The sequence below is a fragment of the Labrus mixtus genome, chromosome 7 (assembly GCF_963584025.1).
Source record: "Labrus mixtus chromosome 7, fLabMix1.1, whole genome shotgun sequence".
NCBI lineage: Eukaryota > Metazoa > Chordata > Actinopteri > Labriformes > Labridae > Labrus > Labrus mixtus.
Window position 1 is genome coordinate 15136865 of NC_083618.1, and position 135384 is coordinate 15272248.

A 135384-nucleotide genomic window follows, 5' to 3' on the forward strand; every position below is an offset into this window, starting at 1 on the left:
GACAGTATGTTGTTTCATCACACCCAGCAGCGGCAGCTCGCGACAGACGCTCCCGCTGGTCGGGCGTGTTTTGATATCTCGCGCGGAGCTGTGCCACAGAGCGCGCGGTATGAAATGAATGAGCTGTATGACACCTCTGGATACAAGTGTGGTTACAAAGTGGTCTCTGTGCAAATAACACAAAAAAAAAACGTTAAAGAAAGACATTCTCCCGTCCACGATCACTCTGGTCCTGCAGGAAAGTGACGTTTCGAGGGTTAAGGTTATTATTCTCCCTCCTCGTGGATACACCTACGGCATGGAGGGGGTGTGTGTGTCAGTGTAAACGACAAACTTTAGACAAACACCTGCATTAATAGTCGGGTGAATAATCCCATTACAATTATCAAAGTAACAGTATTTAAGCGTTAAATTGATACATAATGACGTTTTCCCCCCATCTACTTCGGAAAAACAATTGGTGAGGAAATCGATTCCGCTTTAGTGTTCCGGAAACAAACAATTCTTCGACATTAGAGATCCATGCATATATGTATATTTTTAGATTTTAGTTAGAGCCAACACTGTTTAATAAAACATGTTCTGATTCTGCTGGTGTTATCCCCAGCTAGAAATTGGTTGCCAAGCATTGCATCATTCCTTTCATGTGACTCCCATACGCCCCAAATTCGTCCTGGCCGTCTTATGACTGCATCACAATTGCTGCTCGTACAAACTATACAGGCTTGAGAGAGAACAAGTAGCGAGACGGCGCCACGCCCCACCCTCTTGCTGATTTCGCGTCACTCTATTGGATGTCGCCAAGGAAAAGATCTTAACTACGCTCTTCTGATTGGACCAATTGGCACGTCAGTCATCCGCGTGCAAGCTTGGTTGTGCTGAAACTACCTTCCCATGCATAGTTCGGTTGAACTCGCCCTCGATATAAACACCGCCGGGAGTTTCCGAAAATCACAATTCAGCCGTCAAGTCTGAACAATGGTTAACATGAGCTATCACCAATTTTTACTAAAATATCCACATTCGAGTTCAAGACAGTCGAGAAGGCGAGCGAATCGAAGAAAAAGGGTAAGTGACACTTGTTAATAGTTGTGGTGAAAAGTTGGATGTTGTTTTGGGTGTTTTGGGGAGTGTCTGCTACTTCTGAAGTGGTCTTGGTCTGAAGAAATTCCGGCATGTCTGGGCAAATATTCCCTTCTCGTTTTTGGATTAACAGTTTTCTTTATCGATCATAATTGTCCATAACATCATCAGTGTTTGTCGTCTGCTTCGTTTGAAAGCTGTCAGGCTTGAATACGGAGTGTAACTGGGAACTTTTAACATTTTAATAGAGGTGTCAAACATTTAAAAAAAAAATATATATATTATATATTTTTTTTAAACCTACATGACTACCTATGTTTAGATTTTTTTTTAAATGGCATTTTATAAAACAAGCGAGAGAAATAATTTAATGTGACGTTTGAGGGGTTACTTTCAGGATCTGTGAGATTACAGAACTGAACAGCTTTTTATTTTTGTTTTAAAAACACTTCAGACCAACCTATCTAGAGTATTTTGTTAGCACTGAATGGACAGATGTTCATATCGGGGTTGTCCTTTTTTCCCCCCTCAGTCTACTGTTTTCCTCACTGTACAGTTTCCTTTTGTTTCGCCCATTCCCCCTGCTGGACTCGCATTTCCATGACGTAACTGTGGTGGCGTACAGTGGACATGTATCCCAAATAAAGAAGGAAATACTTCTCAATACCTCATTTATTTTTTATAAGAAATTATCTACCAGTACGTTTTAATTTATACACCGAGACTTCATGTAAGCACGTTTTCATTTAATGACATTAAATGAAATGACATTTAAAGTCATTTATTAAGATTTTATTATCACTTTCATGCTAATTCACTATCTAGCTACATCAATATGGTTTATTAAATCGATTTTACCCATCAAATGAGAAAAGCAGATATGCTTATTCATATGATACGTTTTAGCTAGATTTTTTAGGATTTTTTTTAAAATATCATCGAAAATGTTATTGCTTTTTGGAAATATTGTATTTGTTTAGTTTTTTACAGCATTAAGCAGTACAAATAAAACGTTGACCTGAATGTCATACCTGGATCAATATCAGGATTTTCCCATCGTTTTTTTTTTTTACCACTTGTTTTTATCGATCCCAGCTTGCTTTGAGGGCCGTAGAAAGCAGGGGGCGCAGGAGAGAACACTTTCGTCTTTGTTTACAAGATTGAAGTGACAGGATTTATTTTTTCACCCCATAATTTTTTTGGCAATTTAAAACATATTTGGCAATTGATTTGTTTTAACCTTATTATAGCACCATTTTATGTTTCATTTGAGGCACCTTTTACCACCAGATGAAGCTTACCATGTATTTGTGCAAATCATCATTTTGATTCTGAAATCTCAGCAAATTTCAGAATGACACATTTTCCACTTTTTTAAGACTTAAATAACCAATGTTTTTCTTTATTTTCAGAATTATAGGGACGAGCTCTCTCCAACCAATCTGCAGACTTGATTAACAGAGACTTTCTCAAGGTAAATTGCTTTTCTAATATTTGATGTTCTGCATGTTGCATATTTAGGAAATGAAGGTTTTTAATTGATCAATTAGTTTAATTTTATCTTCTCTTGGAATGTTTTGTAAATTTTAAAAACATTTTGAATTCTCAAATTCCTCTTATTAGCGGAATTATTATGTTCAGTGTAGTACAGTCTTTTCCTCACTTAGTGTCACTGTTAGTCCCTTACACAATTAAGTGGATTATACATTTTACTGTACTTTGCTCCTTTTTTTATACTGTTGTCACAATTTTACAAAATAAAGGTGTTTTGGAGAGATTGTGAAAATAGACAAATACCCGCAACACATTAACTTCACAAGTTGCAGGAGAGTAAAAATGTAGAAAGAAAAAGGCAGAGTTCTTGAGCGGTTTTAAGGCTATGTGTGAGTCATCTCACATGTTGCTGCTCTGCACTCCTCCCTTACTCTTTCTGATTGTCTCATATGTCTGGTGACTGCTGCCCTCTCAGGTCCAGTGTGAACCGTGTGGCCGAGTATCTGTGCGTTGCGACTGACTGGGGAGATGACTGCCGAGTGGCTACACCTGCCCCCGCCGTACCCCCCTGGTGTGGGGCCGTTGTGTGGTGCAGAGTTGGAGGCGTGGTATGAGGACCTGCAGGATATTCTGGGCTCTGACACGGGAGGGGCAAAACTGGCGCGTGCCCCCACATGCACCGAGGTCAGTAGCTTAAAGAATGAGATGGTTATCACACCCATGATGAGTGTCGGTGTTCTATTGGTGTTCTTAAATATTTCAGTTCTTTCAGTTCGTTTTAGTGTTTAAAAAAAAAAAAAAAAAAAAGAAATTCAATGACCGTAAATAAATGTGAAATTAAATCATACCTTCAAATAATACAGGTTTTGCGCGATGTTAATTTTTTTTTTTTATTGTGCTTTTAGAAGGAGCCAGAGTTTCTGGATGTTCTGGAGAGTTGCTCTTTGACGTGGCTGACAGACGGAAACCAGACATGGGGCGAAGGGGTTCAGAGGGCAACAGAGGAAGTCCACAACCCACAGCCTCTGCATCATACCTCATCATCCTCTTCCTCCTCCTCCTGCATGAGTCCAGCTGTTGCAGAGGAGCGGCGGGCAGATGCTGAGAGTGGGAGAAGTGGAGAAAGCTCGGCAGGAGGCGGCGGTGATCTGCTGCCTCCGGAGTTCTTCGAATTGCTGAGTGAAGGAGGAGTAGGAATGGTTGATCCGAGTGGAGCTGTGATCAGCAGTGGCTATTATTACCACCACCATCAACACCACCCGGCTAATAATAATGTCCATCCTGCATCTCCTTCAGCCAGCGAGGAGGAACTGCCCTGTGTCCCCGATTCTCCATCCTGCTCCTCCTCAGCCTCCCAGTCGCCATCTCAAAATTGTTCTTCCCCCTCGTCACCCGTCTCCTCTCCTTCTGCCTACCCCTCTTCACGCCTTGGAAAACGCAAGAGGACCACCAGCGAAAGGGCCAACAGTGCCTTGTCCTCCTACGCCTCCTCCATGCAACGATCATCCTCATCCTACACATCTGCCAAAAAGAGTCGCAAAGAAAGAGAGCACGAGAACGAGAGGAAGGTGCAGGAGCTGACGGAGCAAAATGAGCGTTTAAAAGCAGAGATTGAAAGGCTGGGAGAGGAGGTGCAGAGGACACGTCGAGCCCTGATAGAGAGACTTGTCAACAACAGGAAATGAAAGAGAGGGTGGAAGAGAGAAATGAAAGATGACAGGTCAAACAGAATTGGAATAAGCAATGGTGGGGAAAGGTGTACCATGGTGGTCATGAAATGCCTCTAAGACAGGAAAGGATTGAAACCAAAGATATTTTATAAAGGAAGAGGATTTCTGGAAAAGACAGAGAGCTTAAGATGGCAAGAATTAGGGAAGTGATGAAAGTCAAGACAAGAGAAAGCACAGAGAGAAGGGGCTGCAACAGCACTGCGGCAACAAAAAGACACAGCACGTACAAAGGAAAGGCAGAACAGACTACTTGAAGTGCAAAAGATACAGAGGTTTTAATGAATGTTTGTCGTTTTAAAGAATGCCTAAAGTCTTGAGATCCATCAAATAAGATGGCAGAGAAAACGCTTATGAGCATTTAATGATTTGTATGTTAGACAGAAAGGAACAAAGAGTGCATTTCACTGTCATCCTCTCCCACCATTTTGCAATAATTGTAATTCCTACAATAAGGGCTGCAATCTGGCTAGCAGAGATTATTTGCCCCAATTTGTGGAGAGTTAAGGAGCTCAGGAAAAGTTCGACAAGTGCCCAGTGCAGTGTGAGTATGAGAGAATGATGTTTCTTTGGAAAGAATTTCTATTCTTTCTTACTTTTTTATAATCTGTGGCTTGTATGTACCAGTATTTGTATTTACATAAAGCAAGTAGAACCCGGCTATACTTTCTAAGCTGACCTTTTCTATCGATAATGGAGATTTGTAGTAGAATTGCCACAAATTATTCTACCCTGATATACTATTTTTATACAACGCTGTAATAAGTATATATAAATGTACACTATTGTACTGTAATGGCGTGTACTGTAAATGCCAACATATCCACAGTTATTTTCTCCATTGTAGTCACATAACTTGGTAATTGTAGAAAAATATGCATGGCTTTTATCTTTGATGGAATCAATTTTATGTAATGTACCATACCTTATTTGAGCTTTCTTTGTAATCCTGAATTTGCAATAAAAGAGAAAAAAATTACAGTTTTGTGTCATGTCATTTATTGTATATGTTTATTGGTTTTCTTTTTTTTTTTTTACTTCCTGTGTATGAATGATTTCTGTTTGTAAAATGTTCTAAAATCGAGGTGATTTAGAAAGTGGGGAGGGTATAAGTACAGACATTTTTAACCAAACTTAATTGATTCATATGCAGGATCTAAAAAGGGTATTTTGTAGCAAATGGAAAATAACAATTTTCCAGAGGATATAAAAAAACATCTTTAAATGCGCAACACACCTTCCAACGCTAATATCGTATGCTGACTTGATCACGGAGAGAGTATAAAATCAGTTTCTTTTGGTGTAGGGATTTGGACAAATCCCTCCATTCTGTAGCTGTATTCATTTGACTCTGTCTTTGTGTGTCTTCATTTCCCCGTCGGCCTATCCAGCATTTCATTAGTCCTTAGTGCCAATACCACATTGTCTTAGATCCTGTCACGGCTTTGCCTTAAGCTAATACCCTCATCTCTCTCTGTGTGTACATCTTGTTCCCATTCTCCGCTATCATATCTCAAACCATTTTTCTCTTCCCTTCCTCTGACTAACCTCCATCTTATTGTTATCACTTTGTTTCCTGGCTCACTTCTTCTTGCCCTTCTGAGGAGCCGGCTCAGGGCTCTTTCCCTCGGCCAGAGCCAGCTGTTTCTTCAGGTCCAACAGTTTGGCCACCTCTGCTGTGATGGCGGCCTTCTCCGCCTTCTGGGCTTTGAGCGCTCGCACTTTCTCGCCCTGCGACAAAGAAAATGAGAGGATTAGATACAATTGTCACACCTTTATTTTCCCTCTACTATTCACTTCAGCTTATATGGACCAATATAACTTGGCATCTGACCTCTCAAATTGTACATAATGGACTTAGGCGGCAATTCATGCATCCGTCTGCAATTAACCGAGAACTTAACCGAAATTTCCCAAAAATGTAACCTGCATTTTGCAGTGCAACTTGTAGTGTAAAATACAATTTTACAAGCAAAGTAAGCGTAAGTGTAACCATATAGTCTAACAACTGGAGATACCATTTAACAGTCGCTATGATTAGCCGTCCCTTTATTTCAGTGGATGGGTCGTGTTTGGTTTGTAACAAGGGATGACATTGAGCTTCTTCTGTTGTAAGAAGACTATCTTAAAGACCAAACAAAGCAATTGAATTAATCTTATATTTGTCAAAATTATGCAGCGTTGTCTAAATAAAAGATTCTTAATGTCTATTAATATAAGAAAATGGTTTTCCAGTTCATGGCTCGACAGTGCGTTACCTTTAGCGCGTGATCTCACCTGCTCAGCCACAGCCTGTGTGAGCTGTTTGGCTTTTTCTGGGTCCACTCCGTTCACCGCCGCCACCTCAGCAGCAGCAGGAGCCGGCACAGCGGCAGGCTGAGTGCCGGCAGCTTTCTGAGCTGCCGTCTGAGGGCGGACACAGATGGATAAAAATGTTTAAATTGGAGGCATTTTGATGGTTATTATGCATGGACATGAGTACCTTCACTGCAGACAATAACACGTATCACTCAAAATGTCGGCGGGATTTTATGAGTCATGAAGTGTGAATGGACATTGAATCGCACTGGACACACGGCGATGAGTAAAAAACAAAAATGTGAGGGCGTAAGATGAGCTGCTTTTGTTAGTGAAGGCATGCAGTAATCAACACTGACACAACAGCACCAGTGTGGACTCTTAACACACACACACTGCTCGATACCTTCTTTTTAGGGGGTTCGTCTTCAGGCTACAGGCAGGCAGTTGGGGAGAGGGTTTGAGACATGTTATTTTTATCCATTTGATGGATGCTAAACACAAAATCCAAACATTTATAGTGTTTTCGATCTGCATCATGTTTCAAAAGACAGACACGCTGATTAAATACGAATTCTTTCTAATGAAGAGAGTCTGGTAGAGGAGCGTGAGCGGCTACGCATTGTCAATCCTTTCTTAATTCATAATTCATGAACAGACAACCTTTAATGCAAGAGAGCTTTACTGAACTAATACACAGACCATTAGATATCATAAACATCAAATACCTGCTGTCCACCAAATCTCTTCTTCAAAGCCTCAATCTGATCCAACTCCAGTTTCTGGAACAACGGACTGACCTGCGAATTAAGGCGGGGGACACAAATTAGTAAAAGGACATGCTTTTATATTAAAAAGTTGTGAATGTGGACCCTGCCCAAATCTGTTGTATCGGGAAAGATTTAACCTGGAGATCACGCGCTTGTCTTTGAACAAAGACGATGATGTATTTTAGTGAGTGGATAACTGTGTCTGAGAAATTTGGAGAATTAAAAAAAAAAATGATTTCCAATTTTTCAAAGCACTATTACAGCTATGATCAAAGATATTTAGAGAAGATTTGTGCACGAGGGTGTGTACGGTGCTTTAGAATTGTGTCGTCTGCCGCTCGTCGTTGGAGACCTCAGTCACAAATCAAGCTTGAAGACAGAATGCAGTGTTGAGATGTCGCTGCAGATACTGGTCAACACTTTTAAGCCTGAAGGGACAAGTGGCCTGAGAGAAACATGCTGTTCCAAGGCTGAGCCCTGGAAACACTTTCAAGGCTGCAGTCTTACGTGTGGGTGTGTCCTCCAGAGTACGGAAATATTGGCAGACTATTGCATCCTCATTGTATCACCCAGCGACAACATACAGGAGGTTCCACAGGTTTGTGTGTGTGTGTGCACGTGAATGAACTTTGAGTGTCATGTGGTACTCACAGTGCCAATGCGGTGTCCTGGACACAGGGCACACACAAAGGTGCCGGTGCCTTTTAACATGGTATTGATGCAAGACTGAGGGGCGTTGAGCTGATCCCTGATGGTTTGACTGACCGTTGGCATGTACGGATACAACATCACTGACAGTAAACAGGCGATATTCACAGACACACCGGTCACTGTGCCCGCCCGCTGCCTAGAAAAGGACAGACAGAGATCAGTCAGTCAGACAGATCACGCATTCAAATGTTAATCAAATCTGCTCAGAGATACATGACTCTGAAAGGAGGAGTCGCTTTTCGCAAAAAGGTGAGTGGTCCATCCCTATTGGCTGTGACACATATGCGTTTAAACTCGTTTTTGAAATCAGAACAGAAGTGCCGCGCAGATCTGAGGTACAGATTGTTTTATCATGGTCATCTCACCTTTCTGTGTCTCCTCCCTTGATCTTCTTCCAGGGTTCGTTGACCTGAATGTACTGGTTGCCATGGCGAGAGATGTTGAGGATGTGTTTCAGAGAATCACGGATTCTGGCGGCGCATTAAAGAAACTTTGATGATTGAGTGACATTGACAGCTACCCCATTGTTATCAGAAATTAAAGGACAGTTTGTGACCCTTCTCCACATGAAGATATATTATACATATATACACACGACTGATCTAATCTGGAATAATCCACTAGTATGTATTACCTTGAGTGTCGAGACATATCTCAAGGTGATACAAAGACAATCCCAAAGAATACGACTTTGACAATTTTAATAAGACTGAATAACTACATAAAAGACCGGCAGAATTTAACTGCAATTAAACTCATAAATGACATCCCCAAATCAACCCTTTTGACAGGTATGTGCCTTTAGATGTCTTACTTGACTTTGTCCATGAGCTGGATGTACTGCTGCAACTCCCAGCCCACCAGAGCCAGCAGCTTCTTATCTTCCTGCTGTAGCTCCATCGCCGGCACACAGCCCTCAAAGAACTTAGCGACAAACATGCCAGCTCTGTAGGAGGGGGGGGGGGGGGGGGGGGGGGGGAGGGGGGTTTCAACAAGACAGATTTTTTTTTTTTTTTTTAAAGAATGCAGGTCAGGGGAAAATAAGGGAAAAGGAGAGAGAAAGAGAGGGAGAGGAAAACAAGACAAGGGCATGTTACTTGACTCGCTAATTGTTCATAAATTATAGATTTCCAAGCCAGATGTAATAGTGCTCTGCCAGTGTAAACAAGCATATCAGTGCACAGCATCGATCCTCTTCACAGCTCCTTCCTCGCCTATATACTCTAGTTGGAGCCGGCCTTTTTTTCCTATAGAGTGTGTGTGTGTGTATATATCATGAGGATTGTGGAACTGAGACGGTTTTTGTCATGTCTGATGCAACATGCTGTTCTATATTTTACACACCCCTCAGCCTGCGAGCAGACCAAAATGCTTTGACATTTCTGTCAAATTTACACTCAACTGCTGTTTTGATGTGTGAGCATAAACTTTGTGTGACCTGCATTTTTAATTTGTTTCAGTCTTTGATTAGTGAAGGCCGGAGGCTTTTTTTTCCATCACGGGATTATAAAGAAAATATTCTTACTGTTACAGTTACTGACTCATCTTAATCAAAAAAGTAACATTTGCAGGTAAACAGAAGGTAAAGATTTACATGATTGTCAAGACAGATATTCGTGAAAGTCTCTTCAGGCAATGTTAAAACTGAGCATCAATTAACTGGAAATACTCACAGATTGATTTATGAATTTGAATAAACAGCTGGCATAAGATGGACACCCTGAAACTAATGATGTGGTGGTTTAGTGAATGGATCCAGGCAAAGACAGGACTTCTTTTCTAAGGCAGAATTCTTTCTACCTCCATCACCTTAGGCTCAATGCAATTTACAAGATATTTTTGAACCAATTAGGCATCAACGTTGCTGCCCCGGACCCATTTTGAAGATCAAGGTACTTTGGGGGAGAAAAAACTGCTGAGAAAAATCTTTGATGTGGGATTTAACCCTGATCATTTGAGGCAATGTAATTGAGGCTAAATTACACCATCCCAAACAAATTTAGAAAACTGGGGTGAGCGTCTTGTAATAGTTACTGCTCCAACAGACTTTTTTTTTTCAGTGAGTACAACAATCTGAGAACTTCATATATAAACCTAAACTTTATAATTGGACTGGATGACAATTTTGTAGCGAATTTACATTTTGAGTGAAACTTACTTAGTGCATAATGTGAAAAACTTGAAGTGGGTTGCCCCTTTTTTAATTTCACTTGCAACTTTTCTAAACTTATCACAAATATTTAAATAATATGGAAAGAAACTCGGAGAAAGGAGAAGTTGAACTCTGGCATACTGCTTTTTACTATATTACCACCAGAAACAAAATATTCACTTTAAAACAAACAGCTATTACCAACCTGTTGATGAAGTTTCCCAGGTTGTTGAGCAGCTCAGAATTGTTCTTTGTAGCCATGTCAGCCCAGGAGAAGACTGAATCCTGCCCCTCTGGACGCACATACAGAAGGTAAAACCGCCACACATCAGAAGGGATGCCCGTGTCCTTGGCCATGTCTCCAAAGACGCCAACACCTCGGCTCTTGGAGAACTTAGAGTCCTCGTAGTTCAGATACTCTGTGGGAGAGGGAAAGAAAAGTGAACAAACCATCTTTTTCAGTGAAAATTTAATCATTCAAGATAACCACACGTCAAGTTGAATACACCATTATGGTGTAATGAATACACCATACTTATAGAGTTTCAAAACAGTTTAAAGAGCTTTAATGAATCCCAATTAGTCTCAAGTTAATTGAACATACAATTAATCAATCAGAAGGTGAAATGAGTGCTTTACCAGTAGCAACCAGGTGATTGACCAGAGTGTAGTTGTCCTGCGCTCCCAGCAGGGAGCAGGGAAACACCACACTGTGGAATGGCACATTGTCTTTGGCCATGAAGTTGTACAGCTCCACCTGGTGGCAGAGACACAACACAGCACTGTGAGGATGACATCACATTAGATCATCGTGAGATCATGCGGTTCAAAGAGGACTTATCAGCTCACCCCAACACCCAACCCCCATCTCTCGCTCTCCCTCTCTTTTTCTGCACATACAGGCCATCACACACAAATAACAGGAACACACTCCCTGGTTTTTTCATGGAGATAAGATGAGTCAGTGAGAACAAGGAGGCTGTTCTCCTAATTGAGGGTAAGATGTTGCTGTTAAAAAATAAATCCGTTACTGTCACAGATACCTCACTTGAATTTGACTCTAAATTGTCATTAATAGGAAACTCACAATAGCTCCCCCTCTCATAGTAAAGCTGATGTAAGCATCATGAACAACATAAATAAAGAAAACTGTGTAGACTTATTATGCCGAGACTTCTGAGTCAAATGTTTAAAGGAAAGATGGCTCTCTGAACTCTGTTGCTGCCATCTACTCTGAGTACATTTTATTGGTGGGTACAAAATTTAAGCTGTGCCTTCAATTCATAATCAAAGAGGTTATGTCTTCCTCTGTTTCACATGAGCGTTATATGGGGCAAGGAATTACACTGTGTTTAAATTGAGAGAGCAAAAGAACAGATGGAGCGATGAAAAAAGCAATCAGACCCAATGTGTGGTGCAAAGAGGACAAAAATCTGTGCCAAGCTCGTGCGTCAGTGCTTTGCTCGGCTCATAGATTCAGACAACATATGTCTTTGGCAGCTGGAGGCGAGAATGGGCTGGGTTACCTGATTGGGATTCTTCCACCACTTTTCCCATTGGTCGGTGTAGTTGGCAGTAATAGACAAATAACCAATTGGGGCATCAAACCATACGTAGAACACCTGAAGAGGCAGAAAGAGTCATGAGTGACAAACGATTATTTCCCCCCCTTTTTTTAACAGGAATTCTGTCTTGACCACTAGAATCATACTGAACAATAACAATATTATTAGAATAATAAAGAGTAGAAGAAACAAACAAAATCCTCAAGATGCACAAAGAACTGGATTTAATCGTTGATCTTTCTTCATTCAAGTCACCTTAAGCATCAAGATAATTTTGGAGGTGTGTTTTAAAGAAGCTGTCAGACATGTTTAGACATGTCAGACCTAGAGAGTCTCCCAATGACTCACAAGGGTGCTGTATTTGAGACAAGTGCTGTATCATAAATCTCTGCAGCACTTTCATTTCAAAGTTTTATTATATATTAGAATACTAAGATATTAAGTTCCTGCATCCATATTGGTCCCAGCAGGTTATTTAGTGAGTGCAGGGGTATTTCTCCTGCGTCAATGAAGGAGGATATAACGAATAATGTGTGCATCTTTACTAATGCATAATAAACCAATAACAAGAAAGTTCTCTCCTATGGTAAGTGAAAACAAATACTTTAACTGTAGGAGACAAAGGCAGACCTTCTCTTTAAAGTCAGGGTGAGGTACTGGCGTTCCCCACTTCAGGTCTCTGGTAATGCAGCGAGGTTTGAGTCCATCTCTCAGCCAGGAGCGAGTGATCTGTTTGGCATTTGCTGTCCAGTCTCCTGTGCTGGTTGACTTGTCGAGCCACTGCTCCAGCTGACTCTCTAGCTGCAGGAGAGGAAGAGAGAGAAGGAAAAAATGCTGAAAAAAACCCCCCACCAAACTCTAAACAACAGCTCTCGAATGAGTAAAACAGTTTATGTAATAAAAATTACCACAGGGATAACTGCCTTTCACAAACTCTCTGACTTTGAATTCTACTTTACACTGGATGATTGTGCTCAATCAAGACGCTGACTCCCTCTCAACCCCTGTGACCAGAAAATGTTCCCTCTAAATTCTACGATTGACCACCCAAGTCATTTCAATGCCGTTTGAAAACGTACCTTTGGCAGGTCCAGGAAAAGATGTTTGGAGGAGCGGATGACTGGAGTCTGCCTGCAGACCTTACACTGGGGTTCCTGAATGGGACAGGCATTACAAATGATCAGCACCAGCAAGGCTCAATTTAACCTATCTGAAAATGCAGTTTGGAAGAATGTTTTTCATCCACAAATGCATTAACAATTTCACAAGTTCTAGTCCAAAAACTATGCTTTATTTACAGTCAAAAGTCTAAAACTTTCCTCAGTGTAGAAAATACAGTTCACATCATAACAGAGGCATATATTTCAGTTCAATAAAGAACTATTTGGAACTGTTGGTACCTTTACTCTCTATCAATAGTCAACATACGGCTATAATCAGCATAGAGTCATCATGATCATCATCCTCTTGCCTTTCATCATCAACATGCTCCTTCCAACTCACACTGAGCTCCACAGCATTAATGAGACGGCCACACTTGTCACACTGGTCACCACGAGCTTCTGGGTAGCTGCAGTGGGGACAGATGCCTTCTACGAAGCGGTCAGCCAGGAAGCGCTGGCAGCTTTCACAGCGCAGCTGCTCCACCGTGTCTTCCACCAGGAAACCCTGCTTGTGGAGTCGCCAGAAAATATCCTGGGCAATCCTGAAAGAGAGAAAAGACTGTTGAAAAAAAGGCTTCAGGGGTTGAGCCTCAGACTCAAGGAGAAAATGTTTGTTGAAGTTTAGGTTGTTAAAAAAAACAACTGGTAATGGTGTTTTGAGGGCACAAATGAATCAATAAATCCAGATGCCATTTCTGTTTTCAAACTCAATTTGAAACCGCTCTTTACCTGTAGGTTGAAAGTTATCTACACTTGTGAATACTGAATTATTCTATAAAAAATAAAATGAAGGTCAGAGACTTTAAAATATAAATGTGGTACAATTAAAACAAAATGAAGTAAAGTTGTGCAAACAAACAACAACAAAATACCTAATGGTGTTCCTTGTTGGTGGATTGGTAAAACTAAATATAAGACCCAACATCAGATGCTCTTTTCATGAATCAAATCCAAAGTCTTTCATCTGTGGGCTGTTTTCAATTTTCAAAGAGCTGCTTGGTTCTGCTGCTCAGTGCCTTTTATGTTGTACGTTATCAAAGCAACAAGTTTTTATTTTTTTAAATCATTGTTATCCTGTTCCATGTACAAGCTTAAGGATCCCACTCTCATGTTTACTGAGGGAAAAGCCTATCTTTTGTATCCTATTTCCACGTGTAAGAAGGATAAGCCATCATAAATCCATCATTCCATGTCTTATTTAAACACCTACAACCACAACAACCTGACACCATATCCATACACACACACAGACGAGTAATCACACTCGCTCCATTACTGTCTTTGTATCAATACTTCCTTACAGAAACAATCCATATCTTTGAAGGTATTAATTTTACCTTCAGACTGCAGTTACCTCATCAATAATATGAAATGGATTGCTTTACTATTTAACGTCCTGTTCATCTGTATAGATCCTCACTGCCAATAAGTTTTCTTTTGGTTGACTTTTCAAAAAGTGAAGTTATGAAAAGTGGAACTTTTTCTAACCTTACTGTATTACGCTGAAGTGGAGCCTGACTGTTAATCTACTTTTACACACAACCCTCATTTAAATTAACCCCTGTCTACCTTTCACATAAACACGGGAAGAGTGTAGTTTCCAACATGTTTATGCTAATGTTAATAATCAAAACAAATGTTTTAATAGGATTTATTTGAAGTATTTGATAAAGGAAAACCTACATTTTAAACACCATGCCCAATAATTCTCTCAGATTAAGCAGAGTAGAGTTTATGCCTGAGAGGGCTAGACATACACACCAGGAACTAGTACAAGATTACAGTAATCCAACATTATGTAATAGAATAGTAATCATATAGAAACGTGTTTGCCCTTTGACACTAAAGCTAAGAAGGGACAGAACTACATCCTACCCCATGAGGGGAGCAGGATCATGAGGCTGGCTTTGATGCGGGGCGGCTGTGGCTCAGTCGGTTGTCTCTCAACCAGAAGGTCTGAGGTTTGATCCCCAGCTCCTGCAGTCCTTGGGCAAGACACTTAACCATGATTTGCTCCTGTTGCTTTGTCGGCGGCGTATGTATGTGTATGAATGGGAATCGTTACTTGTGATGGTCACTTTACAAAGCAACTACTGCCATCAGTGTGTGAATGTGTAGGTGTGACATGCGGTGCAAAAGCACTTTGAGTAGTCAGAAGACTAGAAAAGCGCTTTACAAGCTCAAGTCCATTTACCATTTAATTATTACTGGAGACATGTTTACATTTAGCTTAAGCTTTCTTGTTTATGGAGGAAGAAAAAAAAAACCCTTTCTTTAAGCTCTAACATAATGCAGATTTCACTTCAACCTCACAGCCTTCCTCTCTGATTCCACTTACTCTGTCTGCTTCTCGGTTGTGGTTCTGCCAAAAAAGTCAAAGTCGATCTGGAACCACTTGTAGATGCTAGCGTGAATGGTGTGGTACTTGTCGCAGATCTGCTGCGGAGTCAGACCCTCCTCTCTGGCCTTGTTCTCTGTAGCTGTGCCGTACTCGTCTGTGCCACACACGAACAGCACGTTCCAGTCTCGCAGACGGCCGTACCTTAGAGGAGAAAACACACAGACTTACCACAGTGATTGGGATTGTATAAATCCACCAGAAAGAGAAGTTAGAGTTTATATCTGTGTTGGACCAGACTCATGGCCATTGATCAAATTGTAATTAATTCCCTATGGCCGGAGTGAGAATGTTTGTCCAATTTGAAGTATTTGCCTCCAAGCATTATATGCCATATCATAGCTTTGTCAGGGCAGAGACTTGAAAATATAGTTCAAATAATTGTTACAGTAAGTGAAGAAGAGACTATGAAGTGCTGGTGAGAAGAAAAATGCATGAATGGACGACCTGTTGATGAGAAAGAAAATGAAAGACAGCTGTCATTATAAAGATAAGAAGGCCTTTTAATGCATTCCTGGTTTGCATTGGCCTGATCATTTTTCAAGCATAGGATTGTATAGGGTCCTAAGTATTTAAAAAAGTGTTGGTACAGAGGTCAAGTTTTTTTTCTTCAAATTGAAGGTCTATCCTTTGTTCAGGATTATCTGTGTTTGGATAGCACCTGCTGCATGGAGACAGAAAATAAAGGAAGTCTAAGACCACATTCGTACCTGCTGAAGACGTCAGTGCTGAGAACACAGCCGATGATGTTACCCAAGTGGGGGACGTTGTTGACATAGGGCAAGGCACTGGTCAGAAGGAGGTTTCTCTTGCCCTCCTTTGGCAAACTAATGAGGGGGGGAAAAAAAATCTGATCTGGTTTTGATCTACACACATCATCACTACTCAAAAGTTAATTTCTGACAGACTTATTTCTACTTCAACTAACATCTTAAACTACAAAATAAACACAGTCACTTTAAGCCACTCTCAGAGATACTGCATAATGTCTAAAATGAATATCTTTATTACTTACATGGGGTGCTGTCTGTCTGTATCTGACTGACAGGAGTTCAGACCTTTACTCCAGGTGAGAGCAGCTGCCTCCATCTCCTCTTCGGAAACCAAACGCTCACTTTCCTCACCCTGAACAAACATTTACATAAAGACACTCATTAAAGGGTGAGTGACACATAACTGATTTGCAAGGTGTAATCTTCACTGGTAAATATTTGTATTCAATTATACTGGTTTATATTGTTAAATATAACATTGAGACCAAAATTCAATACAATTCTTTGACAGAATATTTCCATGATACGCAGATAATTCTTATAAAGGCCCACCCTTTCTCCAAGCTACAATATCAAATAGACGGAGAAGTATGCTCCTTACTGTTCAGTGTTTCATGTTTAGAGCTGTATGTTCCATAGAAAAAATTGCTACACATGATATCACGAGCTGCAACCTGGCCTTTTGTCCTTTAACCCTAACCCCAGGCTAAAGCATTTAGCGATCTGAGACCGACACACTCTGAAACTTCCTCTGACAGGGAACCATACAGTAAGTACTGCTGCTGCCGAGTTTGATTGACACTCGTTTAAATCCTCCCATGCTTACACCAGAAAGAGAATAGAGGATAAAGAAAAAGTGATGTAACCTCCACATGCTGCATGTTCTATATCCTAACACGGGCGTAGCTTTCATAGAGCCAGGTTACCTCCCACACTGAGACTGTGTCTGCTTTACATGACAGGCCTGCCTGCTTAGTTTAAGTGAGGTGAATTCAAGCCCTGCAACCCTTTGCATGCTTTAACTGTACAACTGGGTGTAAGAGCTGAAGTGGAGTAAAGACAGGAATTTGGGAAAGGATTAGTGTGACAATAAATGTCTTGCAAGTTCTTGTTTGTGTTAGCGCAGCTCTAGCTTTAACTCCTATTCTTGGAAACCTCACAGGGCATACATGTTCCCTGAGGCACCAGCACAAGTGTAGTTAGGCACTGAAGCTCCTCTGACTGTGTTTTTTTTGTTCAGTGAGCATGCTTTAAGTCTAATAGTCATCCTGATGATCTGGCTGGTACCTCAGCAGGGCTGCTGTTGCATGGCTGTGTGTCTCTGCATTGGTTGCTTTGAGGGGCAGGCTGCTTCTGCATGTAGCTCCTCGTGCCCTGCAGGCCTTTTCCCTGCAGCACTTTCTGAGCAGCAGACTGTAAACTGTGCATAACAGCCCCACGGTCAAACCAAGTCTTCACAAACTTGCGTTCACCTGTTAAAGGAAAGAAAGGCGATGAAAGGAGAGGGCAGAGGAGAGGGGGGAAAGTGAAGGGTCATGGTAAGGGCAATGGTAAGATTGATCATAGAGAACAAAGTATTGGAAAAAGAATTGTTAACTGGAATGAAAACAGAGACCACGTTGATGAATTTAAAGAAAATAATTAATTAGTCGATGGATAATTTATGCAAGGCTTTAATTAATTAATTCTGTTGATTCTTCCTTACCCAATGCTTGTGAAGAGTCAGATAAAACGGGGTAGAGTGCGGCCCACAGAACAACATCAGCGGCTGAAACAGCATCCTGAAACACAGCACAATTTGATGAATATTTTAGGATATTAAAACACTTTTCATGTGTCTTTTTCTGTCAGCTCTACAAAAAATAAAAAAAACCCACATAAAGCAGGAGAGGGACCCACCCCACTCACTATGACTGTCTTCATACAGAACAGCCCTGAGGAACACTATTTTCAGCATGAGTGTTTTTTGAGCTCAGTAAATATGGACTATATGTTCTGCTGCAGCTGCCTCATTGTGTGTGTGAGGTTCCTCCGAGCCATGCCAATCACCAAGAGACTCAAAAAAAAAAAAAAAAAAAAAAAATCTGTACATGTGAAATATATGACAGACACAGATGACTTATTGCCACAGGGGCTGCAAGTACCAGAGAGAACCCATCCCCCTTCCTCACCCACCCACCCTGCCACCCACACTGAGGCACAGCTGCAACATTTGGGACCTCCTCCCCAGATAAATCGTTTTAACTTTAAAAATGCATCACTAGCTCAGCAGCTGAAAAAAAAAGAAAGAGAAGAAGAAACAGAAATGTTGCCTGAGGAGCCAAATTTGGCACAGAGGAGACGCTCAGTTAAGCTCAGCTGAGCTTCTGAAGAGGCATCATGAACTTTTGACTTGATCATATAGTCTGTTTGTCTTTATGGTATGATTACGCTCACAGGATACAGGAATATTTAATGAGAAAGGAAAAATGGAGATGTTCAAGCTGTACCCCAGTTAAATATGGCAAGTTCCCCTTGCTTAAGCTTTGCTCCAAGTAGTTTAGTGGCCCCTGGAGGACCTTGGACACATCGGATCCTTTACCCTGCAGCACCGCCATGTGAAGAGCCTGCAGCAGTGCTGGCTGTACATAGGAGACAAAAACAGAGATTAATTAGAATTGATTGTATGACGTTAGATCAGACAGTAAACCAAAGGAGCATGAATGAGGTTAGGTCATTTTGTTAAACCCCACGGAGCAGCCTGATTGTCTTTTTCTGTACATTGTTCATTTGAGAGCTGGACCTTTAATGACTTAGCTGCATGGATTTATGGTCCTTAAAAAACAGAAAAGGAACATGAATCTGCACTAAAGACAAAAGCATTCATACATTTAAAGCTGCATCTTAAAGAGGTATTATTGTAAATTCTGTTTTTCTGCAAAGCTCACCTGAAGATCTGTGGCCTCCCATTCAAGCCACTGACCACAAAGTTCAGTGCAGTCTTTTCCACTCACTTCAAACAGATATCTAAGATGTTAAAAAAAAAGACAGAAAGTCAAACACTTGCAGTATACTTGCTTTCAAAAGGAATTGCATGTGATATGTGCCAAACAAACACACATAAAATATAGATACTGCATCCACAGATGGGCTCCATATTCATGAGTCAGTAACAACGTGGCTCAGATTTATATGGTAATGCTCAAAAATAAAAGAATCCTCCTTAAAATCATAATCAAGTGGGGGCGCTGGTGGCGCGCGCCCCATGTATGGAGGCTGTAGTCCTCCAAGCGGGCGGCCCAGGTTCAAACCGACCTGTGGCTCCTTTCCCGCATGTCATTCCCCACTCTCTCTCCCTGATTTCCACTGTCCTATCTCTCATATAAAGGCCCAAAATGCCCAAAAAGAAATCTTCAAAAAAAAAAAAAAAAAAATCATAATCAAGTGGTATAAAGCCAGGCAGTTGGATATAGAAATCTTTTTTTTGTTCAGTAATCTGTTATACATATTCCTGCTGATACAGCAATACAATGCAGGTTACGCAAATGTAATTTTGTTGATGTAGATGCAGTGATGTACAGCCTCCACATTTACATCATTTTAGCTAAGTTATTCAAAAATGACCGAATGAATAAAAGGGAGGAGGATGTTAGCATACTGACCGGCAGATGGCATTGGAGCTGAAAAGGTGCAGCCCACTGGGCAGGAGCAGAGCTGGCAAGGCTGGACGGCTAAGGTAGGGCACCACTCTCTCTGTGGAAATAAAAAACAATCCATGTTGAGACAACAATAAGATTAACACAACATCAGAGGGTTATAATGTAGAAGAGCGTGTTTTAAACTAGATAGACTGGGTCCATCGGATCAAACAATAAATCATCTCTCTAACAGCTGTGTCTTTAAAGGAGGAGAACTGAAGCCTGAATCCACTGGAGACAGTTTGTTGCAGCACTTGCTGATTGTGTTTGAATGCAATGCTCATCTTCAATGAGAACGTATAAGAGAGGACTTCTCAAGGATAATCCTCTGATCATGTTTTCATCCTCAATCCTTCTTAGTTTAGATCCTACTACGTTTAATCAAGCACACAAAAGGTCAAGCAGGGTGGAATATTTGATCTTCTTAATCAGGAATTTATCAGAACTCAGCACGATGATGATACATTTTTGCCGATGTCAATTCCATCATACTATTTGATACAAGATTGTAGCTCTAAATTTTTATTACTGTATATTTTCCTCCCACTTAATCCAGTCAAGGGATGTGATAACACTTTAATCTTGAGCTGACATCATTCAGCAACCAATTAGCTTTCAACTTTTTAATGTATTGCCAACAAATTGACAATTGATTATCTGAGCAATTTAAAAAAAGTTTAAAAAAAAAAGTAATTGTTTTACTTTTTGAAAAGTAACGACAATTAACGGAATATTTTTGGGTTATGGACAAAAGAAGACATTTGAGGATGTAGCCACATTTTATTTACATTGCTTTTTAAATGTGGCCTGTATCAGACTCCTGGGGGAATCCACATATGAAAGAGGCCCAAAACTGATCAGATTCATTGCGACTTGTGCTGCTCATGCTGGAGTAGAAAAAAAAGAAAAAAAAGATCTGAGTGTCACAGGAACAAAAAAATCTGATTCAGGTCACTTTTGGCTGCAGTGTTACATGCAGCATTAGATCTCTGTGACCCAGCTCCCATGAATGTGTCGCTCTCATCTGGGACTTCAGTTTTTACCTCTCTCACATGACTGATATAACCACTTAATCAGGAATAAATTCCTTTACATTTCCGCAGATATGATATTAAAAAATAAAATGCATCTACAAAAAAAAAAAAAAAGTTGGAGTATCGTTAAGCATATTCTGTGTTAAAGGGTACCCAAAGCAAAAATATACAACATTTCTTATGGTTGATTGAAGCCATTGGACTACTTTGCATTGAGAAAACCGCTCTTTTTAAAACATTTTTCTGCACATATTTAGACATTAATGCCTCCAACCCTGAGGAGCAATGGGTACTTTGTTTAATATCAATGTGTCCATCAAATTCAATAAACAGACTTTTAACACAGTTAACGTAATGCCATGAATTTGATGGCAGGGGACAACCATAAGTTTGGGCAATCTTTTCTGCTTCTCAAATTCATTTGGGTCCAGTTACCTGTCAAGGCTTTATATTGGGGTAAGCCTGAACTGACAGTATTAAGCTAAATCACATTTTAAACCTATATACAGACGGTAGATTGAACTTCAGTCTCATTACGTGGAAGGTTATTTTTATTTTCTAAAACACAGACAGTCTCATTATTTATAACGATATAGCGTAATGTTGCTATCAAATATATGTAATTTTATATTCCATAAGGTGCTCAAGCTCGCACAAACAAATCCCTATAAGATAAAAGTTTAACCAAACCAAAGTACTTAGGGATTGTTCTAGACAGGACAGGTACATACATAGGTATACTGTACAGGTAGAAGCTGAACACCTGGATGTATAAATTCAAATTCAAAAAACTTTATTTGACCCCGGGGGGCAACTCAAAGGCACACAAAGCAGTAAATTAACAACAGTGCAGGTAGACGAAACATTTTAACCTAAATATAAAGTGTCAATTTAAATACAACTTAAAGCTTAAACTTAACTTAAAATACTAAATATAAAAAGAGTAGATATAAGTGGACAGTGATCGGACTGACAGATGTAAACAGATGTAAACATAACTATGTGCAGTAAACGAGAAATAAATATATATATATATATACAGAGCAATGTGCAAGTAGGCAAATACTAAATGATAAGTTATAAGGTGCATAATGAATAATGGAAAAACAGAACTAATATAAACAATATAACTGTAAAGGTAAAAATGAGATAAATAAAGTGACCGTAGTGTAATGATGGATAAGAAACATCAGGAATAAAGTAACCAGAGCTGTATGAATACTGAAATAGAAAGGATAGAATAAAGTACACCCTGCTAAACAAAGCCTATATGATGATGTGCAAACAAACTGAACTGAAACAAGAAAACAAACAAAGTGACTACAGTCAGAGACTCTTCTAGCCGCTTCTCAGGTACAGGTGTTCATGCACTCAGTCCATTCATCACTGACTGACACAAGCAGGCAGATATGAAGAAATCAGCTAATGGTAGCTCGTCACAGTTTCTACAGATAGGCGACAGCTGCAACACGAACTCAACTCACACTTGACAGGATTAAAATTAATTACAGTGAGCCAGAGCCTTATTGGCAAATAGAAGATGCCATAAGTCCTATTTAAGGTAAAACCCACACATTAATGTTAAGCTAACCATGCTTTCTTACCTTCGTGGTTGACATAGTGGACGTCACACTGAACTCCTGTCACTTCTAAAGCAGCTAACACCTTCAGGCAGTGCGGGTTTCCTTCACTTACATACAGCTTCATTTGGCCCTCGGTAGCTGCTCCTCTATGCTCGGTTTGACGACTGGCTTATAATATAATTACTTTAAAACAAGACAAGAAGCTGCTAGTAAAAGTTTACCCTGTCCACACGCTGATGCAAGCACTGTCGGCTTTTTACTAATGGCGGATATGTAGTTCTTGAACGATGTCCGTGTCCGTCCTCTAAATAGCGGCTGTCCGTCAGATGGACTCCATGTCCCACAAACCCCTGCAAATACCGTCATCTGCGACATGCTACGAGGTATGCTTGTTTTTGTTTATATCGTAGCACCGGTGGGCGGGAAGGGTCTCCCGTGAAGAAAATTACTTACCGGACGACGCCATACTAACTTCAGCCTGTTCAGTCATCTCATTGGTTCTTTGTGAAATCATATTGTGGGCTTTTAGCCAATCTTAACCCTCCAAACCCGACCAGCAAAAGCTATGTTTTTTTTTATCCACTTAAAGCGCCAGGAGGATGTATCACTGTGGGCTCCAGCGGGCAACTTAGTGCCCGAGTGTGACTGGTAATCTGCAAAGTGCTCGGCGGGGGTTACTGTTTCCGCGTCCGTTTCCTAAATTATGTGAAGTTGTACATATTTTTTTTTGTTATTAAAACCGGGGGAAAGGCGTAGCTCCAACTCTCTCTTTGCACTTCACTCTAAAAAACGCAACTGAGCTGTCATCACGTCGCTGCAAGGTGAGTGATGTTTGTTCTCTCAATTTCAAAAGAGACTTCTCAGATAAGAGACTTCTGTTGAGTTCTTTAGTCAGACAACTTATATCCTGTCTGAAATATAACAGGATTGCAGGAAAGTATGTGCAGGTATGCAAGATTTAGCGTTTCTGTGACCCCCCCCCCCCCCCCCTTTATTTATTGTGCTGTAATATAAGTGCAGCTGAACTATGAACCGTAATACTATCTTTTTTCAGTTAATTTAATATATGCACTAAATTATTTGGTGTCTATTTATTTAAATGAGTTATTTTCAAGTTGTTAGATCACAGTTTCTGACCACCTGCCACATATGAGTACAGGTTTAAAAAATCTCTTAATCCCCATCAGACTAATGACTCATTCAGTGATGACTGAGGCCACTTGCATACATTAGAATAAATACGTTTTCATGACCTTAATGATCTTTTAATCTAGTTATCTATATTTTGAAAAAATATAGAAGTTGTGTATGAGTTATTGTGAAAAAAAATCATTCTGTGTTAGTACATTTTGATACTGAAATAAGATCATTGGATACCATTGAAATAACTTTAACACAGTGCTTCCATCTAGTGTAAAGTTTGTGGGGAAATAAAAGTTGTGGACTAACGCTGCAGGTCTAATATTTAGCAGTGCAGGTCCTGTCTCTGCAAATAGCTCAAACACTTTCCATTTACCAAAATAGCAAGTGTGCTTTTTTTTGAAAAACAAGGTATTTTTCCACATCATAGTGTCAAACTGCAGGAAGCCTTTACTGTCACAGTCTCTCAGACTCAGCTGTGATAGAGCACGGGAGCCACGGAGGGGCCAACTAACTGCAAACACAACATAAACTAAAAATGACTTTAACCTCCAAGTATTTTTTGTTAAAGAATTATTTCAGCTGTTTACATATTCCTGTCCATCCCCTTGCAGAATATAATAACTATGCACAGATCTTTTGACATGGAAAGCACTTGATTATATATATTTTTCTATTTTATGTATAGTTATGATGCTTTTATTTGTTTTACATATTTAATTTATTCAAAGGTGCTGCTGTCTTTATGACCCAATGTTGGTTTTCTCTGTGTTCCAGTCCGTAAATGTCCCTGATAACAATTTCTTATTCTCAATACTTTATGACATACTTCTCTTCATGTGGAAATATTTGCATGCTACTGTGAGCGAGTTTGAAGCCCTCACATGCAGCTACATAGAAGCTGCATAGATGGGTTAACCACAGGGTGTGATGGAAACAGTTTGACTGACGCATTGCATTTTTGCTGTTTTATAATCTTTCTTAAGTCCATGCAAAGAAGGAGATTTGCTCCCCTTTTCGCCAGCGTGTGACGACACAAGCTTGGAAGATTATTTTCCACTTGCAACATTGCTGATTAAAAGTGCCAACCATGTGCAGCATTAGCACGGGGGTTACCAGTTTGCTGTAATTAGTGTTGAATGCTGTAATACAGCATTCAACACTATTGTTATCCAAATCTTTATTATTAGTGGGAATGCTGTAAGGGTAGTAAAAATGAACAAAGCATGAGGGTTAAGCAGTCTTTATGCAGTATCTTCTACCTGTTCTATCACTTCTACTACTGTTTCTTCTTCTTCTACTTTTACTTCTTCTACTTCTTATTCTTCTCATTTTCCTACTTTTTCTTCTTCTACTACTACTACTCTTCTTTTACTATTTCCTCTACTTCTTCATCTTCTACTTTTTCTTCATCTACTAATCCTTCAGCTGTTTCTGCTGATTCTTCTTCATTCAGCAGTGTTTTGCAAAACATTTCAGCAGTCAGCATAAATGCAAATTGTCTAGTTTTCCAGTGTGCTTCACAGACTGCTGTCATAGACTGATTGAGAGACTGAAGCCTGGTTTGATACTTGTCAGATTATTCTTCTACTTTGGGCTGTGTGTCTGTGGTCTGTCTCAGTGTGAGATCTGTTTGCATGCTATGAGCTGTGGAGCAATATTATACAGTAGCAGATGCTCAGCAAACCTCATGTTGCTGTCAGTATTTGTGCTGTCAGCACAAAGTTAACAGCCACACCACAACTGAGCATTTGGTCCTCCAGAAACCTGCACGTGTGAAGGATAGACATCTGTTTTTTTGGAATGCATAACTTTGATTGTCTCGCCGTATCTTTGTGTTCTGGTGAAGATAGCTGCAGTAGTTTTGTCATCACTTCAAACTTCCTGTCAATGAAACCAGTTCTCATAGCATTTCCAAAACTTTCTTCCCCAGTTCTTGGTAACAACTCATGCTGCATAGTTCGAAGGGCATATGGGAGCCTCAAAAAGGAAAACTTTTTTTAGATTATATGATTAAAAAAAACAGTTTTCACTCTTAGTTGCCTGTTTTTTTTTATTATCTAAATCAACACATCTGTAGATCAGTCCTCCCTTCAGTGAGTCAATAACACTCAGTTATAATGACACGGTTTTTAAGGGAGGTGTTGGTTTAACTTAATGATCATTTGGGGGCTAATGTGAATGGTCCTTATTGAATGGGTATTGGTCTGATTTAAATCTTAAAGTAAATATTAATCAAAGTTTGTCATTTAAGTTTGGATCAAGTTGTTGTTGCTAATTGGTGGAGTAGAAATAACAAATGTTCCAACATGTGTCACATCCTCAATTTTCTTCACTTTATAGTCACTGCTTCCTTTCCACTAATAAAAATACAAGCTTTTAGATAAACTTCCCTCTTACAACAGACTGTAATATAAAAAAGCTGCATCATTTCAATAAATCCACTTTATAAACAATTAAATAGAAATAGTTCTGTGAATAACAGGTTTTGCTGTAATGCACAGAAAGCGTGTTTGTAATCGTTCTTTGACAGTGCAGTGGTTAGCACTGTCACCTCACAGGAAGAAGGTGGTTCCTGTTTTGTTTGCATGTTCTCCATAGGCATGAGTAAGTTCCATGGACTGTAAATATTAATGGACGAAGCCCGAGTGACGTCAGCCATCTGTTGCTTCAGGGGGCTTTGGAAGCCTGCCGTTGGCGGTTGCCATGCGAGAAATGCTGTCTCAATCTAACTTTCATTTAACCAAACACTAGGATAAGAGCTGGAGCCAAAGCAGGTCTTAAGCCTCCTGACAAACAGCTACAGCACGCCTGCCAATCAGGTCACAAACACGCCTTGTTATGAATAACTCTTATCCTTCGTAAAATAAAAACAAATGAGTTATCAAAAAATTCACCCCAGTGTGTGTCGATGAGCTAATCAGACCAATTTAGTGTTTTTGAACCAGGCTGTAAACATGTTAATTTCTGCTGTAACAGAATGTTTTTTTGAATATGTGTATGTGACTTCTGGTGCTTCAGCAGCCAGCCTCCAGCAGACTCAAACTGTGATTTTGCACTTTAACATTGGCTTCATTGTTCAACCAGAGATTTCCGCTTGGTAAGTTCCCTCTGGGCACTCCGGCTTCCTCCCACAGTCCAAAGACATGCTGGGGAGGCTAATTGGTGACTTTAAATTGCCTGTAGAATGTGCCTGATTGTTTGTCTCTATGTCTGAACTGTGATTGACTGGCGACCAGTCCAAGGTGTACCATGCCTCTCTCACCCAATGACAGGGACCGGCTGCAGCCCTGAACGGGACAAGTGGCATATGGATGGAAGTATTTAATTTTTAGAGTGGGCATACTTCAATACAGCGCAGGCACATCATCCTTTCGCCTTCATGTAGCATTTTTTAAACAATTTAGTTAGTGCAAACAGAATACTGTGTAATTTAAATGTAAAACTTTTTTGTTTATTTGTTGTAAAATGACCTCTTGTAAGCCCACCTGCAGTGCCGTCAAGGCCCATCTGGGTTTCAATTGTCGATATGAAAGAAGATTACTATAAAACAGCTATACAGTTTACAGTAGCTCCACCTACCTTCACATCTGTGCTGTTGTAATCCAGACCAGTTTAATCCTGCATTTAATATCAGTATGCAGTGGATTGTGCTTTGACTGGATTGCAGTATGCAGAATTACAGCACTACGGACATCCCTCCAGAGACAGAGAAAATAACACAGAAAAATGTTTCTCACACAAGTCTCAAACACCATTTACATTTGATAGTCAGACTCTGTTCTATTGAGTGTCATGTTAATTTTAATGAAACTACGTTTTTATTATATCTGAAATGGGTGGCCATCAAATCTATCATAACACATGTATGTCATATAATTGATGAATAGTATTCATGCAGAAGCAGTTAAAATGCCGAGCTTCTCTGAAGATGTAGTTTTCTCTTTCATTATGTTAATGTAAACCTGAAATATTTTGTTGACATCGCCTTCGTCAAACAAAACAAGACATAAGGAGATGCCAAAGTTGGCCTTTTTTTATGGACAACAATGACTAGCAAATGCAAATACTGAAAATAGTCTGAATCAAAACAGTGGTTATATATTGCAGTCCCGAAGGCTGCATTCATGCTATTAACTTAGGAGGAAATGGAAGAAAAGTCATCGTTTGGAAGGAAAAAAAAGCAGCAAATAATTGAATAAAAAAAACTTAAAGGCACCATTGGTAAGCATTGACACATCCTAACCTCTATTTATAATTTGTGTCATGGTCCTTTATTGAACAAATATCCCTTAAACCCTGTGAAAGCATCAAAGCGGTGTGCCTCTCCTCCACACTGTTTGCCCTGGGAGGTTTAGCTGCTCTTCCTTGTGCCCTGGCAGTATCGTGCTCACTTCAGCTGCACACGGCTGAAAGTGGGTCTTTGACTTGCCTGATAGCTTTTGACAGCTCACTCTCATCCCTGGTGGATCAATGGAGCTCAGCGCGCTTCATTAGAAACATCAATGTACCGCACATTCCCACAGGCTCAGCACCAACCCGTGAGCTCGCTCTGAGAGGGCTGGTTTATTTTGTTATTCTCCAAAGATCACTCTTTACTTCTGTGTGAGACTTTTTATTTTCTTCAAATGGACAAAAACTGCAGGAATATGTGGGGTTACCATGTTTGTTTCTTATGGATGCATACCGACTACCAGTACGGACTATATAGGCACAGTAGGAGCAAAAATACACCTCCATGGGATTTCAGTTTATATCACAAGGAGAAAGAAATACTTCAAAGTGCAAACATTTATTACTGAGGTTGTCTGCAGGAGACAAACCAATGAAATCGCTCTCTGGCAGGTTTAGGCGTTCAACTTTTAAAATAACATGGATATAAATCAGGTGGTTGAATAAATCAACATCTCTCCAGCCAGAAAATGTAGCTGATTGGCACAAAATCATTTCCAACATTTTTTATTTTAAGTGAAACGTTTGGAAGCCTTATTAAGAAAATGCTAAACATTGACAGGAAAGCTCTGGTAGAGGAGATAGACCGGTGAATCAGAGGTTTGATCCCCAGCTCCTCTTGTCCATTTGACAAGGTGTCCTTCAAACTGAAACCCAAATGGCTCCTGAAGGCTATGCTCTTAGTGCGTGTGTGCGTGTGTGTTTGTGTGTGTGCTAATGGAGATGATTTCAACAAAGTTAAAACGTCATCCAGTGCATAGAATGTTTGGATTCATACCTGAACCTATAATAGTATTTGGGAAGTAAAATCAAAGGCTGACCCATATATTTAATGTTGTATTTCTCATACATGAGCAAAGCTGCTTATTCAGAAAACAAGCTCTTATAATACGCTTATTTCTCTGGCTGAGCTTATTGTTATAACTCCAAGTATACTTGCAGTTTTTTTTTTCTCTACTTTTTTTCTATAAAGTGAAAAAGTTAATTAAAATGTGATGCTTGAATTAATTCTTTAAAGAAGTTAAAATGCCCCCTGAGCAATCCTGCAATACTTCCCCTAACTGGTGCGTCTAGTTGTTGTTTTTATTCAAATGAGAGAAACGAGAAGTTGAATATTATACAAGTGAACTCTCTGAAGAAGTTTGTTATGTACATGTTGATGCAGGCTGCAGGGCTCATTGTACACACAGACGTTGCGTCAGCAGCACTCGCTTGAAATCATCACATATATGAAATGTTGTTATGTGCAACAAGAACACAAGAGGCACACGTAGCAGAGACACTGGAGAGCGGAGCTGCTGTCACCATGATAGTAGAGAGCCTGAGCCAATGGCTGCCTCGCTGTCATCATCTGCTTTTTGATTGGCTCTCTGATCATTTTCACAGCTAATCAGTGAATGAATCCTGCCCACCATAGGCACTCACACAAACGCACACACACATAGACGTGCAGTCATACATGCATTGAGCCCGCCGTCACACTGGGAAACCCAGTGTGTGTTTCAGTGTCTCTCTGGTTTGATCATCAATAATTTATGTCTCTGGAAGGATGAAAGGCTGTTATGGCTCCAGGCATGCGTCTCATACAGAGAGAGAGACATCAGCGCTCACAGTTATAACTGTACATTTATAGACTAAGTGAAGCTCCTCCACATGGACGGCCTTAGTAGAACTGGTCATCAACAGAGAGTCGACGGATTTTCTCTCCTTAGTCTGCGGATTTGGAGTTCTTTGATGTCTTTTTTTTCCCACAAAATGTTGATGGATTTGTAAAAGGGTACACTGTGTAACTCTTCAAAGGTGTATCTATACTGAACAGATAAAGATAAGGAAATTTGAATAATGATCAAATAATAAGTCCATAGAAAACAGATGAAACTCTCAGCCTACTGCCCTCATCCCTAACCCATCTGACAATACACACTGAGGATATCATACGTATTGTCCTGCATACAGGCTAGACTTGTTCCAATATTGATACTTGTACTGGAAACTGCTGCTTATACTGGATTACGATACCAGTAAGAGTATCATCACCCAGTGTATGTAATGGTAGGGCCTTCAATACCACCTTAATTATGGTACTAGGTATGCCATCATCAATGAGCCCCCAAAAATCAACTTCTTAAATGTAAATAATTGTGTGACAATAAGTCACAATACAGAGTACAGTGTAAGTCAAAGATAGAAAATGTCAACCACTGTGTTTTTCCCCCACAACATTATGTTTATTTTTTAAATTAAAATCATATCTACGGTGGCCCTGAAGGTCAACATCAAAAATAGATATATTTTTTTAATATTATTATTATTATATTATATATTTTTTTTATGAACGTCAAAAACATTTAACAAAACACAAGAACATTTAACATCATGCAAATGAAGAGTTTACAAAAGACAAACATATTCCATGAGGCAAAACACATTTCAAGAAACACAAACACACATTGTGACTAATGTGTGTATTACAACTGTATGTTGTAAATATTGTAAAGCCTTGTGAGAATAGGATTCAAAGAGCCGACTTGACATTTGATACCGCTGCATTCACGCCAAACTTGCTGTCTGTTTATTTCTCAAAGTCGAAGCTCTTGAGTCATCAAACATTCACACTTCACTTTGTGATCATTAAATCTGTTTCAGGTGTGAATGAGTAAGTCTTGTCTGGAAACCGTTGCTTTGGTTTAGCATTGATTTTTAGGAACATTTCAAGGCGCTCTGCTGATTCTTCTAAGATGTTCTGCTGTGCTAAAGCTCCCTTTACCTATAATGCATGATGTGGATCAATGATGCAATACTCCACCTCACACAGTCTTACCTGGATGAAAGTTTGGACCTTAAAAAATCTTGCTGAGCTGAAAAAAACCACTGGAAGCGTGCGTGCAACAGAGCATGCACAAGAATGTACAGGAAGTGTTTGGTTGACACATGAAATGAAATCAGCCTTTTTAACTTATTTTGTGCTCAGACAGTATGCATCGTGTGGAGCCACTTTATCTGGCTTATTTCCCTGCAAAGCTTTTAGTTATACACATTCACATGTAAATACACTACAGTGTGTATGTGTGTGTGTTTGTGATTCCGGATTGGAGAGCATGCAAAAGGCCTTTGAAGTTCCTCATTCACTCCATACTCCTCTTCCCCATGTCTCATCGCTCTTTGAAGACCATGTAGCCATGATTATTAAAGACACCCCTCATTCCACTTCAAACGTATGGAATGAATATGGATATGATAACGACACCAAAGTTTCCACCAACAGCACCCCTCACTCCACGATCATGATGCTTTGACAGGCTCGGTGATCTTTAACAATCTCTGTGGGAGCCGAGTTTCACGATTCTTTGGAGCTTCATGAACATTGCGATTTCTTCTATCTCTTTTTTTTTTTTTTTTTTTTTTTCCATTAGGCTTGCCCTCACTTCTGGCATCATCTCTGTATCCTTATCAAGCCTTGTAGAGGCTTTCTGAACACCCTCTGCCTGTTTCTTCCACCTACCATATAATTTATTACATGGTAATTTGCATTCATCATCATATCTCTCTCTCACCCCGCCCTCCAGCGACAAGAGCGTTTTCAAGGGTGTCATGGTAGCATTAGCAGCAGGTGGTTTGCATGCATGACTTAGTCCATGAACTACATATTGTTTATACTTCATACGACCGCCTTTTTTCCAAAGCACACCATGTTTCTATACCTCATGCGGATCACATTGTGCCCTTGAACATGTCATGTGATTTTACGCTGCTTTGACAGAAAGAGAAGTCCTCCCCGCTTATAAAGAATAGTTTTAGGCTCATGGCTTGTCTTCTCTTGGATGTTTGACCTTCACTGTGCAGAATGTGATGATCTGTGTGCCCAGACAAGAGTTTGAGCTGTCACAGCTGTCTTAAATTTTCCAGAATTTCCTTGAAATCCAAAAGGATGTTTATTTTTTTAACCAATCTATCTTGCACGGACTGTCACCCTGTATCTGGCTGCTCTTTGAAAATAAAGTCATTTTGTAGGTATTTCTTTCTGCTGTGCTCAAGTAAATAATTTCCTGGTAAGCATTAAGAAATCTTCACGACACATCCTTTACTCAGAAGGATGCATCCCTTCACTGTGATGGATTATCAATCTCAGCTCTAAAAGAATTCCTGTACCAAAATGTTGAAGAGAGATGATCTCTGCCTCCTGGTAGTTGGGAGGTTAAATGTAAAAAAAAAAATTATATGCAATTTGGATAATGTTTGCCTCAAACATGCTAAACCATCAGGAGAGCCTTTAATCTTTTAAAGTCTTTAATCCTATGGCCTCTCAGGGTCGTTGATAGCACTAAAAAAATATAAAAATTCTAGTAGTGTTGCATCACATCATACGTTATATGAAGCGTTTTATATACAAATTTAGCCGGTTATTGCCACTTATAGACTTCTTTGAAATCCTGAGATGATTTCTCACCACCATCCATTCGGTACATGCGCTAACTCTGTGGTGGATCTCTGACCGGTGCACCCCCATGGATTTGGGTCTCATGAAAAATAAAAGTTTTGACAAAAAAATATTCAAAATAATGTTCCACTATTTTTTAGCCTCCTGTCAGTCATGGGTCCTTAGAAACATGCTTTTCTCCCCCATATGACGCCACTAATCTCTGATGAGACCAGTCAACTGTATGTGTGGATCAATAGCAGGATCGATAAACTGGGCTGCTGGTTGCTTTGTATGGTCAGCAGCACACATGTCCTGTCTCTCTCTGTCCCTCCCTTTTGTCATGTTCCTCTTTCTCAAGTTCAAACACGGCTTGTTTACATGGATGGGTCATCTCTTTGATACTGTCACTCCCTCTGCTTTTCACTCTGAAGCAAAATACTGCGCTGTATGAGGGGAGGTCAGCGGGGGTTCAGTGAGTGGAGGCCGGATAATTTCTCTGCATAGGATTAACTGTGTGTGTGTGTGTGTGTGTGTGTATGAAAGAGAGATTGCGAGCGAGTTTCTGCTGGAGCGAGCTGCTAGCTCGCGTTAAATTTAGTGGTTTTCTGCCCCACCTTTTTCCGTAACCAATCTATGTTTTCTCTCTAATCTTAGACAGTCAAATATCTTCTACTGGAGGGCCATTATTTTAAATACATTTTAATATTTTCATTATATTGTATTTTTGTTTTGTTTTGAAGGCACAGATCGCCGTTACTGCAGAGTAAGCTGGGGACCAAACTGGGATGTAGAAACAGCTTCACTTCAGGACCATGGTGAGTTGCCCTCTTTCTCTCTCTCGCTCTCTCACTCTCTCTCTCTCTCTCTATTGCATGCATGCACAAATGTTTACTCATTTGTCTTGGTCTCACTCTGCCTTGCATGCTCACACACTTAGAGCTGCAGAGAGCGCACTAAAGCAAACAGAAGCACTCCGTTTCTCTCTCTTCTTTGACAGTTTTTCATGCCCTCTCCATTTGTGTTGTTGATACAACAACATAAGCCCTGCACCCTCAGCCCCCTGGCACACACTATCCTTGTCGTGGCAGGGTGCCGTTGTCTGTCTCTGACACCATATGGGCCTCTCTGTATGTTTGGGTTTGTGACGCCAGTGCCCTCTGCACTGCCATCTGACCTGCAAACACAAACACAGCCTGGCCTCATTTTCACTTTTTTAGATCTCAATTTGATGTGGTCGCTATCTATTTTCATAGTAAAAAAACACACATTTGTTTTTATCTGGAATATATATATATATATTCTTCCTATGTCTTGTGATATAGCCTTTTTATTTTCAATCGTAAATCAATAAAATCCCTTTGACTAAAATCTTGAGTCTTACTTGTGACCCTGTTCGTGACTGATCCTGTCTCCCCTTTAGCAAGGAGTCAGATTTTTACCCAAAGTGTGCATCATCAAGAGCCTCCACTCTGAATAATGCAACTAGGGACTTTCACCCTGCTATAGCAGCCTAATTTGCACATGCCAGATAAAGCCTCTTGTGCCCATGACATGATGATCCACACAATTGAACTATATCCTTTACTCAACACATTTTCTGGTTAGATAAAGCCTCCCTTATGAATGTATTCTGTGTTCAGTGTGTTCTGTTGAGCGAGCAGGAGAAACAAAAAAAGGAACACAGGTGTGCAGCGGCAGCATCATATACTATAGCTCATCCTCTCTGTGCAGAGAGAGTAATTTATGGACAGGTTGCATGAGCAGACTCTGCCGCTGTGTTTGTTTGGCCTTATTTGAAACCCACCGAATGATGCAATTCTTTTCTGCCCATCTGCAGCACTAAATGACACATTACTGAAGTCATGCAGCAGGCTTGTTTTAAGTCAAACACAACTGCTACTAACTGCTTCAAGGCTTTGTGGTAATTAAAGCTCCTCACAAAGCTGCACATGCAGTCAGACAGGGAAACTGAGAAGCACGTAGCTGCTGTGTTGAAGTGAGCACAGCACGAAAAGTTCCTTTGGCTGTCGACATTTAAACTGCCGAAGATGATTTACAGTGCATCAGAAAACGTAATAGTGAGACAGAGAGGATATGACCCAAACTGTGGTTTGTATGTGCATGAAGCTTCCTGTGTATGAAGCTTCCGTCTACCTCTAGCCTCTGCCTCTGTCCCTCATGAGGTTAGCTGCTGTTCTCAGAAGAGTGTTTTTTTAAGCAGATTATGAAACTAGTTCAGCTCACCACGAGTAAAAAGAAGTTTATCCCATAATTATTTCAATGTATGCCTTTATTTTAACTGAGAAAAGATTATATCAGATTACACATTACTGTCAGCTTCTCCTGAGATCTGTATTCCATCACAAGGATTCCCCAGAGGAAAGAAAGAATAAAAATATAGCACCATAATACAAACACAGTCAAACATTTATTCATTAAAAGATATACTTCTAGCACTTGCCAGCTGGTCTTTGATATATTAGGAAATGTAATGAGTCAGTCATATTCGTTTTTGCATTTCTGATATCAAGGAGAAGAAGTTTTCATACCATAGAAGTCTGAAGTTGCCTGGTCGAGCACCGGTCAACAAACCTCAAAGCTTTTTTGTTTAGAGTCCCCTTATTGGATACATACCCTACTCTTTTTGCAATACTTGCTATGTATATTTTTTTTTTGTTTGATATATAATGAGTTTTGGATGAAAAGTTTGTAGCGTGTTTATTTGTGCTCCAGTAACCTCACAACTTAAGAACATATGCCATTTCATTCGTGCAATATGGATGAAGCAACCCTCAGCAATTGTCTGTCTAATAGCCTGTATTTATGTTGTTGTTGTTGTTGTTGTTGTTGTTGTTGTTGTTGTTGTTGTTGTTGTTGTTGTTGTGATTTTTGAACTATTTTTATTCTGCTCCATAATAAAGTACCCTGCATTTAGCTTCCCAGCTATAGCCAGGCAGGCAGGCCTCAGCTCAATCATATGCTGGTACAGAGGGATTTTACTGGAGAGCTCTGTGTCCGTGGAGGTCACAGATTCCTGCCTGTTCTTTAATAACAGTGGGATTATTAAGGTTCAGTCAGCTAACCCTGCCCTCCCTTACATCGCCTTCACATGGCTCACAACTCCATCCAGTATCATCCTTTCCTCCAAGTCTATAGGCTTCTCTCCTTTTTATTACCCACCCCGACTTTCTGCTCATTTTGCTCTCTTTTCTGGTTCATTTATACTTTTTCTTCTTCTTTAATCCCATTAATCTACAGTTTCTTATTCCTCTGCATCTCTCACACCCACGGTGATAACATGCATTTTTTTTATTTTCAGGGTTGTCTCTCTTGTTTACCGCCTCTCTTCTTGTCACCCAGACTGATACGGGTTGGGTCTGACTGTGACTAAACACTGTTGCTAGGTGCCGAGGGATGTTCCCCTTTCTGTGTGTGTGTGTGTGTGTGTGTGTGTGTGTGTGTGTGTGTGTGTGTGTGTGCGTGTGTGTGCGTGTGCGTGTGTGTGCGTGTGTGTGCGTGCGTGTGTGTGTGTGCGTGCGTGTGTGTGTGTGTGTGTTTTTGTGGTGGTGGGTGGGTGCATTTTTTGTGCGAGCTGTATCGCTATGTGTCTGGCAAAAAGTTGGATGTTCTCTTATGTAAGCGGGTCTTGGCGGGGTAGAGCAGGGGTTTAGCTCGGGGATGCTGGCTCAGGTGGAGAGATGGAGACAGATGCTATTTTGGGTAAACTGCACTCCTCCTTGCATCCTCCAAACGCATGAGTTAGTCACTCACACGTGTCTCTGAGCTCCACCAGGATGAAAGGACAATGAAAAAGTTGTTTACTGGGGAACTATTTGGGAAACTTCTTCCTCATTCATGTCTGTCAACTCTTGCATAATAAAATTAGCGTTTTATTAATTTGAGGATATTTGCTAAAGCAGTCAGTTACTTCTGTGTAGTGCGAAAACATAAAAAACTCAAGAGATTATTAGATATACAAAATCAACAACATGACCAATTCTATTATTTCAGTATCTTATATTGAGGATGTGGTCCATTGTGCTCTCTCGCTCTCTCGCTCTCTCTCGCTCTCTCGCTCTCTCTCTCATTATATACAGAGTGTATATTAGAGGTGGAAAAAATAAACAGCGGGAGTGGAAAACCACAAAAGAAGTGGAAAGAGCAATATATCGTTGTCCTGTCTCTCGTCAAACAATTACTGAATTGCTGATGCCAAGTATCGATATATATATATCGTTTTTAAATGGCACTCTCAAAACATTCCAATGGCCGAGTTGACTCACTGTGTCACTACCTCATGACTCCTCACATGGCGCTTATGAATAGAATGAGGGTAATGCGAACAGAATTTAATTCAAAGAAGAAACAAGATGGCTGGATAATGTTGGACATGTTGGACACCAGTGAAAATAATTTAAGGGATGCATGTTGATTTATGTGCGTCAAAGGGACTGCAGTGGTGACGTTGTTTAGCAGAGGCTTTATCCGTTTGATCTAATGTCCAACCAACAGTGAGAAACACAAAGATATTTGTTAGCAAAGATATGATAATGAGAAAGCAGAAAATCCTATCTTCTGAATAGCAATGATGTTTTACGGGGAAATAACATGAAGAGGGGGAAAAAAGAGAATATGTTTGTAATGACGTCATATTTGTCGATGATTGACCCAGACTTTCATTTTTGTCACTAAAAGGATTCATGTTCTCTCTCTTTAAAACCTGCACTAAGCATTATATCATTGTCCTCCGTCACAGCCTCTGTAATCTCTCTCTTTCTGTCCATTTCTCTCCTCTGTCTGTATCAGAGCATGGCACTGTCCTGGCTCCAGCATCTCCTGCCCTGTCCTAACCCGACCAGTATCACCAGTATCCACTGTCAGCACACTTCCAGCAGAGCTCTCTGAACGGGACCGTGTGAAGGGTCATGCTGTCTGGGACTTGGCGGCGTTCTGTAGGGCCCCAGCATTCTCCTGCAGCACCAGTGATGACGTCCGCGGGGGTGACGGTGTGCGGGGTCCCCACTGGAACGGTGGTCCTCGAGGCCCAGTATGACTACAACTACCGCGGGGCTGATGGACGGCAGGTCTGCATCAGGGAGGGCGAACGGTTCGTGCTCCTGAAAAAGACCAACAATGACTGGTGGCAGGTGAGGAAACAGCTGATCTTTACTCGGTCTCGTGGGGGTGTAACGTGATTTTAAAAAAAAAATGGACTGTAATCTTTAGATTCCTTTGGAAATATTTATTTTTAACGAAGGAAGACGCTTGCAAAATGTGTGTTTGAAACAGAATCCGAAATGCTATATGTATGATCAAATATGATATAAGATGTTATAAGAATTGATTTTGAAGCTGACATTTCAACCTCCGCTCGGTCAATGAGATGTTCTTTGATGCTGATTTCTTTAAGCCTCGCACTGTAACATGATATGTGAGAGTGACCTCTGACATCCAGCATGTAATAATGTATACCATCAAATCCCCAATTTGAAGATGGACCATTAATCTTGTGGGGAAAAAAATATAAATTCTGTTTTTAGACAGAGAAGATGTGGGTTTTTATCACTGAATCTGTTTAAATCAGAAAGCTGCAGCATCAAATATTTCTGCCTCAGACCTCAGCTGTGTTTTGCGTTGATCTCTGGTTGAACTTAGTGGATTCATGTAGGAGGAAAAATCAAATGCATATGATGAATCTGTTTTTTCTTTGACAGGTGCGGAGGATCGGGGCAGCTAGTAAAACAAAGCCACTATATGTTCCTGCTACGTATGTGACAGAGGTGCCAATCGCCCCGATGCCCTCGCCGCAGCGCCTGGTCATGTCTTCCTCGCTGAACTCCAACCTCAGGATCCTGCCGAGGGTGTCCCTCAGTCCCAGCCCAACAGGAACTAACTACAGTGAGCATCATCAAGGTAAAGACAGAGAGAGAGAGTGTGTACATTCAAAACACTACACATACATATTCATATTTTAGAGTAAAATGGACTTGAAAATATTGCAGATTTGCTTTTAGCTAGAACCTAAGATAAGATATACTTTATTGACCCCAGGGGGGAATTAGCCTTGACTTTAGTGTAAATATACAGCTCAGTGCAATGTATGTACGGGTACTATGAAGACAAACAACACTAAATACAGACCATCGTGAAAACAAATCAAGCATATTGAGCATAAACTTCTAGGGATATAGGGATAGGATTGATTTTACATTTTGGATTGATTTTATTTCAGTTGTGGTGATTGTAGAGAAAGCTTACCTTCCAAATTTAGATGTTCACTGTTTCAGCTAAGCCCCATCAGTCATTTCAAAGCTACTTTTAGAAAACACAAATGTTTAAAGCTCTTGAAAATAAGAAGATTTGATCTTTTTAGTATTTGGCAGTAATGCTACTAGAGAGTCCTTATAGTCAATATGACAAATGAGAGAGGAAATCTCAAAGTGCATCAGTAACTGGGCTGCCTGAGTCGAAATCAGTTTAAAAATCTCAACATGTATTCAATTTGAGCTGTGTAATCCTGAGAACTTCTTTTCATTATTTTGGATCTTGATATTAAATATACCAGGGTAGCTCTGTTTTGAAGAGACTAATAGAAACTGTTTTTCCATATTAAATACAATACGGTTATGTTTTAACTTTAGCTGTCTTGCTAGGTGACTTATAATGGACCTGTTTCAAAAGAATGTTTTACATTCCTCCCTCAGTGAACAAACCCTTGTACCGCTCAATGGAAAACCTCAACTCCAACAGTGCCTTCCAGGGTGCCAACAACACCACCGGTACAGGCGGAGGCCGCTTTCCTACGCTTCCCCTCTCTGGATTTAGCTTTACCCCCAATTCTCCGAGCTCCACGTCAGGACACCTCATGGTGCCAGGGTCCCCTGCAGCCTCAGCGCCAGATACAGCACCAAGGAGCCCCAGGGGGGTGCCCATGATCACTCGCAGCCAGAGCTCCAGCAACCTGCCAGAAAACCTGACGGAGAACACTTACGACGAGGTGGGCGGGGGACTCGGCAGTCGCGTCAACCACAGGGTTCCCAAAAAGTCCTGCAGCCAGTGGGACATGGTGGGAGGGTCAAGCAAGAAAACCCATCTTCAGGTAGGAGAAGACCGTCATTAAAAATCTCAAACAGATGTTAAAAAGAAAAGGTTGAGTCAGTAGCAATGTTTGTTGCAGATTGTAAACACAACATTCAAACTTGGCCCCTCCTCCTGGGCTCCTCGCCTCCAGAAGAGCACACTCACTGCAGGGTTAGCATGTACATTTACTTCTTGTTCCTACACTGCAAGCTACTTAAGACAATGACATTTGATGTAATGTTAAAGCTGGAAATTTTGCATGCTAGCCCAAGCTAAACACTGATGTTTGGGACCTGCCTGTCCAACATAAAGCAGGCCATCTCTGGGTTGCTGTGGCTCAGCGAGTCGATTCGGTCGTCACTCAACCGGAAGGTTGATCCCCAGCTTCTGCAGCAACATGTCTGATGTGTCATTGGGCAAGACTCTTAACCCGAAGTTGCTCCCCCTGCTTCGTTGGCGGCGTGTGAAAGTGTATGAATGGGATCAATTCCTTCTGATGGTCACTTTACATAGCAACCTCTTCATAGCAACTTCTATCATCAATGGGTCTGAATGGGTAGGTGTGACTAGAAAAGCGTTATACAAGCTCAAGTCCTTTTACCATTAAACTCTGCGTTCACAGGTGAAAGCCAACCCTAGTTTCTCCCTTGTTTTGGAATTAGCTTCATCCGCTTAGTTTTACGCCTCACTATGATTATATTTCCTCTTCTTTGCCACTACGTCCACAATATGTGCCGTTTTTGACTGGTGTCCAATAGCTGAATTCTGTACACAAAACTGACCTGCGCACTCTGCAGACACAGTCACCACCACACATGTATGTAGTCCTGTGATGATTGATCATCATTACTTTTTTATAAGTCTAAATTTGATTTTTTTTTTTTTAGGAAAAAAATACAGACTTTAATCAGAGGAGTTTGTCCAGTGTACGTGGAAACGAATAATTCAATATATGTTAATACTGATGAAATGAGGAAAAAAAAGCAGACGTTATGCTTGATCTACGTCTGTACTTGACCTTAATAATCCTCCCAAAGCAGCAATCAAGATAGCATAGTAGTGACGTCAGAGCCTCCCTGTTTTACATCAAAGAGGATTAAACAAGACGCTCTTGTTAAGGGAAAAACTGAAGGTTATCTGTCTGTCTGCCTCTGGGAAATCTCCCACAGCTGAGTTTTCAAATCTCTCCAGAAGGAGTTTCTGCTGAACTGTGCATGCAAAGGTTACTTCTGACTACAGAGAACCAGGATCCAAGAGGAAATGACAGGGCTCTTTTTTTCTATCTCTCATTCTCTGGTCCTCCTTGTATCTGTATCCCTGATTAACTTTCTCTCTGGGACCCTCTTTATGTGAGACTTAAATACCAGTGTGCAGGATTATTACAGCCACATTCAGGTCAAAACTCTCAGATTGTCATTACACTACCCCACTCTCATGTCATATTTCTGCAGCCTGAGTTTTAAAGTGCAGCCATAACGATGATGAATTTGAATTTAAAGTGTTCCTCCAGGGGGCAATAACTACATTTTAGCTTTAAAAGATAAGAAGGACTGATTTACAAGTACTAAAAGGAGGCATTTATGCAACGTCTGCCTTAATCTGCTCATTAGCTACAGGTCCACAAGTATGTGAACATGAGTGAAGCTGAGCATCTCATGCCAAAACAAAAGGCATCGAATGGAATGTATAAAAAAAAAAAGATTTCTTCAAGATACTAAAACCCGGGGCGCTGGTTTCACAGTGGTTAGTGCGCACGCCCCATGTACTGTGTGTAGGCTGTAGTCCCAAGCGAGCAGCCCAGGTTCGAATCCGACCTCTGGCTCCTATCCTGCATGTCATTCTCCATTCTCTCTCTCCCTGATTTCCGACTCTTTCCACTGTCCTGTCTCTCAAATAAAGGCACAAAAAGCCCAAAAAATACAATGATACAGCAGATATCCGATTATCTGAAAAATACAAAGTGCTGCTGAAGAGTAAAGTGCAGGATGAATTTATTCACTGCAATTTGTGTCAGTTTCACCTCTTATCATGCTTCATCTCCTAACGTTTTCATGGCTGTCCAACAATCTCCCGCTGACCTCATCTTCTTATTTTATCCTGCTGTCACCTTCTTCTTTGGCTTTCTGTTCATGTTACCGTCATTTATGTCATAAGCACCACGAGGAGGACTCATGAAGTACTGACGTTGTGGGTCAAATTGACATGGAAATCCGTAATATCGATATTTGGCACCAGCAATTTGATAATTCAATCACAGTAGAGAGGATGACGATATGTTGTCGTATCAGTATTTCGTCCTACCTCTTATCATTCAGGTAGAAACAAAGAGATGTAGTCCAAGTACAGGGTATCCATTTTATGGCAAAATAGTGTATGAGACAGTAAATGCAGAGAGAAAAAGTAATACACAGCAAAAAAAAAAACTATATTACTATACCAGACACAATACAGCAATGATCAGTTCTCATGACCCTGGTCATAATCCTCTCTCCCTCATGTCAGTGTGTGAAACAGTCAGAATGAGTTCAACCACCTGTGAAGATGGAAGGAAGTGTCTGAAATAAAGGTCAACAACTGAGTCAGCGACATGTGAACCCAGACAGGAAATGATGGTGAACGATGCTCTGAAAACACAGTTTTTCATATTTTAACATGCAATGAATTCATGTGAAAATGACATTTTTTGAATAATATTTTTATCAGAAAGAATATTGTATTGTTTTAATTTAATGGCATATTCATACATAGTTCTCAACATAATTTCATGTATATGTGTTTATTCAGATATCTGGATAGTGATATTTTACCTTTAGCACCCTGTAAGACAGTTTTTATTGGACCCCTCACACAGGAGACATTCTGACATGTCACTGCAGGAGAGACGTATCTAATAACATTACTGACGGCTCCATTAAATGTCAGTTTGAAAGTAATCCCTGCAAATGAGCCAGTACACACACAGCAGCAAAGCGCTGACAGTGGTACATAAATAATGTGCAGCAGCATTGCTTGATGTTATTAGTTACACCTGCTGCAGGACGTATCTGTTTCTGCATGCACAGGTGGTTGAATCTCCAGCCAAAATAGAGAAACAAGTATCGGTAAAAATTAGCTTTTAAAGGCAGTAAATTAAACAGAGACTCACTGATACATGCGTTTCTATTGTTTGAGTAGTTTTCTTTTAGTGCGGAAGTTTGAAGGAAAAATGTAATTAATTCATTCATTTCATGTTTCTCTGTATTACTTTCACATCACTTTGTTTGGTGCCAAAAGAGAAATAAAACAGTAAATACTTTTGGTGTTAGTGAATTATGTCTCAGATATATTTTGTGGAAGGATGATCTCACATGCGTATCTCTTCAATTTATTTAATTGGATTTGTAAACGTCCCATCTTGTATCTGTACCTTTAGTCTGTACCTTTAGTCCTCTCTCAGGGAGAGCACGTTTCCATAAACTCTGTCTTAATCCACAGTCTGAGGGGTTATTCTGTAGCGAGAGGCGGGGGATTTGATTTGTGTCTCTACTTTAAACAGTGAGATGTTTAAGTTCAAGGCACTGCTTGGTACTTGTGGTGTTTGTTATGTGCCACTGTTCTAAGCATACACTCAATCTGGTTCACATGTCAAGCATGTTAGGACTGTATGTACTGTATATACCAGAACATACTTACAGCATACAGAACAGACTGTTCATGTACTTTTGGTTGAGATAAGGAAAAGTCAGTAGAGTTGCACACAAACACAATTATTCAGAGCCAAATGAGTAGACATGTCAACATGAGCACAAACAGAGTAGAAAACACCAAGTGAAGGATAAACCAGCGAAGCCCACCAAAGACCAAAACCTTCAGTCTATTAGATCAAAACATTTAAGCGACTGAGGTGGAATAGTATTTTTGCCAGATAACACGATGTAACATGGCTTTTATATTCACACTATCCTGCTTTTAAAAAAACTCTGAATTAACCTACGGCTGAAAGTAGCCTCAAACAATGGTTTTAACTAATATTTTAATTACTTTCAATAAAATAGTGCAGTGCCCAGCTGTTTCAAGCAATAACTTTGATATTGATCAAATATTAAACTTCATAGTTTTTTCCATGTATATATACATAACGTCTTTAGAAAGGGATAAGCTTGGAGCTAAGGACCACAGATACAGTTATCTAGTTGTCATAAGATGAAAAGTAATGAGAGATACACTGGGGCGACAGTAACTTTTGGGGTGGCAGTAACTCAGTCTGAAGGGACTTGTGTTGGGAACCGGAGGCTCACCGATTCAAGACCCTGTGCCAGACCAAAATATGTAAGTTGGTCCGAGCTGGAGAGGTGCCAGGTCACTTCCTGAACACTGCTGAGGTGCCCTTGAGCAAGGCACAAAAACCCCAACAGCTCTGACACGCTCCCTGTGTAGCAGTGTGCAGCATGTCCACAGGTCGTTTATGTGCATGTGTGTATTTTTTACTGGTTTCTTTATTTGTGTCAACAATGGAGTTCTATGGCTGTAGAACAAATGTGGGATTTATTTTGTAACAATACAATGAAGAAGAATAGGGTTAGGGTTAGGTTAACTTACCTTTAAGTTATCTTTATTGAATCTATGTCATACTGGTTTGATACAAATTTGTCTAATTTATTTTTCCTTCTGGTCCACTTTTTGTACATCTGTACCCCTCTCCATCTCTCTTCCTCTTTTCTCTCTTTATCTTTCTGCCTACCAGGTCCCCACAGAGTCATATCTGTCCCAGCTTTCGTGGCAAGACTCCCCTCTTTACAATGAAATGCAGCCAGAGAAACGTCTATCGCAGCAGGAGCCGCCTTGCCCCGCCCCCGGTCAGCAGCCTCTTCAGGCCCTGGACTTGTGGGAGCAGTACTGCGACACATCCACCGGGAGAAGCTACTACATCAACACCATCACCAAGGAGAGGTCGTGGAAACCCCCTCGAAGGGCCCGTGTGCAAACCAACGACAAGGTTAAGCCTGAAACAACGCTGGTGTTCATTCATTACTGCTTCCTTTTCTCTTCAATATTTTACTAAAATGACTTTCAATTTTACAACGTGGGCATATTCATAGCGTGATAAAAGTGGGTTTTTCCAAACGAGAGGATAGAAAAAGGGTCAGGATGCAGAGTAAAAGAGTTTTCTCATTTATATGCTCACAAAGTTTGACTGTATCAGCAATAAAAGAGACCTTTATAGCCAAAAACTTCACAAAAGAGAGGACCAGGCTGGAATATTTTCTCTTTACTCAGACATGCAGTGATGCAGTGAAGAGTGCAAACACAGTGATCACAGGACAGGTGAAGTGGAGTTAACGTGGGGAGACTCGTATATGAGTCAGAGTGATAGTTACTCTAGATATTCTCACTTTGCCATGGGGTCACATTGAACTGAACACTTGCTAAATATGAAACAGTAGGTGTGCAGACAGCTTAAAAGGAGTATTTTAACTAGCTTATATATTTGTTGCTTGGAGTTAGATAGAGAAGATGAATACCACTTTCACATGTGTCATATGTTAAACCTACGTAATAGAGATGACAACGAGATGATAAGCTATGTTTAACACAGAGATAAAATAAACTAAATCCACCTACCAGTAGTAAAAAGCTAGCTTAGTCGCACTCTATACGTCATTTGACAACTCTGTACTAAACAAATGTGCACAATTACTTATCCTTTACGGGGAGTTATGTGCCTGAAATGTGCCAGGCAAAAGAACACGAGGAAATGAATGCTAGCTTCCAGGAAGTAGTCAGCAAATACAAGTAGCAAAATACAAAATGATGCTAGGCTATTTGTTGTTTTTTAGTGAAGCTAACTTGCTGCTAGCGATTCCTGGAATAATAGCAGACTGATATAAGACTAACTTTTTTGACTCTCAAGAAAGAGTATAAGTATGCAATATTTTCAAGTATTCTTTAGCTCTTAATGAAACACTTGGATAGTATAACATTTTATATAGCATTAAAACTAAAGTTATTATTATAGACAGAAAGCTTTAAATCTGGAGATATGAGATATTTAACCTTAGCTGATGAAAATGACTAAATACCACAAATTTACAACGCAGTGCATTCATAAAGTAGTTAATTATTGTGAAGCTTATCTCCAGTCTATTTAAAAAAAAAAGGGGTGGCTTCAAAAACAGTGTTTATAAGAGGCAGTTATTATTTTCTATTCAGACGTTTCCTTTTTCACAATGTGTTGGTTTTTTTTTTTCTTCTCTTTCTCTCACAGGTCAGTACAGTACAACCTCAGACGTTTCCACGGGAAACCAGTCATCTGTCTCTACCACTTGCTGAAGCTGGCAATGGAACTATGCACAGGGTAAGACGACTGTACGTCTATAATCCAGTCAAATTCAGCCTCTGGGATGACATTTTACATGATTTCGACGACTACAGTACAAATTACTTTGCTGACTAGTTTCCAGTTCAGACTTTTATTGGTCCAATGCATGTCCTATGCACAGGGAAATACTTTTGGTACCTATCCAGCCAAGAAAATAAACACATTTATTTACAAAAAATACATTTTAAAAACAAGAACTACAAAGTGAGAGAGTGACAGTTTCAGTGAGACAAAAACACAATCCTGCTCATTTCCACTAATATTAATCCATCTTCAGTGTATTACCCAGAGTGCACACAGAGTCCGGACCAGCAGTGTGTTCCAGATTAAAGCAGAGAGAAATGCTGAGCGATGCCAAATTAAAAAGGGGGGATTATATCTTTTAAGTTTACCGACTGACTCGCTGCCTTGTTTATTTATTTATTTATATATCTATCTGCTGCCTCCTGACGCACACTTCCTCTCCAATGTTGTTTTTGTCGTGCTAATCCCTGAAGGAAATAACAAAGTTACTCCTCCTGATCCGATGCAGATGAGCGGAAGCCATTAGAGCCACACAGAGGGAGACATAGGACTGTTTTTAAATCCAGATCATTACAAACATTTCTACATTTAGACCACTCATCAAGACCCAAATCATCAGCTGACCTCACAGATGTCGTCACGGCAAAAACTTCCACTGTTTCATTTATTTAATCTTTCCTGATTTCGGTGTTAATACGCTACAAGAGAGGAAGTACATCTGTTATTTCCAGATTTGGGATTTCATGAAATAGAATTGACCTGTTCACTGAATCAATGACGACACCTACGTTATAAAGTGATGCATGAGCCAGATTGTTTGAGATAAGCATTTTGCATCTCAAGGTTGTGTTGCCTCAGCGTTGCGTCAGTGTTTCAAATTTAATGTTGCTCATCAAAAAAATACGCACATGATCAAAGCAGTGATTCCCCCATCAAGTCGGCTGCAGATGCATTCTGCTGACCTATATGTGTCACTTTTTATTCTGTGCAACATGTTTTACCCAACAGGAACTTCAGCTGTGATATATAATGCAAACTGCACACCACATTTAATGACCCAGGTGTTAAAACCTGAATGACCCATTTTACCTGTGAGCGCACAGCGTCCTGTTCTTTGTGAGCTCATGTATGAACAACTTTCCATAGTCAATACATACGTTTGTAATTCGATGTGCTTAAATAGTATTTTCAGGTACTAGCAAATGACCATTGCTTGTATTTTCTTTTAAATACATTCAAGAGGGAGATTGTGTTTTTCTCATCAACATGTTGTATATTATTGACAGATCCTAAATTATTAATTTCTTAGTCAATTAACAGAAAAATTATTTTGATTGTCTATTAAACTCTCAAGTTGATATTTGAGCAAAGAACTTCAACTTTTCCCACGGTTTAGCTTCTTTAAATATGAGGATTTGGTACTTTTTTTCTCTTTGATATTGGTATACACATTTGCATAATTAGAGGCGTGGCTGAGTAGGAGGCTTAAGGCAGGCACACACACACACACACACACACACACACACACACACACACACACACACACACACACACACATTTCAACATTTCATAAGAGAGAAGAAGAATAATATACAGTTATTATTAGCATGCAAACTTACCACTGCAATTACTTTACTTTTGTAGTTTAAACAGATATTTTTGTATTTTCTCTTCAAATCAACAAAAACGTCATATATGTAAAGTATAAAACGTGAAAATGCTTCTTGCACACTAAGGCAAGTGTATGCAAGGACCCCTATATTGAATAAGCGTCTGGTGAGGACCCTCCTTTTGTAACATTTCTTTAAATCCTTGAACAGTACAGGGATCCTTATTTTTCTTAACAGTCGTGAATCTTCATTATTGCTTCATTTCATTCAATGATTTATTGTGTAAAAAGTCTGCTATAATGTCTGTCTTAACAGTAATCAACAGTAATAGTAACAGTAAACATGTTTGTTTGTTTTTTTAGACTTTTTCTCTCTTGTCATTCATTCATGACATTGAATCTGAATTGAATTTGGTTTGGTCATTTTCTTAATTGAAAGATTGGCATGAAAAAAAAACACATTGAATTTGATTTTCAGTGATAATTTACATCTAAAAACTCATACATTTCTCCCCGTCATCCCTCCAAGTTTCTCCAACCCTCCTAGTGCTACTTGACGACCCCCACTTTTAATTTAAAAAACCACTCCATACACATCTGTTGTTATATTAACAGAACAGTAACAGCCCATACAATTTCATCTTATAGCTCTAGAAAGTGCTATTCATTTTAAGTCGTTTCATTTTTGACTAATTTACCGCACAATACTCAACTGACTTTTTCTGTAAAATAAAAAGTGTTAAGTCTTAACCTAAGAGCTCTTTTTGTTGAACTCATGCAACCATAGTGTTTGACTGCTGACTGCTGACAAAAGCTGTTGGTTGACTGTGGTTTATGTGTCGCTGTTTGCAACGTTTTGGTGTGAGTATTTTCAGCTGCTTTGTATGAGAATGATTGTGCCGGCTGATAAATGCAGTTAGCTTCCCTTTAAAATGGGGAAGTAAATGCAGCCTGTGAGAGCAGGGAGAGGTGAAGGTTTCTTTTTTTTTTTTTTACACTTTGACATTCAGTTGAAAGGTGTCATGACATGAAACTATTGACTGCTGGGGACTAAAACTTGACTGAAGAAACAAGAGTTGGTCTCTATTGTAAAACTGGGTCACTACTGAACATGTACACCTCCGCTGTAAGTTTATTTTAACTTCTTACAATATAATTTTTAACTGCTAAATTCTATTTTCACATCATTGTTGGTGTGAAACTACAAACATGTAAAATACTGTAGTTTGCTCACTTGGCTTTTCATTCTAAACATTTAGTGTTTGTTTCAGTGTTACTGAACAACGGCAGCGACCGACTGTCTCTCATTGACTCCAGTTGGATAAAGCCCATGCATGTCTCAGTGGGTACCTCCGTGCCGTTGTAATCAATCAAAAGACATTTTTAGGTAGCAGAATGTTAGCGGGGCAGGCGGGTTGTTTCAGCATTGCTGTTGGCGTAAATCTATCTTAACTGAAAACTTTTGTCAGCATCCTGTTTTAACACGTGGGTGAGAAATTGACCCACATTGTTGCCATTTTGGGTCAAATGAGTTTTAGTCGCTCAAATAGAAACAACTGGCACAGACTGACCGAGGGCCTGAGAGTGACAAATATTTTGATATTTTTGGCGGTTATTATACAGGATAAAAAGGAAGGATTTGTGTAAATGTGTAAGTAGTAACTGTAGATCTTTTTTTCCACTCTTTCTCCTCCTGTCTTCTTTCTTTCTTTCTTTTTTTCTTTTTTTCTTTCTTTCTTTCTTTCTCTCTAGCTATCGCCCGATTTCCTCTTTGGGAACCACCAGAGGAATAATGATTCAGATTGTCAGATGAAACAGGTGAAACTCTACCTGCTGCACTCTTTCTTCACCAGTGGGAGATCAATGCATTTCAGCTCAACTTTCACCCCTTAATAAAACACATGTCAAAGAGTAAAACAGTGAATAAGCTCCCTTTATCAGCTTTATATATTCTGCTGACACAACAGGATACATTTTTGTAACAATACGGTGCATCATGTTCTTCTGGTTGGGAAGTCTAACCACTATCACCAGATCCATTTAAAGAAGTCTTAAGATAATAATGAATTATACTGCATGATCTTCTTGTACGGGTAAAAGCTTTTAGCTGACACCTCTTTTTATTCCTGTTTGCTTGCCTGACTTGGAAGGCAACCCTAAGTCTTTTATCAGCGCTTTAAGGCCTTTTGATGGAGGGTATTTTCCTCATGAAAATCAATGAACCCGAGTCATTAGATTTGCAAAAACTGCATCTCCACTGTATTACTGTAGAATACATTAAAGTAATGCCAGCTATGCTCTTTATATTCTCAGAGATCAGCATTTATGCATATGAAGGTGGTGAAATAGCAACTCATGGTGTTAAAAGAAAAGGCTGTTACCCAAGCAGTTCTCACTGCAACATGTTGCATCACAGTAGGGTGTGGGTGCGCTCGCTTTAAAGCCCTTTAAAAGGCCTCCTCTTAGCAAAGCAGCAGATTGGGCTCTTAGTGCTAATCCTCCGTGCAAGAAAAGATGGCAAACATTAGGAGGGATATTTAGCCTGATTGTTGAAACTGGGTTACAGGGATTTGGAAAAGGAACTTAATTATGGCTGCTCCTGCATGAAAAGTTGTGGGAAGTCTTGCATTTGTGAGCGATCCTGCACACTTGTGTATGAATTGTAAGCATAAATATTTAGCATGTTAAGAAAAGTGCACATGCCTGCAGCATTGTATTTCTGACACTGCAACTCAGCTCTTGATGATTGATTGATTGAAAACAAGACTTTTTGAATTCCTGAGGGAAACTGCACCCTTAATAAGACAGCATGTGCTCTGCAGAGTCAGTCATGCAGAGTGCCACAATGCTCATATGTTCAGTTCATATGTGAGGAAGAGTTATTATGCAGCACTGATGTTTCTTAACAGAACAATTAATTAAACAGACTTTCAGCTGAATTCTTCTTGATCTGGGTTAACAGAAAGGCTCTTTGTCACTGAATCATGAGATCTGCAAACACACTTTAAAGCTATAATATTATGCTGATGATTATACCATAGTTTTCTAGCACTCATGGCCCTTGCTTGTCAACAAATGGCCCAAATATGAGAAAAGTCTATCCCTCTGTTCTTTGCCTGCTCCACTTTTCAGAAAATGTGTGCTAAAACAGGACGATTGGAGATTTTCCCTTCATGACTTCAAAACGCAATTGAACATTACCTTTCTGTGTGGAGTTTGCATGTTCGACCCTGTGCATGCATGGGTGACCTACTGGGTACTCCGGCTTCCTCCCACAGCCCAAAGACATGCTTAGGTGTGAATGTGAGTGGGGCAGGTAGTCTGTCTCTATATATGTCAACCCTGTGATTGACTGGCAATCAGTCCAGGGTGTACTCCGCCTCTCACCCAATAACTGCTCCAGCTCCCCTCAACCCTGAACGGGAAAAGCAGTATAGATAATGGATGGATGGACATCACAAAGAGAGGTAACCCCCTACCCCAAAGGGGGTGACACTCCCACAGCTAGGTGTTTATTTTGCCCTCAGAGTCGTTCTGGAGTGGCTTGCAAGACAGACATTTAAAGCTATAGACACAGAAACAGTCTGTTCTGAGTAATGCTGAAATACAGGACTTTATAGGCATGTTAAAATATAAGATCAGAGTGGATTTTTTAGCAAGAAACTTCACCGACATGTTTTGGGGACCTCTGAGACTTAGTTACACTTGTTGAAAATGAGCATAAATGTGTGATCTTTAATAAGGAAACCTGTAGAGAGAGTGGTTGCGGGCTGTCAACCAAGCGAGTGAAGTGGCCTACATGGGAATGTTTTGCAAACCAGCTGTCCGTTTCTGTTCCTCAGTGAGGCAAAGAAAGCTTTTGTCACAGCATCAGTCAATAACAATTACACACAAACGTAAAGCATAACAAACCAATGACATTTAACCTTCAGTCAAACTTTGCTGTTTTCTTTCCCATCCGCCATTTCACTAAAAAGGAGTTACTACTTGTCAATGTTAGCATGGTGCAGATGGAGAAGTACATGTCCACATTAAAGTTTGCATGAACTTTATCTAAAGCACAAAGTCAATCGATCTTACATAAAAAGTGTTACATAAACCTGTTCCTGTTTGTAGGAAATGAAGAAATTGCATGCTTTATTTCTTTAAAAAAATCCCTGATCTTTCTGTTGTTCCTCACTGTACTGCTTGGTTTTTTAAAATTGTTACTGTATCACACTCATTTAATGTGGGTGCAGGTTTCAGTCTTAAAATATTTTCTGAGAATGAAACAACATGTCACCTTTAAATGAGATCCACAGATGTAACAGTACAATTCGAGCAAACATCAAAAAGAATAAGTCAGTGATTGCTTTTTCCCTTCTTTGTCTGTTTTCCACCTCTCACCCCTGACCCGAACATCTGCTCCTGAAATTTAACCCCCCCCCCTGTGAAGAGCATGCAGCGGGCCGTCTCCTCTGACACCCTGAGCACGACAGCGTTCAGCAAAGCCAACATCCAGTCACATAACTGTTCCCACCTGCATGATGCCAAGCAGCAGCTCAGCCACTCGCAGTCTATGATCCTGCCCGAGAACGGCAAGGTACTCTTACCTGCAGAGCACGGACATATGAGGGGTTCAGGTCTGTGTGTGCAGTTTTCTGACACATGCGGAGAGAAGAGAGACTGTGTTCCCACACTACAATAACCATGCAGACATTAACCGTATAGAGGTTAAAGAACACAGCTGATGATGTTTACTTTCTGTCTGTCAGCTGGTCCAGCAGTGCAGAGATTACTCCTGTAACGTGACCAACATCGTTGTGGAGCCTCCGTCACCTGAGAGCTCTCCAGACAGCGAAGGCGGCACACCGGTGAGAAAAGACAACTATTAAACAACTATTAATAATAAATCAATGTTTACACAGAAAGAAAACTTTTCTCTAAGTCAGCATCCTTAACCCTTTTTTTTTTTAAATCACTTTTTTAAAAACCGTTTTAAACTCCATTGATTATTAACACAGCCTTTATAACAAACTTATTTATACTGTGTTTATCTCTGGAAGTCGAGAAGAGAGGGTTTCTTTCGGGGTAAACTGTTGAATGTTTAAAAAAGAAGGGGGAAACCCTGGGGTGCTGATGGCCTAGCATTTAGTGCTGGCACCCCGTGCACAGAGGCTTGAGCGCGCGCAACCCAGGTTCAATTCCGACCCTTGGTTCCGTTCTCGCATGTCGTTCCCCCCCCTCCCTGGTCTCTGATTCTATCCACTGTCCTATCTCTAAAATAAAGGCATAAAAAGCCCAAAAATAAATCTTAAAAAGAAAGAAGGGGCAAACACCAGATGACAGGGAGCAGTTAATAATAGTTGAAATATTTGGACCAACCGTCTGAATCACAGCTTTTAGAAACCATGTAGGAATGCAACTTAAACACAGGTGGATGATTTAGAAAGTGGTCTAGTGATGAGGGTGGACAAGAGTCTATTGGCTCCCTGAAACCAGTGTCAAAGTGTTGACAGTATGTATACATTTATATATTCCAAACTATTGTTTACCAGGCTTCAAAACGCAGAAACCTGTCAACAACACAGCCTGGATTAATCACAGTAATGTTTATTTAAAACACAATTGGAACTTGAGTTTTTGAGCATGACAAATAAATATGGCCCTAGGGCTGGAAAAATCTTACCCTGTGCAAATAAAACAAAGCAAAAACAGCTAGCTTTCCTCGTCTTTGATCTCCCTTTGAAAAGGTCTTTACCCCTTCTTCTGCTCACTTTGTTCTTTACTGTCTTTACATATTTTACTCAGCAATTCCGAGTTGGTAATAATTCTTCTCCCTTGCACGTTAAACGGGGCCACACCGCAGTGGGAGAATGTAGAGCAGCTCCCCTCCTGCAATTTTTCAATGATGCAACAGTCAAGTTAAATGAGTTCGCTCAGGATGCAAAATGTTACGCACAGGAAGAGCCCTGTGCTGTACTTGGCTGTTAACACTTCAACAGTCTTTACTTACTCTTATTATTCCAGCCATTTATTTCTCCTCAGAGTGAAAACGTGATTGTGTAAGAACAGGTAATACTGGTTGGATATTGAAGTTTTGAATGCTCTTTAAACCCTTTATTGTGTTGTCAGGAGCTGGAGAAGGCCGGCCTCTTGAACAAGACAAAGATTGCAGAAGGAGGCCGGAAACTGAGGTGAGGTGTGATTAAGCTGCTCCCATAATAATCATTTATAAACTCTGGAGCTGCAGGTGGCCTAGTGGTGAGGTCTCGCCCCATGTACGGAGGCTATAGTTCTCCAAGCACCTGTGGCTCCGTTCCCACATGTCATTCCCCACTCTCTCTCCAGACCTCCTACTCTATTCACTGTATTATCTAATAAAGGCAAACATCCCTAAGTAAATCTTTAAAAAAAATCTGTTAGATTGCATCTGTTAGTATGAATTTAGTGTTTAAATGAATGAAAACAAGTGTTGTCCTCTTATTTTTTATTTATTATTTGTGTAATTTTTGGGTTGCAGGAAAAACTGGAGCCCTTCGTGGGTGGTGTTGGTCGGGAACAGTCTGGTTTTCTTCAAAGATCCTAAATCACAGACGCCTGCCAGCTGGGTAAGACCAACGCTGTGATTGTGATTTGGGTACATGTCATTTCTTTTATCTTTCCCTCGCCCCGTATATAATGGGACAAAATGGGTTGAAAATCATCACATGAATCAAATGTCTTAATTTTGGCCAACTTTTAGGATCTATTTTGTAACAGCAGATGTCAGTTTCTCTCCATATTGGATCTTTTGATTTATTTAGATCAGTTACTTTTATAAAAAAAAAGTCACCACACAGATGAAAACAAAAAGGTCACTCACCAACCTCTAGAAGTTGTCTTCATGGAAAAGTCAGCCAGAAAAAGGCAAATAGCCTAAATTCTTCAACCAAAACATCCTCACTCAACTTTTGAAAACCAATATTTCCATAATTGGCAAACTAACTGTTGGAAAAATGTTTTTTTCTGTTGTGTGAACTTGTTTATTGAACAACAGAGACCAGGAAACAGCCGACCAGAGAGCAGCGTGGATTTAAGGGGAGCAAAGCTGCACTGGGCCAACGAGCTGTCCAGCAAGAAGAATGTCTTCAGGGTGAGAAACACATGATCATAAAACTCTGAAAACCAAGTTTAAAGACAAATCAGATGATCTCTTGTTATCATTTTAAACGAACAGACATAGTTTGCATTACTCAAGTTCCTCTTTTATTTAACTGTTCATCTGACATACAGTGAAGACAATAGTGACTGATCAGTCAAACATAGAATCATATTTCTGTCAGCATGAAGATCTTTATCAGCGAGGGAAGTGAGAGCAAGAAAGTATTTTTCTCATCCCTCTACAGTGAGGAAAGGGGAAGGACTAAAAATGAATTTTCCAGTTAAAGTCTGGCTGCTTCTTCTTCTTTAGAATTAAGAAATGTCCAAACAAAATGTGGATGTAAAACTGTTGAAACTGAGGAAAGAAAGTCAACAAAGAAATCCTAACTGATTAGTTACAGAGCATATTATAAATGAATGAATGTGGTTTTTAAATGTGTTGTAGCTGAGGACAGTGACAGGTAACGAGTTCCTGCTGCAGTCGGAGACGGACTCTCTGATCAAAGAGTGGTTCATCACCATCCAGAGCGTCATCGACAGGCTGGTGAGACACACAACACACGACAAGCTTCACTTTCCCTGCTGCACTTCTCTTTATGTGGCTCAAATGGTTTCCCTTTGGGTAATGATACTTGGGTTTATAAAGTTTATGTTCTCCTCTACCTTTAACTGAATCTTTAAAAAGACTCATTCCTGACATCCATCCTGTTGATTCTTCATGTTTCTATCCTCAGTTTTATTTTCTACTCTTTAAATTCTGTTTGTGTAATTAATTCAAAGTGTAACATCCTGGAAAGCTTCATGTCAGGAACTCTGAATCGCCTGTCATGTGTATGAAAAGCTGCTTCTGTTCTTTAATATAAGACCTTTATTTAACCGGGAACGAAAAACTTGTTGAGATTAAAAATCTCTTTTTCAAGAGTGTCCTGGCCAAGACAGGCAGCAGCGCAATGAACAGAGTTTCACACAAACAACAAGCAGCCAAACATACAAATACAAAAAATACGTAATTAGACTGTAAAAGACACAAATAACAAATTTAAACAGCAAATGTGTGTCAAGATCCTCCACAAACACATCATGGAGAACATCTACAGCCAGATGTGTCTGACACCAAGAGTGCAAACTAAACAGCTGTGTGTGCAACCGGGAGCCAGACTGATGATTATTTCACCCAAAAAGAATCAGTATTAATTTATCTCCAGGGGGAAATTCAGTTGCTATTGTTGCTCTTATACACAAGATAGCAGCTAAAAATATAGGAATATAAATAGAATACTAAAGAAAGATAGGGGCGCTGGTGGCGCAGTGGTTGGTGCGCGTGCCCCATGTATGGAGGCTGTGGTCCTCAAGGCGGGCAGCCCGGGTTCGAATCCCACCTGTGGCTCCTTTCCCGCATTCCCCACTTTCTCTCTCCCTGATTTCTGACTCTAGCCACTGTCCTTTCTCTACAGTAAAGGCACAAAAAGCCCAAAAATAAATCTAAAAAAAAAGATAGAAAACAATACGTCATAAAGATCAGCATATTTGAGGAGATAAAGCCGTGAACAAAGAAAACCCAGAGAAGTGAAGCGTTATGTACTTAAAGTGTAGTACAGAACAGAAGAGAGCATGTTTCATCCCCCTCTGTTGAAACCACAAAGATGTCATGTATCCAGAATCCTCTTTATGGAACAGCTTCTCCTCCTCAATATTTTACATGGGACAAGATGAAACGTTTTTTTGTATGATGCAGGTAACAAACTTAGCGCTCTGTGTCCGTCTTCCAGGACCGTGACAACCCGTTAGACAACGTCCTCCTGTACTCCCTGAGGCGAGCGGGCAGCGTGGAGATGCTGGAGCACAGCGGAGACGAGGAGGACAGGAGAACATCACGTGAGTCCTCTTCACATCACATCATGCTTTTCATCACTTCATTCAAGCTTCATTTCATCACACACAGAAAAAACCCTTCCTGCCGTCCACGGCGTCTCACTCCATCATCATCATCACTCGTCTTCTCTAAACTTCCACACAGGCCTCTTACATCCCTCCATCCTCTCCTCTATCCTCTCCTCCATTCAGCCCACTTACATATTCACTCGCCCCCCGTGGCAAATAATCCCCCCGTCAGTCCTGTCTCACCTGCGCCGTCGCCCGGCACTCCCTCTCTTCATCCTCACCACCATTCCCTCTCATCTGCTCTGCCTCCCCCCCGCGGCCGAACGCCCCGCACTGACCTCCTCCCCCTCCTCCTCCTTCTCTTCCTCCTCCTCCTCCTCCTCCTGTCCTTGCTCTGCAGTCCCTCGCTCTTCGTCCAACCTGGAGAACACGGAGAAGAAGAGAGTGAAGTCTCGGCTAAAGAAGCTGATCCTGAAGAGACCCCCTCTGCAGACGCTGCAGGAGAAAGGCCTCATTAAGGGTGAGCTTTATGTTTGAAGTTTGACCTTCTTTTTTCTTTTTTTCCCCTCAGCTGTAAATATTACAGTATTGCACTTCTGCAGCTTTAACTATCTACTGAACTTTAGTTGTGAAGCTGAAGTTATTTTGCCGTTATGACAGCTGGCAGGAAATCTCAGCATTAATCCTGCAATGATGCCACATCCCCCTGTGACTGTGCGTCGCAATCCTCCTCTCCTGTTTAGCAAGAGCCTCTTCAGAATGATGACGATTTTCACCCCGCTCCTCTGCTGATTACAACACTTATTCTGACTCCTTTTACGGATCATTCTTGAAAGCAAAAAATGATCCTTTGTTACGTTACTTCCATATTCTAAGCACAAGATATGTTTAGTAGGATATAGAAGTTGACAAATGGAGAAAAACCTGGATTCATGGTTGGGGCAAACATTAGTCACTCCATGGTTTGAGCACTTCAATAATATCAGTATGTTGTGGTCATCACAGTTATCAGATCATAAAAACCAATGAGTTCAGTCCAAGCTAACAAATATTTATTTTGAAGGCTGCTTATCACTTCAAAAGAGATAAGAGAATTGTACCCCACCTCACCCAATGACAGCTGGGATTGGCTGAAGCCCATTGTGATCCTAGAAGAGATAAGCCATATAGATCATAGTTGGTTAGTGTTTAAAAGCCACAGCTTCCTTAAGGCTTTGATAGCAAGAGGATATGAAACCCTACATCCTCTACGTCCACTAGGGGGCATAACTAAACAGGATTTTCTGTTTCATCAGAGTTGAAGATACAGTTCAGATGACCTCAAACATCCGTACACTTGTAACAAATGATTTTAACAATTACTCTCTGAGCTGTGAAGAGGGGATTGTTTCATTTGTTTTCTAGTTAAGAAAAGTTTAAGTGAGACAATTTCATTATTTGACCAAAACATTTCGATTGGTATTTCTTTTCTGGGCTCTCTGCAGTGTTCTCAGTGTGTGTATTGAATAGGTCTAAACTGTGATTTGTTTATTGATAGTATGTGCATCTGATTATCTTTGATTCAGTTCCAGTTTTTGCTCAGTTAGACTGACCGTCTTCTTCTTTTTTAAAGTTTGTGGAGTAGATTTGTTTTAGGCATGAGGCTTGACAATGGACCAGGAACCTGTTGATTTAAAACCTGAGACAGTTTGATAACTCAGCTTCCAGTTTGTCTACGGAGGATTTTGTACGTTTATTTGATCGTCAGAAGAATGTGGCTCTCTTTTTCTCCTTTTAATTAACAGTCAGAGTTTTGTTTCAAACTTAACAACACGTTCATTCTTTTTAAAATAACAAATATTTTAAAGGTTTGTACAAAATCTTTCACGATTGTAAAGTGATTCATTTCAAGTGTGATTTTCCATCATCTTTGAAGTGTGGAAGTGAATTAATCCAGATGAATATTTATGTCTTTTTCAGTGTCTCACAATAGTTACGTTAAGGCGACCGTCTTGATGTGATGATAAATGCTTTGATCATCTAAAAAGATTTCTCAACCTTAAGACCCCTGCCGTTTAACTCTTTAAAAGCTCTTCAGAAGTGGACTTTGTACGAGCTACGATAATGTATGATCACTTCCCAGCCATCTAACTGAACTGGAGCAGATCAACTTTCAGAAAGTAACATAGCGTAGAAGCGCAGTGATTAAAGTTTTTGTTTTTGATTAAATTTTCACGACACTCATCTCAGTCCTTATCAAAGATAACCCAGTTTGATCATAAGCAATATATTGCTATCATGCTCTGGAGTGAAGGGCCGTGTATGATTTTTTTTTTTCAGCCTATAGCTCATACAGTACAGTACATGAGTTTTCTTGCATCATCAAGGCTGAGCTGACAGATCTGCTGGGAACAGATCCAACATGGAGGTTTTCTTCAATAGCGAGCAGTCGATTTATCAGCAGAAGAAACTGGAGCTTGTAGCTCTTACATCATGTGTTGGCACAGTTATCTGAGAAAAAAAACAAACAACTTCTGAGCTGACATTAAAAGTGTGTTTGTGTCCGTCTTTCGTCACCCCTTCAGATCAGGTGTTTGGATGTCGTCTGGAGATGCTCTGCGAGAGAGAGAAGAGCACGGTCCCTCGCTTCGTCAGACTTTGCACCGCCGCTGTGGAGAAGAGAGGTAGAGCTGCTGATAATGTGATCGTCAACATAGAACAGACAGACAGGAAAACACCTTCAATCGCTTCCGTCTCTTTATGGGACTTTATTCCGCACCTCCTTTCAGCTCTGTGTCTGAAATCATCCAGTAAAACTGCTCTGAAAAATATTTGTGATTTGGACGGAGAGAAGAAGTCCTGACAGCTGCCAGGCAGAGAGAGATCCTAATGAGAGAAAATAGAGCCTGTTGAAAAGTGTTTAGAAACAATGCTATAAATAAATATTTAATACGCTCTGAAAGAAAGTCTTTTTGACCACAAAACCTGGTTTTGATGAATAAAATATTCCTATTGAGGAGCTTCAGTTGGAGACATCAAGGCTGAAACAGACTTATAGGACAAAGTAGCTTCTGGAGAAGAGACAATTCTTCTATTACAGCATTTACTTCTTTTATTTTAGTTTTCCAATGTTCTGTTAGTGAGAGCGAGATCCCTCCTCTGTGGCCTTCCTGAGGTTTCTCCCTTCATATGCAGTTAACTAATGTTTTTCTATATATTTATTTGACATTATTGGAATCAATGTTGTAAGGATGGAGTGGGCAAGATGTAAAACAAAAATAACAGAGGAGCTAATAATCCATTTCTTTAATTGTTTTACCTTTTCTGGTCTTGTACAAATTATAGAAACTGGAAGACAGATGTTTGATCTTGGAATGTTTTTCCTGCAATAACAAGCAAACAATTCTGCTAAATGTTAAACTTCTGGCTGAGAGCTACCGCTTACACTTCTCGAAATGTGTGTAGATGTTTTACATCTCTATAATACAGAGCCGCAGCTAAGGATTGCTCTCCTTATCAACAGATTTGACAAATAGTCAAGTCTATAGAGTGTCTAAGAATTGTTAGTATTATTATATCCCGGAGCTCCAAGTTACATCTTTAAATTCCTTCTTAATGTTCATCTAATCGCCCAATACCAAAAAAAACTGTCAATGTTAAAGAACAGCTTTGAATCCTTCATTTTAAGAAGCTTGAATCAACAAATTCAAAGACCTGCATTGAAAGTGTACAGACAGTAAAATACATTTTGATTGAACTGAACTGTGTAAGAAAAAAAAGAAAGAGTCTGTCACATTATGCACACTGGCTCATGAAGACTTTTCTCATCTACCGATATGGGGACAAGAGACTTCTGTATGATGACTTATATGCATGACAAAATACTGAAACATATCATTGTTTATCAAAAAAGCAAATGACTTTGTTTGATTAATTGCTGTTTTGGCCAGGACTCTCTTGAAAAGGAAGTCTTGAGAATATTTTCCTGGTAAAATAAAGGCGAAATAAATCAAAAACGTCAAAATTGATAAATTGTCAATTAATGCAGCTCTGCTACTTTGGTACAATTAAATAGTGAAGTTTAACATTTTGAACCAACGGTCTGAAAGGAATGTTAAAAGTACACAAAACTCTGACTTGTTCTACAAACAAGTCGGAAGCCAGGCTGGATAAACTGAAGTTCGACGTCTTCAATGTTTCATCCATCAACTCGCTATGAAATGTGGAGGGGAAGTTTATTCATTGAAAGACTTCTGTATGTTATCATTTTTAAGGTGTGAAAGAATGTGCTTCTCACTTTATTTACACTCATTTTGATCTCTTGTGCAGCATTTCTAAAGACTTGTTTAATTAATGTGTGGAAAGTGTCTCTTTGTCAGAGCCAGCACAAGTGAATCAGCATCAGCTGCCTTAAAATCTGAGGGATCCCTTCTTTTGTTTTACACTCGTTAAGTTTGAAATATTGGATCAAATGTGCTGATTCTAAGAATCTCATACACAGAAGTAGTAAAGATCATCTGATCTAACCAGCTCTCTGTGTTGTTCTGCAGGGCTGGAGACTGATGGTATCTACAGAGTGTCGGGAAACCTGGCGGTGATTCAGAAACTACGTTTCCTGGTGAACCACGGTGAGAATGAAGGGGAGGAGGGTAAAAAAAAAAAAGAGCTTTTATAGTCTGTGACAGTGAATGAAAATGTAGTGGGAGGAGATTGGAGTTGGAATTTTCTGAAATCATAAAATGATTTATTTTCCTTTTTTTTTTTTAGCCATTTTCAAGTAAGACATGTACTGTTTGTTCATTCTCAATGCATATGCTACTATATATTGAATACACACACATACTGTGACTGTATACCTGCTGAAACCTGTGATTGTCGTACTCCCACTCTCTTTTGTGGATGCTGTGGCAAGCCGACTTAGTATTTGTTGGTTTTTGCAGAGCGAGCAGTGACTACAGACGGTCGCTACATGTTCCCAGCGGAGTTTGTACAAGGTAGATCCAGACCCAACGAGGAGTGTAAAAACAGCCTCTTTGTGCTCGCTTGCGTTGTCTTCCTCCCATGTGTTGCATAATGTGAACACCTCAGTGAAAAACAAACCACCCACAGACAGAGCGACTCTGAGAGCTGAGCAGACAGACGGCGCACTGAACAGTTGTGCTACCATTTGCTTAATGTCCCTTTAGGCTTTTCTGCTTTAAGTTTTCTGATGTAATAACACGCAGCAGGTTGTACAGCCAGTTCTCACGCGGTCCATCGCTGCCACCAAGTGGACAAAACGGAGAATCAGCCTCTTGTGTACGTGCTCTAATCCTACAGCAACAGCTCGCTGACTGATGCTCCTCATAACTGGATATTTGTTTGTTTCTTTAAACTTCTCCACTTTGAGGGTAAATGAGTACTTGCTCCTTTTTCTCTCTTTTTTTTTTATTATCCAGTATTAGCAGCATTGGTCAGGCCTTGGTTTTAAAAAAATGTGTGCTTTGAAAGTGTGAGTGCTTGTGTGTGTTTTTCTATCTTTTACAGGCCCTTTCTTTCTCCCTCCTGCAGCTACAAGCCTCCATGTTACGCCTCAGCTCTGACATGCATGTTCTGTCTAACATCGTTCTCTTAACGCTACTTTGAGTTTAACTCCTAACGCTATCTAACTCAGTTTATATTGTCATGCCTTTTGTTCACTCTCTCTGACCCTGTCCGTTTGAATTTCTCCCCTCCTCCCACCTCCCTCCCTGTCTCTCAGAGGAGAAGCTGAATTTGGACGAGACTGATTGGGAAGACATTCATGTCATCACAGGAGCTTTGAAATTGTTCTTTCGGGAGCTTCCAGAGCCTCTGGTGCCCTTCGGCTTCTTCACTGACATTGTGGAGACGATCAGTGAGTGACCTGCTTTGGCCCCACATTTATTGAATGAATACAGTATAAACCTCTCCTCCTTCAAGTTTATCTTTGATGATTTACAGATAGAAATGTAATCTCTGCACACATTTTCACAAGAAATCAACATGTTATAGTCTTATGATTTCCTTTTGTGAAGTGAGAAACTTTCGTATGAGATTCTTATTTGGGCCTCTTATGTGATGGTGTGAAGCAGAAAGCAGACAGGAAATAAAGAGAGGAAGGATAATATTCATAAAAGTCACAAGCTGGACTAAAAGGGGGAATGTTTCATGACATGATGATTACAGGATGCTTCCATATGAGTCTCTTTTGATCCTCCAGTATCATGTTTCCCCTCATGTGCTTTCTTTTTGGAAACTCACAACACTAATTTGGTTTAAGTGAGTTAAAACCAGGACGGTCTTGGTTAGAAAACCACACTTCCCTTTCACTTAAGCGCCTTCACACTTTATCAAGCTGTGGTGGAGGTGATTTTCTCCATTAAAGAATATTTACTGCACTTTTACCAACTACATTTCTTACACAACAATTATATAGCCTATCATGAGAGATATATGGATATAATCAAATTAGATGAGGCTTTTCAAAATTAAGTAAGAGAGATCTCCAAGGCGAGAGAAAAGTAATTACATACTGAAGAAGTATTGAATACAATTAAGAGAAGTTTTATTTTACTGTTAATAAAAAAAGACATTGCATTGTAATTTAGCAAATCCTTGACACATTTTTTCATCTGATACCCATGATCCTCGACTCATCTTCAGATATTTGTATTGGATGGATGGATTCTGGCATTATTATTTTATAAGATAAGGCCGGCGTCAAGACAGACCAAACCTACCAATGCTTTTATTTATCCTCAAATAATATTTTCCCTCCCGATGTTGCCCACTGTTTAAACAGACATGTTCACTTTTTTTTTTTTAAAAGGGCTAATTATTTTCCGAAAAGAAAGTGGGGCAATGCACGTTTAAGCAGGAGTCACATGCATTTTGTGGTATAAGATATAAGTTGCTTTTGTGAGTTTTTTTCCCCACATTTGTAAGACAGTGCCACTGTGCTGCTGAATGTCTTTCATAGTTTACAGGTCCATTTCACTGAAGAGTTAACCAAATCAGAGTTGCGTACAATCTCTTTAGCTGTATTCATTACTGATCGAGGTTTAGATCTCCATGATTGCTGACAGTAAAAGAAGAAAGTAAAAGCTTTTTGTGTAACTGTATTATAATCACTTAATTTACATAAATTTCTGTGATAACATCAAAAAATCTTTTAAAAAATGCATTCATCAAGAAATCTTGCATGTAAAAAAAGAAAAGATAAACCATGTTCCTTGTATGATTGTCCTCTTTCTTATCGATCCATGGGAACGTTTTTTTTTGCGCATGGAGTCATAATCTGCTCTCTGTTTGTCAAACCACAGTTTGATAATTGCACGCTGCTGTATCAGATTAGATAGTGAATGCTAATAGACTGCACATGATATCTGTATGTGAATCAGGTTTGTAGGCAGTGAAATGCAAGTGATGACATGTATTGTGATGTGACACGTCTCCTCTCTCGCTCTGCGTTGCAGAGATGTCGGACTACTTGGAAAAAGTTCATCGTCTGAAGTGTCTTGTGCTCAACATGCCCCCTCCGAACCACGACACGCTGAAGTTTATGTGTCGCCATCTCAGACGGTAAGAGGGAGGAAGGAAAACGAAATGTATTTCTTCTAATTTCATTGCTTTTTTTTTTTTTCAATTGTCTTCTCTGAAAGGGACACAATTTATAACACAGGGCACCAAAGAATGAACCAGATGCCCTTTAATGAAAATAATCATCCTCTTCCTCATGATATATCCTATTTATTTTAACCACAAGAGGGCGCAGTTTCCTCGGCAGTCCCTATATTTTTCTGTCAGAGATTTTTTTTGGCCGCAGCTCTTAAAGTATGCCCGTGCTGTACCAGGATCCCTCTGTTGTTAACTCCGTGTCCCTGCAAAGATGAAAAGGCTGGAAAAAGATGAATGGTGCACCATGTTCTGCGAGCCAGTTCCCTTTACAGTACATAAAATCTGTGTTTTTTACCGCCTATGGTTTTTCCTTCCACTTCAGGGGTGAGCGTTCGTGTTCGGAGGCTGATGTTTGTGCCAGGGTGTGGTGGAGGCCCCATGAATTTGTCAACTCTGTGTCTTTCTCTTATTTTCTCCCTCCACTGTCATTCCTCCTCTCCCCCTCCGTCGCTCTGTTTCTCATTTATTATCCTCCGCTCAATCACCCCCCCCCCCATGCGTCTTCTCTCTCTCAGCCACTCTTGTCTCCTTATTTCCTCTTTATTCTCCCCCCTTTTTCTTTATATTTTCCTTCTTCCTCCTTTCTTCCTCCTCTTTCCATCCCTTTCTCCTTTTTTTTTATTTTCGACCTCCTCCCCTCCCACTCTCCTCCTTGCCTCGAAGGTCCCATGGGAGCCTTGTGGTTCGTCTGCTGGAAGGCATACCAACACCACCGCCGCCACCACTGGAACCTCTCTTTTCTCTCTCCCTCGCTCGCTCCTTTTTCTCCCCCCTCTTCCCTCTCTCTCTCTCTTTTTCCTCCTCTCTTTTTAATGTGGAAGTTTTGAGCAATTGCTGGCTGCTTCTGTGGCTTGGTGGGAATGGCATTTTTAGAAGAATGCCTCACTCTGTGGCTTCAGCCCATTCCTGTGTCCCCCACCAATCACACACACACTCAAACACACCAACATAGGTGGATACAGGCGACGGATTTAGCCACTTATGTGCACAAATCTGATCTGTAAAATTCAGATACAAGGACAAGAACATGCACGGAAAAACAGGATGTCCCTGGTGGATGTTCAAATGCTGATTCTTGTAGTTACTGTCCTGTTTTTCTAAGAATGTAAAGGATGTCACATGCTGACCACAAGCATGTAGCTGAACGAGCAGTAAGCTGTCATTTATATGCATTTACTCATACAGGACTGAGACTACACAGCTGTACAAGCGACTCTGTAGAGCTGTAATCAGATGCTAAATGCTAATGTTTGGCATGTATTACATTTGTCTTTTTAACCCTCTTTATGGAGTTTAGTGTGTAAAGCTAACATTTACCACCAAATTACAGCTTAGGCTGAAAGAAGGGTCTCAACTCTTTGTAGAGTATACAGCTATGCTAACCGCTCTGTAAGGCAGTACTTACATGCTAACTTGCTTATGTTGAGCACTTATGTTCATCATGTTCATCGTCGTGGCTTTTTTTTTTTTGTCACGTTACGAGGCTAAAGTTTGCTCATTAGCACTAAACACAAATTATAGCTGAGGCTGAGGAAGTCCTTCCTTTGCTGTTGAGTCAACAGCTATTTTAGCGACTCTGTAAGGCTGTACCTCCATGCTAACAAGCTAATGTTTAGCAGGTATAATGCTCATCATGCTAACTATCTTAGTTTAGTTAAGAGTGTTAGCAGGCTAACATTTTTAATGAAGCAATAAACCAAGTTTGCGACATTCGGTGTTGAAAAATAGGGCCAATACGGAAATGTTAATTACTGCAGTTCCTGAAGTGTCCACTTACACGCCATAATAAAATGCCCATTTTTACTGCAGAATTAAACATGTTTACAGCCTTGTGTAGAACACGTAATTGGTCTGAATAGCTCATGTGTTTATCAGCACCAACCATACAGGGGTGAATTTCTTTTTACTCATGTGTTTGATTTAACAAAGGATAAGAGTTATTCATAGGAAGGCGCATGGCTGACCTGACTGATGGGCGGGCTGTTTGTCAGGAGGCTGAAGACTCGCCTCAGATCCAGCTTTTGGTCTGTTAGGCTGACCGAAAGTTAGGTTGAGACAGCATTTCCAGCAGAGCGAGTCCAGAGGGACGCCACTGAGGCTTCATCCATGTTTATTGAAAGTCTGTGGGGGAGATCTGCTACGTCTCTATTTTGGTTGATAGTTTACGCAGGTAGTAACCTGTTGAACACCGCCTAAAAGTATACAATATTTTATTGTCTTTTTTTAATAAATGGGATCATAGGAACTTCTTGCTGTTCTGTAGAGGACTTGAAATTAAAAACTGCAAATTACTTATTGGTGGTTTTATAAAATCAGACATCTTTATGAATCCAGCAATGTTGACCCCTGCTGGCCATTAGAGAGATTGCAGGTTTAAGGCCCTTCTGCATTAGCTTCACTTTTGTAACCATGAGGCAACATTGACCTCTTCAGTGTGGATATTATTATTCATTCTGAGGGTGCAATTCTTTTCAGTGCACAATTTCATGATAATCACCTAAATGTGAAGACACGTGTCATCCTTATGGGGATGCTCGAGGACAAAAGTGGGTATCACAAAAATGTTTCATCGAACAGTTAAATAAATGTTTCAATCCAAGCGCGAGTGGGTTAGAGCAGGGGCTGCCCAACTCTTCTGCTTGCGACCCCAAAAATAAGTGTAAGAGAGAATGGGGACCCCCACTGTCCCTGGAGGTGCTTGAGGTAGCGCACCACCACACACACTCACTAATGGGCCTATCCAAACACTGGTAACAAAAGAACAACAGAAAATCATACAAAAGGCTAAAACGCTTAAAGTTAATTTCCTTGTATAGACTTAAGCACTGAGTGGTAAAACAAAACAGATACACAGATGTGTTCATCCAAATGTGTAAACAGCAGCAGACACCTACATTGCAGCTGTAATGTGTAAACATATACTTCATTTCAGTTTTATCTCACTTAATGATATGGTTTTATTTGAAATTGAACTAATTTGTTATATCTATTTTTACAATATCTTGGAAGGCATCTCGCGACCCCCCTCTTGGTGGCTCGCGACCCCCCTGGGGGTCCCAAACCCCCACTTTGGGAACCACTGGGTTAGAGAGCAATTTTGAAACCATCAACCCAGAGCTGCTCTTGTTTCTACTTTTTGAATTTTGTGATATTTAAAAAAAAAAAAAAAAGAAAAAAAGTTGAATACGATTTATCTCTCCTGTCTCTGCAGAGTGTTGGAACACTCAGACACAAACCGAATGACCACCCAGAACATTGGCATCGTGTTCGGGCCAACCCTGATGCGCCCTGAGCGGGACAATGGCAACATGGCGGTGAATATGGTTTACCAGAACCAGGCGGTGGAGCTCATCCTCAGCGAGTTTGACCACATCTTTGGAATAAGAGGCCCCTCTTGATCTTTCTGGACTGAGGGGTCTTTTAAAGCTCCTCCAGATCAGAAGAAAGCACAAGTAGTGCAGCCGTTCGTCCTCTCTGCCTGTTGACTCGTGTGGTGTAAAAAGGATTTCACATCAAAAAGATAACGACTGGGAAAGGAACCAGGACTGAAAGCTGCTAATCACGTTCTTGACATCTGGCCTCCATTTAAAGCCATATTAAACAATAATAGTTAAACAAACCAATTTTAGCTGTGATACTTGTGTCTTTGACTTCGGAGCCCCAGTGTTCATCACTGCTGGAACAGTCCCTTTCCCTTGATGTTTCAGACTTTATCAGGACTTTATCAGGATTTAAAAAAAGCCATAAAGTGATTAATCCCATCCAGAGGATCTACGTAGAAAGCAGATTGTTGTTCACTTGTGTATCAAGGAATGTAAGAAAGGATGTGTCCAAATGTAGCACAGAAACAAAACTAAGGAGAACCATCTCACTGTGACAACACAGGCACCGACAGAGGACAGACTTCACCTGCAGCGTGGATTCACTTTAAATCAGGAAGAAAGCAGAGATGTAAATGTGCTCCTTAAGTTGAAGATATAATAGATATATTTAATTGGAAAAATATTTTATTGATAGAATGAATGTGCCAAGAGTGCAGAACGTTTTTTCCGGTGTACCAAAATGTTCTTGTTCAGTGTGTGAACCTTCAGAGCTTCCCCTTATATTGTACAAAAACTGGATTTGTCTTCTATTTTTATCAGTGCAAACTCCTCAGATTAAGTTAAAGTATATTGTAAATATGTGAAATATTGTCATTGTAGCGCTATGCATATGTTGTTTAACCTAAACGATACATATTTTAGTCAAAGTCAAACTGATACATTTGCTTTAAAATGAACAGCGTGTTGTTGAACTATCGCCTGGACCTGATTGTAAACTCTCCTGCAATAAAAAACAAAACAGAAGTGAACAATCTTATTTAATCTGTTTGGATGTGTCTGTCGGGTTGTTTGTGTCGAGGTTGCGTGACAGATAGTAGAAGTGTGTGGAGGTATGTGGCCCTCAGAGACGCAGCGGGCGGAGGCATGCCCCTGTGATTGGTGCAAATGCTGCTTTTAATAACAGAACAAAAGAGGAACTGGAAATGCATATGTTTAAAAAATGTGGATTTTTTTCCCCCCCAAAAAAAACCCTCTCACTCGCTCACTCTGCGGCTTTGGTAATTTTATATTGACTGTGGGTTTGGCAGGAGACAAAAAAGAGCAGAAAAAAGGCACAGGGGGAGAGGGCTCATCGATTTTAGAAACTTTTTATTAGCTGTATTTATTCATTTTTATGTTCGTATTATTTCAAGTCCTGTGAGTGTGGGGGGAGGAGCTAAAGCGATGTGAAGCTGATTGATGGAGACTCGTCTGAACTTTTGATTATTATGCTGCGCTTCTCAAGGTCGAGATTTTCATTTGACTGACTTTGAAATATTTTCTTCCCATTTAGACAACCACATTTGATTATTTGCTCGACGTGCATATATGCACCAAGTCATGACAGTTTAGACATGAATCCCTCAGTCATTGGTGCAGCTTTTAAGTTTCTTTTGACAGCCATACATTCAAGTGTTTCCATTTATTACGCTATTAAAAGAAAACATAACACTATGAAAACATTTATTTATTCAGTATGTTTTTTTGTTCCCTCTCCAACTTGTGATATTGACAGATTTTCCTTCCCCAGTGGCATTAAACTGCTGTAGACTTTAGGGCTCTGTGATGTCTTTTATTCCACTTGGTGTGATGGTGCTAATTGCTCCCTAAAATAGAATCAGTCCGTCGCACACGCAATCAAACACCCGCCCTCCTAATCAGCAGTGTGTTGGTAGTAAAAGTCAAACTCTATGACTTCATCTTTTTAATGCTGCCCTCTTTTTCTCCTCTGGTTTATTTATTGGACTTATTAATGATACACCATCTAGTAATTGCAATCTGAATGTTCTGTAGCATATATTTAAAACAACTCAAAATATCAAGTAGGCCTCTTGTGAAGACTTCCTACCTTTCAGTGTGTGTGCAGTCAACACTTCAAAAGTGGACCAAAGAAAAAAGGAGGGGTTCTGCAAACCTTCCGTGGAAATTTGCATACGATAACTGATTCTTGATGGCACAATGCGCTGATGAAACGCAACAGCCTGACATTGCAAAAGTTCAAAACCATCTTCGCATCTGTAGGTAGTTATTTTGTTTGTTACACCACCAGAACAAGATGTTTTTGAGTCTGTAGAAGTTTTTCTTCAAGTTTTGTGGGAGACAGACATTAGAAGGTGGTGAAATGTTTTCATCTGTAACTTGTCTTTCAGCCAGGGATTTCTTAAAAGTGATACGTGTTTCAGAGTGGAAATTGAAGTGGAACCCTCTAGAAAGTGTTCTAATGGTTATTTGTTTATTTTGAAATAACTGTGTAATTATTCTAAATCTGGCTGTAGATGCTCTGTCTTATATAATATTGATTGTGGTTGATTTGGACAAATATTTCCTGGTTTATGTACGTTATTCCATGTTTTTGTTTATGTATCTTGTATTGTGTTTGTATATATTGCTGCTCATGGATTGTCAGAGACTTTGTTAGCTATGCTACTGCATGTCGTGGCCAGGACACTCCTAAAAAATAGATTTTTAATCTCAACAAGTTTTCATCTGGGAAATAAATGATCAAATCAAATAAATTCTTACATGAAGGTTTAGCTCTATCAGGGTGTATATAAAAAAAGTAAAATGTTTCTTTCTGGATATCCTTGTTTAAAATGAATTTTCTTTGAGAAAAGAGGGTAGAAAAAATAAAAGAGGATAAATGTTCTATGAGAATAACTTCTCAAACAGGAATTAGTTTTTCTTAAAGACACATCTGCAGTATATTACATGTGTCTCAGCCTGGTTGCTCTGATTAATATCAGTTAATCAGGGAATTGATTCGGTAGCTGTGTTCATTGTTCACATTCAGGCCGCTTTGCTTGGCTGCATGTTGGTTCAGGGAATTGAAACTTAGATGTACTAAGCCCCGCGGTGAGACAACCTGTTGCTCACTGATAGTTCTTGCTGCACGTATGCAAGTGATGCTGATGTTGAACTCACTGTCATTTTTGTACAACGCAAATTTAAGTCAGGAATTTTTTATTAACCTAAATGTCATCTTACTCACTGTTAAGCTCAAAACACAGCTGAGATACGCCGTCATCACATCACAAAGTGTTGATGCTACGGTTGACTTAGGGTAGCTGATGCATGGCACCCAGATAATCTCGCCTACGTCAACCTGAAAAGTTTGTTAATGTTTCGGTTAGCCGCTAGTTTACTCAACCGGGTGTTAAACCTAAAGCTCAGTGTATCAAATAACAACAGAGTCTCTCACCCCCCTGCATTTCCCCCCCGGCCACATATGCAGGTTCACAGACATCCTGCAAACACACACAGCCACAAAGAAGCTGGTGTAACAATGCACACGGCTGCAGAACACGAGTGATGGAAACTGTTCACAGCGATGAGAAACTGGGAGCCAGGCAACAGCTGAGCTTCAAAACTGTCTCAGGCATCAAGATAATGAGAAGATTTACCAGAAAAAAAAAGTTAGAATTCAAGTCTGATCATTTAGAGATTATTTTAGAAATTGACTGGAAAATGCTTTCTAAAACAAAAAAAAGAAATACGAGATTATGGTGACAAAGTATGTACATTTTAATTACAAATATCCACAAACATGCAAAAATACTGATAAAAAGTTAATACAAAAGCTACTTGCAAACTCTGCTAGGTATAAAAAATTGTGCAGGACACTACGTGAAAGTAAACCATTTTTTACCCTTTTTTTAAAGACAGAATTAAAAGGTAAGGAACTCTGCAAGAGTGGAGTGGCAGTTGGCATGTCACATATGCATATCTTTGGTGTTGAACAAACACACTCACACACATTATTACACACAAGAAGTTTCTTTGGTGCCAGCTATGCATGAATGCTAAAAGCTTAGTCACACCTCATGCAGCATCGTCTTATCTGGTGGTACCAGGACATTGTAGGATGACTCACAGTGTGTGAGTGTATCTGAGGCACTTTTCATGTTGACTACACCGCAGTCAGAAAGAGGAAGTTAAAAGCTGATGTGTCCCCTGAGTTTTCACCTTCATGCCACACCTCAACAGGCAGTCCAAATGTGTGACACATTCTTTTTTCAGGGGTGTGAAAGTAAGCCGTAGCACATGCAAGTTATTACGAGAAATAGGAGATATTTTAGCTTGAGATTAAATAAAGAAGCTGTGTGGGATTGGTGCACAGATAGTGGCACAGTGCAAGATTTATTTGCTCCCTCAAAGGGAAAAAAGGCCCTAAAGACTGACTTCATATTTTGCCACTATTGGCATCACATACAGAAATGCAGAAATGACTATTCCGCTGGCAAGGCATACACTTAAAAACTGCTCTTTGTTTTAAAAAAATAAGTTAACCCTCTTCCAGTTCCTCCTTTTTTTTACTGCCTGGCCTTAACTTCTACATAGATTTCTGAAGAGTTAAAGTCACTTTGCATTACTTGAACCTGAAGATAAAAGCTGCTGGTACCTTGTAATTTCACAGCTTGAATGTTAAAAGTCAGGGCATCATATCCCCTACATATATTTGGAAGCCTCACTTGCTTGGGATGAAATAATAGCTGGATGTGTAAATAAAAAAAAACAGATGTAAATATTTGTACAAAAAACTACCACAGGATGATGAAAATTGCTTTTTTTTTCTTACATTGACGAGGAAGAATCAATATATTAACCGGGCATCAGGCACATCTGGCTGCACTTGTAACATTTAACCTCTTACTTTGATAGCATATTTAAGTAAAAGTCCTTATATACTTGTATCTTCTCAGGCTTAGTTTCTTAGCTGATGCTTTTCCCTGCATGTGAACAGTTTGTATGTTAAAATAACTTTTTTATAATCCACTGAATCCTGGATGTGATAGAACAAAAGCCTCTGCTTCAGAGTTTGTGCGGCAGTCAGCAGCAGCAAGCGTATGATAAGTGAAATGTCACATCTGGAAATGTCACAGGACCTCAAACAAGTCAAATGTTTCAGCTCTCTTGGCAAACAACAAACAATTAAAAGAACAAACAAATCGAACAAACACTGTAGGTATATCAAGTCTTTTTTTTTCGTGATAAAATACTGAACTTTTTATAGTCAAAATATTTGGTTTGTATGGCTTCATCCCCTTTAGGCCATCTTCTTTGGAAGCTTTGTGCATTGTTCTGGTTGTAAATCGAGTACAAACTGATGCTAAATGAGATAAGAATGTCTGTGTATACAGAATATATAAAATGCATTGTATGGGCATGTTGAAGTCACCTTCTTTAAGTTTTTATTCTGGGTAAATCTGTTATATCCAGGCTTAGTTCAAATTGATCCAAGTCTCCATTCTGCTCCGCAGAATCTCTGTCCCACAACTTTCTCTTTGTATTCTCAGAATGGTTTCTCACATCGTAAATATTTCCCTCTTGTTGTGCTCTGTTCACTATCCTCGGTGAATCTTGGATGGGGCTTCCATCAAGCTCCTCTGCTGCCCCTGACACACTCAAATGTGAGTCTTCCACACGACGGTGGTCACTGACTCCTGCCTCTTTTTCTTCCTCCCCTTCGTCCTCCTCCTCTTTGAGTGGCTCCGCAGCTCCATCCGGACTAGAATCGCTGAGAAAAGAGTGCGGGGTTTGGGTTTCCTCCATAGACAGAGGGGTCTCATCAAAGAGGGGTCCTCCCAGACTGTTTCCTGCCCCCGGGGTGAGAGGCATCTCCTCCGGGTCCTGGTCTGGGTCCTGGTCTTTGCTGCAGTAGGCGTAGCGGTGGTTCATGTGCTGCGAGTACGAGCCGGAGTGAGAGAAGCGTTTTCCACACTTGTCACATTGGTAGGGTTTCTCTCCGGAGTGCAGCCGGCTGTGCTCAATCAGATGGTGCTTGTGCTTGAAGGCCTTGTTGCAGATTTTGCACTCATGAGGGCGCTTGCCTGTAATGAATGAAGAGAACATTTTATATAAAATACAAAACTTGAATAAATAATGTAATATCCTGAGAGATTAGTAGAGTTTTTTGTCGTGTTTTATACATGCATTTATAACTTTTTAAAAGCATAGAAAGGAAAACATGAACTAAACATTTTGACTGAACTCTAAGGCGTATCAAATTTTCAAACCAACGTATTAAATAAAGGGTTTCCATGTTCTGCCAAAAACTTAACTTAACTAAAAGCATAGTTTACATGTCAAAGAATCCAATCAGACATATTCACGTCTGACCCTATGCCAATGTGTTTCTGATGGGAATCTGTCCGTAATCCAGTTCAAAAGAAAACATTTGATAGCACAGAACCATTGAATTCCTTTTATATCTGGCAGTGATAAAGGTATTACAGAAGATATACCAAATAGCAAATACATTAGGTCACCATCTGTGATAAAAGACAGATTCTTATTAATTTCCTGCCCTATAATCTGCAGGAACTGCTGTACTTTCCTGCAAGAAATGGGTGAGACTATCTGTTTTTATTTTTCACTTGGGACATTGTGGTGATATATTATCGTTACATTTATGGTGATGGGAGGGGGATATGTGGGCCCTGTGCAATATCATGAATTGAATTGCTTTCACTTTAACATTTTTATCTTATTGTCTAACCTGACTCCAGCTGTGTCTGCCTACCAGCAGCCTCAAAGCTTAATGCATGTTATACATACCATATATAATAAAGACATACGTTGTATGTGTAAAAAACTGTATGAGGCCCTTCTTTGAATTTGCTTTATACATGTATCTGTGTCTACTTGTTTTCTTTTTCAATGCTAAACTAAGCTTAGAAAAAGCTTGTGGCAGCTTCATAATTAACATACAGATACGAGAGTTACATGGACCTTCTCTTCCCACTCAGCAAAAAATCAAATGCATATTTTCCCCATTGACTGTATACAAAAATGGACGTAGCCTCATTGTTTTTGAAGCCAGTGAAAGTGAAGCCAAAGTGAAAGTGACATAAATTGACATTCTTTCATTGTTGGGCAGGGGGAAACTCTTTGTCTTCTGATTTCATTTTCCAAATGAGTTTAAAGTCTGCGTCAATACTTTGCAAGTCTTTTAAGTCATTTTCACTACATTATGATGTTTATTTAGTAAATCATAATCCCCTTCAGAATAAAATGCTCGAGGGCATGGCTTCCTTTTTAATTGACTATGGGGCTCTGCAGAACAGCATCGATCATGCATGTCCACATTCTCATTGAAAAACTAGTTCACAAACAAATGAGTGACAACACAGTGGCTACAAAGACATCTTATACACAGTCCATGGTGTTTCCCAAAATGTCAATTTTAATTGTTTTGAAACCGTTTTTAAATATTGCGACAGTCATTAAACAAACGAAAATGACACTCAAGTAAAATGTTTTTCACTGACTGTGCTACCGACCTGTGTGCTCGTATTTGTGTCGGAGCAGAGAGCTGCTCTTCTGAAAGGTTTTTTCACAGATATCACATGCGTAAAGCCCCTCGTCTGTCTTCTTCAGTCTCTTTCTCCCCGGCCCTCCTTCCCCGTCCAGACCGTCATCCATAAGAGAGAGGTAGTCCAGAGCTCCACGGCTTAACGCCTCACCCTGTAGAGAAAATACAAAAATATACATTACATTAACCATAATCTAAATCTATATATTATTAAAACAATGTTTTATAACATAATCAGATCAAGTATTTTATTCATTACTCTTGCATAGATTTTTGGGGCTAACTCACCATAAGAACTTGTCTCTCCTGGTGGATCTTTTTCAGTGCTGCCTCTGTGTCTGCCTCCATCATGTAAGCCATTGGAGAGAGAAACCCAGGGCTGTTAGCAGGCTGACTGAATGGAATCGCAGTAGTGCCATCATGCCCTGAAATTCCTAATCCAGACTGCTGGAAAATAGGAAATCCGTTGTATAAGGCACCTGGAAACACAGGAGGTCCAGCCCCGCTGTAGACGGGATGATGGTGAAGGTGTACATGTGAAGTTGGACTCATTCTTATAAGCTTCTGGCTGCTGTGCTCTCTCTTCTCTCCTCTGGCTGAGTTGCCGTTAACAGTTTTGTTCGCCCCTTCCTGGTCTGAGAGCTGCTTTGGCAGGGAGAGGTCCAGAGGTTCGTTCTGTGCAGACAGAAGGTGTTGAGGAGATGACAGCTCAGGATGACAGCCGGTGAGGTCGAGGCAGACTGGAGAACCGAATCCTGAAGAGGGAACTCTCCTCCGGGCTTGTGGTGATGACAGCTCAGAAGAGCGGTTGATTGGTTGGCCAGGGCTTCTTTTTTCCTGGCTGGACCAGAATGCTCGGGCATCATGGAGAGGCTGAGAGGGGGAGTGCATTGCGACTAGGAGCTGCTGCGGAATGGAGTGCCAGCTGGGCTTCTGTAAGGGTGATTTGTTCCCTGAGAGGCCGTTTGTTGTTTCACTTTGTTTGCCGTTCTCCGGTTGGAGAGCAGGTCTGGGAAAGAATAAAGTCTGGGAGGAGAGGTCTTTGCTGTGAAGGCTCTCAGGTACCTCCACTCCCTCTCGGTTCATCTTACAGAGGTAGCGCTCGTGCTGCAGGAGTACTGCCACATTGGGGAAAAGCTGGGAGCACCAGCGGCATGTCACACCAAGCACACCACTCTCTCCTTCACCTGACTCTCTTCTCCTCTCAGGCGACACCTTACTGTCCGGCCCTCCTCCGTTGTAAATCGCCCTCCTTTCCTCCATTCCTCTCTCCAACTCCTCGTCTTTCCTAACCTTCCTGTGAAGCATCTCCTGCAGCATCTGCTCAAACTTGGTCCCAGTGTGCAGATAAGGCAGCAGGGTGGTCCCTTTTAGTATACTGGCCCTCAGGGAGAGCTCTGCTGATGGCTCCCCAAACCGAGCCAGGTCTGCCGTTCCGGGGAAGCCTGTGTGGTTATGGTTGGGGTCCTGGAGTGAAAGCTGGTGAGGTTCTTTTTGCATCCGACCAAGAGTTCTGTTGTTATCTTGAGTCTGTGATGCCATCAGAGGGCCCTTGTCATTACTGTTTCTCCCCCCGCCTGCAGAGGGAGATGTAGGAAATGAGTGGTGGAAGGAGTTTTGGCTGTGTCCGTTAAACGCTCCACTGGCTCCTCCTGTGTTCCCTCCTCCATTCAGGCATTTTTTGCTGCTTAAGTGGGAGCTGTAGGATCCAGAGTGGGAGAATCGTTTCTTGCAGTTGGAGCACTCGTACGGTTTCTCACCTAAAGAATGACAGACATAATCTATGTATTAGTCAAAATATCCAGAGGGTAGGTTGAAAATACTTTCAACTCGGTGTGATCCTTTTACTTTGTTCATAATTCTTGTTTTGTCAATAAGGTATAATTTGATTCATATAACTGGCACAATAAGTAAGGGTTAGTGATAGAGAGGGAACAATAGATAATTGCAGGGTGAGTACAACTTTGTAGATGTTATTTTGTCTCACCACTGTGGATACGGAGATGCTCCTTGAGGTGGTGTTTGTACTTGAAAGCTTTCCCACACTGCAGACATTTAAACTTCCTGGTCTCCATGGCTTGATCCAAACACATTGCACTCTGCTACAATAAAAAATCATTTTTTGTTTAATGATACAACACAATGAGGGACTCAGTGTGTGAAAAGGTATGATTGTAAATTGCATCCACAGAAATTGCAAAATAATCTAAAAACACAGATCAGTGTTTGGCTATTGACAATGTTGCTCTGCAAAAACTTAAATCTTTACATGAATATTTGTTAAATTTCTACTCAAATATATCTTGTAACACTTAATATGAGCCACGTTAACCTGACAAGTCCAGATAAACATCTTATTTTGATAAAAATCCAAATATAAGGCCTAAAAATAATGTGTGAATGCAGCGAGACAAATGTACGTGTTGTGTCTTAAAATGAAATGTCTTTACCTTAACAAGTTATTAAATTTAATTTAAAAAAAACTCAAAAATATAAAATGTGCTTAAATTCTGTTCAGCTTGATTGAGGACCAATGCGGTGCTGCTAACCATTAATGTCATGTCAAATCTGCTTGCTGCTTTGGCAGCTACTTTTACTTATTGCAGTTGGTGCAATTCAGGCCTTATCTCTGCTTTTTATATCTTGAAATAAGATGTTTATCTGGATTTGCCAGGTGAATGTGGCTTGTAATAAGTGTGATGAGATATTTTGACAACAAATTCGACGAGAACGCTTGCAAAGATTTGAGTTTTTGCAGTGTGCCTCTTGCATTTGTGAAAGTTCCTCCTTTCTGTCCGTTTATCTTACCTTGTCCTGCAATTGGTTGTGAAGTGCCAGGTGCCGCTCCATCTGTGCCCTATGGGTGGCAGTGTATCCACAGAGCGGACAGGCCATGTGGGCCCCCTCCCTGTCCTGACAGTACCTGATGTGGTCCCTTAAAGACGCTCCGCGCTGAAACATCCTGTGGCAGAACGGGCAGGCCTGCTGTGTTCTTCCTGCATCTGAAATCCAGAAGTCAGACCATGAAACATTTCACACATTAATTCAATACTTCAATTTCTACATTTGTTTTTCTATATATTGTTTATTCTGATCAAAGTGGCTGGGAGCTGGAGCATATCCCAGGATGCATTTAGCAAGATGCACGGCACACCCTGGATGGATTGCAAGCATATCACAAGGCCATGACATTCATCTAGTGACACCCACACTCACTCTCACATTCCACTTAAGTATACCTTTTCTATGTTAAAGGCAGAATGAGTAGGATTTTCTTCTGCAAAACTATGTATGGACATGTATAAAAAGAATCCCTCTCTATCATCACTTTTGACCCACTGGAAGTGTGTGGTGGTGGCTGTATCTGCAGACATCCTGCCCTCTGCCTGTTCTTGTTTTCTTACTTCTCTGTGTTTAGGATGTGTCTTGGTGGAGACGCTGGTTGCCTAGTGGTTGGTGCACGTGCCCCATGTACAGAGGCTATTGTCCTCTAAGAAGGCAGCCTGGGTTTCGAATCCGGGCTGTAGCTCCTTTCCCGCATGTCATTCCCCACTCCCTCTCTCTCTCTCTCTCGCTCTCTCTAGTCCTCTCTCTAGGATTTCTGACTTTATGTCCTAACTCTGAAATAAAGACATAAAAAGCCCAACAATAAAACTTTAAAAAAAAGATGTGTCTTGGTGTCAAACTTTGGGCAGAGGCGGTGTGGGCAAAATCAGCTGAAATGTCTGAAGATGCAACTCCATACAAATATATTGACCAAGTTCTAGATTGTAAGCACACATCTGAGAGTTAGCTACTGGTTTCATTTAGAAGGAGGCGCTGTGTTGAGTTTGCCGTTTACAATCTGCTTAAATCCTCTAATTCTACAGTTAAAAAGCTGTCGTGATTCATATAGTCGCTGAACAACTCTTGGCCTCACGTAATGCTGCTTAACAAAATAAAAAGCATGTTCACTTATGTTATAAGGCCCTGTATTTTGAGCAGAACTCAAGCTCTCTCATAGAGGTGTAGATAAGGCACCATTTATAAGTATTTTGAACATTTAAATGTATTTGTATGTTGAAAATGTTGTAACAGATATGCTGTTACTTCTTTTGATGCTATTAAACGCATTGTTCATTTAGCATTAAACCCTTCACTAAATACTTTTTATACACTTTATATTTTTTCCTTTTACCTCTACTTGATTCTCTTTTGTTTTACTCTTATTTCTACTGTAATGTGAGAAGAACCGTGCATCAGTTTCCTTTAAGATAAACAGAGTTCGATCTCATTTTATGTTATCGACAATTGTTTTGACAGAGTTCACTTTTATATGAAATAATGTTATACAGATTACGGATATTTAAAATGCAACAGGAACTTAATACAATTTATAATAAAAAATCTCATACAAAATATATCACAGCAGAATGTTGTATATTAAGGACGGCATTAAATTGTTAAAGTTAGTGTTAAAGGAATGCTGATGACTAAACCTGTTGCTATTTATAAAACCAAAATGAAGATCGTCTAACCACAAGTGTTTGATAAGCTGAGAAAGAAAAGCCTTTGTTTCCCCCTCAGTTTCTCAGAATAAAACTAACATAACAAGGCATGCCTATTTACTGCCTGCCTGACTCAATGGCAGTCATTCTAGATTGATTGATGTTCTTTTGGTATCATTGCAGCCGTTCTCTCTTGTTAACATACCTGCGCTCTCAGGCGAGCGGTGCTGAGCTCCAGGTGACCAGATGGCGGGCGGCAGCTCATCGTGCCTGCTGCCCGGATGGTACTCAGCTGCAGTGCCGTTGTGGTTCAGATGGTCCAAGATGCTGGCTGAGGTAGAGGCCTTCCTCAACTGGGCCAGAAATTCATAGTGGGCCAGGTCTTCCAAGGCATTCTGGGAGTCTGAGTTATTACCTGGAAAGAGAGACAAACATATGCATTTCTTGTCATTTTGCAACATGTTTCTCAAATTTGTGATCTATGCACACAGCCTTATTGGTGCACCATACAGGAAATTAATGCAATATAATAAATAGCAATCCTTTTTTTTTTCTTTGTTTCTCCACCTTTAATGAATTAGAAGTCTTACTGAAATAATCAAGAGAAAACTCTTACAATACAAAAGAGACTCGCCGAGTAGGCATTATCAAAGTCCTGTTGTGATCATTCATACAATACACACAACACATACAAATATATTTGTCACACAGTGCAAAATAGCATTAAATATATCCATTTGTTTTATAGATTCAATATGTTGTATTCTTACATGGAACTGATTTTTACCAAAAACCTGTAGAATTTTACATTTTCAAAGCTCCTCGTTATTCTTGTTATGAAGGACATTCATGTGGTTGTGCCATTCCTGCTGTTACACTTTATTTAAGTGTATAATCAAGTTCTAACAGAGGGTTTACTTTCTGAGTCATTGTCAATGTATTTGCCTCGTGTGTGACTGTGTGTGCGTGCAAAGAGAGTGAGGATTTGTTGTGTAAAAAGTGATACGGTGCAACTGAATCTAATGGAACTAATATGTTGACTTGAAGACTGGCAGATAAAACAATAGATTCAGGGTTCTGGTTGGCCTGATATTAAACTAGACTTTGAGATTTCTTTCTCGTTCGTGCCCTTGAGTGCAGTGACAAGCAGCCAGAGAGAGAGAGCAAGCGAGCGAGCGAGCGAGAGAGAGAGAGAGAGAGAGAGAGAGAGAGCCAGCTTACAGCGACTTTGAGGAAGATTTTTCAAATGTTTGCAGATGTTGGCATATTTTAAGCTGTTTTTTTATGTGGTGAAAGGGAAGAGCCTGTGCGGTTGAGTGTTGTAAAAACTCAGCTTTGCCTTCATCAGGCAAGGCCAAATCACACGAGGCGAGGGAGCTAAGTGATTGTTAGTAGGCAAGCCGCGTGAGCCTTTGATCTCCCCTAAATAAAAGGGAAAGCCTCACGTCGCGCAGTGCTGATTTCAGTACCGTAACGTCACCTCTTTGATGCATGGAAATATTGTGACATTGTGTGGGATGAGTTCTTTTGTCATGCTTTCAGAAGGCTGCTTTTTCAAAGAAGAGTGAAGACACAGAGCAGCTTGTAGGGAAGGCATGGTTTCACAAGGAGCTGATATGAAGGTGTTTCTAGAAGGCCTTGAGGAGCGTTGTGAGACTGGAGGTGTATTGCATCAGAAAAAAACATTGTAGGCTTGTTTACACAAAGAGAAGTGTCCTACACAGCAGTCCGATACCATGTAGTATTGCAGCTTTCTTGTCCTTAATCTTTCAGAAATAATTTTTACAACTCACAACTTATAAGGGCTTATGAGTTACAGTTATTGGCTAAATACTTACAGTACATCCTCAAAGGGTCCTGGTCCCCCTCCCTGTCAGTGTTAGATGATATGCTGGGGTCCTCTGCGGCCTCCTGCTCCACCTGCCCCCAGTAGTTCCTGCTGCCAGGGCTGAGGCTGTGAAGCCGCGTGGAACGAGCAGGGCTGACAGGCTCCTCCGTCCCCTCGCTGGGCGTCAGGCTCGTCTTGTCCAGGCTCTCCTGGCAGTCCTGGGGCTCCAGGTTCCACAGACCGACCTCATCCTCCCCCTCGGATCCCAGTGAACTCACCTGCTCAGCATCTACTGTGAGAGGAAAAGAAAAATCAATATCACATTTTAAAGAAAGAAAAAAGGACAGGTTTGTTTTCCAACTGTTGCCCTTTGCTGAATGTCAATCTCCACACTCGCATGCTGGTTTCCTAGTCAAGGGGTTCCCAAACTTTGCCAAGCTAAGGATCTATAGAACATCAGCCTCGGGCCAAGCATGCTCTTCTTGCAAAATATTTTGAATTCTTTAAAGTAAGTAAGTATTCTTTTAAGTAAAAATCTTGTTCAATGTCTGTATTTGCAAGAATTATTTTATAATATCTGTCTTAACTATAATCAACAGCAACAGAAAATTGATTTCTGTGTCTTGCTATTAATTCATTACATTCAAAGTGTCTTTTGGTTTGTAATTGTTTTTAAATGGAAAGAGTTGCCTGGAAAAACAACACGTAGATTTTTGATATGTAGTGATTTGTAACATCTAAAAAGACTTATATCAAAATTGTCACAAATAATGTCAGTAGTTGATTTAAATTTTTGTTCTGTTTTCCAATCCCTCCTTAAGTGCACCCCCAGACTCCAACTTTGGAAAACACAGTCCTGGTCTATCCACTGTCCTATCCTCTGAATCAAGGCATTATAAAGAATTATTTTCACAACTTTTATTTTCAACAATTCAAAACATATTTATGTTTTTTTTTTTTTATATATATATAAATGATTCAAAATGCAATAGATGTGTTTCAGCTGGTTTTAAGTTGGTTGAGCTGTAGTTTATGATCAAAACAAGCCAGATACAATGCTACATAACTCTGAAAAAGGAACCAGAGAAAAATCACAACCAGAAATTCACTGTTTGGTCAAATTCAAACTACATCTTACGTGTTGTTTGAAGTGTAAAAAAAAAAACAACTGGGTTCATTTTTGTTTTGAAGCATTACAGCATTGTCCTTTTCATGTGTCGTTGTCCAATGTGTTTCTTATAAATAGATATTTTATATGGCTTCATGTGGTTTTATGTGTAATCGATTCAAAGAGACTCAGCATGCAACGTACATATTTGTGTGCTCTGCAGCTCCAGAGCTTTAAAACAATCATCTTAGCAACAAAGTATGAGACTTCAAATAATTCCCTCTACTATCTGAATAAAATAAAACTGTAGGCACAGAAACATAAAGTCATTCTGAGTTAGTTTCGGCGTAATTTCTGGCCGGATGGTTTTGCTGTCTTTCATTTTAAATCTGAAAATAAATGTTAAACGGACACACCAAATAAAAACATGTACTGTGTGCATGAGAAATAGAGGATTTGTCAGCTTTTAAATTATCTCTTCAAAATTAACCTGTGTTAAATTGGAAAGTGTTCTTTATAGCTTAAGTGTTTATGTGGATTTATTTATATTACTGTGACCGTACAAGAAATGCTCTGAAATCCAAAGTCTTAGTTGAAATACATCATGTACCCGCACGAGGCTTCGGGGGCAGCAGGGGTATAGCTCAGCACGTAAAAAGAAAAAGATAAATAACATATTGTCATTTCAATAGTACCCTGGAAAGACGCATTACTTTTTCCCATGGCAAAGACAATAAATGACAATCACAAACACATGCCTAGGATTTCAGCTGTAGGCTCTTATTTCCAAGGCTTGTTCTGAGGTCTCTCTGTTTCCCTCTCACTGATTGGCAATATCTAATCACAACCAAGTAATGTCTGTTTAACAACACAAATAGAGTCCGTGCCAGGGCCTTTGAAATGTCCCATCAGAGAAGGCCAGACCATTATCGAGGGGGGAGCTTCGACTCTGCCAACATACAGACGGCCAGTTCCTCCTTTTGTGCTGTTGTGAAAATAAGATTTCTCATCAGCATCCGACGAAGGTCTCAAAACAACACCATCATGCTTCTGATTAGATTAAAATAAATTCTCCACTTTTGGCCTTCAGCGTCTTGTCCCTCCTTTTATCAGATCAGAGTGAAAATGAGGTTTCACAGCTCATTAAATTTCACAAAACACACAAACAAAGTTTATTCATTAAACTGTCAAAACAACTCTCAGTCACTCTTGAAAGATTTTCACTTTTGTTTGAGCTCTTCCAAACACAACCCTTACTGGATGGCGAACGCAGTGATTGATGAGAACTTTGCTTTTCGGCGCTTCGTCACATTCAGTTACACCCCACAGCTCACGGTGACAAATGCCAGAGACAGCGGCTGCACTCAGTGAGACATTTTGAGGCAATCTACCTCATCAAGTTCACATCTAGAAGACATGAACACACACAGATAACACACACACACACACTCATCACAAGAGCAAAAAGAGGGCCGGTGCTTCAAAGAGGGGACGTCCGTACTCTAAAATGCTCTTAAAACAATTGCGTGTATTAGCTAATCTCAAAATCCAACACCTACATGTGTATCTGTTTGCATCAGCAGGCAGTGTATCCACGCTTGATTACACACATGTAGAAAGTAAGCTGATGAAATGCTCTGATTCACCCCAAGGTTAGTCACCAAAACTCAGGTCCATGCTGCGCTAACATCGACAGGAATGAGTTTCTCTTACGAGGGTTGAAATTGCTCATCACATGCATCCCCCCCTGAAGCAGACAGCGATGAACTTATATAAAGTAGTTGAGGACGACCTATCATCACTGCAGGAGTTTACTGGGATGATAGGACATACCACTGCGCCCCCGAAAAAGAGCTAAATCTGGTCTGGATTAGCGTGAAATTGTCTCTAATTTGGCCTCAAATGGCAGTGAGTGACACAGAGCCTATATGTACTTTCATTAAAGCAGCACTGCGCCGGGATGGCTTTCATTATCTGGCCAAGTGATTTATGAATTTTGATGGCGATTGCATCCTTCAAGTTGGTCTTTCTGTGTGCATGTGTTGGGGCAGAACGGCTAAATCTTTGAACTGTGCAGGAGGTTTAGGATTGTGAGCGAGTATAGAGTGTGTGTCAAGGTTAAGAAGCAGAAGAAGAATACACAAAATGCAAAATATCAGAGCACAGCAGAGTAGAAAACAGTCCACTGCTTTTGTGCATGCTGTGTGTAGTGTAGTGTGCGTGGGAAGATCGTGACTCATTACCAGAAAGTGCTAACCGAACTGTGCTGCATCATGCTTGACAATGTCGATCACTGAGTCTTCTGGGGACTCTTTCTAATGGTTTGACAACAACACTGTGTTCAGATCAAACTACTTCAAGCCCTCTGTCTCTTTCCCTGCCTGACAGTGATTGAATATTTGAGAGATTGACAGCCTGTCTTCCAGAAAGTCTACTCTCAGCATGGGAACCAAGTCAGATTTGACAGAAAACACTGCTCCTTCCGAGGGGCCCGTGATCCATCACGAATCTGAGCTGAAGCCTGAAGATTGACAACCTACTCTATTTTTTTTTTTAAGTCCGTTTCCCAAAGCCAGAAGGAGACGCTTAACGCCTGCATACTTTCAAAAGCACATGTGTGTTGGACACGGAAAGACAGATTTTTAAACAACCACGTGAAAGAAGAAACCACATTAAAGAAGTTCACAAAAGATAAAGAAAAATAATCTCATCATGTCTCTAGTGCTGGTCCACAACAGTGAAGAGATAGTTTTCATTTAATTCGGCACTGTTTATATCCCAGAGGGCATTGACTGTACTGTAGCAACACGCTGGGCCTCAGTTTATTTTACGATGCACATATGTGATCTGGTATTGACTCAGTAATTATGTGGCTAAATGGTAAACACGCAATAATTACCAAGAAATTACCTTGTTTGTTTCATTTGGTTTTAAATGGAAACAAACAAGGCCAGGCCCAATTTAGCACACATTGTAGTCGTTACTGTTCTGTTGATTTTTACTATTCAAGATTGTCATATAAAACCATAGAAGATCCCAAATGTAATATCCCGAATGCTTTACAATAGATAATGACATCCAAATAAATAAAACAAAATTGTTTTCTAACCATATATATATAAGACATTCTGGCTGTGAATAGAAATAGTGTTGTAGATGTTTTTAAATGTATTTTGTATTTCTTAACAGATTGCAATGTCTCTCACTCCTGCCCAGGGACTAAAGATGTAAATTAGCGCATTGCTAACTCTGGTACAGCTAAGTGGCTGTACACTGTCACTGGCAAAATAATCAAACAAATAAAATGTGTAATAATAATTTTAAGTATTTTTGATACACTTGTTTTTTTTTTTTACTGAATTTAACACAACATAAAAGTGTTAGTCACAAACCAAAAACTGTAATCTTTATACAAACTTTTTAGTAACCTTTAAATATACACAGCAAATTAAATAAAGTGCAGAATATGCACTTAAAAAATACATATACTCAAGTTTAGTTTCAGAATTGAAACACATTTCCATTTTACAGTCATCACTTTTGATGTTCTTATGTGAATATTTCTCTACAAATGGCTGAGAGAAATCAATACTTCCCCAGATACCCAGAAGAAATGAAATCCAGGCGGCTCTTCTTCACATGATAAATGATGGTCATCAAAGTAACATCTGATACATTTCATAAAGAGCAACATGTAGGTGGTAAAACTGTCAGAAACAAGAAGAGATACGGCACTCAGACGCTGATGCATGAATAAAAACGTGCTGATCCTTCATATTTCTGTGACTAAACTCCTTTAATATCTAAACAAATTTACAATTTTAGTTTTGGTAAGTAGATTAAATAATGATTTCCCATGCTGTTAAAACTGTGACAGTTTCACAAGTGTCAGAAGACTAAGCACTTGTTATTTTGAACTCGATAAGTAACCACATGAGGGTCACGGCCACCCACACGCTAAACAAAAAGCAAGTAAAGGAAGACATTTTACGGTACCTAAATGAGAAGTTCAGATTCCAGGTAAATCCATATTGTTCACTCATTTTCAAAGAGAAGACATCTCTTAGAATATCGTAGATATTAAACCTGTCACTTAAAAAACTCCAACCAAGGCAACACTCATATTCATACCTGCTGTCTGGCGTTCATACGATGAATCAGGGGAGGACCACAACCAAGAACAAACACCTCCCTCCCACCTGATCTCCTGCAACTCAGCAGCCACTCATACTCTCTCTCTGTCTGTTAGGGTGACGCTTCTTTCTCACTTTGACACCTTGGCCTGCTCAGGTTTGGTTTGTTTTCACCTTCCAACACCAACACTGAAACACTGGGAACACTGAAGATTACGGGATCATTTATTCTTTTTCTAACGGGGTTATTATTGCACATGCAAATACACAAAATGAACACACTCAAACACAGAGTGCAATTAGACCTGGATATGTTCTGCTAAATAAAAGATTTTGACATGGGTTCATACAAGATTTAAAAGAAACTTTTTACACAGCTAATTCAATTTACTTACAATCTCAATGCTGCATTTTCCTCTTGGTGTTTGCCTCAATTTAGAAATGTAACCCTTAATTAAACTGATTTAAATGTTCAAAGATTATATCACGAGAGCACTCTGAGGAAAGAATGCTCCAAATTACAAGTTAACTGACGGTAATGTAATGATTTGCTCCCCTTTAATTGCATTTTTTGTGGGCAGAGAAAAGGAGGTGTGAACATTGTTGTCTTATGATGACGCAAAATTGACCACACTCACATAGATATTGAATGTCTGACTCGCACTGTCAAAGATCTAGTCCGATTGATTACAGTCATTTCTATGCTGGTTGGCAGCGAGCCACAGACAAGTTTGCAAATGGCTCTGCAAAAAAAAGAAAAGAAATTGAAACTGTGACACTTCGATAGGGATTGTAAAGGTCGAATGAGCTCGGAGGCAGAAAATGTGATGTGTGATGAAGTTTGTGATGGTGAATTCTTGCTATTTGTTGTTTGGGGAACAGTGTTGTGGAGTACACGGAATGGAAAGGGGGCTTACAGAGGTGCAGAGGCTTCAGTGCATGAAGAATACAGCACACGGGGCAAGAACAAAAGGAACGGAAAAACAAGTGATGGATAAAGACAAAGTTAAAGAAAAGGCAGAAGAGCGAAGACTATGAGAAACAAGAGAGACACAAAGCAACAGTGTCAAACTGTCGAACTGTGAAAAACACGCTACAGAGGGAAATTCCCTCAACACACACACGCGCGCACACACGCACGCACACACGCACACACACACACACACACACACACACACACACACACACACACACACACACACACACACACACAATGACTTGCCTCCTGCTGCAGAGGACAATAGCATGATCAATAAAACACAGATAAGAAACACATGACAATATATTTTTGTTTGTTTGTGTGTGTGTGTGTGCAATACTTCATGAATATCCGAATTGCAATTTGAGGCAGAAAAGCTGAAGCCCATGCAGCGGTTCCACAAGTCACGGCTCTGTGCCTTTAGAAGTGCCACTCATTAGGAGACACCACCCTGTCAGAGCATTTAAACCACCACCACAGAATGTGCTGCCCCAGGGGCAACATCTGCACCGGGAGCGACCCAGAGGTCACACACAAAACAATCCGATCCAGTATTAAACAGCAGGGCTAATTTCCTCATACTGATTAAAGCTCTGCAAAACAAACAAGAATTGCATAACAGCAGCGCAAGTTTGCGTACTAACAAGTGGTATTTGAATCGACAACAAATATTGAAACTATACCGCTTTTGTTCTGTGTGGCCTTTAATGATTCTGCTGAATTAGGACCCCTGTGACACAAAAACAGAATCCCTCGTGGCGTTTTATTGGCTTCAAAGCCGCAGAGCTATTCACTGATACCACTCGAGAAGTTGATTTGTCAAACAGTTGTTCTTCTAGTGTGTCTGTGCGCTGGTGTTAGTTTCATTATTCACATATGACTCCTCAGTACCATGTCAGAGAAGCCTCTGCGAATCAAAGCACAGCCCCCGAGACTCCCACTGTAGCACACTGTAGTGTTGTGTGTGGCCGTTTTGAAAGGGCCCGGGTTTCTGTAAATCAATGGAGATCAGCACCAGCACTTCTGATCTGTTATTCTCTATCTACATGTCACGTGACAGTATCAAGCCACATCTGTTCACTGGAAACCTGCTGTGACTCTGAAGCACAGATAGATGAACCAATAGATAAGCTGGAATATGTCTAGGAAAAGTACACAAATAGCTAAAACAGCTGAGACTTACTGTAAAGTCAGTTATCTGCAGTGCAAACAAGTACTTTTCAATACCACCATCTTTTCAAACGATACTTTCTCCATTATTTTAATCATCGATTGTATTGAAAAGTTACAACAAATTTTAAAACAATAAAAGTCATATTTTTTACACATAGCTGCCGAGGGTGGAAGGAAGAGAGCAGCGGTGGTCCGTTAAAATAGGGTCTGTTCAACTGGATTATTAGTGAGAATCGCAATATTTTAAAAAAAATGTCTCTATACTCTATTTTTTGAGGACAATTGAAGATACTGTCTAAATTGCGTAAAAACATTGACAACATTGTCAATGCCAGTGCAATTCAGACAGTGTGCAAGATTCTGCTTGCATTTAAAACTAAAATGAAAACAAGAAATAAAAAATGGAGGGCCTAGGACTTCTATTCTTCTTAAACTGGATTAGAAACAGATATTGATGACCTTCAATATTAACTAGTTTAACAATCAAAGTTTAAAATTCAAGTCAAGTGACAAGCCGTGTGCAAACTGAGAGGATTATAGTCCTCTGCTTTTGTCTTCACACATCAATGTGAGAAAACGTTTTACTTTTTCTTTCAAAAAGTCGAATAGGTCCTCTTATAATATCCTCTTATAGGCTTTTCAGTCTGTACTTTGCTACAATTCAGCCTTTTATAATTGTTGAAGAGAATTTGTCAATTCTCTTACCAGACACTACAGAACTCACATCTTTTTTTATTTGCCAAACACTTGCAAATTCCAGCAATATGTTTTTGTATTTCCATAAAAAAGAACTCAAAACCCAGAGATGACATGATAATCTTCTTGTTGAACTCAGACTCGAGCAGTATGTTCCATGCCTGTGTGTGTTGATGCATTTAAGAGAGAGACATACAGATAAAGAAATAGAGCAGTGAGAGGACTTGTACAGGAAAGAGGTCTCAAATAACTCAACAAAGGTGCACACTTAGTGTTGGTGAAACAATCAGAAAATAGTGACTAACACTATCACACTATCACTAAACTGTGATTAACAGCACATACAGACACACTTGTAGAGGCAGTGTGAAGACACACAGGGGACACTTTCATCCCCTCCGGTAGATTCCCACACAAGCTAAGTATTCTTAGATCGCGGTGAGTCGACTCGAGACATGCATGATGTATTTTTGTAGCCTATAATGATGTTAACTTTCACAAACTTGCCCCCCACAGGAACTTCTTAGATGAATGGCTTTACGTTTCTGGCAGGTAGCGCATAAAGAGGCAATAACAGCTCTTTGAGATAGTTAGCTTATCATTTAGTGCATGTTTTGAGTAGTTGTTCGTCTTTGATGAGCACTTTTACCTCTTTCTAATGCAGCTGAGCTACAGTATGTGCACAGATCACCAAAAACAAACCGCAGAGAGAGTTAAAAAATGAAAGGTTTGTTTCTGAAATCACACAACGGAACAGGAGGAAAATAAAAAAAGAAACATGACCACTTTTGCTTTTTCGGTTTAAATGTGTCTGAACAGGTTCAAATGCTTTGTCTTATATGTTTCACTTTTGACTGCACTTTGTCTGCTCAGTGTAGTTTTACCATAAGGAGGCAAACATTAGCACTTCAAAATATAACAATACTGAACCCTGATAGTGTTGACTAAACAGAATCATTAGTTTGTGTTCAAATGAGAATCATTTTTTTCTCTTTGCAGAAATGAGGCAAGGTGTGAGTGAAGAGGTGTGCAGAATGCCTTTGTGGTCTCGTGTTCTTCCTCTGGAGGTTTCCTGTATGCTGCTGTTGACATGTTTGCCACCGTGTTTACCTGTCCTGTAGACCACCACAGTGAAGGTCATGAAAAAGAAAATTACCTTGTTTGACACAGACGTTTACCTTCAAAGCAGATATGTGTGGCTTTCTTTGTGTGAAGTATGTAAAAGTGATTTTTTAAATTTTTTTATTCACCTGTTCTGTTGTGAGATCTTATAGAATACAGCTGGTTTATTCAAAGGATTTATTGAATGCATTGGTGCTTTTTTGATAATGTACCTGAATTGAGTTATTTATTTAGCTAATCTTCTGATAATACTTTAGGTAGAAAAATATATTTAAGAGGTACAATGCAGTGCCGTAGAATGAAAGTCTGACTGAATGACTGAACAAATAACCTTAAAAACTATTCATGAGGTGCGCACTCGCTCTCTTCCTGCAACTTCTGTCTAATTTCTCTTTACCACAGCCCGGAGCGTGTTTACAGCAAGTATTCAGACGCATTTCTTCTGATTCTGAAGTACTTTGTAGGCTCTGTTCTTGCTTTATTACACTTCCTTCTCCACATGTTGCTAAGCTTCTTTGACATTTGAAACAAGAATCTTCACACATTATTTTCATCTTTCATTCAATATGGAAACTGGTTCTGTGGAGGTGTCAACACTAACAATGTAACAAACAATCTTTAATGTGTTAGCTTTGATTGCAACGGATGAAAGTTTACAGAAGGAGAAATCTATGTTGAAATTACATTAAATACAAAATTGGGTTTTATCAACTTCACGATTACATGTTTACATTTTTTTTAATCATGTATGACTGAATTATTTTTAATTAACTTTTTTTCTAAAAGCTCACTCACCCTCTGCAATTCTCCAACGCACACTAGCTACTAGCACCCGTTTTTATCATTGCTCCAAACCATAGCAAAATACAAATCTATTTAATTCACTTTTTCTAGTTTATTTCTCAACAATGGAAAATCCAGAACATCCACACTGTTCTCTTTGTGATGACTTAGAGCCTTGACTTCCTTCATTGTCTGTTTCTAGCTTCGTCGCTACACATCTGTAAAAATCTCTTACGCAGAAAACACTTCCGCTGACCTATAAAAATGTAAATAAGAAACACTGTTGATATATCATTCTGGACTTCCCTATTATGTCAAGTTCTATTGTGTTATTTGACTCATTTACCATCTCAATGACTCACCAGCAGTGACATTGTCATCTCTATTGTATCTACACTGTGTGTGAGGGGTTAGTATGTGTGAATTTCAAAAAAACTTGTCACCATGTTTGAGCTCTGTGTCTTCGTATCGTGCCCCTGTCTAAGAGGCAGGACTGATGTTGCTGAGAAAGGTTAGCTCGGTTTGAAGAACACGTTATTTGGATTTGGCCCTGATCCTCCTCCTGTGGCCCGAGCTGGTTTCCGTGTAGCGAGGGATCGGTGCTGGAATGCAGTAACGGTCACAGAGGGACCCACGCGCTCACCGCACTGTGAATCAAAACCCAAACTCCACTTCATTAGACTCCTGTCATTGCAGAGTCTCTCACACCACTCTATAAATACCCCTGTCTCCCCCCTCCAAATTTGTTTTCCCTTTTTTTCTTTACACATGAAAATGCTCAGGGACCGTTCCAGCTTTCTGATGTGGCTCTTTATTTTGTACGTTGGCGCAAGAAACCACACAATAGTGGCTCCTTTTGAATATTAAAACATTCTCTGACGGAGCACAAAAGGTTCTGAAGTTTTTTAATAGGGCTGCGCGCTAAATAAAACTTCTCTTTGAGCTTTACAGCCATACAATGTGGGATTTGGTTTGTTCGACTGGGGCCGCGACTTTGACTTACTTAAGACGCAGGATTTGTTTGAGGCTGAAACAAATATGGCTTGTATCCCACTGACTTTGTTACTTCAAACATGTGTATATAAGATCTGCTAGAGGTGTTTTGTGGGATGTGGTGTTCTTTAAATGACAATTTGCTGCATTAAAGCCTAAAATGTCTCAGTAGTGATTAAAAACACAAGATACAAGAATCCTAAGAAAACCACATTTAGATATAAAACATCAGAACACACAATGGGAAGGTATTCACTTCCCATGTAGTCAGAGCAACAACACCAACACTAAAACTAAAGCTCTGTACCACTAACACTCTTATTTCTCTACACTTCACCAATTTAGTACAAAACATCCTGATTCAGCAAAGTACAGGGCAATATTTAATTGTATCTAAATATACTTTCTTATAAAGATAAATGTTGTTCCAAACAGGCTGTAGATGAAACCTGGCAGTCAGTTCCTGCTTGGAAAACATACAGACTGGGCGCCATCCTCTGGCGTAAATCAACATTACACCCTCAAGCCAAAAGATGATGATACACCGAAACATTGCCAGTGACCACATGTGACCTCTGAGGTTTGAAACATCGAAAAGATGCCTTTCTAGTGTGTCACTGTGCTTTTAGTTTCTTTGTCTTTCTCTCAATTGTTTCTCACATGTCTGCACACAATATCTATTGTCCTTCTCGTCACTTCTTTCTGTCCTTTAAGCATGCACACAAAAAGAACCCATGAAGAAAAAGAGGAACATAAACACACGCTATTAAACTGGTTCCTTGGTGGTTTGCAGTCCTTATTAGGAAGATGTATGAGTCATAGTGCATATTAATTGACACACATCTGTATGTTTGTTCAGTTCCCACTTGATCTACTTTTGTGTGTGAGAGAGAAAAAGTGTGTGCTGTGCATGTGAAGCCTGAACCAACGCCTTAAAAAAAACAAAAAAACTAATTAAAGTCACGGAGAAAAATGCAAAGGCAGCAATACCGCACATGAGAGTGTGTGCATGTCATTACTGACCTGGCCCTGTAGGAGCAAAAATAATGGCAAAAGAGAAAGGGAGAAGAGAAAGAGAGAGAAAGCGGGAGAGTAAAACCTCAACCAGCCAAATAATGTATATAAAAAAAGACTCAACAAGAAGAAAGGTTTAAAAAGCAAACTTTGGGAGTTTAAGAGGATCTTTGATGTGTATCAGAAGAGGAAAGCAGCCTTGCGACTGGGACGACAGTAATTTTAAGTCGAAGCAGAAGGCTGGCTGCCTGGCTGACTGACTGTGGGCTTTGATGGCGCTGGTTGTTTGAAGTGGTTTTCGGGGGATGGGAGCAGCGTGTGGTGTCAGTGGGACAGGGGAGGCGCTCAGGGAGAGGCGGGGGGTGCATGATGGCGACCGTACAGAGTTTGGGGAACCCGGACTGGGAGGAGCAGAGGATGGAGGAGAAGAAAGGAGAAGTAGAAAAAAAAAGGAGAAGAGTGCTAGGAATAGGAGGACGAGGAGGTGAGATACATAGGAGAAGAGATAGAGGAGAAACAAAGGGATGATTAAGAAAGGAAGACTCACACAAAAACAAAAGATAGCAACAGCTGATCACCAGAAATAGGAAATAGAAATACCAAAAGAAGAGGAAAAAAGGAGTCAAAGTACCAAATCTGTGTTTGAAATTCAGATCCCTGTTCGAATATCATGCCTGGACACTTTCACACCTACCTATTACTTGTATCATTTAGATGACGTCACCTCCCTCTGATACGCTGCCAGGCTGCCTTATAACTTACTTCCCCTTCCAACCCGCCTGCATTGCTGGACACATGCACCATATAATCATAACTAAACTGTTTCCCTGAGGTACTCGAGTTGAAAGTGGAGCCAAAGGGAAAAAGGAAAGTTATCCTTTTCAACGTCAGAATTTTCCTGGTCTCCTTTTACATTCATTTTTCTCATAAAGTGACTGACCTTTGTAATTAAATAACCTTCACTGGTTTTGTAATTTTGCAACACAACAAAACCCTGATAACCTGGAATGTAGCGTGTGATATTTTCGAAAACAAGATGAGATAAGACTACTTTCTAGATCGTCACTTGGTGATAAATGTCAAAGTTCGCTGTTGCAGACCGATAGTTCATTTGCATAGCTTCCTTTCTAGAAGAAGAACTTTCCGGTGTATGGATCCTGTTCTTTATCATACCTGGGCTAAAACTTTGTGTTAAGAATTCACATTTTCACAGATTTTTTCTAACCATTATCTGAGATTTTGCAGAATATTAGTCTTCCTGCTACTTCTATTTAACACAACTGAATTAATAAATGGACAAAATGTAGGCCTTTAGAAAGTTCTGAGGGAGACACAGGAAAACATGCTAAAATATGATGTTACCAGCAGATTAAAGAGTGAGTGGGTGAGAGAGAGTGAGAGAAAGATAGAGAGAGAGAGAGAGCGAGAGAGAGAGAGAGAGAGAGAGAGAGAGAATTTGAGGCAGATGGATAAAGATGTGTGTAAAATGTAATACCTAGAGCTCTGACTGTTAAAGGTGGGCCTAAAAGTCAGTGAAGCATGTTCACTGCACACTGGAATGTGTTTACTCCCACCCAGGTGTATGTTCCCTATCTGTGTGTGTGTGTGTGTGTGTGTGTGTGTGTGTGTGTGTGTGTGTGTGTGTGTGTGTGTGTGTGTGTGTGTGTGGAAGGGAGAGTGGGATGTGCAGGTCAGATGAAGGTGGTGCCAGGTGAACACAGGTACAGGCAGACAGAGGGGAAGAGGAGGGAGTCTCCCATCATGCCTTTCCTGTTGTGTGTCCAAGTTTTTCTTTCTACACCTGTGCTGGTAAAAAAAAAAAGGCTGATAGAATTTAGGATGGTGGACTTGATTGGTTATAATAACTTATTGATCAAGTAGATGGTGATTTTAACAGAAAAACTGTGTAGCAGGCGTTATGCCATTACATCACATACCAAAAGATACATTTGTCGTCCATTCGACTTTTTGCCATACAGTTTAAGCCATGATGGCAACGAGCCCTTTAAATAAGGATGGTTTTAAAATTAGCACGCATTACAGCAATGTAAATGATGTAAGCACAAATCTGATGATATATCCATATTCTTCAGGCACATGTATTTATCTAATTAGCAAAACAGCCTAATGTAGAGTTGAGAGCTAATAACTTATGTCAAAAATTAGGATAAATAACTAATCATCAGAATCTGTTTTCAGTGAAATATGCAAATACTTCTCTGTATCAAACTCATGATATGTGAGGATTAGCTGCGTTTCTCTGTTTCATATCATTGTAAATAGAATCACATACGGTTCTGGACTCCTAACTGTAAATGGTGGAAGTTTGAAGTCAACACTGCTCTGACACCTAACAGATTTTCTCATCTAGATATTTAATCATATCTACAGCCTTATTCTGATTATTTTATCCACAAGTCAATGTTTTGTTATTGATATCCAGTCCTGTTGTTGATTGCCTTCTAATAATACAACAAAGCACATGTTTCATCTATTTAGTGACATGCTCTGATCAGGAGGAAAAAAAGATCCCTTGCACTACCTTTACATTTAATTAAATATTTCTCTTCAGAACATCTTTCAAGTGTAAGAGTGCTGTAGAGGAGATGTGGGTGTTGTGCTAATGCTGAGTGGAAGGGGATCTTCAAATGAGACTTAATTCATTAAATTAACATTTCACATAGAAACGTTAAAACAAACAGGGAACTGTCCTTTACTGAGATTTTAAATAATATAATGATAATGGCACACAAAGGATTTACCTCAAGTCAAACCAAACAACAAGAGTGTTAACTGATGAAGCCCAAACACATCTTCCTTTCTTGAACCAGAAGGTGTGAGTTTGAGGCGGATCATAAATGAACCTCCCTTCACTCCTACTTGTGGTTGTAGCTGACACACACCTCATATCAAACTGTTCCTCCTAAACCTGCTGCTTTTCTATATCTAGTTCTGGCAAGTCCTGGTAAAATCTCCTCCAGCTGAGCTGCCTGCAAGTCTGCTCTCTTCTGTCTCCTCTCGTTATATCTCTCTCTCTCCCCACTCTCTCTCTGCCACCCATCTGGGCCTTGTAATACATGACAGCTGAAGCAGGGTTTCAAAAATTTAATTTGAGGTGTGATAAAACAGCACATATCTATAAATTGTGTGGCAGAATGCCTGCCTATCTGGATGGTTTAAGTCTCTTTCTTCTCTCTCACATGTGCAGCATATCAAACACAGAATGCCCTGGCTGTCTGCACCTACGGAAGATCTACAAATAGACTTAATAAGGAGGAGTCTTGCCAAAGCAATGACAAAGAATGCAATAAAATAAAGAGTGAAAAGGGATCAATTTGCAATAGTAGGTACACCTTCTTTATTAGATGGAACGCCTTTGATGTGAAAATAGAAATGCCTGTGCACTAGTGAGAAGCCGCAAGAAATACAGTTGGTGTTAAAAGTGTGAAAAGTGCAAACACACTAACACATTTACACAAGCACCTCTTGAGCTGTGTGGCTATAAGTGCTATCTTACAGTTTCAAGGAGTACAAACATTAGAGATACCGGTAACTGTTTTTTGTTCTGACCATCCTTTACATCTTTTATATAGTGTCTATATAGAGAAAATAGGAATTTGCTGTAACATCTCTATGAAAAAAGACTCTTACACAGTCATGCAAGAGCTAACATGGCGGAAACCCCCCTCGGCTTGTATTATTCTTGCAATGGCACCACAAAACTTTCCAAATAAATCCCTCCTGGAGTGGATCAACAGCGTGGCAGCCACGCGGCAGGAATGTACAGTACGACATGGGACTACTTTGGCTACATCTGAAACATCATAATGAGCAATAATCAAATAAATATGTGAAAAATACCAGAGGGACTCAATCAAGGGATTCCCCTTTACTGCTGTGCATCAAAACCAGAGAGCTAGGATGGGAGAAATCTTTGACACTCGGAGTTGTGGGAACAAATAAGGAAACGCTTAAATTTTCCCACATCATGTCGCCCATCCTGTCTCTTCTGTCTCTACCCAACCCCCCCTCACCCCACAAATCTCTTGTCTTCTCACGCCGTAGAACTCTTTTCCGTGTTTCCAGCCCTGTCAACCCCATCGGTTCCCCACCTCTGTCATCCTCCTCTCTTTTCTTCCTTCGACGTCCCTCCCACCCGCTGGTCCTGACGCCTGAGCTGAGCCCCTTGAAGAGTCCTGGTAATAAACTGTGGTGCCTGAGCTCTTCATTGCTGTCTCGCCCTCCCCACCCCTCATCCCTGAGCGGCGATACATCTGCCGTTAAAGTAGGCCCGGTCCAAAAGGCCCAGCCCCTCTCCTCTGTACAGTACAAGCACGTCAGTCTTTAATGTTCAAATGTCTTCCCCCTATTCTCTCTCTTTCTCTTTTCCCCCCACTCTCCTTCTTGCTGCTCAAGTCCTTTGTGTACAGTGTGCTATGCTCAGTGTGGCAGCACTGTGCCAGAAAAACCCACACAAACACACACATGTATGCACACACATACATGGTCACAGACACACAGCTGGGCCCCAGCTGCATACAAAGACTGGGGTTTGGAAATCAATGAAGGAGAAAGAAGAAAAGGGGAAAGGAGTTTAAATAAATTGGCACTTGAAAAAAGAAGAAAAATGAGAGAGAGAGAGAGAGAGAGAGAGAGAGAGGGGGCGAGGGAACAGGGATAGAGAAAGCTCTCTTAAAAGGCACATCAACTCAACAACAGAGTGAGGTTCTTTGTTATGGACTAACAAAACATAACACGCAAGGCAACGGGACTGTATATGTTTGTGAGGGTGCTCAAGAAACACAGCTCTACATCTGATTTAGGAGTGAGGGTTTGAATGAGTCTGATGGGTTGTGCGGATGTCATTCTGGCGAAGGAGCATGCTGAGTCTGAGGGCCGGGGAAAGCCCGAGCATAACACTGCCAGAAGACTTTATATAAATGACAGCTCTTTTCAAAGTGCCACTGCTAAGAAGCTAACAGTACTGCACCAACGAGATGGCTAAATTCATCTGGACACAAATACTGATATTAAAGCGTTGCTTTCCTCCAAAATATGATCTACCCTTCAATTATTTTCATCAGTTACTTTATAAATTAAAGCAACAACAACAAAAAATCATGGCCTGCTTTTTACCCGCCACCCGTCTTTAGGCTGAGCTAAAAAGTATTTAGATTACTCAGAATACTGGATATATTTCATCGTTATCTTTGTCAAAAGAGAAAAAAAAGCAAATGACACCTCACTGTCAGAAAACGTAGCTTTTACAAACTGCGCATAGGGCCTGAGGGAAGGTGCTGAACCTCCGGCAAAAAGTTCTCAGCTAATGTACTCACATTCTTTACAACTTAAATGTCTAACTCACAGCTTAAACATAGGCCATCAGTTCAAATGTTCCCTTTTTGTCTCAGGACTGTTTTTAATCTTAAGGGAATGAGGAGTAGTAATTTCATCATGTTGCTTTAGATTGGTTAACATTGACAGCTTTATTGGGAGAGACAGAGACATAATCAATAGGCGCCTTGGAGAGAGAAGAAAAGTCAGCCTATGTGTTTTTCTCTTTTCTTCTGGTTTTGGAAAAGATCCCCAAATCGCTGTCTTATGAGTTGGGCCTGCCAAATTCATTTGGTTTTATCAAGGACCTTTAACTCTCTTCTCACACAGCACAGCACATTCCAAGTGCTACATGGAGGCTTAATGCAAACATTTCTACGAATGAGGATGCACGTGCATTTACCGCTTACGCAAACACTGACGCATGTGTGATATAGAGATATGATATGTATAAGCATGCAATCAGCGCAAACATGCAAGCAGATCCACAAGCAATTTTTCATGCAAGTGGGAAAAAATAGCCCAAATGAATATCCCTAGTACTGTTGTCATTTCAAATGTAATTTAAAACACCCTCACTGGTACAACTGTCTTTAATTTGCCTTGAGTTGATGTGTATAGCTCCTCTGAGGTCACTGCAGGAATAAAAGGAACTGGACAGATAAGTGACAGGTCCTTGTCAGTAAGTGTGTCTTTTTACTGATAGCTCTCACAGCACTGTGATGATGCTGATTTGTCAAACAGAGCACATTCGGTCGACAAACTGCTATATGACAGTCAAAGGTGAGAGTGTGCGTGTGTGTACACATAGAACACACAAGTACCCGTTATCGCTGAGTGGCCAGAGGGGATCGCACCCTGGTGACACTCTGCTGAGCTTCACACCTCTCTGTATAAAATGAGGAAACACTCAAAGCAAAGTAATAAACGATATGTGTGATCAGGCTCCTTACAGATGCTATAATGGCAAATATGTTTAGAGCGGTTGTGTGTCGGATAAGAGACAAACTCTATTTTGCATGGCTTGTAATAGCTTTTGAGAGCAGATGGAGGCTAAGGACTTTAACCAACACTGTTTGTGGTATTGTATATGTTTGAAGACAAAACCCCTCAGTGACCATCTTATTCTGAGTATTTTCTGGATTTATAACTTTGTGTTTGGAATAATGGTTGGGTATGTTTGTTTTGACTCAAATCTTCATTTACCAAATAACTCTGCATAAATTAAAGAATAAGCCGAAAAAGCACATGCATCTTTAATGAAGCCCATTAGTATTAATTAGTACAGGTTTCAGTCTACTTAGGTTTCAGTGTATATTTAAATTTGTTTTACAAGTTTAATTTGGGCTTAGAGAAGTGTTCACTATTTTTTAGGGAAGTAAAATTCGATTCAGTCCATATCAGCAAGATGGAAATACAAACATTTATTAACATGCACGCGTGTGTTTCCTCACTTTTGTATTCAAGTTCTGACTCAGACAAAAATTGCTCAACCTGATGCAGGAAGAACATCTGAACAAACTCTATATTCAGCATGATGACAAGAAGTTCCCGTACTGTGGAGTGACAACAAACATTATATGAAGATGTAAGGTCAACTGAGGATTTTCACTGATCTTGATAAGGTGATAAGCACATTACTTTCCAATATAAACATGCATTTAATCTTTTATTGAGTCATATGTTAGATAACTCAAATTAGCTGTGATGACTTCAAGGAAGACTAATCTTAAACATGTTAAAAAGATGAATTTAGTTATATGCACATTGTTGGCTTTTTTTTTTAATACATGTATTTGAAAACAAACTATAAGGCTGAACTAAGTTATGATAACAAATGATTGCATATTGAGAATCAACATTTTAATGAGCCAGCTATATACATTTTTGTCATGTGATTTAGAACTGCCACAGGTTAATTAATTATACAACGGCCTTGCTTTTGGAAAGTTTCCACCAAAACCTTTTTATATTTCTATTTTTGATGCCCTCCATTTTATGTTTAGATTTCTTATATTAGACTTGCAAAGTTTGGTATTTAGTTAAAAGGGGACTCGAGAAAGTACCATCATGCTTTCAGCATAATCCGCAGCAAAGCCTTTAAGTCTAGAGATGTGAGAGGAAACGCGTTTTAGTACAGTAAGAGCTGACATTAAAAATACATTTTTGACTAAATATTTCTTAAGTTTAAAAAACAAAGTTTTATTCTAACTTCACTGGAAGGACTGTGGATCCGTCATTTGCTGCTTGAGAAATAACTTTCATAACCTTTATATTAGGTACAAAAAGGGACCGGAGGTTTTACAATTCGCTTGTACCCACAGGTTTCGAAACTATCTTGAGGATTCACTTCTCACCTATACGATATTACACAGGTTAAATTCACAGGTAGGCTAGAATAATCAGACATGACGATGAGCTAATCTATAAAAAAAAATTGCTCTGAAAAGCAATCAATAGACGTGAACTCAAAACTGGTGTCTGGTATATAACTATGCTATATAAATGTGCAGAGGAAACAAAGTTTGAAGTCCTTCAACAAACGCGTTTTGGCATGCGTGCCTCCGTCCGCTGCAGCAACATCTGCCCGCATCACTTTACCAACTTGTTCAAACTTTTTAAAGCTCCGTGTTGTTCTTACCTCGATTTCGCCTCGGGTTGGCTTGTTTCCTTCGTTTGCCCCTGCTTTCTTCTGTCATCATCACGCTTTATTTCGTCTCAAAAAGTTGTCCACGCAGCGCTACGAGCGTGTGTTTGTCCTGAGTGCCTGACTGAGAATGAATGGGGACGAGGCATCGCCTTCGGTCACAGCGGGAGACTCAGACCTTGACGGGAGTCCAAGCTGAAGCGACGAGCCGTGCACGAGGGGGAGTGATGTCACCGACAGAGGATGGCCTTGAGGTCAGTCTTGGCATCGTGGTCGATCACCTCCCTCATCTAAAAGGCAATCAACAATGAAAAGACCTGCTCACATTAGGCTAGACACAGGCTTTATTTTCCTAAATTCACTACCCTGCACCACCTCTTTAGAGAGGGTGAATATATCAACATGTTCTGCTTTTATCCATATAGACATGTTCATGACTTCCCTCCAAAGATCTGATGTGTCTAACTTATCGTTTTTGTGCAAGCCTGGAGTTTAACTGAGAAAATATTGTAAGGTGAAATCGACAAGCAGAGCTTTATCTATATCAGATATTAACTTTGACAGCTCTCTTCTTTTCTTAGGTTATTTTGATGATCGATTAAGCTTGTAATTGCTAACTTGTGAATCTGAACCCCTTCTGTGCTGCAGCGCAAACTTCTCTCACCCATGCAGAGCTCTACAAGTCTAAATTTGAAGCCGAGGGGCTTTCCATCGGGTGCGAATGGGGCTGTTAAATCCAGCAGCTCATCTTGCTACATTTTTTTCACCACAAAGAGAGATAATACCAACTGCAGGTTAATGAGAACAGGTAAATTCGCACCCCCCCCCCCCCCCCCCCCCCCCATTTTTTTTTTTAAACTCCTCTGCATTCCCCCTCCCCGTGATGTTTTATGACTTGACTGTTATGCACCTCGCACCTGCGCTCAAGTACCCTGGAGTGGACCCCGTCCTGCGCCCCATTCACCCCTGGATGGCTGTAGGAAGTGGTGCATTGACAGTCCTTTGTGTTGCAACCTGGACGGTAATCTGTTTTGCAACTGAAAAAAACATCCGAAATAAAACTCTAACGCAGCGTTCAGGACCCCCACTTTGGCTTTCTTGTGCCCCCCACCTCTTAGTAACTCTGCCAGATAATATAAGCGAGCCGGGTAGCTTTTTAACGGCGCTTCAAGTGTCCTGCTATAGAGTCTGGGCGGAGTAAACAAACTGCATGTGTCACATAGTGAAACAGATTAGAGAAGTAAAAGACAGATTACGGATTTAGAAAAGAAACATAAGAGTTGAAAATCTGAATCGTGAGCCAATTCAATTAGACCCTATGATGCACTATCAAAGGAAGAAGTTGGTATAAAAAGTCAAGAAATCGTGCTTATGTCTCAGTGAAACACGGACAATCCTGTGCATAACTTTACTCAGCTCTGGAGTCAAAACCATGACAAAAGCCTCATATAAATAAACCAATAAAATGGAAAACTTCATAACATAACTTTTCACCTTTCTGTGAAGCTAAAACTCAAAGTTAGTGTTACAACACTGCATGAGTTTAAAGTCAAAATTTGAGTTAGACACATTCTATACATGGTTTAAAACACATGCATATTTATTTCTTCTCCAATCACCACTGCTGTTTTTTCCCCCTCTTAATGGATTCTGGAAGAGAAAGCATCCTGAAGGTGGGGAGGGAGTAGAGGGCCGGAGAAAAAGAGGGACAGAAGGGTCATCCTGGCTCTTTGTGGTGGGATGGATATTAGGCGAGGGAGGAGAAAAAGAGGGAGGATGGGAGCTGGGTGAGGAGGGGGCAATAAACTTTGCCACATATGAGGGTCACAGAGGTGCAGAGGTGCTTCAGGGGTCCTGGGAGCTGTTTTTTTAAAGTTCACATGCATCTATAGCATATCAGTATCCCAGGTTAAGTGGAAGCGTTTTTTCATCCAGAATTTTTAATTGTTACATTGCAACTGGGCAGGGCCATGTATATTGCTAGATTATATTGCTACATACCTTTGTGATGTTTAACTTATCAGAAATTCTGTGCTCACTTTCAGATCATTTAGGTAAAATTGGTTTAGTTAACTTCAAACCTGAAATTAATTTATTATAAATACATCTCATTGTGCACTGTTTAAAATGTATATCTGATTTGTGTATGGAATGATTGTGTGTAGTCTTATTCATTAAGTGCATAGTGTTATATGGTTTAATAATAGTTAAGAGTGTATATTTACGATGCAGCGGTATAGTTTGAGCTTTCTACTGTCTTGTTAAAACAACTAGACCTACTTCTACACACACACAGAAACACGCGCGCGCACACACACACACACACACACACACACACACACACACACACACACACACACACACACACACACACACACACACACACAAGGAGGAGCATGGAGGAAGCAGTCCCACTGGGGTTTTGTCCCCGACTGTGGTCTATGGGTTCAAAGCTTCTTGCATGGGGAGGAGAGCCCTTAAACAGCATATTAAGCAGGAGTTAATTATATGCCAACCTAAGTGACAAAGGAAAAGAAAAGCCTCCCTCTGAATGGCAAGACAAGAAAAGAGAGAAAAGTCATTATGCTGCCCACTTCTTTGCATTTGAAAAACTCAGTTCTTATTTTGGCATTTCCATTTGTAACTCTTTGGAAAAAAAGAGGTCATGTCAAAGAGAGACAACAACAAAATCTGTCTAACATTTTTACACCAGAGCCTAACTCAAACCCTAATTCTAAAACACATGCACGTATGCAATCTCTAAATTTGAAAGAGAGACAAAAGAAACTTTGCAGTTGTTTAAACATGAGGCAATAATATTTTAAATGTGTCCCTTTTGAGGAAAAAAAAAAATCTATTGAGGTCATGGTATTTTTTATCTAAACGTGTGTTTTTATCTAGAAGCCACACATTTCTTTTAGGTTTAGACCTCTGAATGTAGCCTTTGATAACAGCTATACATTAAGAATGTTTTGCTTCATCAAAAGGGTATCTACTTCAGATTTACCATGGGCCAGGAGAAGCTGTAGCATCTTAACCATATACACATTTAAGAATACCCTCCCTGCAAAGTAAGCACCCTACTTGACCCTGATGTGGAGATGTAGATATTGTTTCCAGTCTGAAAATCTGGATATGCTAGAATTCAAATCAGTAGTCCGTCAGGAGCACTTCCCCTTGCCTTGGAGCAAATGAGTCAACTTTAGCATCAGTGCCAGGCTGTAGTGGCTGAGTCTACTGAGCGATGCCACAACACCACAATGCCAATGTAGTGTAAGTACACTGGGGCCCTGAATCTAAATGAGCTAACACAGGGAAAAGAAACGTAGAGAGATAGTAGTTTTTTTTTTAAAATACCACATAAACGTAACTAGTAACTTCAAGCTCATCAAACAGGCCAAACTAGCTTAATGTGAGCGTGAGCATTACGCAATTAACAGACGCCTCAGATAGATTTTATGCTATCGAGATATTTCAATATGAGTATATTGTCATTTACCATAAGTGTTTTTAAATCTTCATGAAGTTTGAAAGTTTGCTTTCACTCACGTTTACCCATAATTCCGATAAAAATAAAAGTAACCTACTCTAGCTAGAGGTTGCGCGTAACAATGGGAAGCAGTGTTGCTATAGTTACAATCAATCGTCACAATTAGTGTATGCGGTGATATTCAGGCCTGACTGGGGCTTTGTTTCTTTTTTTAATACTAAACGGAACACCGCAGATAAATATGATAACATCTCCATCGTGTCATGGCGTAAATTAAATGTTTTGAATTTTTTAGTTGAAATTATTTATGATGAATCAATTGTCCATGATGATACAAAAAAGTATACTACGGCATAATTTAGCTTTAGCGAAGTTATGGTTGAGTAAACCGGCGGTGTGTTGACCTGGCGGAGGGATACCTTATCGGGTCCTAGAACAGACCCGAAAGGTCAAAAGGTTATGTGTGTGTGTGTGTGTGTGTGTGTGTGTGTGTGTGTGTGTGTGTGTGTGTGTGTGTGTGTGTGTCTGTCTGTGTGTGTGTGTGTGTGAGAGAGAGAGAGAGAGAGAGAGGGACAGACAGAGAGAGGGAAACACAAACTTCAGTTAGACTAAATGTGTCTTTTCCTTAATTTAGCGTCACTCAGGAAGGAAAATATCTGTAGCCTAATGCTGCTCATAACTCTCTTCCACACCACCAGATCCAATGTTAGGGCACTAATAGACATGACATCATTTTAAAGATTTACAAGTCCAAAATATTGGTAACAACTCCTGTAGCCTACAGAATAATATAAAACAGCATCATGGTCATTAACTTTTTTTATGCACTCAGTTCCCACTGCCCTCTAATATGTAGCCTATTTTAAAGCAGATATGTCATGTTGATAGTATTTTACGAGCAAGATTAGTTGTAGTTTTTCTTATGGCAGTCCCGCAGCCCACAGTGCCAGTCCCCACTGACCACATACAGCCCGTCCAGGCACTGATGTCACCAAGGGTAGCCATTTTTAATGCTAATCCATTTATATACCGTGGCACAGCAGACATATCTAAATCATATTCAAAACGAAAGGGTTTTCCATTTAGGAAATCCATTTAATGTTTAGAATAAATGTCTCTAGCAATGCTAGTTGTTTGAATAAACAAATAATTAAGGGGTACAATGACGTTGTAGAGCAAATATGCAGAATGTACTTTTACTGCTTATAGTGGTGACAAACTATGGAGAGTGTGAATTCATGTCATGCCATGGGTGTTTAAATGTAGTAAAGAATAGAGAAATACTATTGACATGAGGGCTTGTATTCAGGCTGTACTGCACTCTATTGGAGAAAATGAGTCATTGCATCAATCCACAAGGCACAGACATAGACTACATGAAATCCAGCAAAACAATCATTATACCCACATTTTTCAGCCTTTTTGTAGTACTGATTTTCCATTTAACACAAAGCCACCTCTCTTTACAATGACAAACCAGCAAGGACATAGTAGACACACGTTCTGATTTCATCCCACTGAACATGTTTATTCATAAACTGGTAAAATAAAGCACATTTGTATAAAAATGTAGAAAATTGTACACAAAATATAACACTTGGCTTTTGTCTATTATAGTTAATGCTAGTATCATAGCTTTCTTTTGCTAAAGATGATATTCTTTTGCCAGCAAAAAAGACAGAATGAAGATGACAGTTACAAATAAACACACAAACACACACACACACACACACACACACACACACACACACACACACACACACACACACACACACACACACACACACACACACATACCCAAACACACATGTAGAAGGCAACTTCCATAAAGTTCATTAATATAAAAGGATAACTTTGTACAAAACATTTCATACATTCCAAAGAACAGCACTATCAGTCAATGTTCATGCCCTTATTGCTGGTATTAGTGTTGTGTTAAAATAGACTATTTGTGCATCTTTTTCTCTATGTTTAAGGTGTCTTTGGTAGGTTGTACACTTTTTCCAAAATGGAGAAATGTTCATTCCTGCTAATGCTTAGTAAAATAAAGTGGCGCTACTATTTTGTTCTGAATAGTTACAAATAATGCTTGTTGAGTTTAAACTTGCTCTCATGAGTATTCCAATAATTATAAAAAAATACTGATGTATCATGATAACTATAAAATGAGGTACCTGTGAATAGTCACAGGAGCCTTTTCACACAGTGCTCTAATCAGTGCAAAGCCACAGTGTAAAATGGTTCACCTACCAAGAAACGCAGCCTTTTTTCCATATGATACAGCTGTATAGTTGCAAAAGAAGTACCTCAGTGTACACATAACCTAATATGCATTTTACTAAAGTGGTTGTGATTGATACAATTCCCACTTCTTGATCCCCTATCCTGAATAAGAAGAAATTTTCAAATAACTCCTCTTTGGGATTGGAGCCAAATTGCAGAAGCACTGTACTATGAATGTACCTGAATTTCTCATACAAAAGTTTCTGGCTTTATTCAAAATAGTCGTCATCTTCAGCTGCATAATGGAAGTGTTGTAGTTCTGGTGTTTGCTTAGCTAAGACGTGTGAATACAGTGATGTAGAGGGGTTGTTTGAGACAGTATTTGTAATATCATATTTGAGTTTTATATATGATCCCCCTTGTGTGTACCTTTGAAAGAGCATGCCCTTTCTGCTTTGCAGTTTTAAACATCACTGGGAAAAAGTGTAGCTGCTTCAGGAACACCTGCAGTAAACATGTGGAGTGCAAACTCTCTGACTGTAAAAGCAATTACATCATAAATGTAATTTAAACAGCAAATATTCAAACACCAACAAGTCCTGAGTGTTTGTGTGCAAGCTATATTTGTTTTTGTGACTGCAGTGATGCATGTGTTGGAATTTGCCACTATGAATTTTTTTTTTTGTTCATGACAATTGAAATTCCTAGCAATAGCTACAGATTAATATTTAGTAGCATTGAGAAGTTATTTCTCAATCACTAAAAGCACTTTAGTCTTCACTCAGCTCTTCAGACAACCATCTCGTCAGAATATCGCCCTTCAGAATCCAAGCAGTCTAAAACAAGACAGGGGATGATGTATTCACTGTCTCATTGTCATATACAGAATATATCTAAAAGTTTATAAAACGTATTTACATGCATTCTCCTCTACTCCACTGCTTCTACAGCCCCATGTGACTGGAATGCCTGTTTGGAAAAGTTCAGTATCAGTTTCATATCAGGCATGTAGCTCTGGGTCTATAATAAGTACCAAGGCAGTGGATACTAAACAGCTGGGCGGTTGATCAGGCACCTTTGGTTTTAAGGTTTTGGGTGGGCAAGTCTTAAAATTTAAAACCTGTTATGTAAGTAGGTTAGTCTCAACCCATAACACCATATCATCATTCCTGCAACATGGGTATCCACCAGTGCCAAGAGACCCCTGGCCAGTTTCTCAATCTCGCAGGTTAATGTGATTGGTTTACATTTAAAGGCTTGTTGGGCAACATCCTAACTGAGTTACCCTAACTGACCTTTTTTGCAAAGTACCAGGAAAAATCACTAAAAGCGATAACCCATGGCTGGTTAACCTGGAGAGTGCACTAAGTACATTTAAACATTAAGAACTGTCCGAGGTCTGCACTTGATTATTAGTCTACCCAATGTTTTCCTAAGACAGCGTGTTCAGGTATTTATTCTCCCCAGCCAGTGAGGTAAGCATAGACGTCATGTCGCCCACAGCCATGTTAGACAGGCCAGAGCCTGCAGCTAGGCTGACAGAAGTTTGGGGGGTGGTGAGGCGGGATGAGGCTTGGGAGGAAGACCCTGGCTGACCCTGAAGGGGATTGACTGGGCTGAAAGAATCTGCATCATCAATGATGGAGGTGAAGTCTATGCGAGCATTGTCTAGGTCCAGGTTCTCTAAGGCATTGGACATGGGGCCAGATTCAGGATAAGGAGGCATGGAGACGGACTTTGTGCCACCCGTAGGGTCCAGGTTAGATGCCATATTGTGCTGCTGATTCAGACAAGGTCCTTTCTGTGGGTCCATGTGTTTCTCTAATTCCATGTTTATCTGACCCGAGTAGTACATGTTGTTGTTGTTATTGGAAGGAGAAAACATTTCATTATGCGTGTGCTGTGGATGCTGAACAGGAGGAAGTCGAATCCCTCGTCTTGGGCTGGAAGTGGAGTGGACAGGACTGAGGTGGGGTGGGCTGCCAAGGTAGACACTTCCAACCTGTGACAGGCTGTTCTGGCGGCTGAGAGGTTTCCTTCCCTGAGGAGGCCTTGGGACCACCATTTCCTGGCCATAACATGAACCTTGGAGACCTGTTAGTTGCTGGTCTTTAGGTGTCACAGAGCTGGGCCCTCTGGTGTGGGCTGGAGGGCTCATTACCAGGTTCTGGTTGGGATAGTTTTGATAGGGCTGGCTAGGGTAAAGATTCTGGTTTTGGTGTTGTGGACTGTGCTGCATCATTGCAGACTGAGCACTTATATCCATATTATCAGATAATGGAGGCGGTTTAATGCCACTTGGCTGCTGCTGCTGCTGCTGTTGTTGTTCTTGTTGTTGCTCCCACATGAGAGCTTGCTGAGACTGAACATAGTTTCTCACCATCATCTCCTTCACCTGCATCATTGGGGTTTCAGATCTCTGTCCATCTGAAAGCGCAGTGCCAGCACAGCCCAAGCTCAGGCCCCCTCCGCTGGGGTAGGAGTTTGGGTTCCCTGGAAAGTCACAGCTGGGATTGTTAGAGTTCCTCATCATAACCTGGCCAGTCTGTTGCTGGTAACCCTGAGTCTGCTGGAGGAGCATTTGCTGCTGTTGGAGCTTAGCATTTTGACAGGCATCTCCACCTCCCATTCCAGAGTGAAATTGCTGCTCTGGCTTGATGATAAGTTTGTGGGTTCCATCAGGGCTGTTATAGAGGCTTGTCTGATTGCTGAAGTTGGCTTGTGTCTGATGAGGCAGCAGGCTAGGATCTGAATACTGCATTCCTCGAGGGTTCTGTAGAGCATGGCTGGAAGGTTGGATTTGGCTGTGGGTATCACTCCAAGGGCCTACAGCATCACCACCCTGGCCTAGGCTAGGGTAGTGAGGGCCTGAGGGACTAAGCTGGCAGGTGCTCATACTGTACTCAGCCTGTTGGAGAAGTGTATTTGACATGCCCTCTGAGTGAATTGGCCTTACTTGGCCTTGCGTATTTCCAACAGCCCTGGAAGTGACCCCCCCTCCCTGATTCTGGTAGTGCCCCTGCATGTAAGCTTGGTCTGGACAATTCAGAGAGTCATGGCTTGGGGATAGTTGGTTTGAAGCAGGACCTCCAGCTCCTCCAAGAATTTGATGCTGTTGCTGGTATCCCATGAAGCTCCTTTCTCCAGGGGGCATCATAATGGAACGATCCCTGGAATCAACAGAAGCTAAGTGGGGCTCCATACCCATAGCCTCCATCATTACATTCTCTGTAATGCTAGGTGGACGTGGTGAGTACATGTGGCGTGCAAGGCTGGTGTCGGAGCCCCGATGTTGCAGCGCATTCCTTCGGCTCATCAAGGCTACATTGTTAAGGCTATTGAAGCGCTTAGGCAGGGCTTGTGGATCTGCTGCAGACCGTACAGGGTCACTGGCTCTTCTGCTGGTGTTACCTGGAGCTTGGTGAGGGTAGATAACACCTGTGCCATACTCTGTGTTGGCACTGTGCCTTCGTGGACCACCTTGTTGAAGGAAGGGAGGCAGAGGCTGTCCCTGGTAATCACTCAGAACACCCCCTCTTCTGCCTGGTGTGCCCGTCTGCTCCGTATTAGGTAAAGGTGTGGGAGGTGGTCCACCAGTTGCCGCAGCATATTTGGCCTTTAGGCTGTATTGCTGGGCAGGTGTTAAATTTGGTAGACCAGGCAATCCTCCTCCTCCTCCAGGACATGGAGCTCCTCTGCGATTGGTCTCAGGAGAAAGGGGGTCTCCCGCACTCTGCTCTGGACTGAGGAGGTGACATCCTCCCCCTGATGTTCCTCCCATTTGTGAGACGTCACTGGAGCGCCGACTGGACAGATAAGGAGACACCATGGAGGAACGACGGCTGACAGTATATGCAGAGCTCAAGCTGCTGGTGCCACTTCCTCTCCTGTCATTAGAAGAGCAGCCAACTGATGTGCCGCCGCCTAACTCGTGATTGGACAGCTCCATCACTCGTCGATTTGAGAGGAGTGGAGAAGGTGCACACATTCCCATATTCTCTCCAGGACCTGAAAATTAATATCCAAAAAGAGAAAACGACTTAGACACAGTTCATCATAGTTAATTAAGAAGTCTCTTTGAAAAAAAAATCCCTGAATGTTTCATCAGTTAAAGTTGGGGTATGTTGTACAATTATTTCTTCATTTTAAGACGTAACCTAACACAGAGCTCAGAATATTGTTTTTTTTCTTGCATCTCAAGAAATGAAACGACATTATAGAGCAGGAATAAGTAACTTAAGCACAGAGGAAATTATAGTTTAAATAAATTCTGTTATTATTTTAATTTCCAGAACTTACCAGGAAGTGCAGGTAGTTTGTTACTAGCACAACGACCAGGTGGGGTTGGCCTGCGGATTTGCTTCAGCTTGTCAATCTTCAGGTTTTCCAGCCTCTTCAAAGCCTGTGCTGACATTCCCATTGTTCCAACACTCCCTGGCTCTCCTCCTCCCGCTGCAACTCCATCTTCCAGTGCTGTGAGATCATCCAGACTGCCTGCTGCATTCAGGTTCATCTCCACCCCACTGTCGTTGTTGTTGGCACTCCCCAGTGGTGAACGTTCGCTACTGCAAGATGATTGACCACCTGGGCTTGGCTGAGATTTCTGCAAGAAGTGTATGACAATTTTACTTGAAATTACAAAATCTGACATTTTGTTATTTTTAGGACAAAACACTATGTGGTGCTTTTTAGATTGGAGCTTCTGTTAAATGAACCCTTCAGGTCATACATAAAATGCACCACTCACCAAAGTGGACTCAGGAGCCAACAGTTTGCAGTCCTCCCTGCGTGTCTCTGATTTTTCCATCAACAATTCAGAATCTTGGCCTCCAGAGGTCATAGCTGAGCCTGGTGGTCGGGGTCCTGTGTCTCCACGGTGCTTCTTGGTGATGTGTGCTTCAGGGCCATGCACTGTCTTTACATGTTTACGCAAAGAGCTTGGATCTGTGTACCGCTTCGTGCAGCCGGGGATCTTGCATACATAAGGTTTCTGTAAAGCAAAAAGCATCTGTCATTACACAGCATCTTTTTGTTTGGAAATAATAAGCTTACATTGGAGACTTAATGCAGACTACTAAGGTTAAGTTCAAACTTAAGAATTTGATAACTTTTTAGTATTGTGAACATTAATTTTAATGTGGGAACCATTAAGTCCTTCTGATTCTGAGACAGTACCTCATTGGAGTGAGTTCGGTTCTGGTGCTTGGCCCGGTCTGAAGCATTTGAGAAGGCCTTGTTGCAGCCTTCATGTTCACACACATAAGGTTTCTCTCCTGTGTGAGAGCGCAGATGAGTCTTCAAATTCTCCAGGCGAGAGTAGGCCTTATTACAGCCTTCAAACTAAAACAGAAATAAACACAGCAGATTTAATAGCAACTCCCAGATACCATTACGTGAGAAACTTTGAAAAGCCTTAGCTTATTTACAATAAACTAATTGAAAAGACAGTTTATTCAAATCTAGTCTCCTGGCCTTCAATATTACAGTACATCCAGTGTAGTTGTAAAAGCATGATAAAGAATTACTAAGAATTATTTTTGTATTTCTACTTGCATCAATTATTTAAACAGCATCTGATCCCTAGAAAATAAATGTACCCTTTTTTTAAATGTCTGACCAAACCCAAAGCAGAACAATAGAAGCACACCTTAGTAAAGCACACATTAGTAAACAGTAGACTTATTTTCTGTTGTAGCAAGCAATGATGACTGGAAAATAAATGAAATGTGAGACAATGTCAAAGACAGCTCATGTTTGCAGGTTTAAAAAAAGCTACATGGTGGAGACAAAAACAGAGATAGAAACAAAGTACAGAGAAAGTAAAGATACACTCACGGTGCACTTGTGTGGCTTCTCTCCTGTGTGTCTGCGCATATGAACCACCAGCATGTACTGTGCTTTGAAAGGCCTCTGCTCTCGAGAGCACTCCTGCCAGTGACAGACAAACTCCTTCTTTTCTCCATGGATATGTTCATTGTTGATGTGCTGTTAATTAAACAGATAAATAGAGAGAATCAGAAATGGTCAAAGCTGTATACTGCTTTATTTATTTTTCATGTTATTTTATATCTCCATTGTATAATATCTACCAGTAGAACTATAGCTTACGTGAACCAGCTGGTCTTGTGTGTCAAATTCTTTGCTGCAGCTCTCCCAGTGGCAATTGGTTTCATAGATGGCCTCTTGCTCCTGCTTCCCGTCCTCCTTGTCCAAGTCATCTCTGCCATCCAGTAAACCCAAGAGAGGGTCCTAACAAAATGTAGGGGCACAGACCATAAATTCATGGCTCACATATGACATGGGTTTACAAATTGTTAACAAAAAGGAAAAAAAAAACAGAAACTAATATGTAAATGTGAAAAACTGAAAAATACCTCTGAAAATTAAACAAGTTTTAATATTTCTTTTTACCTGAGTGCCAGTGGAAGAAGGACTGGCCACATCTCCTTCTGACCTCTCCTCCAGGCTCTTCACATTCATTCCATCCATTACACCTCCAAGTCCAGGCTCTGTCTTCAGCTACAATATAAAACAAACATCTTATCAAACCTCTGAGCCATTAACGTCCATATGATAGACGAACTCTTTAATTCTCTCTAATATGAAACTGAATGAGTTCTCTTCCACCTCCCATTGTCTTACAGCTGTCAGAAGCAGAGGGTGTGTGGACGCAGAATATTTCTCTGATTGCTTTGAAAGTGAATGGGAGAGCCATCTTACATGTCCATGCTTGGGTGGGGCGTGCAGCCGAGGATTGTGGGGAGGTAAGCGTGAAGCTTGGCATGGACCTGGTGTGGGTCCACCCATAGGCGTCCCCCCACCGCCATACATGGAACCTTGTTGCCTGGATTGAAAGTTTATATTGCTCGAATAGCCAAGGGATGGGCTGTGGAGTGACAGAAAAGAAAACATTAACACGATTGAAGAGATTAAAAGTACCCATTGAGGTATTCAAAACATTCAAAATGAATACTGCCAGTGACTGATTCCCCAAAATATCAAAATGTGTTATGAAATGATGACATAATATAACATAGAGCTGATAATATAACTTTTTTGCCAACTCCCCCCCCTCAATATTTGTCTATATTGATTTTCCAATTTGCGTAGGTGGGTTTGAAGATAGGTCAGATCCGCACAATCCCTCAAAAAGCAGTGAAACAGCAGACCAAGGTATAGACACTTTTAATTTGACCTTCCTACCAGTAATCTAAAATATTACAATACATTGCCTTGTACGTATACAAGCTTTGAAAAGTCTTGTAATACTATTGCCGACACCCCTATGGTGGACCATACCATTGACGTCAGCCTAACATCTCGACAAGTTGCCTCATTCCCGAAACTGCTGGCTCATAATCACAATAAAATTGATGCTTGTTGATGGAGACGCCAGTGGCTAATGTAAGTAGTTTGCGTTGAAGCTAATTTAATAAAAATTAACTACCCACAGCGTTTCTGAATCAGGATATGTAGAATGTCAAAGGATAAATACTATCATCGTTAGCAAGCAGTTTCTAACTTGTCGTAGGTCACAGTTAAGTTAACCAACGTTAAGTCACTGTGGCTAACGTTTGCCTCACAGTACATTAGCTAACTTCTGTTTAATAACTTATAGCCGCCCCCAACACCTCAGTTTTAAATCGCACTCTGCCAATGTGTATGTTTATAACTGTGTGGAAACCATAGACTGTACATATGATGGAAACAGGAGCACCATATTTGCTGAGCAAATTTGTACAAAAGCACTGTAACTCTCTAGTTTTGATTTAATTCATAATTCATTGCTGTCCACCTGCATCTGTTATCTATCTGTGGTGTTTCAAGGCATGTTTCTTTTTAAATCAAATATGTGACCGCAGACAACATTGTGTGTGAAAGTGGATGGTGAATACTCTTAAAAAATGGCATTGTAATGTGGTTAAAAAGAGAGGAACAAACAAACTATCCTTCAAAGTAAATGACTGCATATTCTGTAGTTACTGTAAAAGTAGTGAATGCAACACATATACTATGTATCTTTAGTATTAGAGCCTCAAAATCATAGGTAATAGATTGGATAATGCTGCTGTTTAAATGTTTTTTATTTTTTGCTTTACATGTGACAGAGACATATCTGACCTCATGGCGCTCACAGATAGATGCCCATAAGAACTGGCACCGTTGGGGTTGCAACGAGAGTTGACGAAGGCCACTAGGGAGTTGGGTGAAGTCCTGATCACTGTCTGCAGGTCAACGCTGGCATCAGACAGAGGTGAGATGGAAAGAGCTCTCTTTTTACTCAGCTTCAGCATGGAACGAGGTGTGGAGAACCTGGAGCCTAGAGGGGGAACAGCAAGAACAGGAGGGTAAGCTTAAAGGATACACAATTTATTGAGAAGAGACATAGAACGAGAGGGGCTTGTTAACTTACCATCACCTGAGCCAATTTGATCAGAACCAGGCAGAAAATGGCAGAAGTTGTGATGGGAGGATGTCATGTTGCTCTGGTTACAGTAGGGGGTGCTGTTGCCACCTGTTGAGCAAATATGACAGTGAAATTAACCACTGCACATATCCAGATTAACATCTTCTAAATTGGGAAAGCAGATTTATTGTTTTGTATTCATTGTAAATATGCTGATTGGTTAAGCAGGTATTGACTTGCAGGTTAGGACAACAGCAACGAACACTAAAAGTCTTGTGACTAGATCTTCTGAAAAGAAATGAATGGTGTTTGAAGGTACCGGTAAGTGATATTTACACAAAGGGTTTCTAACATGCATCTTCAGCATCCACACTAACTGCTTATTTTAAACAAATCAACAAACTGCAGACTTTAACCTGCATCAAAGAATAGACACCTGGCACTGCAAGACACATACACACATCATTTTTGTAAAATCCCAATAACATTGAACAACTGGCCTCTGTTCATGATTCATTTAGATTTGTTCATCATTGTTATCTAGACAACTTTTTAGTCTTCAGTCTACCTCGAGTAAACAGTAATTTAAATATGTGTAAGCTGCTGCAGAGAAACAGACTGGTTGACTTGTATGTGAACGGAACAACTGTCCCTCTGTTGACTGCTGGTCATTCCTATTGTAGAAATCTTAGAAGTCTTTGTTTTCTACTCACTATTCCGGGTGCCTTTAAGTCCAAATCAGTAGCAGCTGTTAGATTAAAGAGATGTAAAAGATACTCTGACTCACTCTCTGTGGGCGGCATGCCCCGGTGGCCCATGATACTGTGTGGTGGTGGGGCCTGTGGGGGCCTCATATATTGATCCATGCAGTGAACCATCCCCTGTCCTGGTCCTGATCCATGGGTCATACTGGGAGTCATGGGATTATACATTGAGCGGCAGTCCTGGGGAGGGCCGTTGAGGAGTGGGGCACGCAGAGAGGACACATCACTGTAGAGAGACTGCTCTGATGGAACTAGTCTGCAAGTATCAAAGACACACAGTCATAAATATTAGAAATAACCTTGTATTAATGTGAAACATGGCCACTTCAAAAGGCCATGATGGAACCTGTAAAAACAGCACAATATAATGCATGTGCTTATTTCCGGTGTTCTGTAAATGTTTTAATAGATTAGAGAACTCTTTTTGTGGTTGTTTTAACGGCTAAACAAATTCACACACAGTTTGCTGTATCATTCCTGGGCCCAAATAAGTGAGACATTTTTATGCCAGTTGAAAGGGTAATATAGTAATAGCAGTTTTAAGGCAGTTCAGAGTCCAGCCTCAGGAGCATTACTCAGGGAGAAAAGGTACTCTTAGGTTTCAAACCTGCTTCAATATCTTGTGATGTCTTGTTCTTTCCACTAGGTGGGGTATGGCCCCCATCTCAGTCAACACTGTGGAAACTTACTCGTTTGGGTTTTCCCCCGACCAACTAGAGAAGAGGAGCTTCATTGGAACTTTCCAGCCTTCTCATGAATTTCAATGTTTTCTCTGACCTTTCTTCGGTCCTACTGGTTAGTTCGAAATCTGTCTCAGCTCTTCTTTTTCTCTGTCTCTCTGTCCCTCTCGCTGCTCTCCTAAGGGACCAACCTTCATCTACCCACCTTCTCCTAAGTCGTCCTTTCAGTTCTTTAATTCTTTCACCACAACGTGTATTCCACACAGGAGCTTAATCTGTCCTCTCTAATCCACTGTGCTGGTTCCCCCCAAATCTACCTCCCTCCCATTCTCACTCCTTTCTCCCTTTCTCTTCTCCCATTCATCTCTTCTGTTCTCCTTTTCTCCCTCTGTCCCCCTCTCTCTCTCAAACCCCTCTGTCCTTTTTGTCACTTTCTATCTGCTCTTCCCTTTTCTTCCTCCTCCTCCTCCTCCTGCTCCACTGTCTCTCTCTGTTCTTTCCAGCCACCTTTCTCTCCATCTCTCTCTGTTTCTCCCTCACTCTGGGTAACCTGAGCGGGTCGCGAGGCAGTCATGCAGAGCGCAGCAGGGCCTGGTCAGCCTGTAATTAGCAGCTGTCAGAGAGAGGCCGAGTCCACCCGCAACCTGGGTGGCATGAGGAAGGGAGGGAGGGAGAGGGGGAGGAGTGAGGGGCTGAGCTAGTTCTGTGTCCGTAACAATTGCAGCAAGACCTGGGCTTCTGTTACCTCAGAATATCTGTGTGAATTTAAATAGAACATTTTTATAGGATGACTTTTCATCCCTGCTTTCTAGACACTTTCTGCTGTGATTTGTGGTTGTTTGCATGAGAAATGTCCTCTTGGCAAGTAGATGTAAAGGAAATAGCTGTGATTGTAATGCAGACAAACTGAGCTGACAAGAGCCATCTAATACTATGCCATATCTCAGGAATTATTATTTTTTGCCTGATTTATGATAGCCTAAATTGGAGATTAGAAGTGAAAAAATGTCCTTCCAATAACTTTATTGACACATCATGACCCCCTGTAAAGTAACAGAAAACAACAGTTTGGGATTTTAGAGCTACAACTTTGCAACCAACAGACAGGTGAAGAGACCTCCAAGAAGGCTTGTCCTTTTTGCAAGATTTGTTTTTTTTTAATATCTAGGCTTGGGTGGACAACATGTCCAAGACCATATCGGTCAACAGAAGCACTGAGGAAAACACTGAGCAAAAGAACACAGTACTATAAGTCAGCAAAACGTCAACATGTAAACCAGCATTAATCTGCTGGCTCCATATATTTACAGAGATTAAAAGTCATTTTTAAGAAGTAATAATTATGTAAAACAAATATGCCAATTATTGCATCTTTTAGCGAAACTAATCATTCTTAAAAAAATCTTCTGGATTAACAAACTGTTCTTTAGATAAGTGGGAAAAGAGGATGTCCACACAGTGTTACATTACATACTATATGGAAAAATTTAACAAATTAGTTAAAGTTGAAATGCAAGAATGATTTATTAACAATTATCGTCCCCATTTTGTTCTTCATGCTAAGATAGGCTAACTTTGTCCTTACTTCTGCTCTGGTTTTAACATTTAAATGTGAGAGAGGGCTTCACATCCTCTCATTTAAAAAAAAGAGAGACAAGAGTATATCTCAAAATGTTAACTTAAATATACACTACCAGTCAAATGTTTGGACACACCTGATTGAAAGGCATTTGTTATTATCTTAGAAATAGTGAAGTTGATGCCTACATATGTATGCATTTCTTTCCAAAACGAAAATAAAATGAAATATTAGATTTTTATGGTGTTAATATCTTCTATTATTCAATAATGTGGAAAAAATGTAAAAATTAAAGAAAAACCCTTCTATTAGTAGGTGTAGGTGCCCTAGATACAGCGTACAGTAGCTATATTATAATAATATAGTATACTATATGATTGATAATACTGCTACTCATGTGTGTTCAAACTTTTGACTGGTAGTGTAAAAAGTAACAGAATTTACCAAGTTGAAATTGTGTCCACAGAGTAATGAGCTTGGACGTTGTACATGCAAACCCCTGTCTTACCCTCTGGAGGGCTGGCTGGGTGAGGTCTCATAGTGATACAGCCCCTGGTGTGGCTGCATGTCCACTGGCATTGGAGCTCTGAGGCCTGCTGCTCCCCTTACACCCTGGACCTGAAACACAAAGACAAGGACACGGTTAGGGTGAAGAGAGGACAACCAAACAAACCCAACCAAATGAAACTAAAGTAAACCAGAAAGAAAAAGCAAATAGACAAAAACAATGGTGGTTGAGGGGAGAAAAAGAATATGTAGGATGTTAATAACAGACAAAACCAAACCGAGACAAACAGTGTATGGGGAAAATAAGCTTTGTCTAAAAGCCTGAGTCATACTTGTTTTAAACAGAGCCGGTCCAAATCCATAACTTTAAAAAAAGCAATAAAAAAGAAAAGTAAATGTCGACCACATTGTCATTATAAATTACAGTAAAATACAGCAGAGGGAAGCAGTCATATTTTACTTAAAGCAGATGTTGAGAGGTGTTAAACCGGCTTAAACCGTCATTATTTAGCAGAATTATGGGATAAATAAACATATATTTTTATTTGCAAAATTTTCCAGTACTATAGTCAGTCATGGAGGAATAAATCAACAACCTTTCTAAAAATATCAAGTCTAATTCAATGACAATAACATCAAGAGTTTACTAAGCTTAAACAGGTGGTTTAAGTGTTAATATATCTCTAACTATAAGGGGGGCAGTTTAACCCTCCTTTTTTGCAGTAAATGACCTTAAAAGTCACAGAAAAAAAGGTTCACCTTAAAAAAGTATTTTGCTGATAACGTTTATTGAAGAATTATTTAAAGCTGTGTATAGATGAATGAAATCAAACACCCATACGTTTTTTCTGATTTCATAAAAGTAACGGTATTGTTTTCTTAAGGGCAATCTCATTAGGAATAGAGTGAGAATCTGCACTAAAAGCCAACTCTACACTTTGTAATAAGGACTTGTTCATGTTATACAGACTAAAAGAAGCAGGTCATGTGAAGGTACTGATGTGCCCTGACTCACTAAAGATTAGAAGAAAACCCTGTGACACAAATAGTGGGCTTGGCTGTAATCTCTCTTCTCTAAACAGAGCCTTGCACATCAAACGCTGATGATGACAGATACTGAAAACCTGCCTCACCTTCCCATCCAGACAAGTATAGTGATCAATGCAGAAAAGACCTACAGAAGAAGAAAGTCTGGGTTTTGCCATAAAGCTTAAACGACAAAAAGATTTCTGAGAAAACATTGAGAAAGATTATAGAATAACAAAGCAGGCTGTTGTATGAAACTCATTTGGGGGTGGTGTCTTTCAGATAGAGTGCATGAGTAAAGAAATTATCACTGACAGATCTTGGGAACAGACACCTGCTCATTACATCAAACCACATCAGTGCATGTAGTAATAGTCAGGACTTACATGGTTACATAGGTGATTAGGACCAAAAAAAAAAAACACTCTAAAAGCTGATGGCATATAAACACATAATTGGCTCTTCTCTGTTTGAGGATTCTGTGTGTTTTACTAGGTATACTACGCAGGAATAGATCTTATCTATCCTAAGTGCTTTATAACCCAAATGCCACAAAGGAAAATGCCTGTTATTATTTTTTTCAAATGTAAAACAATACATGTTTTCCATATTTAGGCGCGTTGTAACGGTTTGTCATAAGACAGGATTTCCAGCATGGCGGCTGCCTCCCATGAGGGCTTCACAGGGCCTTAACAGGTGGATGTCGTCACTCAGGCTTTGTCCATTAATATTTACAGTCTATGTGTCTAACACAACATGTTGGCTCTGCACTTCAGTCCTTGCCAACTATTTGAAATCAAAATATGACATGACTGCCTTTCATGTGACAAGTGTCTAAAACTGGGAACGCTCCTGTCACTGCAGATTGGATCCCTGTGGTTTGAGTTAACAGGTTGCCATGCCTGTTATGTAGTAGCAGAAGTGTTAAAAGGGCAACAGGGACCTATTTAAGCCCACAAGCCACCAGTGGGATTTGATACGTAAAGTTAGCGCGAAGCTAAATGATGTGGGCGGTCCAGGGGATAATTGCACACATTCAGTGCCGGCTTCAGATGTGTGTATGATAATTAGCCGGAAGTGCTAAATAGAGATCTCGCCGAGCGCCTCAGCTGTCCAAAACTAATAAATACCAAGAAGGGGGTCGCCAGACTGCCTGACACATACATACACACACACTGACACACCTGTCAGTCTCACCAGGGGGTAGCTTAATAATCCAGTGGCCACCATGTCTACAGAGAATTTGTGTGTGTGTAAGCCCAGTGGCAGGTGTGTATGAGAAGTGAGTTTTGGAGACAAGTGTATTTGCTGTGCAGTGTGTGTGTGTGTGTGTATAAATCAGAGGGAGTGTGTTAGACGTTCTAAATGACAGTTTATCTCAGAGTAAGAGTGAATAACTTATGAGACCACCTGAGCATACACAAGCTGGACATTTTTGAAAAATATGTTTGCGAGTGTTACTCCAGGGAGCAAGCTAACAAGTGAGTTGAGTGTGTGAGTTACTGTTGTATCGGCATGCACACACACCCCAAAGTGTGTTATGTAATAAATTTGTGTGGTACATAGCTTAGGCAGTGGATTACTGTAAAGTATGTGCAAATGTAGAATTAGTCAACAGAAATAATTTTCTTTAGCCTGGACATCCTGGTCTTATAGAATTTACATTCAATAAGTAAATATACAAAGGAAATATGTAATGAATATATCTTCCATCAATAAAATTAGAACATGTTTCTTATAAGTTGCAAAAAATGGGTTACAGTTAAAAGCTTTGAAAAACTTACTAATTACATATTTCATATGTTTCAATGAAAATATCAGCTCATCGTTGAGTAGAAGGAGTTGCACAAGACACAACCCAACTTCCCAAACAAATAAGGGAGCACCCCACCACAGCCATTTTGGACACCCTTCGGTTTGCCAGATTTAAGACCAGTTATCAGGTCAAACCAACAGGTGTTACAAATCAGACAAGCGAACTGGTTCAGATATATCTAATTCTACTAGACCTATAAAGCCTAGGCATCATTCAAATAAGCTCCACGACCAGAAACATAAATATTGGAGATGCTTTTGAAAAATGGAGAAAAGTTAGAACGCAGAAAGGTTTCAAGTCTGATACAGAGCTTTCAAAACTCTGAAGCTTCCATGGCAACCTGCATGGGCATCAGCTCTTGGGAGGAGGGGGCAGGGGGAGGCAGCTTGCTCCAATGTTTTGAATTTAGACTGCAGTACCAATTAGTTATGTATTGCTCCTTTAACAGATACTTTCTACACACGCACACGCACACACACACACACACACACACACACACACACACACACACCTATTTTTATGCATCTACAACACTTGCTTATAAAAATAATAAGATAATGCTGTATCATAATGTTTTTCTTTGTTTTCCTGATTCATTTCAGGTATTAAAACTACAACAACAAACGAGAAATATACATCTTAAAAATACTATTTTGTTATATGCAACAATATGTATACATGCATGTATGGAAATGTATTTGTGTGTAGTGCTCAAAAACTTTTAGATGGGTAATTCCAATGTGCATGGTGCTGACACAGGTGTCGTGGTATTGTAGTAATAATAATAATAGTAATGATACATTTTATTTATAACGCACTTTACATTTGAAGCAAATCTCAATGTACTATTTTAGCTCAATATTTTGTGAGAAGCTCTCGGAGAGTTTGTCCCCAGTGTAATTTTGTGGTGCTGGGTTTTCGAGGGATGGGGCAGAGGCATATTAAAAACCCCAAGGCCATAAATCAAATGGCTAACTAAACAAGTCATCTCCACTGCGGCACAGAGAGCTGGGCAGGAACCAAGTAGTTGAGGACAGGATGTCCAGCCACTTTCTAAACCCAAAGCATCCCTGTTTAAACAGTCCATGTTCACAGTCCTGTAACGTCACCAACCCATACAAATAGGCCACATCTCTTTTCTCTACAGGGACCTTTCTAATATCACCAATCAAGCATAGCTCCAACATACTGTACTACTTCTCCAACTATACAAACTCAGAATGTCTTTTTAAAGTCCCTGCTTGACAATGAACTAAATAACTGGATATTTTAAACAAGCCAAAAGAGTCGTGTCTGTGGTCTAGTGAAATACATTTCCATTCCGGCCTTCCCACTTTACTAACCAACATTTCAAACCACCAATAAATAAAAAAGGGTTTTGTAACTCTAATGGACCATCACTCATCAGGAACCCAACCACTGCACTGTGAAAACCAATTACATCAGCAGATATTACATATTAATCAACCTACAATAATCATTTTAATACAAGTTATAAGATGCTTCATTACTTTATTTAAATACACGTTTTATTTTTGTTGTTCTGCCTTAATGGGTCTCATGTGACCAGTAGCTTCCAGTCCCTAAAGTTAACAAATGTAAAGTCAATGTGCACTATTTTATATTTTGTTTTGACAAAAAATTTAGTAGAACATTGCAGTGTGTAATTGAGTTCAAAATAGCACTCAATTACTGTACTTAAGTTCAATATTTTGGTATTTGGATGCTCAGGTACTTTAGTGTACAGTATCTGGTTTATCCTATATTATACAGTGTTTTGACCTCATTACAATTTGTCAAACAGTTCTCAACCTTTTATTCCACTTTATTTATATATATATTTATATGAAGAATGGACTTCTTCTGATTTTTCAGTGTTTTTTACACTGCAGGTCACACTTACACAGTCACACCACATTCACACATGATGGCAGAGGCTGCTCTGTAAAGTGTCCATCACTATTCCATCAATCCCATTTGGTAAATCAAGTAATCACATTCATATACATTCACTTTATGTAGCAGTGGGAGCAATTTCTTCAGTGTCTTGCTCAAGCTGGGGATCGAAACCCCTGACCTCCCTGTTGAGTAGGAACTGACTCTGATCCACAGGCGCCCACAGTATATTAGTATATTAGTTGAGATTAGATCAATCTCAATGCAATACGAGCGATGAATGCAACACTAGCTATAATTAAGCCGTATCAGATATTCTGTTAGCAAACTCTGTATATATAATCACTTTGAGTAAAAGTTCATTTTGATGCTAATATAGTAACTTCTTTCTCTACATGAACAAGACTTTATCAGCAAGACTTAATCTTGTAATAGAATATTTCTACTGTATGCTATTGGTACTTTTGATCATTCTGAGTTGTACCTTCTACCAAATTCTAAATTGTGGCTCCAGAGAAGACTGGTCAGTCAACTAAAACCGCTTCCCTTCATATAACCTGATACGTTGATGGCTTTACTGCAATGAGAGTGTAAATGACCGTACAATATAAATACTAAAAGGCTGTAAAAAAATAAATAAATAAACAGCTAGAAAAGAGTTTAATAAGCAATCAGACAATTACCTTCAAAAATGTATCATATCTTCTGAAACTTTAGATGGTATTTACAACCATATAACACCTGCAAGTATACTAACATCATTTAGAGAAAACATGTCATTATATTAATGCATTGCCATGGCAGCAAGTTTGGAATTTTTCTAGTGTTTTCTAATCATATTATAATGTAAGACTATCTTAATTATTTCTCAGCAGACCAACACCATCGGATTCTTAAGAATAGCCGCCCTCTTGCTGAAGGGCTTTGATTGCATTAGGGAGCCATTTTCCTAATGGCCTTTGGTTCACATTTATCCCACAAGCGTCAGTTCTCAGGTGATAGTTTGAATTTGTGGTTAACAAAGAGGAACACTGTTTAGCCTTTTACCGTTTGGCCATTTGTGACATTCCCATAAAGCGTCACTCCTCCTCCTTCTGAGGAAGTGTCCCGAGAGGACAGACATTTCCACAGGTCACTGGCCGTGTCAGACAAAAGACCTGATTCTGCCCTGCTCCACTCAGCTTCTACACTCATCTGCTCATTGGTGTAACACTAAACTAGGGTTCACACATACCCCCCCTGCTCCCTCCCCAGCCAATATAGAAAGAGGCATTTAATAACAGCCCCACTCCTCTTAACCTCATTTCTCCTCTACCCTCTGATGGGAATGTGAGTGTTTGCTTTCTCTTGATGGATAATCTATCACTAAGGCAAGATAGAACATTCTAAATAAAACCTTACACACAACTTTGCATGTCCTGCCGTGTAAACAGCCTTTATCCTCCCATCCTCTCCCTATTTTCTCTTCTTTCCACCTCTCATTCTGCCTTTGCCTTTTCCTTTGCTCTGAATCTCTATCTCATACTATCTCCTACTCTCTCTCTCTCTCTCTCTCCCTTTTCTCCCCCGCTGCCTCCACCCTCTCTCCTGGCTCATTCCTGCTCTTGCGACCTCTCCCTTGCCCCTCCCCCTCCTGGCGGAGCTGCAGACGAGGTGGGTGTTCTCTAGCTGTTATGACTTGAGAGACGATAATGGCAGCTATAATGTAGCCAGCCGTTCCTGATGTGGCTGGGCTTGTGGGGGATTCTGTTGTGTTAGGGCTGGAGACCGAGCAAGCGAGGGAGGGAGGGCAGGGGGAACGAAGGCGGGGCCCCAGGACCTTGGCCAACCACAGTCCAGATCCTACCTCATTTTGTTTTTCATTTTTTTCCTCTTTTCTTTCTTTCTCTCCTCACCCACCAACTTTTTTCGAGCCATGTTGTTTTCCTTCAGTGGTAAACTTTGTTTTTAAATTCTGCCTTTGTTTTTGTAACCCCTCCACCCAACACAGACTCTACTCCCTCTGTTTGCTGCCCCCACCCACCATCCCCTGTGTTTTTTACCCCGTTTACCCAGACTCTGAGAATTCCTCACAGCTGCTGTAATGTGATGGGGGCCAATGGTGTGACCACTGAAAGGCCACAGGGCTGGAGACATCACTGTAATGTACAATAAGCCCTACTCACTGACCTGCTGCAGAGAAGATTAATGTCATATCTAGTTGAACAGTTACTTTGAGTTTGATTTAACTGGCTATAATTCCTTTTAAGCTCCAACTGACATTTCAAAGGTGGTGAACAAAAGTTAGCAGTATTGTGAAGCAGGTTTTAACCTGGGTTATTACTGAATATAATTATTTTACTAATTTAATTGTTATAGTGATTATGCCTTTATATTGTCTGTGTGTTGAGTTCCCACCAGAGCTGTACTAATAGACAACAATTTGTTGCCTATATTTGGAAACTCTAAGCTTCTCTTCAGTAATGATTTTTGAAGCTTTAACTCCTAAATTCACTGCTATTTTCTGGGGGTGTTTCAACAGTTTCAAAGTGTTTTCCTCATTTTGAGTTTTGAGTTAGTTGTCCAATAAGCCAGACAGGTGTGTGTGAGAATATTCATACAGTCAGAACAAGTAGTATTGAAATACAATATTTTGTTAAATAAAACTAGCATTTTAAGTGTCGTTTAATAAAGCAATTGCATTTTCTATCAATTTAGTGCCCTCAGTGTGCTGAAGTCGTTTACATTCTTGAGCAATTTCTCATATAAAAAAACAGATGAAATCAGATTTTGAAGGATTTTCCTTTCCTTTGAAGAGTTATATCTAATATAAAGCAAACAGAGACACGGGTAATTGCAGGAGATTTGGTTATTTCATTTTTTTTACTAAACATAACATTTTTCAATTTTGCAAACAGTGTAATATTGCTTTCAAAGTGTGTGGATTGACATTGTGTTACGGCGTTGAGGACTGCAAACTTATCTTTTGGCTATGTAGTCCGCTATGTAGGGAATCTTTAAATCCCTAAACTAATGTTTACTAGTCTTGCCGTGCGGTTTATTACAGTCAACACCATAGCCCAGATTTCAACTCACTGATTCACACCTCATGTCTCCCTGTACTGTAAACTGTGGGCTGAGGGAGCTGTGGTGGTGCTGATGTCTCACTGCTGGGGTTCTCACCTTGTCAAAATGGCAGAATGAAACGTTGATCCCTTGTTGCTACACAGCCGGAGTGACTGATGACAGACATCGGGGCACTAGAGGGATTGAGCACGGCGACTTAAGACGACTACAAACAGTTGAAGCGGGAGCTGGGCTAAATGAGCACAGTAGAGAAGAGTAGAGCAAATAGAGCCTAAACCAGTACCTGATGGGCTTTTTTTTTTTACTTTGTTGTAGTTTAGACATTTTAAGGATGTATTCTTATTATTCCAGATGAGGGCAGAAGAGCAAAGGAGGTAACAAAACAAAGTCAATACTCCAACAATGAACTCATTTTAATGCAAAGAGAACAATCATTTTCTCAAGCTGCTTGTACAGCAGCACATTGTCTTTCATGATTACTGTTTTACCACTTGTGTAACCATTGGCTTGATCAGTCAGCGTCTTGATAGTGTTTGTGCAAGATTAGGAGTGGTTCACCTCTCCTTGTTTTCATTTGCCAGCACAAGCTCAGTATTGTACCGCCGGCATCCGAGCAGCTTCACAAAGACAGTTTGTCCGTTCAGGGATTTCAACCAGCAACTCTTATCAAGAGGACTGACACGCTGCTCCCAGTACATCTGCGAGGGTTTCCTTCCTCTGAAGGAACCTGCTGCCATACCTTACTGTTCCTTTACTCCTCCAATCCCACTTTTTTCTCTGTCCTCTCTCTGGGCCACCCACCCACCACCCTGCACATACCTGTGGTTTCCTGTTCCCAGCTCCTCTCCTCCCTCCTCTCTCTTTACCTCTTTTCCTCCCCCCACACACCTTCTTCTCGTCTCTGACTACCAACTTACACCAAACTCTTGTCTTGTCCTCCCCTCTTCTCCTTCTACTACTTCTACATGTCTGTGTGTCAGGTAGGTAATGTCCCAAACCACAAGTATTTCTTTGAACTGCTAAGGAGCAGAAGTGGAGGAAACGGGGAGGGAAAGAAAGAAAGAAAGAAAAAAAAAAGAAAGAAAGAAAGAAAGAGAGAAAGATGGATGGATAAAGCAGACGAGGAGAGGTTGATTCACACAGCTGGCTTCCAGCTGTAGACCAAGGCAGAAATGCTCCTATAAACAACTAGGAGCCCAACCCCCACTTTTTGAGAAAAAAAGAGGAGCTATGTCATTGTAAATTGAGCTAAGCACTCCTCTTCACCTTCAACAGCACTCTACCGTTGTTGCTCTTTTCTCCCCATCCTCTCTGCAGAGCTAGATCATTCTCCCTCTCGTCATTGTGCGCTACACTCCTCACCGCTGAGGCTACAATATCTTTAAAGTTTAAAATCAAGGCTTTGTAAATCTTCTCCAGTCAATCAGAAGCAAATGTAAAATGCCCTCTGCAGAAATTCACATAAGATGTCCGCTACACGACAGAACAAAAACCAGATAATAGTCTGTTGGGTTTATAGGAAGACCACAGTGATTATAAGAAAAATAATAATCCTAACAGTCTTGGGTGGGCAAGAGATATTTATAGCCGGCCTGCTGCTACTTATATTCCTGAGCTGTATAACACAGCTGGAAGTGAGGGAGGAGAGGTGGAAAACTCGCAAAGAAAAAGAGACAGAGGAGAGAGACACACAGGGGCTCGAGGGGATGGAGGGGGAGAGAGAGAGAGAGAGAGAGAGTGTGGGGGCGGTCTTCCAACGCATGTGTTTGGCTCTGAGCGAGACTGACAAAGAGAGACATAGACGGAGCAAGTGCTACATGAGGCTGTGTTTTTTTATGTGTTTATGTGTGTTTGTATTCGGTGTGTGTGGGAGAAACCGCTGCGCAGTCCCTCCAAACGACGACAGATGAGGCCTGCAGGCCACCAGACGAACACATTGACCACAGCTCTGAGAGGCTCTCGTAGAAGGGAAACAAGGAGAAATACGACACAGAAAACGCAACCATAAAATCAACTGAGGCAGAATCAATCAGAAAGACATGAGGAATTTGTTAATCGTGAGTTAGTCATTTGTACGCTATTGTTTCAGAGTCTGGGAGGTCTTCGAGATCACAGAGGACAAACTATAAATGGAATGTAATAGAGTTTTTTACTATAGTGTATTCACTAGGTTAACATCAGGTGCCAGCAGGTAAATGTTTTTGACAAAGAGACCAACAAAGATTTCGATTGAGACAAATATCCTGATGGAGTACACAGATAAATACTATTTCAACAGACTTTTTACTCCTTCTCTCAGAAGTGTTTTTGAAGTTTGTTTTTGAAGCTTAACTAATTTATTACATATCAATTACTAATTTAAAGTAACCCAAGATGTAATTGTCAAAATTCAAAAAGAACCATGTAGCCCTATAGTTCTGTAGAGTAACCCTTTGGTTGGACATTTTGGATTTGCTCCATTTGCAGACACAAAGTTCTTTTTGTCCATTATTCTACAGAACAGTACAGACGTGTATTGCATTCATATGGGGGAAAGAAAAAATTCTGCCTCTGTTTCTTGTTATTAAGAGATAAAGATCTTGTTACAACAAAGATCTTGTTATATCAAGAAAAGATGACATTCTAAAGTCAGAAAAGATACTAGAGGGGGGGAGGAAGATCAAAAGGCCACAATGACAAGAGTTATTGATTTCCATCTTGGTTAAGGCATTGGGAAATATTAGCGTCTTTGAGTAATAGAGATGGCATTCGATGAGCTTTTCGACTTTTTTGAAAGCACACTGACCTCCTTGACATAGCGTTATTCCTTCAGGATCAGTTAAATAGATATGGTATGCTTCAGAGATATAAAGCCATGCATCTAAAATGCATTCAAGCTGGCTACATGGTGTTTCAAAATACTATCAGGCATTTACTGAAAATTATGGAAGCATATATCTTTATTTGTAAAGCGCCTATTCATTACAAATGATGTCTCCAGACTCTTTAAAAGCAGAGCAGGTCTACACTGTACTCTTTGTTATATCATTTACAAAGACCCAACATTAATCCACCATGAACACAGCACTAAGCAAAATTTAGCAAAGTTACAGTGGCAAGGAAACGCTTTCTTTTAACAGGCAGAAACCTCGAGCAGAACCAGATTCATGATGAACTGCCATCTGCCAAAACTGTGCTGGGCTTGGAAAAAGCAACAGCAACTACAGTCAATAAAGCCGCTTTCACATATGCACTCCGGATAATATCTAGATAATTACAGGAGGACCGCTCCGGAGATTCTCCCGACCTAGTCGTTCACATATGCTCCTCACAGCGGGGGACTATCTGTCAGCGGGGAAGGGGGTCGGGGGATTTCCTGAGGTAAGACGTGACGTAAAAAAACAACGTGGAAGTAGCGGCCGAAGCAACAGAGTCCGCTACACAATGCTATAATGAGAATATTTGCCTTTATATCAATGCTATGTGTAATCCAATGGAATGACAACATCCACAACAGAGAGGAGAACAACATACTGACGAACAGAAAACAGAATGCAGCCGTTTAATTACATACACGGAGATCGTAGTGGTTGCGTGCAGACACTTTCGGCAGTCACTGTATATAAACTTCATTCTCTTTCTATTGGCTCAAGATGAAATCTCTGGAGTATATGCTGTTCAGACATCGGCTCACTCTGACTTTCTGCGGAAAATAATACTAGGAGTCTGGCCGGAGAAACTCCGGGTAAAGTCTGCGTGAAAAATTTGGCTGTTTGCGTTCACATAAAAATCCTAAAGCCCCTCCGGGTAACCTAATCTCCGGAGTTTTTCAGGAGATTTCCATATGTGTGAAAAGGGTTTATGATAGATTTATAGCTACAATGCCAGTCGTATGTGAAGTATTAGCAGTATTTAAATTAATTAAACAGCAAGATTAAATTAAAGGAAAACAAAGCACAAGAGTTAAACAAAAGCAAACAAGCTTTCAACAAAGTCTTCTATCTTTTACTTGTCTATGCTTTTTTTTAAATTGAGTATCCCCAAAAGCAGAACCTTGCAGTTTACAATGCAGAATATTCAGGAGTTTCATACAATACATCTTAAACATCTCTCTCTCTCTCTCTCTCTCTCTCTCTCTCTCTCTCTGATCTAAACTATTGTCTCTTCTCAAAATGTAAACTCCGGTAGCTGAACACGTGTAGACTTGTCTTCATCCGTTCACAGTTGTGTGACTTAACATGCATGCCTGTGTGTGTTTGTGCTTTAAACCCTGATAGGGGTTGTTGTATTACACAGTGTTATATCATCACTTTCACGCTTATGCCTTCTCTTCCCTTCCTACCTTCTCCTTTCCTCCTCCATATTTTTGTCCCACATTTCCCTGCCTTTTCTCCACCTCTCACTCCGTTCATTGTCTTCCACATGCATGCTCATTTTTATGCTGGGCCTTTTGTGGTATTCATTTTTCGCTCAAAAGAATTTGCAAAAACTTGCAAAACAACACGTGCAGAGAGAGTCTCTGATTTGTCTCAGTCCACTGGGAATCTGCAGTGAACTATAAATCAAAGAACTGATGACTGCTGCGACCTGATGACACGTTTGTTGATGCATAACAGTAGGGGTAAAATTAATGTTTTTTTTCTTATCTGCTCGGCATTTACTTGAACAAACCTCATCAATGTACACAGTGGACAAAACAGAGCATCTATTTGGATCGTACACCCCGACATGTAGAGTAAAATGTGCTCTTCTCCTGTGTGGTCCGCCTCAGAGCTGCTGACTTCATAACTAATATATCACAGGCGTTTAGTTTAATTCCCAGATGTTGGTGGGGGCATGGCATCCAGGGCCTGTGTTGGCTTTTAATTGGCTGGGATCCCTGAGCTGATGTTTGGGGCTTAGCATGTGACTCAGGGAGACACACACACATACATACACAGGCAAAATCACCTACACAAACAGATGTAGAATTAAATACACACTTTCCCTGAATGAATAAAAGGCTTGACCGTGCTCTAGCAGGGCGGTAAGCTCACATGCTGTCAGGAAGAGACGAGTCATGGCTGTCCAGAGGAGTGTGCAAACTAAACAAACGCAGACAACACACTCGCACACACAAACAGCATGTAGACACCCTGCATACTCTCACACACAAAGTTACATCTTGGCGATCCCAGGACTGACTGACGCCATGCTGATGACTGATGCACAAAGTAGCAGCTATGATATCTGCCAAGTGAAGTATTTTTTTTAATGTTTTCATTGAAGCAAGCTCAGGGAATACAATGCAACTGAACTATAAACATATCTCTTTTTTTCCTTTATTATTGTCCTTCCCAATCCAGCCAATGCACCCCTTAAATTTCAAAATAATCAGGGTGATAGTTCAACAGTTGTGCACAAAAATAAACGACCCGGTAGCCCAAAAAAGTGAAGTAATGTTATGTGAAAAAGAGGAGATGTGATAAAAAGAAGGCAAGAGATGGAGAGAGGGAGGGAGAAAAATGTCGATGAGAGCATGATCCTGCAAAATATGTCATGTTGTTATAAAATGAACATCAACACAAGCCTGGTTGTTAGTGTGTGTGTGTGCGTGTGTGTGTGCATGCGTGCGTGTGTGTGTGTGCATGCGTGTGCGTGTGAGTGAGAGAGAGAGAGACGGGGAGAGAGAGTGTCCGTGTGTTGAGTTCCTACCAGGGCTGTAATTAAGTAGCATTAGCATAACTAAAAGCCAACAAATCAGCTAATCAGCTGGTTGTGAATTGAAGGGGAGTGAGGAGCTCACACACACACACACACACACACACACACATATACAAACTCATTTCACAGACCTAATATGCAAAGACATATGAAAATGAAGGTTAGGCTCCTGATCGTCGCTAGACAGATGCACAAACTCCTGAGATCAGAAAATGTTTAAGAATTTCAAATCCCAAATGTCCTCATTCAAATTTGAAACACATTTTACCAGCTTTTCAAATTTGTAGCTGTGGAAGACCCCACACACATAAGGAATGTCTTTACCAAATTCATCATGTATCGTTTCTAATTAAAGTATGAGCACCACATGTTATCAAACAACAAGAGTTCAGGCTGACCTCAGAACTGTCACTTCACTTTCTCTTTAAAAGCTTTTTTAAAAAGCCACTTGTTGCTTGAACACCACCAAACATTCATGAAAAATAGAAGAATGTAAAGTAGAAACTGGCTGTGGGAAAGGCTGCCTGGAGGTGAGCAGTCTTTGCTTTTTTTTGTGCGTCTCCAGGACTGTACAACAAATGAAAAATGAGTGAAACTGCAATATGATATGACCAGCTGCATTGTCTACATCACAGAAGCTTAATTTATTGTCAACAATGGTATAATGTGTGACAAACAGCTTTATAATGAAGTCAAAGATTACTCTGCACATGCATAGACAATATTAATTAATCTAACTGACCAACTCGGGTCTTTTAAAGATTTTTGCTTGTCTGTTTTATGCTGCAACTCCCATCAGAGAAGTGAAGGAGGTGTTTTTGCAATCACAGGAGCTTTCTGCTATTTGTCCATGTAAACACTGATCCTATCTCATGCATGAGGAAGGGGCTCCTTTCACTGCGTCTCAGCCCTAAATTCCTCTCTGTATCTCCATGCACTGCTCAGTGATGCGCAGGGAGCACATACACGCACCCACATAAAACACTCAGAATCTTTCTGGAACACAGACTCAGGCATAGAGAGGTACACTGTACAAAGAGCACAATTACATATAAACTGAAACACACACAGTTAAGAGTACGTACATGTGCACACTGGCTCATATAGGTACGTGTTTACAAATGGATACAAACACACACTCGTGCAGGGAATCGAGAGGGTGGTGGATGGCCCCGATGACCCAGGGACCTGATGGGACAAACACAATAAGAAGGGCACATTTTACGTCAGCAACTTCTGAATAGCTGACTGAAGACACATTCACAAAGAGCTAACACGCATAGACAGACACATACACACACCATGTGTTTACCTTGTTTCCCCCTAACAAGTGCTACAATATGCCGCAAGAGACAATTTTCTGATAGCAATTAAAACAAGTGTTTTGTTATATGATGTTCAGTTTTAAACAGATTCTGTGTTACTTCTGTTGAACAGCTTCAGAAACTTCATATCCCTATTTTCTCAGAGTAAGCCACTCTTATGACATCATCATAGAGTGATTCTTTACCTCATGAATGCAAGAAGGAATGACAATAAAAATGTTTCTGTCTTGTAAAAACCTAAAAAGTTAAATAAAAATAAAATATTATATTAATAAAAGAATACTAAACCAGACTATAAGAATTTTGAAGTTAAATATGTTTTAGGTCAATTTCAGGACAGCCTGCAACAGAAATCTCCTGAGTTGCTAATTCACACATCCGTCACAGTGGGATGTCGTCCATGTCGCATTGTTAGGGTGTCTCAGGAGGCAAGATATAATATAAAAAAGATGATACCAAACTCCAAGATTGTGGACGAAGTGACACATTCTGACACTGTAATGACAGTTCTTTGCTTTTATATCGTGTTACATGTAATTGGATTGATACACAGTATAAAAGAATAAGTGAATAGAACATACCAGATAGCAGAAATAACAATTTATTTCCCTGTAAATCATTTCTAATGTCTGATGACTTATCCTGCACTCAGTGGCCTTAGCCAATAATTTTGGAGCAATTAAAAAGCTTTATTAAAACTAATGATCCAATCAAATTCATCCCAATGTTATGTCCCGCCTTCCGTCTTATGATTGGTTCTATCCTGTTTGAGTTGGAAATTCGTCACGACACTGCAGTTAGATACTCTCGAAGTTCAGTTTCATGGGGACTTTAGGGGAAAGTATGACAGTTGTACCAGTTTTAAAAGACCTTCCACAGTTTGACTCCCCCAAACCTTTAACCCATTCCCCCACTGTGCACTGTATCAGACACAACTCCAAATGGCTGCCTACATCCAAATTACATCCAGTGTTTGATAATACAATATGAGCACTCAACAAACATGACATACTTTTTTTACCAGCAAACTTTTTGTCTTCATACAGTGACTGTCTTGTGTTTAAGACTTAAGGGTATCTGATGTAACAGAATAAGCCTTATAATTAATCCAAGCCATTTTTATTTGACCCAAGAGTTTAACTTTGATTAAAAACAGGTTGTTAGGTTAATACGGTGCTCATGAGCAGACTAACTAGTAATTGCTTTTGATTAACTTTTTATATACACATATGGACCTTGCCTTGATTTTGGCATGCATAAAATCCTGGGATACAACTCAATAAATAATAAAGTCATCACATTAACTGGATAAAAAAACGGAGCCTAAGGACCTGACGTAGGGGAAATTAAAGATAAAAGAGGGGCAATGAGAGTACACTTTTACCACTGTTTCCTGTACGGAGAGAAAAAAAAAGCAGGCAGAGTGATTCACTTGAGACGGAAAAAATCTGGCGGCAGTAATGTTGCTGTGCAGCAGGCGACTCATAGTCTGTGTGTGGTATTCATGCTCCCCTTTCTCCTCTTACAAAGGCGGAATAGGGGGAATCAGAGGGGATAGAGAGA

The 135384-nt window shown here is 40.3% G+C and overlaps 5 protein-coding genes across 12 annotated transcripts in view; 2 read left to right on the forward strand and 3 right to left on the reverse strand.

Moving 5' to 3' along the window:
• The first annotated feature begins 916 nt into the window (after window positions 1-916).
• Window positions 917-5285, forward strand: ddit3 (DNA-damage-inducible transcript 3). The gene is made up of 4 exons (XM_061043240.1): window positions 917-1068; window positions 2496-2557; window positions 3053-3261; window positions 3483-5285. Exons 3-4 carry the CDS (start codon window positions 3106-3108, stop codon window positions 4260-4262), a joined length of 936 nt encoding a protein of 311 aa, XP_060899223.1. The 5' UTR covers window positions 917-1068; window positions 2496-2557; window positions 3053-3105; the 3' UTR covers window positions 4263-5285.
• Window positions 5286-5298: 13 nt separating this feature from the next.
• Window positions 5299-22697, reverse strand: mars1 (methionyl-tRNA synthetase 1). Of its 2 annotated transcripts, XM_061043231.1 has the most exons (22): window positions 22450-22697; window positions 19776-19866; window positions 19062-19140; window positions 18624-18755; window positions 17840-17915; window positions 17422-17606; window positions 16377-16486; window positions 16072-16188; window positions 15302-15505; window positions 13304-13505; window positions 12880-12954; window positions 12431-12601; window positions 11762-11857; window positions 10875-10992; window positions 10441-10654; window positions 8898-9029; window positions 8449-8553; window positions 8024-8219; window positions 7331-7402; window positions 7009-7035; window positions 6582-6710; window positions 5299-6035 (listed from the first exon to the last, which is right to left on the reverse strand). In XM_061043231.1, exons 1-22 carry the CDS (start codon window positions 22550-22552, stop codon window positions 5886-5888), a joined length of 2784 nt encoding a protein of 927 aa, XP_060899214.1. In that variant the 5' UTR covers window positions 22553-22697; the 3' UTR covers window positions 5299-5885. The 2 variants fall into 2 exon arrangements, with proteins under 2 accessions (XP_060899214.1, XP_060899215.1); XM_061043232.1 differs by lacking the exon at window positions 7009-7035.
• Window positions 22698-22897: 200 nt separating this feature from the next.
• arhgap9 (Rho GTPase activating protein 9) lies at window positions 22898-68529 on the forward strand. Of its 6 annotated transcripts, XM_061043233.1 has the most exons (22): window positions 22900-23249; window positions 33181-33255; window positions 37247-37587; window positions 38155-38353; window positions 39145-39539; window positions 44244-44495; window positions 45765-45854; window positions 49264-49329; window positions 51947-52093; window positions 52266-52364; window positions 53626-53687; window positions 54014-54101; window positions 54530-54625; window positions 55079-55177; window positions 56403-56508; window positions 56915-57034; window positions 59079-59177; window positions 61044-61121; window positions 61434-61487; window positions 62234-62368; window positions 63969-64074; window positions 67382-68529. In XM_061043233.1, exons 3-22 carry the CDS (start codon window positions 37366-37368, stop codon window positions 67566-67568), a joined length of 2700 nt encoding a protein of 899 aa, XP_060899216.1. In that variant the 5' UTR covers window positions 22900-23249; window positions 33181-33255; window positions 37247-37365; the 3' UTR covers window positions 67569-68529. The 6 variants fall into 6 exon arrangements, with proteins under 6 accessions (XP_060899217.1, XP_060899222.1, XP_060899216.1 ...); XM_061043234.1 differs by lacking the exon at window positions 61434-61487 and having other exon boundaries at window positions 22898-23249; XM_061043237.1 differs by lacking the exon at window positions 51947-52093.
• Window positions 68530-71249: 2720 nt separating this feature from the next.
• Window positions 71250-101628, reverse strand: LOC132978155 (zinc finger E-box-binding homeobox 2-like). 2 transcript variants are annotated; one of them, XM_061043242.1, is made up of 8 exons: window positions 101355-101628; window positions 81389-81670; window positions 79756-79965; window positions 77872-78065; window positions 77051-77162; window positions 75352-76823; window positions 75032-75215; window positions 71250-73579 (listed from the first exon to the last, which is right to left on the reverse strand). In XM_061043242.1, the coding sequence occupies exons 1-8, from the start codon at window positions 101413-101415 to the stop codon at window positions 72933-72935; spliced, it is 3162 nt and encodes a 1053-aa protein (XP_060899225.1). In that variant the 5' UTR covers window positions 101416-101628; the 3' UTR covers window positions 71250-72932. The 2 variants fall into 2 exon arrangements, with proteins under 2 accessions (XP_060899225.1, XP_060899224.1); XM_061043241.1 differs by having other exon boundaries at window positions 77051-77165; window positions 101355-101627.
• A 4729-nt stretch (window positions 101629-106357) lies between these two features.
• Window positions 106358-135384, reverse strand: part of gli1 (GLI family zinc finger 1) — a 52423-nt gene continuing 23396 nt past the window's right edge. Inside the window, exons 2-13 of the mRNA XM_061043243.1 lie at window positions 119012-119121; window positions 116268-116500; window positions 115487-115588; window positions 115195-115393; window positions 113794-113959; window positions 113485-113592; window positions 113182-113322; window positions 112909-113058; window positions 112249-112413; window positions 111821-112063; window positions 111373-111676; window positions 106358-111081 (exon numbers count right to left, since the gene is read on the reverse strand). Coding sequence (XP_060899226.1) covers window positions 108506-111081; window positions 111373-111676; window positions 111821-112063; window positions 112249-112413; window positions 112909-113058; window positions 113182-113322; window positions 113485-113592; window positions 113794-113959; window positions 115195-115393; window positions 115487-115588; window positions 116268-116500; window positions 119012-119082 — 4458 coding nt within the window. The 5' untranslated portion in view covers window positions 119083-119121 and the 3' untranslated portion in view covers window positions 106358-108505. The remainder of the gene's footprint in view (window positions 111082-111372; window positions 111677-111820; window positions 112064-112248; window positions 112414-112908; window positions 113059-113181; window positions 113323-113484; window positions 113593-113793; window positions 113960-115194; window positions 115394-115486; window positions 115589-116267; window positions 116501-119011; window positions 119122-135384) is intronic.

Excerpts from the sequence above, each read along its gene's own strand:
- ddit3 (XM_061043240.1), top strand. The coding sequence starts at position 3,106 with ATGACTGCCGAGTGGCTACACCTGCCCCCGCCGTACCCCCCTGGTGTG. Across the intron at positions 3,262-3,482 it reads GTGCCCCCACATGCACCGAG|AAGGAGCCAGAGTTTCTGGA; the intron begins GTCAGTAGCTTA and ends TTGTGCTTTTAG.
- mars1 (XM_061043231.1), bottom strand. The coding sequence starts at position 22,552 with ATGAAGCTGTATGTAAGTGAAGGAAACCCGCACTGCCTGAAGGTGTTA. Across the intron at positions 19,867-22,449 it reads CCACTATGTCAACCACGAAG|AGAGAGTGGTGCCCTACCTT; the intron begins GTAAGAAAGCAT and ends TTATTTCCACAG. Across the intron at positions 9,030-10,440 it reads CTGGGAAACTTCATCAACAG|AGCTGGCATGTTTGTCGCTA; the intron begins GTTGGTAATAGC and ends CCCCTCCTACAG.
- arhgap9 (XM_061043233.1), top strand. The coding sequence starts at position 37,366 with ATGCTGTCTGGGACTTGGCGGCGTTCTGTAGGGCCCCAGCATTCTCCT. Across the intron at positions 37,588-38,154 it reads CCAACAATGACTGGTGGCAG|GTGCGGAGGATCGGGGCAGC; the intron begins GTGAGGAAACAG and ends TTTCTTTGACAG. Across the intron at positions 54,102-54,529 it reads CACAGACGCCTGCCAGCTGG|AGACCAGGAAACAGCCGACC; the intron begins GTAAGACCAACG and ends ATTGAACAACAG.
- LOC132978155 (XM_061043241.1), bottom strand. The coding sequence starts at position 101,415 with ATGATGACAGAAGAAAGCAGGGGCAAACGAAGGAAACAAGCCAACCCG. Across the intron at positions 78,066-79,755 it reads CCGCTCGCCTGAGAGCGCAG|ATGCAGGAAGAACACAGCAG; the intron begins GTATGTTAACAA and ends TCTGGATTTCAG. Across the intron at positions 76,824-77,050 it reads GCATCTCCGTATCCACAGTG|GTGAGAAACCGTACGAGTGC; the intron begins GTGAGACAAAAT and ends GTCATTCTTTAG.